Genomic DNA, 144179 nt, shown 5'->3' with positions numbered 1-144179 from the left:
AGGTAAAGCTTGATATAGAGTAGTTGAGGAAACTAAAAGAACAGTTCAAAAAGGCTAAGCCACAAGATGATTAAAATTCTGAATAGTCAAGTTGGTTATTTTGTCTTTATCCAACTAACTCGCTTAAGGGTAAGTTGGTTTTCAGGAATATTACAATTGGTAGAACAAGTGCTTGCTATAAGATTAATTAAATATGTTGTGATGCATAATAATGATCGGTGTAACAGCTAGCACAGAAAGTCTAACCAGATGTTTCCAGAAAACTCAAGTATTTTCTATTCTAGCAAAGAATGAAGACACTCCAGTGCTTCTCGTGCATCATGACCAGCTATCCAACACTGCAGCAGCATCTAAGCTATGCTTTACCATTAGATTTCACAGCTTCAGACCAACTAATCCCTAGAATGTCAACCCCTACTACATGGTCTAATCCATGTTGTTATGTGCCTAACTTTCTGAAGTAGGTTTACCAACTTCATTATTTGACATACATTAAGCAAAAGAGAGGAATATGTTACCGTAAGGACAGGGTTAAATCTCATATTGTGTGGTCATTTTCAAGAACACACTGAAACAGAGATTTGTTGAGGTATTTGACTGAGCTGGATGTATGCAGGGAGTGTCTTTACCTATTACACAGCTATGTGTTCTGCTATTTGCTGTCATGTAAGAAACAGCTAAATTTATACATGGAACGCCTAGATTCATGAAGTTTATAAACTAAACGAGCACTCTTTTCATTTAGTAGATGGTACAAAATCATATGTTTGTGAATACCTTCTATTATCACTGGCTGCAAACTGAATCCTAGAAATGATCAGTCTATATATTTGATAAAAATGACTGTGACAACAGATTGAAGCTGTGTGAGAGATAACATATTATGAAGGCAGAAAACTCATTATCATTGACAGATCTGAAGAACCGGTTGATCAAGCTCTTATTTCTGGATGCATACCTATTAAAGCATTCTGAAGGACTGTCAAAATGTTTATATGGATTATCTTGAGGCAATATCTTCAAACAGAGCCAGCAAAAGTTCTGCCTACACCTAGTGCAAGTCATTCTGTTACAGCCATCAATTTTCTGTAAAAGAAAAAGTATATCTAAATGAATAATCTATTAATGATGGATCTCCTGACATGTCATAGATTCACAGTCTTTGCTGGAAGTAATAAAAATGACTTAAAACATTCTCTCGCTCTCATTATTCTGGCATTTGGCAAATATTAAACATGATGGTAATCCTAATTGACCTAAAACGGGAAAGGTTTATTCTGATTTCATGTCAGATATTGAGAAAAACATGCATATGTGTCTTTTTATACAGTATATGTAAACTTCTGGTTTCAATTATATGACAAAAGTAGGTTCACCCCACACATTTTTTGTAAATATTTTATTTATATCTTTTCATGGGATATCACTGAAGAAATGACACTTTGATACAATGTAAAGTAGCCAGTGTACAGCTTGCATAACAGTTTAAATTTGGTGTGCCCTCTAAATAACTCCACACACAGCCATTAATGTCTAAACCGCTGGCAACAAAAGTGAGTACCCCCCTAAATGGAAGTGGCCAAATTGTCAATATTTTGTGTGGCCAGCATTAACTCTCTTGGGCATGGAGTTCATTAGAGCTTTACAGGTTGCCACTGGAATCCTCTTCCACTCCTCCATGATGACATCATGGAGCTGGTGGATGTTAGAGACCTTGTGCTCTCTCCCTCTTCCGTTTGAGGATGCCCCAATGATGCTCAATTGTGTGGAGTCATCGTTGACTCCAGTCTGGAGACATCCTTGGCCAGTCCAGCCCCTTTACTTGGAAAGGACTTATAAAGGAAACCCTGACAAACAGTTGATAATAAGGGCCTCTCAGTCTAAGTACAATGACAGCTTTTCGGTGTTGAATTACTGAAAATAATGAACATGTAGATTTTGAAATCCACACCATGTTCCTTATTCTGTTTAAACTTTTGACCTACATATGAAAATGATATAAAATACACAATTCATTTGCATTTACTATGGATGTTGTCAGATTCGGTCAGAATTTTGGTGCAAATCCAATGTGTGAAAAATGCCTAAAAGTGATCATACACATAATATGAAATATCTTACTGATATAATGGCAGTCTGACTGTTCCCGGATGTCTGTCATTGTAGGAAAGAAGGGTTGGACATGTTTAATGTCAACATGTTCAATCCTTTGTTCCTTTGGAGAAGTACTTCTAGCAGTGTCAGGCTGCTGTTTATTTACTTCTCATTAGGATTGAAATAAACAGTGTGTATTCTTGTAAGAAAGATGTTGTCTGACAATGATCTGTTTGAGCAGCATTACTCTTTCTAGATGACATTAACAATTTTAGAAAGTCATTTATATTTCCTCTTAAATTTTAGAAATGGATTCTGCTATAACTTTTTTTTCTGTAGATGGTTTCTTTTCAGCTGCCTTTAATATCTTACCTCAGTTGGAGCTTTACAACCAGGGCAGGCCTTGGAGTACTTCCCTATCCATTCCATATTCCTCAACCCTTCAACCGCCTTCAGAACATCTCCATATCTTTTGTCCATTTCTCTTCTTCTTTCCTCATTAGCAGCCAAATACTCTTCACTCAGTTCAAGAAATTTATCTAGGAAATATCAAGAAAAGAAAACATAGGTATATATTCTGAAAATATAAAAGTTACCAGATAAACCATCTGTAGTGTGAATATAAAAATGGCTATTTTGAGTCCATATTGAAATATACAGAATGTATTCAAACCAGCATTGCTCTAGTCTGGTTAGATATTCACAGATAAGTAAGACTTTAACAGAATGAGCCTTACCTCATGTTTAGACACAAGACAATGTTAATAGTAACAACATCTTGAGGACTGCTTATTCACATTGTCTGAAACCTTTACCACAAATAATCTTCTGTTTATTGAGTGTTATTGTAAAACATGAAGATTTACATAATCGTTTGTGCTTAGTTTACTTACTTGATTCCTAACAGCTTTTAAATTGTGTATGTTTATTGCAAACCATTGTCTGTGTGAGAGCCTGTATCTGATTCACCTTTCCCCTACAGATGGCCACTGTGGGGGGGGGGAGTAAATTAGACTTACTAGTATACATTCACTATATAAGGCCAGATAAATAATACCAAGAGAGAAGCCATAAATTGGACCAGCACTGATGTGTAGTGTTGTATGCATCTGCCCATGCAGTGTTGTGATAATTCCAGGGGCTCTCTGTCTTGGTGAATTGCTTCTCTGATATTCTAGACTGATGATGTTTAAAAGCTCCTTGGTGATAACGTGAGTATATGTACTTAATCTTTGCATGTTAACATATACAAAAGTGTACGCAATATCATACTATTCCTTTAATTATGTATTTTATATTTCAAATCAACTATTATAAATAAAATTGCATTATATCGCAAGTGGTTGCCTTCTTTAAAGCCGTATCCGAACCTTAGTGTCAAAAGCTTGGCAAAACACCGTCATATTTCTATCGACTTGGAGCACAGAACCCAGCAATTGCTCGACGTTTCCATCATATGCTGGCAAGTACTAAGAATGCAAGTTGCATTTGAAATGCATTCCATGATTACATAAAACAAACTCTTGCCTTTTATTCGTTTTGAAACAAACATTGTATTTTAACGTTTTTGAGAACTGAGCCATTTGTACTTGTCTATGTATACAAAGTCTGCAGAAAATATTGAAGATAAAAAGAAAATATATCAGATATTTTTAATAACTCATCATCTCAATCCCTATATTTCCCCCAAGTAAAATAATAAGGCCTACATTTACCTCTGGTGGCGGCACCGCTCCCGGGGCTCGCGTGACATTGTTATGTCACCTGATCCCTGTGGCCACTTCTCCCCTCCTTTGGACAAATTAGACATCCATCACAATTTCACGTGAGTCCCGGGAGAGACAATGCCGACACTGCTGGAACGGCACCAGAGGATTGTGGGAAAGGGAAATAGTTACTGAAACATTAACTAACTACCAAGATGAGTCAAGTAAACACTTGTAAATCAGACTTAAAGAAAAAAGAAGAAAGCTTCATCCTGAAACTAAAGCAAACAATAATATTTTTCGGGGCCACATAATATAATATGCACCTCTACTTTGATCCCGTAAATTGATGCAATAAGTAGAATGTGAGTTCTGAATTTCAGAAGACATTTTCAGAAGACAAGGTTTGAAGATGTTTCTCACTGTTGACACGTATAGAGAGGCAAACCCCAAAACCATGCAAAAGGATGTCAGGATGTCAAGTATTTAAATTTATGAAGCAATGTGCATTTTCAAAAGGTAAGTAATAGAAATAAAAAGAAATTGAAAGCCCAAAGATAATAGAAAACCAGCAAATAATTGCTCATTATAAGGAGGCTATTACGGTATTTCTAGACATAAGACTGAATATTTAGCGTCATTCTCGTTGTCTACAAAAGAGAACAAGTCCAAATTGGAAAGTTAGCTTCTTCCGTGGATTGTATTTGCATCATCTGATGCGTGATGAAATAGTGTCCTTAAAATGAGATGGTAGTTGGACCAAATGCTTGCCACATGTGTACTGCTACATATGCAAGAGACTTACAAAAGCAGCATCTTACTACATAAAGAGCTTAATGTTGAGGTGAGCCAGAGAAAACCATCAATATCAGCTCTGCCTGACTCACCACGACCCAGTGGATGTTGGGGTGAATTGCAAGCACATGGAGAAATCTTATGCTACATAAAGAGCTTAATGTTGAGGTTAGTCCGAGAACAACATCAGCTGACGTTGTAATGTTGAGATAGAGAATTTAGCCTGCGGTGGCTGAAAAAACCACCAGTGTCTACTTCAGTAGGCCAGAGGGGCAGCATACAGAGAGATTGTAGAGCACACTTTTCTAGCTTCCGAAACTTATTTGTTTCGGAACTTGGGCTGCTAGTTGCTACATAATGTAGCAGAGTATTCATTCATATATTGCAGCTATTAGCAATGAGTGAGAGACAACATATCATTTACCAAAAGTACTGTTCAGTTTTCATAAAAGACACATGTGCTTGTTAGTACAGACAAGAACTGCTGAACATACCATCAGGTATTTTGCAAGGGGAGATTCCATGGAAGGTCATATTACACAGGATGCAAAAAGCAAATTTGCAGGCTGAGCAGATGCCCATTGTACCCTCTGGCTCCTGCATGACTGGGGTCTGACAGCTCAGACGTGGGCAGTAAACAACATCGGCCATTAAATCCAAGCTTGATTGCAGGAGGAGACGATCATAGCGGCCAAAGAGCTGTTCCCCTACCAGATACTTTACCTGTAAGTAAAAAGGACATGAACAATTTACTGTTTGTACTCAAACATGGAACCCAGAGCAGCAGACGGCACTCACTAATAAAATGATCTTTTACCTTTCTGCAGCTGAGTATGATAGCAGAAAAGTGAATGAGATTTGAACAAAACTCATCCATACGATGGCCAAAAAAATTGTGGAAAACCCAGATTTCTACATCGCAGTATAACATGTTGCGCATGGTTTCCAGCTTTGCTTTTAACATGTTTTCGAAGAATAAGGGTATGTGCACACGTTGAGTATTTTGTGTGCAGAAATATCTGCACTATTTCTGCATCTCTTGGCAGGAAAACGCAGCCTCAAAAACATTGCGTTTTTGCCACGTTTTTTGCCTGCATTTTTTCAGTTCATTCAATGGAGCGTAAACGCACAGAGAATTGACATGCTGCGGATTTTTTTCTGCATTCACTTTGCTGGCATCAGGTTTTGCTTCAGGTTTTGTTAACAAATCTACGCGGAAAAAAATGCAGCAAAAACGCAACGTGTGCACATGGCCTGAACTGCAAAAAAACTCAGTTTCAGAATTTTCTGTGGATAACCAGGGAATTCACAGATATATTCAGAAGTTCAAAATTAAAAAAATAACTTTACAATAGCACTCCTACTAGAAACGTTGGTTGGTCCCTCACTCGCATCTGTAGACCCATTGATCACATCTTATGATAGGCTGGTATTACTATAAACGCATCGATGAATATAAGTATAGTGATTTTTATCTTCGACAATCTGCTGCAAAAATCTGCAAATTTGCATCTGTGGATCATAACGCAGCTTCCTCCAGACCTCTTGAACAGCAAATACATTACATGGAAATCTACTCTAACACTGATGACATTCACAACATAATTGTTCATGATGAAGAAACATCTAATCATTCAGCTGTTTAGCTTGTATTGTATGTCTAAATAGGCACACAGATGTCTATGCTCTGCCTTAAATAATATTTTCCTACATATTATTGTGAATAAAAATTGTTTAGCTATACCAAATTTAAAGAACAAATCATTTGCTCAAAAGCTCCACAGAGCCCTCACTTACCTGAGCTGGGGTTGCGGTGGACTTGCACTTTGGTTCAGGACAGTTCAGTGCATGGACTTGTCCATCATTAATCTGGACTTCAAAGTAGTCTTTGAGACAGCTGTTACAGTACACATGCTGGCAGTCCTTAAAGTGGGTGCACTCACTGCCCAGCTTCTCCACAAAACAGATATCGCACAAGAACGGTTTGCTATCAAAAACCTTCTTCTCCTGAGCTTCACTGAAGACCAAGATGTATTTGACCAGGGCAGACACTGACTGCACGTCCTGTATGGCCCGCTTGTCAAATGATCCCCTTTCCAATAAGACTCCATCAGCAGGGGTCTTTTCAGGGGGTTGCATCCAGTTCTGTAAACCATTACTAGACACCTCAATTTCATATGGGGATTTTATATTCAAGTAATCAAGTGTTTCCTCCTTTAGAAACTGAATCCATGGGAACAAGACAACACATCCCCTGTTCTCCTCCCATAGGTCATCTAGATGCTGACATAACAGAGTGAGCTGAAAAAAATAAAAGTTAAATTAAGAATGCTTTGGGTATATTCACTTATGTAGTCCAAATGAGGCTCAACCCTTATTGTTATTTAAAGGTGTACAGTGAGGCATAGGATTTACATTGAGCTACATACAAAGCCTTTCACCACCACTACTTCTTCACAAGTTGATAAAATAGGACATAATCATTAAGTCACAGCCTTTGTGACTCAGTCACGAATGGTTTATGTCATTTCTTCCATATAACAAAGTATCAAAACGTTTTGAAGGGTAAAGCCCAGAACAGCTCAGTTGCTGCACTGTATTCCAATAGCCTACTGCCCTACATTGATGAATATGGTGCACACTACATTAAATTAGTAGTATGAGTGAATTTGCCCAACTGAGTCTGGAAGATAGTTTTTTCTGGTTGCATATGTAGACATAGCATTGAAAATAAAAATTAGTGGCTAAAAACACATGGCCTAATTATAGTGGGGTACCAACCTCAGCACCTACATGTGCTGCTAACATTCTGCTGCTGGTCAGGAATTACCTTTTAACTATGATCTGTAAAATGTTCATTACAATGACCAAAAAAGTTATTGCTGTTCGAATGTAATGTCTATAAATCCCAAAGATTAAAAATTCACTGAATAAGGGATTAAATACTCATAAAATGCAATAGTTTCTGCTATATTAAAAGCAGGAGACACAAGACTACATATAGTGCACATCCATATAATTCATATGCCCTTTTTGCTCATTATATTACTAATTTCTATTAATAAAATAAAACTAAAATCTGAGAAAAACACTCTGGTCATCCCTTATCAATCACAGGGAACTGACTAGTGTACAGCTACATACCGCAGGATAAAGGATGCCATGTGTGAAGAAATGGCAGCAGAGAGACCCTGCAGAATCCCACCGCTGCCACCAATGTGAAGAAAGGGCAGCAGAGAGACCCCGCAAAATCCCACCGCTGCCCCCATTGTTCTGAAATGGCAGCAGAGAGACCCCGCAGAATCCCACCGCTGCCACCAATGTGAAGAAATGGCAGCAGAGAGACTCCGCAGAATCCCACCGCTGCCAACACTTGTGATGGATCCACACCCCGCCACTCGCCTGACGTCACTATTACGTCAGACAGGTCACGTGATACGGATCTGCCCTTTGCACCCCCTTGAGGACGTGTAAGGTCAGATTGGTACAGTTCTACACAGACACCCCCTGTGCACACGGGAACAGGAAGGCACCAGGGAGTGAGAAGAGGTGGCCCACTCAGTCACTGACGTGGCACCACACTCACTCACACCCCTAACAGGCTGAGAGGCTCCTTCACTAGCTCCAATGAAGCAGAACCTTGTCAGCCTGGAAGAGCTGCCACCAGTTTCTATTAGCTATAACGAACTTATATTGGGCTAGAAACCAGCCCGGAAGTGTGCTCGTCGGACCAAACAACGGACGTGACATCTCTGGGTCACTCCTCTTACTGCCCCCTGGTTGAGGCTAAGTCTCCACCCCTCGTCTCTCTCAGCTAAAGACTCCCAAAAACTAAAAAGGGCCATACCTTCTTAATGGACGGTCCTAAGGAGCCGGTTCTGGTGTCATTGGACCCAGCCAGGCCCCAGCTATGTGTGGATACCAAGTACCGGGGCCATAGGGGCTCCCGCAAGGCTGTGCCATGTATCTCCCTTTCCCTATGCACTGGACAGTGCTGAAAGCCAGGGTGACATTCCCCAGCCTCTTGTGTTTCCAAAAATCTATTTGGTGTATCACTGGGATATATCGTATTCCCATAACTCGGTGTTGAATTATAATATCTGACACAAAGGAGCGCATGGCTTGGGGGTTCACAGGGGGTCTTCCTGTACAGCTCACAGCTGCTGTGAGGCATGTCACTCCCAGCCTCTTGGCCTCCTCCCTTGCAGGAGTGTCAAATTACACTGTACATTGAAGATCTCTATAATCCCCCGCCAAACAGAGCACAATGATTGACATGGGATTATCTTGAATGTTCTTCACACCATGCAGTTAGCAAATTCCTACGGATGAGGGGCACCCACCTGCAGGCACACAATCAATGGGTGCTTAACCTCTTGAATTACTTTTTAAAGTGGTTATCCAGGACTAATTTATTTTTTTACTATGGGCCTAAGAACTAACAGGCAGGTAGTTGCTAACTAACTACCTGTTCTACCAGGTGACAGCTCAGAGATGTCACAGTCCGCTCCTGCCAGTGATTCTGCTGCTTCACGTCAACAGAGCAGCTATTCTTCTGCCTTCCCACTGCCTGAGGGAAGCCGAATGTCAATCAGCATGACATCGGCAGTCACGCCCCATTAACAGAGCAGAGAGGAAGAGAAGCAGAATCACCAGCAGAAGAGACCCGTAACTGCTCTCAGCCGGTAGAGGTCGGTGGTGGGCAGAAAGGGCAGGAAGCTAGCAACTACTTGACTGTTAGTATTTAGGCCCATAGTAAAAAAAAAAATAGTCCCTTATAACCCCTTTTAAAGCATGACTTCTTGTTTGATGGGAAATAATACCACCAGATGTACCCCTTGTGCTGCCACATATGCACATATATATTCCCTTACTGTTACATGGGTCTGTCAATGTTTGCATGGCAGCTCTTAAATAGCTACTATGGACAGGTTTAGCACAAGCCACTCCATTTACCAGATTCCAAGAGTTACCCTGACTTTCACACTTTAGACTCTGTACAGGGATCTGAACTTACACAAAGGCCTCTGTATTGGAGCAACGGAGTCAGCTGATGGTACAGGCTGGCAAGAGTGTTTAGGTAGCTGGGTCAGAACCAGGAAGGCAGTAATGGTACAAAATCAGAAGGAAAAAGAATGGTCAGGAAATGTACCGTGATCAGGCAACAGGTAAACAAACAAGAAAAGCAGAAGCTGAAAGCACAAGACTGAACCAGAATAGATAAACTATATCTTGCAGCTCCCAGCAGTAAGTGGGGAATACTAGTGATGTTGTTCCATCGGCCAAAATAGTGGGCTGTTTACTCCAGTTGGATAACACAAACACCCATACTGCAAAAATGGATGGCAGTACAGATCCCAGTCACCCTAGTCTCAGTGGCACAAAGCCTCTGGTCCCAACATGTCCTCCATCACCAGCGCTGCCTGCAAAATAAAAACGTCAGCGCGTAATGACAGAAGCAGACGTTGCAGGAGCAGATGTGACACTTATTCAGTGAATTTTCAATTACAATAGCCAGCATTATAATCTCCAGCTTTAAAAAAAACAACACATGAAAGTATCAGATTTCTTTCTATAGACACTGGAAACAGTCTTATATTTTTACAGAGGTAAACTGTAGGAGAAGTGTTTCTCTAGTAGACACACAAGTACTCTGGTGAGCTTTGTCAGTTCATAGGGACTATGAGGCTATATAACTAAAATTTTCTAGGGCGCTACCTCCTGCCTCACCGAAGGTGGCGCACTTTGGGTTAAAAATACCATCTGACATTGCCTTCCTCCACCCGCAGGCATTCAATTGTTTTTACATCTACAAGACTGGTGTATTTATTTACTGACAGTGGTTCTCACCAGAACCATCATCACTACATGAATACATCACCAGAGCCATCAGTAGTACATGAATACAGCACCAGAACAACCATCACTACATGAATGTCACCAGAACCACCATCAGTACAGGGCTACAACACCAGACACTAGTGGTTTACCTTTGCTGGTATTTTTTGGTGAAAAAGGTAACAATTTTAGTGTAAGTGGTCTGTCGAGCTTGTAATCTATCGGAGGGGGAGGTGGGTGCGTTAGGGATCTTATTAGCTTAGTCTCAGACCCATTCCTTTGCTTTGGGGTTGAGAGTTCATCGGGGTAGGGCACCATTGGCCTATGGCACCAAAATACCTTTTCCCAGCTCTGGTGCTGGTGATGCAGCCATTAAGTATCCGATGCTTGAGATTGCCCAAGCTCACTCACAGTTACCAGCCCTTGCAGGTTGCATGAAGCCGGTGACTACAGTTGGCCAGATATTGAACAGTTCAATGAGGAAGACCACCACTCAAATATAAATAGTCTTTTACTAAACAGCAACTTGGTTGGAACTATATACAGTAGATAGTGGGTGCAATACTTTACAAACGTTTCCTTTAACACATGGAGCATCTTCAACATCTTCACATACATTCTCCCTGTCCTTCTCAGAATGACTCAGTTCTACTTCACTCTGTCCTATATCTTCACCAGTAGCCAGCACAGTACTACAGTCCAGTAAGCAACAGTCCTATTCTCAACCCACTGTTCTGCATACTCTCTCCCTTTTAAAGGAACTAGTTTTCCTATCTTACTTCCTGAAAGGAAACTGTCTCTGTCCCTTCAAGTTATCCCCTCCCACTCTGAGCTAGTCCCAAACATTAACGCTAACTGTCCCTACTGTCAAGCAGAATACAATACCAACACTAATAACGCATTTCAAAGTTGACATCATACACTAAAACAATACCCAAGTCTTCAAGGGAAACGTGGGCAGTATGTCCATTTCTTTAGGGGGGTATCATAATGTATGGGAACACTAAAGGGCTACACTGGTAGCAATATTCAATGTGGGCACATATAAAGGACTGGGCAATGTTAGGGCAGTGGCTTAATGTAAAATAATAGTTACCCCAGGGAGGTGTGCACTCTGCGGTATATGTCCCTTCTTCCTGTCATTAAAGTTTTTGGGCATGCATTAGGTGGACTTTCTGAGTGAAAGTCAAAAGAACACCATCTGAAGCACAACATGTACCAGCAATAGCTAAACACAGGAGCAGGATTTTTAATTGTTCAGCTTGAAATATTAATACTTTTGTGTAATTTACAGAATCTAATGATATGTACGAAAATAAATATTTTATTAAGAAGGACCCCTTTTAAGGGCTTATTCCCATAACTGCATTGTGGTTGGTGTTGTAAGGATCCTTAATACAGTGCCCATACACTGTTATGGGTTCATAGTGTATCATGTTATTGGAGGGAAACTGCAGTTCATACAGAATCCATGAAAGTATTTATGCCATGTTTCAACGCATACTATCTGTATTTTTCAATAGCAACAGTACTTTTAACAGCCTGTGAGGCAATGAAGAACCCCCATCCCACAATTATATAAACAGCTTATATAAGAAATCATGTTATAATAAATTAAAAGTAACCTGTGCTGGTGAAAGCCACTTGCAGCTTAGTGTGAAATCCGGGGGTGCAGTGGATGGGTAATCTGGGGGAAGTTCAAAGTTCAGTACAATTGGTGGCAGGAAGGACACAGTGTTCTCAAAGTTCTCCGCAAAGGAATTTGTTGCACTGTTGCCTTGATTAAAAAAATAAGAGCAAAAGCAGTAGTGTTTAAATTACTGAATATATGACAGCATCATATTTACTCCAGGTTCACAAAGTAAAGTGTATGGTTTATACAACACAAAGATGTATACAGTATTTGGTTAGGGACATTATGGCAGTCAGGGGCCCGTGTGATTGGCATGGGGACAATAAATAAAAATTAAAAAAAGAAATATCTGCAGGTTAATAGCGTTTTTTCAGGTGAAAAGTAAATAAAGTCCAATTTATCTGGACGGTATTCACATAGGTGGTCACCACCAATTATATAACTATTAGGAAATAGGAAGGGTACCGAAGGAGGGAAAATAAATGTGAATAAAATTTAACTTTTAATAATTAGCTGGAATTATTAAAAGTTAAATTTTATTCACATTTCTTTTCCCTCCTTCAGTACCCTTCCTATTTCCTAATCGTTTTTTCAGGTGACAGGTTCCCTTTAAATATAGGGCATGCAGATGTAGCAATTGCACCAAAGTCTTGCTGCCTAAGAGCAGCCAAAGGTCTCTCCGCTATAGAAGCATAAACCAGTACTATAAATGACACATGATAGGTGGCATCCTGTTACAGATTGTGCTTTGTAGTCCCTGAGCTGGGAGTTACGCGTGTAGCACTATTTCTATCATGAGATTATTATTGCTGTTATGGGGGACATTGTGACTGGCATGAATGACATTGTGGCATTTATATTTAGATGTATGTTATACATACTTAGAATTGGGCAATTTATTTGAGGGTAGTCCTAAACTGCCATACTTATTTATGGGCAAAGATTTTCCAAGCCATACCAAACTTAAAGGGGTTATTCGGGACTGTTTTATTTTTCTTATGGGCCTAAAAACTTACAGAGAGGTAGTTGCTAACTAAGTGACTGATGAGCCAATGCCCATCTCTGCCGGCTCAGAGGAGTCATAGACTGCTCCTGCGGCTTCCGGTGATGTCACGTCGATAGAGCAGCTGGTTCTCTTCCGACCCTGCTCTGTTGATTGAGCGTGACTGCCGATGTCATAATGATTGATAGCCGGCTCCCTGCTGCATAACTGCGGAGAGCCGACTGTCAATCAGCATGACTTCGGCAGCATTGGTTAAGTGTGAAACTATGGCAGCATAATATACATACAATACATTATATGGTAATAGTGTTTATTCACTTTATAATGAGTACATACAGAAATATCCATGACACTCATTCGCAAATTTCTGAATATGTGGCAGTTTAGATTTGAACAATATATTGTGGTAATGCGACTCACTCGGCTCTCACAGAGGTAGACACAGGAACGCTTCTTGGGTTAATCTCTTGCTGGTTTATTAACAGGATAAACCAATGCAGGGTTCAACAAAATAAACACGGCCTTTCTGGCATTACGAGAAACAGAAAATAGCGAATAGCACAGTCCGCCCGCTCAGGGTACAAGACCAAAGTTCACCTAAACACTTCTATTGAGCTCTCTTACCTCCACACACACAGACTGGAGACTTCCTTGTTTCAAAACACACAACAGAGAAAAAAAAACTCAGTAGCTGGACATTTAACTACCACAACCACGCCCTTGAGGTGGAGATATGGTAAATGGCCATCCCACACATCGCTTACAGCCACTCACAAAAAAAACAACCCTGTCATGGCTGGTTAACCCCTCTCAGCACATAACATGCTGGAGAGAAACTTCTGGGTTTCACATCATGGAAGATAATCTTCGTGATATCTCCCCTCACATACATCGCCAGTGACCCTGTCACAATATTTACTAAGTATCTTCTCAAAATGGTCAAGAACAAAATTCAGTGCAGCCAAACAGATTAACTACTGCATTTGTGAACCTGCTTATTTCTGAATGTTGCCAAAATCAATATAATGTACTAACTTTTTATGGATATTACAAAATTTGAAGGTAACTCTAGACACAAGTGAATTTCCCCTCCTGAACCAGCATTTTTCCTCTTAAATTCTTCTTCAGAGTAGATACTGGTAAGGGCTAATAGTTCGTCCTCTTGTGCCTCTTGGTCTTCCCTTGACATTGGTTATCTGTGAGAGTAAATATAAAAATATGAAAAAGTATAAATACTGTAAAATACTACGGGTGGTAAATTCAGCACCAAAAATGAAGTTAGAATCCAAAAACTTTGACACAAACTTAAAAAACACTGTTGATACTATTGGTAAGAGAAATGCATTTCGAGCAATCATGCTGTTAGTCAGCTATGACATTTTATTGTTTCCAAAACTCTGCATGTGAAAAACATCTAAAGTGCTTGGTTATATGACATATTAAAGGACATCTGTCAGTTGGATCAACCCTCCTAATCCATCTATATGGGCATGTAGGTCATAGGAAGGTAAATACTGATGCCTTGATATGTGTGATCTGATGTCTTATTCCAGAGAAATCTACATTTTTCGTAATATGTAATATAGCTGTTAAGATCTATAGGCGGGACACAGATCTCCCTGAGAATTTGCCTCCAGAGGTTATTTTAGAATAAAAGGGGGAATTACCAGTGTGAGGCGTGTAATGACTGACAGTCTATTCTCTTTATTCACATATCTCACATTGGTAACGTCTCCTTTCTAAAAGAAGCGCTTCTCGCCGTTTCTCAGGGAGATCTTTGTCCGGTTCATAAATGTTAACAGCGCAGTTACATAAAACATCGGATTGCGATTTTATTCAACTTCCTATGACCTACATGCCTATGGCTTATAAGGGTTGATCCTACTGACAGATTCTAATGGTGTTTTTTGGGGTCTGTAGCTTTTTAGTGAATATATTCATATGGCTATGAATATAATGTTCTTTGTTTATTGAACTTATTTCATTTATGTATTTGAAATTCCTCACAAAATGCTAGTTAAGAAAAATAATAAAAAGACACCGCTAGAAACATATATGTTTTTTTTTGGGGGGGGGGAGGGGTTTGGGGGGAAGGAGGGTGGTGGGGTGACTTAAATGCTTTAAACTGTAAAAAAATTGTCAATTTCATCCAGAAAATTCGGACGATTTTTTTCTCACCTGTCATCCGTGTGCAATTATTTTTTTACAGCAGCAGCTATTAATCATTTACAAGACCATTTACAGCTTTTTACATGTATGTTACAGAATTGCAATGTATCCTTAAAGAGGTTGTCCACTACATTTACATTGATGGCCTATCCTTAGGATAAGTCATCAATGTCTGATCGGCCATGGTCCGACACCTGGCACCCCCGCCGATCAGCTGCTATCAGTGGCGGCGGTCGGAAGTGCTCACTTGCCGGGTTGCTCCGTCTACTTGTAGTGGCCAGGGCTTGGTACAGCACATCTGCCTAATATTCAAATCAATAGGAGGCGGATGTGCAGTACCCTGCAGCAGCCATTACAAGTGGATGGAGCAGCTTGGCAATTGAGTACTTCCGGCTGGCAGCAGCCGCCGCTGACACCTGATAACAGCTGATCGATGGGGGTACTGTGTGCTTTACCCCGGCCGATCAGACCCTGATGACCTACCTTAAGGACAAGTATTTGGACAACCTCTTTAAGAAACAAATGTTATACATATGGTATCTGATTTTTTGTGCACACTGTAAGAGGGTCACTGGGAATGTGCAGGAAGAGAGATATGTTTCACTGAGGTTCAGTGATATGAACCTGGAAGTTTGCTTCAGCATGTTACGTGTTGAGAGGGGTTAATCGGCCATGACAGGGCCAGGTTTATTGTGAACAGCTAAAGAGTTGGGCAGGACGGCTGTTCAACATATCTCCACCCTAGGGTGTGGTCCAGGAGGTAAAAGTGAAGCCTCTGGACTTAATGATTGTTGTGTGTGCTCTGAAGGAGAGCTGACCTAATGAACTGGGCTCTTGCTTAAAGGAGCTGTACCGTGATTTCTGAGTGGGTGAACCCACAGTTATATAGACTATAATCTATGCTGTTTATGTAGACCAACAAGACTGAATGTGTCTATTGTGTTTTGGACTGGTTTATTATGAGACATATTTTAATAAACCAGCTGAAGACTTAAATGAAAAGCATTCCTTTGATTACCTTGTTAAGCAGCTGAGTGAGCCGATCTACCACACACACACCCATAGAATTGAATGGGCGACTTTCATCTCAATTACAGGAGAAGAAACTAGTGCATGCTATGATTTTTTTTTCATATGCAGATTCAGTCAGTGAAAAAAATAAGTCACTGCCCCATAACATTGGTCCGACTGCTGTTCCTTTTTTAACCGACAGCACTCTGACCGAAAATATGGTCGTGTGGCTGCACTCCAAGGAAAAGCCAAAATACACTGCCAATACAAAATTTGTATTATAGCAAATGTGACCAGGAAGAGCCAAGCTACACCTTAACCCTTTCCGAACCAACATCTGACCTCGTTTGACTTTTATGATTCTCCTGTTACCTTCTGATGTGGAAAGATGTCTGACATGTTTTTTGGTTGCATTCGTCTGATTAGTACTAACTTTAGTCAGCAGATAGCATTTTTTTAGTTTTTGCATCACTGTGTTCCGAGAGCCATAGCTTTTTAAAGAGGACCTGCCAGCAGGATTTCGGACTCTTAACTAAAGACATGGCACTTTGAAATTGAGTACAATGATTGTTTTTGGGTTTGTTTTTTTAAAGAAATCCAGTTCCTCATTCTTCTTTAATCAGCTGTGGAAGTTTCATGCTCGCCCCTGTACTTGATCTTCTTCCTGTCTATTATCCACACCAGAGGCGTATCTAAGCGGGGGGGCAGCCAGGACCACCGGCGCTGCTTGATTGCCGGCACTTCACCAGACATGGCGGTGCGCAGTGCACTGTGCGGCTGTGTCTGGTACTAATGACACGGCAGTGGCAACACTGTGCCTTTAATTGTGCTTGTGTGTCGCCCCTGTCGCGTCATTCTTAGCAGACACAGTTGCACAGCGCGCCGCCATGTCTGAAGTGCAGGCAATCAAACACCGCCGGAGGTCCTGCACAGATGCGGGGGGAGTGGCCTGGACACCGACAGCGACTGGGCCCCTCTGATGGTCCAGGGCCCCATGTGTGTGACACGCCGGTGGCCTTGCACAGATGAGGGGGAGCAGCCCGGGCCCCGACAGCGAGTTGGCCCCTCTGATGGTCTAGGGCCCTATGTCTGTGACACGACGGAAGCCCTGCACAGATGAGGGGGAGCAGCCTGGATCCCGACAGCGATTGGGCCCCTCTCATGGTCCAGGTCCCCATGTCTGTGACACGCCGGTGGCACTGCACAGATGAGGGGGGGCAGCCTGGGCCCCGACAGTGAGTTGGCCCCTCTGATGGTCCAGGGCCCCATGTCTGTGACACGCCGGCGGCCCTGCACAGCCACATGGCAGAGGAGCTGGACTGGAGACAGGACTGGGAGCAGGTGAGTGAGGCTTGTTGCCAGCTTCCCCAATCCCCATATTAAAAATATATTTAATGTGTGTGTGTGTGTGTGTATATGATTTGAATGTCTGTGTATATGACTGTGTATATATATTTATGTCCGTTTTATAGGTGTTTTTAAGAATTTGTGTTCAAATATGTATGTATGTCTGTATCTGTACGTATTTATATATGTGCGTGTCTGCGTATTGTATGTGCGCATATCTATGTACCGTGGCATGTGTGTTCATGTCTGCATACTGTGTGTGCGTGCATGTCTGCGTACTACAGTACAGACCATAAGTTTGGACACACCTTCTCATTTAAAGATTTTTCTGTATTTTCATGACTTTGAAAATTGTACATTCACGCTGAAGGCAATAAAACTATGAATTAACACATGTGGAATTATATACTTAACAAAAAAAAGTGTGAAACAACTGAAAATATGTCTTATATTCTAGGTTCTTCAAAGTAGCCACCTTTTGCTTTGATGACTGCTTTGCACACTCTTGGCATTCTCTTGATGAGCTTCAAGAGGTAGTCACAGGAAATGGTTTTCACTTCACAGGTGTGCCCTGTCAGGTTTAATAAGTGGGATTTCTTGCCTTATAAATGGGGTTGGGACCATCAGTCGTGTTGTGCAGAAGTCAGGTGGATACACAGCTGATAGTCCTACTGAATAGACTGTTAGAATTTGTATTATGGCAAGAAAAAAGCAGCTAAGTAAAGAAAAATGAGTGGCCATCATTACTTTAAGAAATGAAGGTCAGTCAGTCCGAAAAATTGGGCAAACTTTGAAAGTGTCCCCAAGTGCAGTTGCAAAAACCATCAAGCGCTACAAAGAAACTGGCTCACATGAGGACCGCCCCAGGAAAGGAAGACCAAGAGTCACCTCTGCTTCTGAGGATAAGATTGTCCGAGTCACCAGACTCAGAAATCGCAGGTTAACAGCAGCTCAGATTAGAGACCAGGTCAATGCCACACAGAGTTCTAGCAGCAGACACATCTCTACAACAACTGTTGAGAGGAGATTTTGTGCAGCAGGCCTTCATGGTAAAATAGATGCTAGGAATCCACTGCTAAAGACAGGCAACAAGCAGAAGAGACTTGTTTGGGATAAAGAACACAAGGAATCGACATTAGACCAGTGGAAATCTGAGCTTTGGTCTGATGAGTCCAAATTTGAGATCTTTGGTTCCAACCACCGTGTCTTTGTGCAACGCAGAAAAGGTGAACGGATGGACTCTTCATGCCTGGTTCCCACCGTGAAGCATGGAGGAGGAGGTGTGATGGTGTGGGGGTGCTTTGCTGGTGAAACTGTTGGGGATTTATTCAAAATTGAAGGCATACTGAACCAGCATGGCTACCACAGCATCTTGCAGCGGCATGTTATTCCATCCGGTTTGCGTTTATTTGGACCATCATTTATTTGTCAACAGGACAATGACACCAAACACAAAGCCAGGCTGTGTAAGGGCTATGTGACCAAGAAGGAGAGTGATGAGGTGCTACACCAGATGACCTGGCCTCCACAGTGACCAGGCCTGAACCCAATCGAGATGGTTTGGGGTGAGCTGGACCATAGAGTGAAGGCAAAAGGGCCAACAAGTGCTAAGCATCTCTGGGAACTCCTTCAAGATTGTTGGAAGACCATTTCCGGTGACTACCTCTTGAAGCTCATCAAGAGAATGCCAAGAGTGTGCAAAGCAGTCATCAAATCAAAAGGTGGCTACTTTGAAGAACCTAGAATATAAGACATATTTTCAGTTGTTTCACACTTTTTTGTTAAGTACATAATTCCACATGTGTTAATTCATAGTTTTGATGCCTTCAGTGTGAATGTACAATTTTCAAAGTCATGAAAATACAGAAAAATCTTTAAACGAGAAGGTGTATCCAAACTTTTGGTCTGTACTGTATATATATATAAAAGTCAAAGATGCTATAGGATTTTTACAGGATGAAAGTGGTGAAATTGTAAGAAAGGATGTTGAGAAGGCCGAAGTTTTTAATTCCTATTTTGCATCAGTTTTCTCTCAGAAAGAAAATGTAACATCAACTGATCTTCACTGTCCTATTAAAGGAATAGAAGAATCCAGGTTATCTGTAAACAGAAAGATTGTGAGGGAATATTTAGCTAACATAAATGAGTTCAAGTCTCCAGGTCCAGATGAATTACACCCCAGAGTACTGATGGAGATTGTAGAAGAAATTTTAGAACCACTCTCCATAATCTTTGAAAATTCTTGGAGAACAGGAAAAGTCCCAGAAGACTGGAGAAGAGCAAATGTTGTTCCTATCTTCAAAAAGGGGAAGAAGGTCGACCCAGGGAACTATAGGCCGGTGAGTCTGACTTCTATGCCAGGAAAGATCTTTGAACAAATTATTAAACAACATGTATGTAAGTACCTGGATAAGAATGAAGTGATTAACCAGAGAGAGTCAGCATGGGTTCGTAACTAACAAGTCATGTCAGACTAACTTAATTTCCTTCTATGATGGAATCACTGACAGGGTGGATCAGGGAAATGCTGTAGATATAGTATATCTTGACTTCAGGAAAGCATTTGACAAAGTATCTCACACCATCCTTATTGAAAAAATGACCAAATATGGAATGGACAAGGCAACGGTTAGGTGGATTCATAACTGGCTTAGTGATCGGACTCAAAGAGTGGTCGTAAATGGCTTCACATCCAGTTGGATGAATGTCTCAAGTGGGGTACCACAGGGCTCTGTCCTGGGACCTGTATTGTTCAACATCTTTATCAATGATTTAGATGAAGGAATTGAGGGTAAACTGATTAAATTTGCTGATGACACAAAGCTAGGAGGGATAGCTAACACTAGAGATGAGAGGCTTCAAAAAGACCTAAATAAACTGGAGTAGGGGGCAGCAACTAACAGAATGGTTTTTAACAGGGAAAAATGCAAAGTACTACATCTGGGCAATAAAAATGAAAAAAGCATATACAGAATGGGAGGAATAGAGCTAAGAAACAGTACATGTGAAAAAGACTTAGGTATACTAATAGATCATAGACTGAACATGAGTCAACAGTGTGATGCAGCAGCAAAAAAGGCAAATACAATTCTGGGATGTATTAACAGAAGCATACAGTCTAGATCACGTGAAGTCATTATCGCACTTTACTCCTCTTTGGTCAGACCTCATCTGGAATACTGTGTCCAGTTTTGGGCACCACATTTTAAAAAAAGACATTGACAAACTGGAGCAAGTTCAGAGAAGAGCAACCAGAATGGTGACTGGTCTGCAAACCATGTCCTATGAGGAAGGGTTATAGGATTTGGGAATGTTTAGTTTGCAAAAAAGAAGACTGAGAGGAGACTTAATAGCTGTCTACAAATATCTCAAGGGCTGTCACATTGTAGAAGGATCATCTTTATTCTCATTTGCACAAGGAAAGACTAGAAGCAATGGGATGAAACTGAATGGGAGGAGACACAGATTAGATATTAGAAAAAACTTTTTGACAGTTAGGGTGATCAATGAGTGGAACAGGCTGCCACGAGAGGTGGTGAGTTCTCCTTCAATGGCCGTCTTCAAACAGAGGCTGGACAGACATCTGTCTGAGATGATTTAGTGATTCCTGCTTTGAGCAGGGGGTTGGACCAGATGACCCAGGAGGTCCCTTCCAACTCTACCATTCTATGATTCTATGATATAGTACAAGGACAAAGATTTCACTTACATTACATGAGCGATATCTATTGTAAATTCCACAATAGCTCAGAAACCGACAAATTCTCTCAACGCACAGTGCAGACCGGAAAATATAGTCCTCCATACAGTATTATGGGCCCCAGATATTGCTCCATACAGTATTATGGACCCCATATATTGCTCCATACTGAATACTGGCCCCCATAAAATGCTACATACCGGATACTGGTCCTTATATAACGCTCCATGCAGAATACTGGCCCTCATAAAATGCTCCATACAGGATACTGGCCCCCATAGAACGCTCCATACAGGATACTGGCCCCCTTATAACGCTCTATATAGGATACTGGCCCCCATAGATCACTCCATACAGAATACTGGACTCCATATAACGCTCCATGCAGGCTGTGCCCCCACATAATGCTCCATGCAGGCTGTTCCCCCCACATAATGCCTCATGCAGGCTGTTCCCCGCACATAATGCCTCATGCAGGCTGTTCCCCCCACATAATGCCCCAAAATGACTTTTCCCCCCATATAATGCCCCATGCAGGCTGCTCCCCCCATATAATGCTCCATGCAGGATGTCACCCCCCTTATAATGCCCCACGCAGCATGTCACTCCCCCCCTTTTAATGCCCCATGCAGGATGTCACACACACACACCCCCCTCCCTTATAATGCCCCACGCCTCCATACATTAAAAAAAAATCAAATACTCACCTCACTTCTCCTCACCTGCTGCTGCTCCGGACTCCTCAGTGTCGCCGGCACCTTCCCACTCTGCGCTGTGACGCCTCAGGAGTGGGCACGGTGTAAAGAAGTCACCGCGCCCTCTGACCTGAGACGTCACAGTGCAGCAGCCGCGGAAGAGACTGGACCTGCAGCGGAGGCACGGGGAGAGGTAAGTATTGTGCCGGGGCCTTGAGCGGGGGGGTAGGGGGCGCTGACACCGCTCTCCTCTGCTCACGGGTTCCATAGCGCAGTGAGTGAGTGCCCGCCTGCTCAGGGCCCCAGCACTTGCCCGGTTGTGCCGGGTGCTGAAGCCGGCCCTGCACACAGGAATTAATGCAAAGTGGAATGAGAAAAAAAAAAAAATTATGCTTTAGCCACAATTTTTTCACTTATGCAAGAGTTAACACCAAAAAGTGGACCCCACAGTTTGTTACCCACTTTCTTTCGAGTGCAGCGATACCCCAAATGTAGTCAAAAAATTCTGTTTCAACAAACGGCAGGGCTCGGAACGGAAGGAGCAAGATTTGAATTTTGGAACACAAATTGACTGAAATAGATTGTGGATGACATGTCATATTTGCAGGGCCCCTAAGGTGCCTAAATAGCAGAAACCCCCCACAAGTAACCCAATTATGGAAACTACACCGCTATAGGATTTTAGCCAGTGGTATAGGGAGCATTTTGAACTCAAAGGTACTACACAGAATTTGATAACATTAGGTCATCATATTGAATATGTTGTCATTAGTGTTGAGCGCAAGTGCTCACTACTTGAGTATCGCGGGTGCTTGAGTGACATGCTCGAGTCCCTGCCCTGTATGTTTTGCGGCTGTTAGACACCCAAAAAAAAACATGTGGGGATTGCCGTGTATGGCAGCCAATCCCCCCCATGTTTTTTTGGGTATCTAACAGCAGTGACACATGAAGGGCGGGGACTCGAGCACCCACGATACTCGGTGCGCACTTGAGCACCTGATGTAAACTTGTGTAGCCAGCACTTGCATTCAACACTAGTCGTCATATCGTCATCATGCTTTTTTACATTTTTGAAAAAACCCTAAGGCCCGCCTTAATCTTAAACCCAACCTTAACCTTAAACTCATCCCTAAGCCCAACTCTAAACTAAACCCAGCCTTTTCCACAAGCCCAACCCAAATTCCAGCCCTAACCCTAAGCCCAACCCTATCCCTAAAGCCCAATCCTAACCCCAAGCACAACCCTAACCCCAACCTTAATCTTAACCCTAACGGAAAAGAATGAAAGAAATGGAAATTATAAAATAAAAATATTTAATCTGACTAAGGAGATGACACTGGGGGGATGATTTACTAATTGGGCTTTTGATCAATGTGATAGGGTCTATCACAGTGATCAAAAGTCAGGAACCAATAGGAAAAATCTCTGTTGTTGCCAGGTGCCAGTCTACAGATCTTGGTGGGAACACTGTGCATGAGCCTGCCATTTTTCTTCATGAAGAGGAGGTGGAGGACTGGGGCATGGAGCAGGAGGGCCAGGGATATGGCGGAGGTACTGAGGGGGGCTTGGGAACATCATACACTGAAATGTTATATCATGTCAGAAGAGAGAGAAATTATTTTTATAGTGGAGACTTTTATTTTGCATGATCGCCGTTATTATTTGAATAACGGCGATCATGTGATTAGGGACTGGAAAAAATGGCCATGATCATGTTCTCCAGGGTCTCAGCTACCCCTGGAGATTTTAAGACTCTGGGGGGCGCTATAGGCTTATATAGAGAGATGGACAAGAGAGACTAAGTAACTGTTAGGCTGTGTGCCCACGATGCGTTTTTAATGCGTTTCTGCAGCGTTTTTGCAGCTGTGGAAACGCTGCAGAAACGCATTAAAAACGCATGGTAGAAGGGCAGCAATGTTCCCCAATGATAATCCACATGTGCTGTGCACATGCTGCGGAAATTTCTGCTGCAGATTATCATTGCGGAAAAAAACGCAGCACTACCAATTATTTTGCAGAAGTGCTGCGTCTTCACCGCCATTGACTTGCATTAGACGGCATGGATTACGCATCACTGTATATGTAGATGCGTAATCCAAGCGTTCTAATGTGCGGATGGTACCCGGGTGTAGAGGAGAGGAGAGTCTCATCCACACCAAGGTACCATTAAAAAATCTGTAAAAAAAGAATAAAATAAAAAATAAATATATACTTACCCTCTGGCGGCCCGCGCAGCGCTCCTACTTGCTTCCCGGCACTTTGCAGTGGATTGAAGGACCTGAGCTGACGTCAGAGTCATGTGACAGGTCATGCGACGCAGAGGTCGGCAGGTGTTTCAATTCACTGCTGCCGGCACCGAGCGAAGCAAGACAGCGCGGGCCATCGGAGGGTAAGTATATATTTATTTTTTTATTTTTAACCACTCTCTCGGGTCACACTATATAAATCCATGCAGTTTGCATGTATTTATATAGTGTGACCTAGTTGTCACAAGCACTTTCCAAGTGATGCTAATCGCTTGGAAAGCGCTTGTCAACCCGCATGCGGAAATATCAGTGAATAACGCTCCATTTCCGCATGTCCCTGGCAGGAAAACGCATGTACAATCCGCATGCGTTTTTTTCTGCCAGGGAGATGCAGAAACGCTCAGGAAAAAATCCTGAGCATTTCTGCATGGTGGGCACATAGCCTAAGAAAACACCACCCTCTGCTGGAACAAACTAAAAATGAAAGTAAACAAAGAATTGTGCTAGCAGGAACTAAATGTTGCTGGTAGATGTGCAGGGGGAGAGACTTTGTGACTGGACCTGATTATGTGACCCAGAGAGTTTCCTGGGTATAAAGGACCTGTGTGCCAGATTTCAGGGGCTTTTTGGCGCCAAAGAGCGCAGGGTGCCAAGGAGGCGCTGCAGCTAGGGAGTTTTGGCGCCAAGCTGCAGAGTGGGGCAGACGTGCTACAGAGGGACAGCAGAGCCCAGCCTGACAGGCCTCAGCCGGAGAGCTACGCTGCACCAGAGTTGGACATCGCCTGAGAGACTCCGCACTCCTCACAGAAGCACCCTGAGCCCTGCACATGTTGGTCAGAGTCAGGACCTGTGCCCCACACTGAGTAAGTTCCCGGGATCCGACGTCGCCTGTCAAGACCCGAGGTCGGGACCCCCTTCGCCCAAGCGTGAGAGACTACCATCGACAGTCAAGCCGAGAAGAGCTGAGAGAGCACCGCGACAGGAAAGAAGCGCTAGCAGAAGCGGAGGAACCGCGCAAGTGAAAAGAGCCGTCACTTACAACTCTCACCTACGGTACAGGGGACAGTTGTTATTAGGATTTCAGGTTGGGAGGGGGCCATTTGGTGCGTGGGAGTCTAAACGGGTCTGATAGACTTTATACGGAAGAGACTTGCGGCCTAGCGGGAATAACCGATGACCCCCACTAGGGCCATATAAAGAGAAAGAGAACTCATGTGGTGTCTCCCACGACTGGGTGCACCACGCTGTTACAAAGGACTGTACTGTTATTCACTGAAATATTTCCCATTGCTATTCCAAATTGCTGTTTATTACCCTTGCTACTAACCCCCTTTCTAGAATAAAGTGGTTATATCAACCCCTGACTGCTCTCGTCTTGTGTCTGTGCGTTGCATTCTGGCATCTGCATTGCATTTATTCCCGATCGCTGTTTTAAAATGGCGATGACGGAATAAGGCCCCTTAGCGGCCGCCATTTTAATATGTATCGGCGGTCGTTAAGGGGATAATATAAAAAACCCTCCACATTTTATTACATTTGTAAATGAGGGGTCTTTATGCCCTCTGTATTAGCTCATCCTCTACACTTTCTGTTATGTTTATTGACTGCACTCACACTGGAATGCTGTCTTAATTGAATCCGGAGCCCTGCACACATTGACACTGCCGGAGCCAAGAGCACACAGTTTCACTGCAGGCACGCTTTCATTAGTCTCTTCTGTCTGCAGCGGATGCCAGCAGCACACAGGATCATACAGTAGAGGATGGCCGATGCTGACAAGAGAAGGGGATGAAAGTGCACTGACACTAAAACTGCCAAATTTGAGCATACATACATAGCGTCAATGCAGACCCTCTCCTCCCTCTCTGTTGTCTGCATCAGCTGCCCCCTACTGTATAATCTTGTGTGCTGCGAGTGTCCGCTGCAGACAGGAGAGAGACATGAGAGCATGGCCACACCCTGCAGTATCAATGCGTGCAGTGCTGATAATTCAATTCAGGCAGTGTTCCAAAGCAAGCACTGTCAATCCTCATAAGGCCTCTTTTCCACACGTCCTGATATTTCCGATACTGGAAAAACAAGTACTGGAGATATCCATCTTCCTGTGTACCTGTGTGGTAACCATGTGCTGCATCATTATCATACGTACCGGCGCTTGTAATCAGCAGCATGTGTCATCAGTGTGCACGTGTGTGGGACGTTTTGGGGCCTGTGCGGCATGCAAAAAATGGACGTCTTGGTCCATGGAAATGTTGTGCTGTGTGCTCACTATGCGTTTTTTAAGCGTTTTTGCAGCCCAATTCCGCCGCAGAAACGCTTAAAAACGCATGGTAGAAGGTCTGCAATGTTCCCCAATGATAATCCGCATGTGCTTTGCACATGCTGCAGAAATTTCCGTTGCGGATTATCATTGCGGAAAAATCCACAGCATTACCAATTATTTTGTGGAATCGCTGCATTTTAGCCGCCATTGACTTGCATTGGACTGCATGACATCCGCATGACTACATGTGCACATGCGGATATCATGCGGTTCAATGCGCGGATGGTACCCGGGTCTGGAGAAGAGGAGACTCATCCAGACCCGGGTACCATAGTACCTGTAGTTAAAAAAGAATTAAAATTAAAAAAAACCTTATACTTCCCTTTCCGGTGCCCCCCGGTCTCCTTTGAGCGACGCTGCTGTCTCCTTGGCTTCCGGCGGTGGTCTGCAAGGACCTTCCGTGACGTCATTTAGTCATGTGACGGTCACGCGACCGCTGACGTTAGCAAGCAGGTGATGAACACGTGACCATCACATGACTAAATTACATCATGGAAGGTCCTTTTTAGAGCACCGGGAACCGCCGAAGATACCGGACGCATCGCTAAGGAGACCGGGGGCCATCTGAAGGTGAGTATAATGTTTTTTTGTGTTTTTTTCACTATTGATGCTGCATTTGCAGCATCGTAACTTGGTCACACTATATAAATCCATGCCGGTTGCATGGATTTATATAGTGTGACCAAGTTGTCAAGCACTTTTCCAAGTGATGCTAAAATTGCTTGGAAAGCTCCTGACAACCTGCATGCGGAAATGCATGTTAAAAATGCTTCACTTACGCTTCTACCTGGCATGCGTTTTTTCTGCCAGGGAGATGCAGAGACGCTCAGGAAAAATTCCTGATTCCTCAATAAGTGTTTATGCCAGTTTTCTCGCCTAAAACACTGAAAAGTCACAACATTTTCAAAATCAAATTGCTCAAACATTTTGCTACTTTTGCCATTTTCACACCAGTTCCAGCCAGCTCCACCAAAGTGGGCAAAGTATAGGTGGGGTGAGGTAGCATCCGCCCACCAAGTTCATTGAAGGTTATGCCACTTTAGTAGTGTAACTTATGCCAGAAATGGTACTCCAGTCCCCGACTGGAATTGGATTTCTGGGAAGGCGCATGGAGTCACATGCCATTGAGAAGATGTGCAGAATTCACTAAGTGGCGTGCACCTCTTAATGAATTTGGTGCATCTTACCCCACCTCACCCTTTCATTAAGACTGGCGTCTATCACAGAGATGACAAACAGTCGTGTTTTTAGGAAGCACTTATAATATCAAGAAATAGCACATTATTCAGGATGTATATTGTTAATATTAACGTTATCGTTTGGTCTGTCAAAGCCGCTCATGTAATGTGCAGGACCTACGGGCACACAGCCAAGTGACACAGCATTTTCTTCCTCTGAGGCTGCTGGTGATTAGTAATGAACTGGGAATGTGTCTTTGGGATTTTCCAGATTTACGTCACTAAATCTAATCATTCTAGGATGGAAATATCTGTAAAGCACTACCCTACATTTACCAATAGTGTTATAAAAATGTTTGCATTAAATTATATTTGGTGCATTTCACTACATACCTGACACATTTGTGCCACCTCAAGGCTTTCATATATGTATGCCAGTATTTTACACATAATAAAGGAATATAATTTTATAGATTAGCTAAAGCATAACTAAACCAGACATATACACAGACAAAATATGTGGGTGAACCAGGCAGGGACAAATAGTAAAGATATTTGATCCTACTTGGTTCTCACTTATATTTTCTCTGTGTATATGTTTGTGATTGTGTGTTTTTAGTATGCTGATCAGCAAAATTACGTTTTAGGATTTAATTGGACCTGCACATAATGTTGTTTTTTTAGGTGTTTCCTCAATTCATTTTGCTTTGGAGACAGAAAAATTATATGCAGTGATTTAAAGATTATTACAGTTATTACCAAAATGTTGCCGAATTCTGGCAAGAAAGTGTAATAACAAGATCTATTTTTTGTTTTAAACATTTTTGCCATCTTCCACAACAGTTTTGTCTAGAAAAGAGTTGTGAATGTGTCAAATTTATTAACGACGTGAACGACATTTTGAAACAAAATAATGGCGCACATGGTGAACCAGCCATGAGGTAGAGTAAGAAATGGTGTCTAACAAAATTTATCTTGCCACTTGTGCCATTTTTAAGACATTTTATAAAATTATCTTAAAATAATATTGAAAATTATTACATACTAGGTGTTATGCCCAACAGTGGTGCACTTGGATTTGTGGACCCCCTGTGCCACAGGGCCAGTCCTGCCAAGGTAGGGGCGTAACTAAGCGGCTACCTGGTGTTCACTGGAGCTTCTGATGAGCTGCAGGTAGCCTCCACATACCACTCCTAAGCAGAACCCAGTACTGCATCTGCTGACCCCAGGGGTCAAGTTAGCTGACACTGATTAGGGCTACATTCAGACACACTGGTCTAGGATATTGGATCAGGGACTGGCTGCACATGGATTGGGGGTCAATGTTCAGGCACTGGCCACACTGGGACCAAGGGGACTTCAAGGACAGGACTGGCCTCACCAGGACCTTGGGACTTCGGATTTAGGAATGGCCGAACCAGGACCAGGGGACTTCGGAGACAGCATTTGCCGCACCAGGGTACAATGTTCAAGCGCTGACTGCATCAGGACCAGGAGACTTCGGTGACAGGACTGGCCGCACCAGGACCAGGAGACTTCGGGGACAGGAGTGACTGTACCAGGACCAAGGGACAATGTTCAGGCACTGGCCACACACGGACCAGGGATTTGGGTTCAGGACTTGGCAACACCAGGACCAGGAATTCGGGTTAAGGACAGGGCCACACTGGGACCAGGGATTCAGGCTCAAGACACTGGCCGCACTGGGACCAGGGATTCGAGTTCAGGACATTGGCCGCACTGCGACCAGGGGACTTCGGGGACAGGACTGGCCGCACCGCGACCAGGGGACTTCGGGTTCAGCACACTGGCCGCACTGGGACCAGATGACCTAACAACTATTTTGACGACTCCATAAGGGAGTCTTATATAAAAGATGCCTCCCAGCTATTGGCTGAGAGCCATCTTGCAGGTGTACTAATTATACTAAATGCCTCTCAGCTACAAGCTGAGGGCATTTAATATAAGCGCGCACTGCCCCTTTAAGAGCAGGGGAGCGCACGCGCGCACTAGGTGTCGCAGGGAACTGCTGCGCGCGCATCAGCATAGGACAGGGAGCACGTCGGGGACCATGCCAAGGGCGGACGCCGGTGAGTAAGCCGGCGTCCCTGCATGGAGGGAGAAGGGGACACCATGCAGGGGCGCCAGCCATTGCGCTTCATTAGGGCTCGTGCACACGACTGATTTTCACAAACGAGACTATCTGTGGTTTTCACATATAGCACAAATGCTCATGTTATTCTATGGGGCTGTGTACATGTCCGATTTTTTTCCTCAGACTGAGTAGTCCGTGGAAAAAAATGGAGACATATCTGATTTTGATCTGAGTGTAAGATCAATGCAAGTCTATGTTTGTGAAAACAACCGGACAGCATTCCGATGACATTGGTGGTCAGTTTTTCATGGACTGACAGAATAGAAAAGGCGGAGAAACCTTTTTTTCCCCCATATCCAATAAAAACCGATGACACTCAGATCAGAGTCTGATCAGAATAATCTGACTGTTTTTCTCGGATGGAGAGAAAATGTTCATGGGACCCTATCATACTAATTTTCTGGCGCATTTCATTTGAGAACTATGCCTTGAGGTCTTTCTGCTTGGTGTTAGTAAATAGGAACTGTGTTTATTTCCACAGGCTGAAAACTCACACAGGCCTAATACTTCTGCAGTTTGTTACATTTGTATCAAATACATTATTGTCTAGTAATAATGACAGAATCTGTTCCTGAACCTTCAGATTTGTGACCCTAGCCTTTCAATGTAAGAAATCAAAGAGCTGAAAAATAGTGATGAACTGAAATATAACACACATAAAAAGTTCTTTACCGATAACATAGAGAGTAGCCATTTGTTAGTACATTTTATGAGTTAATTGAAAAGTTGATAAATAGAATGACAACTATCTTCCTATTTGTCATTTTTTAGTTAGCCATAATCACCATTAAGGCTGCAGTAACAGAGCTGGTTTCTGATTCTTGCTTCCTGTAGTTCAGTAGAGTGAATCAGCTGTCAGGTTCCCTTTAAATGAATGTTTCTTACTTACGTTTTTTATTGATGCCCACGTAGATGTCGGATTGTCCTTTTAACCGGTCACACAATGTCTTGATGTGTACGTGTGTCTGACTAGGGAGGTAGACTGTGAACTGTACAGAAGAGGCTTTATATTAGAGAGCGTGTGACAGCAATCCACAGGGCGAGACTGCAGAGCTGTGCTCTCCCAGCCCAAGTATCACACGTCACTAAGGGCTGTCTCAGGCTTAAAGTGACAGTACTATGTAATACTATATAAGAAATTAGCTCATCTGCGCACACGTCACTGGCTGCTTTACCTGTTTACTCAGGCATTTCCGGAAGACATAATACAGTGTAGACAGTTGGCAGGGAGGGGCAGAGTCACCTGTCACATAGCAATTATATTCTTCCAGCAGGGGTTGACACAGACAGAAGAGGGCACCTGTACAAGAATAGTGTATGGGCCTTCTACAGGCCAATAATGTGTCCTTGACAGAAGCTGCGTGCTGCTTTGGAAGTAGTAATGGGTCCCCATTCCCCCTGGGCCCTTGTGCTGCACTGGTTGCACCAGTGGTACATCTGCCGCTGCTCCTAGTAGGGGTTAACACAGACAGAAGAGGCCCCTGTGCAGGAACACCATTTATGTGTCTGTCATAGAAGCTGCTTACTGCTTTGGAGGTGGAAGTGGGCACCTTTAGCCCTTTGGCTCCAGTGTGTTTGCAGTGCAATGATGTCTGCCCCTGGTTCCTAGATGGAGCCACTTTAACTATGGGAGAATGTTCTGTTCACAAATTCATCTTTGATTTTCATCATTTGTCATTATTATTATTTTCTGATTCTCAAAGGGAACATGATATCACCAAAAACGCTATTTATCTGATAATACTGGGTTAATCTGCAGGTAAATTGTCATTAAAACGCTGTGTAGCCGACTGACTAGAAGGGCAGCTATGTACTAGCGTTAATTCATCGCACTCTCTTAGTTGTGATAAAGTGTAATTTATTGATACAGCATAAATCAGATTAATCAGACCAGTGATGGGTGGCGACAATACATTGGGACGTTTCGGCCTAAATTGGCCTTATTCAATCCAGTTGCTACTGCAAAGAGAGGATAATTGTATGAGTACAACGTGAAAATGATAAACAATTAATCGTGAAATTACATAGTAAAATAACACATTGAACAATAATAAAGCAAATCATACAAGATCATAGAAAAAAATTCCAAGTTTCTTAGGTGGACGTATAGAGCACCAGGAACTGGAAAAGGGGAGGAGAAAAGGGAGAAACAAACTCGTACAAGTTGAAGGTAAGAAAATATAAAGTAGTCATGGTACAGAGTACATAGAGATACACCAGAAAACCTTACTTGCTGCTGGCTGATGTAGGGGTCGAGGATTTAGGCTATTCTTAAGACCAGGAGTGAGATCTCTGTAGGGATAGACTGAAAGAATATAGGTGTTATGGTATAGTAGGAGCTGGATCTGCGGCTGTAGGTTAGGTAATGGAAGGAGGGTACCTCTTAGTGATCCAGGTAATGCTGGTTTCAGTAGTTCTAGAGAGGAAGGGGATGGTGGCATTAGGTGTCACTCAAATTGCACTGTGCAGATGAAGTATAGTAAATCCTTCAACTTACTAGTAGAAGTCAGTGACTGGCTGACGGCAAGGCTGAGCTGGTAGAGGTGAGTAGCTGCGCCTTGCTTATGGGAGGCCGTGCTCAGGGACTGTGATGGGCGCCCTTCTTAAAGCCCGCAGTGTGATTGAACAGGAAGGGGCGGGGCCAGGACTTCAGCTTAGTAGAAAAAAAAATGTGTGCTGCGGCGCCTGCGCCGTGCATGTAATAGCGCTAATAGATGGGCGCTTATGCAGGATGCTTGCAGGGGTGGTCGGGCCATAGAGAAAAGAGTGGGATGGCGTGTAGTTACAGGGGTATAATGGATGGAGGTACCAAAGATTTTTAGGTATGATTAAAGGGGTGGTTATAGATAGAGGAGGTGCATATGGTCAGTAGACACAGTACAGGGCGCATTAGTAAGGAGAGGGTTAGTGTTAGAAAAGGGTTAATGTTAGTAAAGGGACGGGGTAACCTTGGCTACTTACCCCGGGTGAGGACACGGATTAGTGTGTCTGAAAAGGAGAGATTCATATGATTAAACATTAATAGATCCAATCTATTTCCCTATTCAGACCTTTAGGAGCCAGTGTCTGTAAGGTATAAATCCAGTAAGCCTCACGATCCTTGAGTAACCTGATACGATTACCCCCCCTCCTTGGTCTAGGGACCTGTTCAATGACCTGATATCGTAATTGCGCTACGGTATGTTTATGCTTAGAGAAATGGTCTGGTATGGGGAGCCAGTTTTTTCCGCAGCGAATCGTGGACTTGTGGCTAGCGATGCGATCCCTTATATGTTGCGTGGTTTCTCCTACATAAAGCAAGCTGCATGGGCATTTGATTACATATATGACAAAGTTTGAATCGCATGTGAAAAACCCTTTAATAGGGTAGCTTTTACCCGTCCTGGAGTGCGTGACAGTATCAGACTTCGTGATATTTGAACAAGCTGCACAGCTCAGGCAGGGGAAAGTACCATGCCTTCTTGCGCTGAGAAGGCGTTGTGAGGCGGTGGTCTGGGAACTGCCTATGTCAGCCTTGATGATCTTGTCCCTGATGTTGGGGGCTCTTCTAGTGCACATGAGGGCCGGGTTGGAGAAAAGATGTATATCTGGGTAGGCTCTGGAGAGTAAGGGCCAGTGTTTCTTAATGGAGGAATGTATTTTTGACATAAGTGGATGGTAGGTGTGTACGAATGGGATGCGTTCCGTGTTGTGTGAGGGAAGTCGCTGTTGCCTAGGTTGTAGTGCTTGTATCACAGACAAGGAAAAATCCCCAGGGGTCTACGGAGTCATCTCCGCCCCACTCTCTTTTCCAATAATACAGAGTATTGCGATACATTCAAGAAAATCCTGAATAAGTCCTCACTCTACATAATTATCTTAACTGTTGAGTATTTACAGAGAGCTATTAAGGACACAGAAAGAAGCATTGCAGCAACAGAAACACAACTGGCAGCAAACCTATCCTCAGACGATTTCAACAACCTCAAAGCCAAAACAGACAAGATTATTTTGGAGCATCAAAAGACACTACAGGAGCGCAAGAGGCAGAAATTTCAACGTGATAACGACGACTACGGCAACAATCGGGTATATCGATAGAACACCTCCTCAACCAACTACTCTCATCGACAGCATCTACAACGCAATCAAGGCTCCTTCAGCTCCGGAAGCGATTCTTAAACTGGCCCAAAAGGACAACGTTTTTTATAGAAAGGCAGACGAGGAGGTCACCAACACGTAAACCCACCAGAAGATCTCGACGGACAACGAATGACCACCCGGTCCCGGGTAAGATGACCAACCTGGTGAGGAACATTTCAAGCTACACCCTTACTCCAACTGAACTACAGGTTCTGCAGAAAGGCCTTTCCTTCAGTCCTACACCCAGCTGGGACGCTTTCCAGCTGGAGAAGGACCTCCAACGATTTTACCGTTTGATACGCCTTAAGACTCACTTTGGACTTTCTGTCGAGGCATCCATGCACAGAGTTCCCCCAACCGAGGGTAATTCTGTACCGGAACTCTCCATCACTTCTCTAGGATTGCGTAATGTTAGTTCATTCTCACCACCACACACTAACCATGCAGCCGAAACCACAATATCCCTCCTTGACAAAGATATTAAGGGCTTGCTACATGAACAACGACTATGGTTCTATCTCACACATCAAAACCTCTCTAAAGATGAGAAACAAGCTCTAAGGACCCTCCAATCCAACAAACAAATTGTGATTAAGCCAGCTGACAAGGGAGGGGCCACAGTGATCATGGATCTGGCACACTAAACTAATGAAATCAATCGCCAATTATCTGATGTAGATGCGTACACTAGAATCTCACACGATCCCACCAATACCATCCATTCGAAGATTCAGGATGTACTTAGGAGATACCACTCCCTTAATATTATTGACTCAAAAACGGTCACATTTTTGACCAATCCACATCCTGTAATTCCAGTTTTCTACACATTACCTAAAATCCATAAATCAACTACTAACCCACCGGGCCGTCCCATTGTGGCTTCCACCGATTCCATCCTCTCGCCCCTAGCTAGATACCTGAAAAAATTCTCACGCCATTGGGCCAGAAAACCAAAGCCTTTTTACTTGACACTAACCAGTTCCTGGACATCATTAGGAATGTTCCGGAGACTTCCCCTGACAGTATACTGGTTACACTGGACGTGAACAGTCTGTACACCTCGATTTCACACACCAGAGGCCTAGAAGCAACCGCACATCTACTCTCCCAGTGCTACCTCTCGCCAACTTCAATCCAATTTTGTTTGGAGCTACTCTCCTTAGTACTACATGAAAACTACTTTATGTTTGGGGACAATTTCTTTGTACAGAAGCGTGGTACCGCGATGGGATCAAATGTTGCGCCAGCCTATGCAGATGCATATATGAATAAATTTGAGGAGGATTACATCTATCCTAATGAATTATTTAAACAACATTGCAGTATATACCACCGCTATATAGACGACATCTTCTGCATTTGGCAGGGACCCATAGACTCATTGATTACCTTTTTTAATACACTCGACTCCATCCAGCCTGAACTCCAGTTCACACTAAACAATGACCTGACTCAGATCTCCTTCCTGGACACCATTGTCCTGAAAGACTTGGATGGTCACTTAACAACAGATCTATACACAAAACCCACAGACTGTAACCGTCTTTTGCACTATTCTAGCAGCCATCCTAGGGCTATCAAGAACAACCTGCCCCGCTCCCAGTTCCATCGTGTCACACATATCGTTAGCAACCCGGACCTCCTCCCCGAACGCCTACAGACCATGTCACAAAAATTTCAAGACAGACATTACCCTACCAAACTTCTCGAGGAGGAACGATCAAGAGCACTACAACCTAGGCAACAGCGACTTCCCTCACATAACACGGAACGCATCCCATTCGTACACACCTACCATCCACTTATGTCAAAAATACATTCCTCCATTAAAAAACACTGGCCCTTACTCTCCAGAGCCTACCCAGATATACAGGCTTTCTCCAACCCGGCCCTCATGTGCACTAGAAGAGCCCCCAACATCAGGGACAAGATCATCAAGGCTGACATAGGCAGTTTCCAGACCACCGCCTCACAACGCCTTCTCAGCGCAAGAAGGCATGGTACTTTCCCCTGTCTGAGCTGTGCAGCTTGTTCAAATATCACGAAGTCTAATACTATCACGCACCCCAGGAGGGGTAAAAGCTACCCTATTAAAGGGTTTTTCACATGCGATTCAAACTTTGTCATATATGTAATCAAATGCCCATGCAGCTTGCTTTATGTAGGAGAAACCACGCAACATATAAGGGATCGCATCGCTAGCCACAAGTCCACGATTCGCTGCGGAAAAAACTGGCTCCCCATACCAGACCATTTCTCTAAGCATAAACATACCGTAGCGCAATTACGATATCAGGTCATTGAAAAGGTCCCTAGAACAAGGAGGGGGGGTAATCGTAACAGGTTACTCAAGGATCGTGAGGCTTACTGGATTTATACCTTACAGACACTCGCTACTAAAGGTCTGAATAGGGAAATGTAAAATAATACTCCTTTCTGTATTATTTTTCTCTATTGAGGACTTCGCAAAGTATTAATATCAAGATTTTCTTAAAAAAAAATGTATCCATTTATTCTCGTGTTGTCCATTAAAAAGAATCAGATTGCAGTAAGGTACATACAATAATTATTTACAGAGTGATTGTCCATTTGTCCATAATTAGCTTAATAGTTGAGATTCACCCATCTTTCCCTGGGATCCGGATGACACCATGTGTCCGGGCCTACATCAGCAGCTGGCTTACACACAGATCCTCGTCCTGTGTCATGTGGAATGGCAAGAGACCCCCCCTGCTTCTATCATGGGCTTTTATAGACCCTGTTATTTTGTATATGGTAGTGAACTAAAAATACACACACAAATAGCGCATGTCGTCTAGACACCCTTAGCACGAGGCTGATGCAATCTTGTGCAATGTATAGAACTCAGAATTAAGAAAAATATTAATTATGAATATTCATTTTAAACAAGTCCCCCTTTTTTGAGGATGACAGACAACTGAATCCTCAAAGAAGATAGGTTCATCATTAGGATAACAGGATAATTTTTTTCCTTTTTCTTCCTTGGCAATATCACTTAATGTCCATAATAATAATAATATCAATATCGGATTATTGTTATATAATAATGTGAATTCATGTTATGGTAAGCCGTGACTAATATTCATTTAACATGTATAATTATACTTCCCTAAATCTAAATCGAAGTAATCACGGGTCCAATCGTCATCATCAGATGTCATCGGGTCTTCGTCTCATCTTCTTCTTGGTTCTTTTAGAACACAGTCTTTAGATGAAAATTCCTTTGAAATAAATTATAGCGTGTAGATATTGTACAGTCCATAATTGTATTCATTATTGTTCAGTCCATATACTGTACTCTTCATTAGAAAGATCATGTGTGTCAATTAAATGTTGATAAGAAAACACAGTCCATAGATGAAATGTAGCTTTAATATCTGTGCAGTGTCACCTGGACTTACGCTGGATTGTCTTTGGATAATTCTGGAATCCTCCGTGTCATCCGCACTGGTCTCGTGTCACTTTTGAAACAGATGTGACGGCTTTGGTCAGCAAAGCAAGGTTTAACTTGACACTTTCCTGCTGTATATAGAACCATAACCAGTACTCAGTCCTTAATGTACAGGACACATATGTTAGGCTGGCAGCTTTCTGACAATTACCTGTTCACCAGCTTTCATTGAAGCGTTGTAGGTGATAAGAAACCACTGGAACGTGATGAAACTTTAACACAACACAGTTCATTTAGGATCATCGTCCTCTGCAGTCGTGGTTATCAGTGGTGTGAATTATATTTGACACAGTCTATTATAACGCTCAGCATTCACAACATCTTTACCTTCTGAGACTTCCGGATAGCGGTTGCTTCTTCTTGTAACTTTTGAGAATCTCTTTTATTTATAAATATGAAAAGTCTTTATTAAGATAGAATTCATAATTGCGATGTCTTGATTGAAGTCTTCATTCCCTAATCTGATACCAAATCTGGCAATTTTCCTAACCTATAATATCACAGCGATCAATAGCAATCAATAATATCCATCTAATTATTATCAAAATATTAAAATAAATTGTTTGGAATAATAAACAATAATCGATAGTAATTCATTATTAATCAAGTTCTCCATGTGATAGAATATTTTTATGTCATAGGTGTAATTACCTTTTCCAACCCATAGGTGTCAGTGTGTTTCGAAACAACAAGTGTTTATATCTTTATTAAACCAATAATACCAAAGAATGTATACTCATGAACCAAAATTAATAAATATATGAATGAATGAATGAATTGCTGTGTTTACTCAGAAAATTTAAACATTTTTCTTCTTATATTAATTCATATCATTATATTTAATGAAGCAATATTCTTGTATTAGACATTACTTTATTAAATATTAATGTGTTTTCTCAATTGAGATATTGAACTGAACTAAAATCAAAAATTGAGAATTAAAAATTAAAAATGGAAAAATAAGAAGTAAGAATAAAATGTAAAAATGAAAAATAAAATGAAGAGTAAAAATAAGAATAAAAATAAAAAATAAGGCCTTTATATGTTGATGACAAATGCAGAGTAATTATATTCTCCGTAAAAAATACCCTTATATTTCCATTATCTGGATGATTTCATATTTGTCATAACCTTGTATTACCAAAAATTATTAAATGATGCAACTTTGCATGTAATACCCTTCTTAATACCATTGTACCTTATTAATATTTTTTCTTCATTAAAATGTGTGAAAAAATAAGTATTGATCAAAAGTGATTATGTAATCAGGATCAAAAACACATTTTCCCCCTTAATACCAAAAAATATTATTTTATAAAATAATTTATGTATATTTTAGAACCAAATTAAAAATAAATATTCTTCTATAAATATTTTGCATAAATTTCATATTGGTGTGTAGCATATATTTGTCCGAAGAGGTGTGTACCTATTTAGGTAACCATTAAAAATAATAATATCCTTGAATACTATAAATTTATCATGTGGAAAAATTATTCTAAATGTAAATTTGTTTTATAAACCATATTGCTGTGGGGTTGCCCTTATCCACTATTAGCCAAGTCAAGAAATAATAATTACTTAATTATGTATAGAAACATATATATTATGTAAATAATAATTAATTATGTATCATAATTTTCTCAGAATTAAATATGTTTTTGTACCTTCACATAAAGAAAAGTTTTTTTTTCCTTGCACTCATGAGACTTCACATTCAGTTAGCAGCTGCTCACATTCATCTGTCATAGATTCGTTCAACTCAAACATTTTACATATGAAGTTATAGATAGATATATATATTTAACCCAAAATTGTTGTATCCCAATTATCAATGCGCATTGTCATATCAATTAAATTTAATATCTTAATATTTCTTCGGATATTCCCCACATACATATAATATAATATGAGAGTAATTCACTGAAATTTAGGACGCTTGAAAAAAGTACTCTTGACTTGCAAAAATAGAAATGTCTTAGATTTTTTTTTTTTACTGGCTGCCAGGTTTTAAGTTACGTCAGCTGAAAATAGAATGAATGAGATTCTATACTATTTGCTCAAAGTTCAAAGGCTACAGCTGTCACACGTCATGCTGTAAAGCTACTTTTTACAAAGCAAACACTTCATGCACAGAAAATATTAATTAATAAGTGTTACACATAATATAGTTCAACTAGTTATATTGTTATTATTTTAAAATGTTATACACATAAAATCATGCAATTTTTTCCAACTTCCTGTGTGAATAAAGAAATAAATCCATTTTAGAGCTGTTTGATGAAATCCTGCCTTGGAATGAAAACTCTAAGGAAATATAAGAAATAAAATTAAATATCAAATTCATAAAGAAACAGAATTATTTAAATATCTTATACATATATTGTTCTAATGCAATTCAAAATATTGCTACTTTAATTTATATATGAGGTTCTAATTTATTAATTAATATTTTAATTATTACTATGAATATATATATATATATATATATATATATATATATATATATATAAATACAACCATACACAATTTTACTGCATACAAGTGTGACTATATATATATATATATATATATATATATATATATATATATATATATATATACACATATACAGTGCTGGCCAAAAGTATTGGCACCCCTGCAATTCTGTCAGATAATACTCAGTTTCTTCCTGAAAATGATTGTAATCACAAACTCTTTGGTATTATTCTCTTCATTTAATTTGCTTGCAAGGAAAAAACACAAAAGAGAATGAAGCAAAAATCAAATCATTGATCATTTCACACAAAACTCCAAAAAAGGGCCGGACAAAAGTATTGGCACCCTCAGCCTAATACTTGGTTGCACAACCTTTAGCCAAAATAACTGAGAACAACAGCTTCCGGTAACCATCAATGAGTTTCTTACAATGCTCTGCTGGAATTGTAGACCATTCTTCTTTGGCAAACTGCTCCAGGTCCCTGATATTTGAAGGGTGCCTTCTCCAAACTGCCATTTTGAGATCTCTCCACAGGTGTTCTATGGGATTTAGGTCTGGACTCATTGCTGGCCACCTTAGAAGTCTCCAGTGCTTTCTCTAAAACCATTTTATAGTGCTTTTTGAAGTGTGTTTTGGGTCATTGTTCTGCTGGAAGACCCATGACCTCTGAGGGAGACCCAGCTTTCTCACACTGGGCCCTACATTATGCTGCAAAATTTGTTGGTAGTCTTCAGACTTCATAATGCCATGCACACGGTTAAGCAGTCCAGTGCCAGAGGCAGCAAAGCAACCACAAAACATCAGGGAACCTCAGCCATGTTTGACTGTAGGGACCGTGTTCTTTTCTTTAAATGCCTCTTTTTTTTTCCTGTACACTCTATGTTGATGATTTTTCCCAAAAAGCTCTACTTTTGTCTCATCTGACCAGAGAACATTCTTCCAAAACGTTTTAGGCTTTCTCAGGTAAGTTTTGGCAAACTCCAGCCTGGCATTTTTATGTCTCGGGGTAAGAAGTGAGGTCTTCCTGGGTATCCTACCATACAGTCCCTTTTCATTCAGACATCGACGGATAGTACGGGTTGACACTGTTGTACCCTTGGACTGCAGGGCAGCTTGAACTTGTTTGGATGTTAGTCAAGGTTCTTTATTAACCATGCGCACAATCTTGTGTTGAAATCTCTCATCAATTTTTCTTTTCCGTTCACATCTAGGGAGGTTAGCCCCAGTGCCGTGGGCTTTAAACTTCTTGATGACACTGTGCACGGAAGACACAGGAACATTCAGGTCTTTGGAGATGGACTTGTAGCCTTGAGATTGCTCATGCTTCCTCACAATTTGGTTTCTCAAGTCCTCAGACAGTTCTTTGGTCTTCTTTCTTTTCTCCATGCTCAATTTGGTACACACAAGGACACAGGACAGAGGTTGAGTCAACTTTAATCCATGTTAACTGGCTGCAAGTGTGATTTAGTTATTGCCAACACCTTGTAGGTGCCACAGGTAAGTTACAGGTGCTGTTAATTACACGAATTAGAGAAGCATCACATGATTTTTCAAAGGGTGCCAATACTTTTGTCCACCCCCTTTTTTAGGTTTGGTGTGGAATTATATCCAAGTTGGCTTTAGGACAATTCTTTGTGTGTTTTTTTCATTGAAGACAAATTAAATGAAGAGAATAATACCAAAGAATTTGTGATTGCAATCATTTTCAGGAAGAAACTGAGTATTATCTGACAGAATTGCAGGGGTGCCAATACTTTTGGCCAGCACTGTACATACACATATATATATACATATATGAACTAGCAGATACTATGTAACTACACAATTTTACTGTATAAAATAATAAACTAATGATACATTGTATAACACTTTGATACAACATATAATTACAATTTTTCTCTTAGCCACTCCCTAAACCAAATCTTCTGTCTCTGTCAAAAATCTCCATAAACGCCCTATTTAGAAAAGACATTTTTCTGTCCTTCAGAAGCTCAGATAATTGCCTGTTTTTAAGTCCACATTACTTGTCACTCTCAGCTGGTCGTCTCACCTGTCTCTGTCCGTCAATTTCGGCCATTTTCCTTTCTAGGGAGAAGTCACAGCTTTGAATTTTTAACTCTTTCTGTGGAGAAATTGACTTTTGAATCATCTGATAGGGCTTATAACATATATGAAATCTTCTGCATATTTCATAGATTTCATTATGAGGATGACTCAGTCTAGGAGAGTTTGATATTGGCTTTTGAGAAGATTTTACCTTTTCTGGTTTTATAAATTTAGCTTGATTTATTTTCTTTTCACGATTTTCATGTTTTCTAACAAAATCAAGCAACTGCGCAAATTTAACCCCTTAAGGACCAGAGCTTTTTCCGTTTTTGCTTTTTCGTTTTTTGCTCCCCTTGCTCCCAGAGCCATAGCGTTTTTATTTTTTGGTCAATATGGCCATGTGAGGGCTTATTTTTTGCGGGACGAGTTGTATTTTTCAACGCCAGTACTAGTTTTACCATATCGTGTACGGGAAAACGGGAAAAAAATTCCAAGTGTGGTAAAATTGCAAAAAAAGTGCAATACCACAGTTGTTTTTTATTTATTTTTTTACCACGTTCACTGAATGCTAAAACTGACCTGCCATTCTTATTCTCCAGGTCATTACGAGTTCGAAGACACCAAACATGTATAGGTTCTTTTATATTTAAGTTGTGAAAAAAAATTCCAAAATTTGGTACAAAAAAAAAATATATATAGCGCCATTTTCCGAGACCTGTAGCGTCTCCATTTTTCGGGATCTGGGGCTGGGTGAGGGCTTATTTGTTGCGCGCCGGGCTGACATTTTTATTGATAACATTTTGGGGTAGATCTGATGTTTTGATCGCGTAAACGTAATTCTGGCGTTTAGAATTTTTTTCTTGTTACGCCGTTTACCGATCGGATTAATTCTTTTTTTATATTGATAGGTCGGGCGATTCTGAACGCGGCGATACCAAATATGTCTATGTAGGGGTTTTTTTTATATATATATTTTGTTTTGAATGGGGCGAAAGGGGGGTGATTTAAACTTTTATATTTTTTTTATTTTTTTAATATTTTTAAAAACGTTTTTTTTTTTCACTTGTTGCTTGCTTCAATAGTCTCCATAGGAGACTAGAAGCAGCAACTATCTGATCGGCTCTGCTACATACAGGGGACCAGCAGATCCCCTGCATGCAGCAGAAATGGTCCTGTGCTATGAGCGCCGACCACTAGGTGGCGCTCATAGCGACCAGATCATGACAACCACAGGCGTCTGCTGCAGACCCTGGGTTGTCATGCCCACCCATCGGTGACCCGCGATCACGTGACGGGGTCGCCGATGGGCGGGGCTTATGACGCGCTACCCGGAAACAAGCGTTAAATGCCGCTGTAGGAGATTGACAGCGGCATTTAACATGTTAACAGCCGCGGGTGGATCGCGATTCCACCCGCGGCTGTTGCGGGCACATGTCAGCTGTAAGAATCAGCTGACATGTGCTTGGTTCAGTGAGGGCTCAGCGCAGCAGCCCTCACTGAACGGGGGTACGCAAATATGCGTACTAATACGGCATGGGTTGCAAAGCGGTTAAATAGAGAAACCTTTCGTGATGCAATAACTCGAGATACTGGATTTAAGAATTTGAATTTTTGTACAAAAGTGGTTATCATTTGTTGTAATTTTCCATTTTTGATGAAAGCTTTGTACAACTGTTCAAATATGGACATGAATGTATATGTACATTCCTTCCTACCAATCCTTAATTTCTGCAGATCTTCTATGTTGGGAAAATCCTTTGTGGTACAATAAATCAAATACTTTAATCTGTCCGAATCATTTTCCCATTCATTAGGAGAGTCATTTTCAGAGGGCATTAAATTTAAACGTCTGGAAAACGTCACAGGAATCCACATTTTAAATAATTGATTCCTCTCCTCATTGGATAAATCAAACTTATCAGAGAAGCTCTCAAATATCTCTGAATTTCTACAGACATGGATTTTGACATCATATTTTGGCATGATTTTGTATAATTTTAGCAAATTTTTCCTCATTTTAATTTGGAGTTGGGCCTCGGTAGCTCCTGAATTTTCTGCTATTTTTAGTGGCCCTTGTACGTTAGCTCCTCCTACGTCACTCATGTCTCCGCCCACATCACCTAATATGTCAGTTTTTCGTATGTCACTCATGTCTCCTCCCATGTCAGTTTTTTGTATGTCCGTCTCTTGGTCAGACCTAACGTCACCTTCAGTTACAGACACGTGTCTTACTTCTTGCTCAATTTCCACATTAGTCAAAATCAGTATCACCATTTGACACTATTTCTACACAATTGTCCTGCTTAGACTTCGCTAACACAAAACGATGAAATACATCGATCAAATGTAGAATATTCCGCAATTTGTGTTTGTCTATTTACCAATTTAGAAGTTAACTGTAAATTCTGCAATTCACTTTCTCTATATAGACTAAGCCACAAAACATCTAAGTCATTTCCTTCATTAACTTTGAAATTAATATTACTTTGTTTAGCAAAAGAATAAATCATATCCATATTATGCTTACCTTCAGATTTCTTAGCTTCTGATGATCAGCACATCTTATCCTCAGTTCGTCTGATCTGATCCTTGTAGTACCTCTGGTTCCTGTCAGTGCATCTGTATAATAGATCAGTCCTCAGTTTGTAGGTTCTTTCTGATTCTTGTGACAAAGTTAGTGGATTTCCTGACACGTGAACAACAGCTGTTCAGCTCGTCTCTTCTCTTCAATGCCCCCTTTGTTCAAGAAGGAAATTCACTTAAAAACATGAAAAATCAGGACTGGCTAGGCTCGCCAATGTAAAATAATACTCCTTTCTGTATTATTTTTCTCTATTGAGGACTTCGCAAAGTATTAATATCAAGATTTTCTTATAAAAAAATGTATCTATTTATTCTCGGGTTGTCCATTAAAAAGAATCAGATTGCAGTAAGGTACATACAATAATTAGTTACAGAGTGATTGTCCATTTGTCCATAATTAGCTTAATAGTTGAGATTCACCCATCTTTCCCTGGGATCCAGCACGTGTGTCCGGATGACACCATGTGTCCAGGCTTACATCAGCAGCTGGCTTACACAAAGATCCTCGTCCTGTGTCGTGTGGAATGGCAAGAGACCCCCCCCAGCTTCTATCATGGGCTTTTATAGACCCTGTTATTTTGTATATGGTAGTGAACTAAAAATACACACACAAATAGCGCATGTCATCTAGACACCCTTAGCACGTGGCTGATGCAATATTGTGCAATGTATAGAACTCAGAATTAAGAATAAAATGAATATTCATAATTAATATTTAACAGGAAATAGATTGGATCTATTAATGTTTAATCATATGAATCTCTCCTTTTCGGACACACTAATCCGTGTCCTCACCCGGGGTAAGTAGCCAAGGTTACCCCGTCCCTTTACTAACATTAACCCTTTTCTAACACTAACCCTCTCCTTACTAACGCGCCCCTGTCTACAGACCATATGCCCCTCCTCTATCTATAACCACCCCTTTAATCATACCTAAAAATCTTTGGTACCTCCATCCATTATACCCCTGTAACTACACGTTGCCCCACTCTTTTCTCTATGATCCGACCACCCCTGCAAGCATCCTGCATAAGCGTCCATCTGTTAGCGCTATTACACACACTGCACAGGCACCGCAGTACACATTGTCTGGTTGGTCTCCATGACAACCCACGAAGCTGGAGAATTGGCCCCGCCCCTTCCGATTTGGCGTCCACTCAGAATGCACAGTGCCCTCTGACCATTTGCCCCCCTCTACTAGTTACCATCTCTCCAAGCCATACTTTGGTACCTCCACTTACCATACCCCTGTGCTGACACGCCATCCCACCCTTTACTTCATGGTCCGGCCTTCCCTGCTAGCATCCTGCATAAGCGCCCATCTATTAGCGCTATTACACGCACGGCGCAGGCGCCGCAGCACACTTTTTTTTTTTTTTTTACTAAGATGAAGTCCTGGCCCTGCCCCTTCCGGCCAGAGGTGGCCCCGCCCCTTCCTATTCAATCAAACTGCGGGCTTTAAGAAGGGCGCCCGTCACAGTCCCTGAGCACGGCCCCCCATAAGCAAGGCGCAGCCCGCGGCGCTACTCACCACTACCAGCTCAGCCCTGCTGTCGGCCAGTCACTGACTTCTACTAGTAAGTACACCTTTTTGAAGGATTTACTATACTTCATCTGCACAGTGCAATTTGAGTGACACCTAATGCCACCATCCCCTTCCTCTCTAGAACTACTGAAGCCAGAATTACCTGGATCACTAAGAGGTACCCTCCTTCCATTACCTAACCTACAGCAGCAGATCCAGCTCCTATTATACCATAACACCTATATTCTTTCAGTCTATCGCTACAGAGATCTCACTCCTGGTCTTAAGAATAGCCTAAATCCTCGACCCCTACATCAGCCAGCAGCAAGTAAGGTTTTCTGGTGTATCTCTATGTACTCTGTACCATGACTACTTCATATTTTCTTACCTTCAACTTGTACGAGTTTGTTTCTCCCCTTTCTCCTCCCCTTTTCCAGTTCCTGGTGCTCTATACGTCCACCTAACAAACTTGGATTTTTTTTCTATGATTTTGTATGATTTGCTTTATTATTGTTTAATGTGTTATTTTCCTATGTAATTTCACGATTAATTGTTTATCATTTTCACATTGTACTCATACAATTATCCTCTCTTTGCAGTAGTGACTGGATTGAATAAGGCCAATTTAGGCTGAAACGTCCCAATATATTGTCACCACCCATCACTGGTCTGATTAATCTGATTTATGCTGTATCAATAAATTACACTTGATCACAAATAAGAGAGTGCAATGAATTAACGCTAGTACATTGTCTTGGGCTCACCAGTCCATTGCATCTGCACCTCGCCTAATGACAGAGTGCACGCCAATTTATCTACTTAGAAGTGCGGCTACACTGACAAAATGAAGTTTCAATCATGGTATAATTTCTGAGACACCAGGGCAATGAGGGGGCGTGATTACTAGATGTCTGTAATCACACCCCGGCACTTTGAAGCGGATAATATGAAAATTAGATTTTTATTGCAGTCCAAAAAAAGGAGAAACAAACGTTTCGGTCACAATAGACATTCATCAGTATAACTGCCAAAATACAAATGATACTGAACAAAAAGTAAATATATGAATAAACAATCAGTCGTATGAAAATACATTCATAAACATTTTTTATCCATGAGGTAGGGAGGGATACTGGATGGGTAGGTAGAAATGTGGGAAGGAGGTATAGGATTCAGCCTAGTGTAGCGGAAGGCTGAAGCATAGCGGGGTAATAACCATTAAGTAACATACCAGCATTAGGGTCAGCTGTCAGGACAGTCCCGGCATCCATGCCTTGTACCGCTATATTGGCAGTCTGGTATGTTACTTAATGGTTATTACCCCGCTATGCTTCAGCCTTCCACTACACTAGGCAGAATCCTATACCTCCTTCCCACATTTCTACCTACCCATCCAGTATCCCTCCCTACCTCATGGATAAAAAATGTTTATGAATGTATTTTCATACGACTGATTGTTTATTCATATATTAACTTTTTGTTCAGTATCATTTGTATTTTGGCAGTTATACTGATGAAGGTCTATTGTGACCGAAACGTTTGTTTCTCCTTTTTTTGGACTGCAATAAAAATCGAATTTTCATATTATCCGCTTTTGAGTGCCGAGGTTATTCCTCTACATTGTAAGGGTTCGGCCCCTACTCGATCACCACTAAAAACAGCTGTGCAGCGTCTTTTCTTATATCAATTACCCCGGCACTTTGAGTGACGGCCTGCCTGCATTTTCTATGATACTTCCACGGGATATGCTATAATTGCCTGTGAGTCCCAGGAGAGTCCAGAGGCATTCATAACATCAGAATAATTTTTGTTGATTTCCAGCTGCTGAATTTTCCATTCAGGCTTCATTGATGTTGAATGGACTCACTTAAGGTTGGGATAGGTCATCAATGTCTGATCGGTGGAGGCGCGACATCAGGTAGGTACTGCACATCTGCCCCCTATTCAAATTAATAGGGTGAAATAATCTAAAGGAAATCCATGGATGTTGAGAGGTAGGAAGAAGTTCTTAGGATTCTAGTCCAATGACCACAGAATGCTAACATAGCTTCTAAACGGCTAATCAATTTGTACCAACTGTACTGAAGATTTTAATGATTTTATATCATGAGTGGAAATCATTTTTAGCACTATTTTGCCTTTCAATGGTTTTAATAGAAAATTATGAACATCCATCTCATTATTAGAATGTGTTGTAGCAAAGCAAGGTACTACTGGGTTAAATCCTAGCACTGCAGGTCTTAATTACATAGTTACATAGTTAGTAAAGCCGAATAAAGACTTGCGTCCATCAAGTTCGACCTGTTAGTTCTGTAATTGCTAAAGTTGATCCAGAGGAGGGCAAAAACCCCAAATGATTTAGCCAATCTTCACCTGAGGAAAAATTCCCTCCCGACTCTGAAACCAGCAGTCAGAATAAATCCCTGTATCAACCTACTATTTTATTCTATTTTTAAGTATATGCAGAAATCTGCCTGGTATCTAGAAAAGCATCCAGTCCCCGCTTGAACTGGTTTAGTGAATCCGACATTACCGTCTCCTCACTCAGTGAATTCCATATTCTCACTGCTCTTACCGTAAAGAACCCCTTCCTATGCTGGTGCTGAAACCTTTTCTCTTCCAGTCTTAGTGAGTGCCCTCTTGTTACCGTAATATCCCTCCTTTTGAACAAATCCCGGGCAAGGTCTCTATACTGTCCCCTAACATATTTGTACACATTTATTATGTCCCCCCTCAACCTTCTCTTTTCCAGGCTGAATAGTCCTAGTTTTGCCAACCTCTCTGGGTATTGCAGTCCCTCCATTCCCCTTATTAATTTTGTTGCCCTCCTTTGTACCTTTTCAAGCTCATTTATATCCTTTCTATATATTGGGGCCCATAACTGAGCACAGTATTCCAAGTGTGGTCTGACCAGTGCTTTGTACAGTGGAAGAACAATGTTCTCATCTTTGCAGCTATACCTCTTCTGATACATCCCATTACCCTGTTTGCCCTTACAGCAGCGGCCTGACTTTGGGCACTCCAATTTAGTTTGCTATCAATCAAGATGCCCAAGTCCTTCTCCATCTCTGAATTCCCCAATGATTTCCCATTCAGTGAGTACTGGTGACTTCCATTTTTCCTTCCCATATGTATGACCTTACATTTCTCCTCGTTAAACCTCATTTGCCATTTAATGCTCCACCTACCCAGCTTATCCAAATCCCTCTGTAGGTCTTCACTATCCTCTTTTGTATTAATTGTTTTACATAACTTTGTGTCATCTGCAAATATTGATATTTTACTATTTATCCCGTTGACTATGTCGTTAATAAAGATATTAAATAACATTGGGCCTAGTACAGACCCCTGTGGTACCCCACTAGTGACGCTTACCCAATCTGAGTATATTCCATTTATAACCACCCTCTGCCTTCTATCCTTTAGCCAGTTAGCTACCCACTTGCAGACATTTTCCCCCAGCCCCATCATTCTCATTTTGTATACCAACCTATTATGTGGCACGCTATCGAACGCTTTTGAGAAGTCGAGATACACGACATCCACTGGTTCCCCCTGATCTACTCGAGAGCTAACCTCCTCGTAGAAGTCAATCAGGTTTGTTTGGCAGGAGCGATTCCTCATGAATCCATGTTGGTTCGGGGTTAATAGATTATTAGCATCAAGATGCTCCATGATTGCCTCATTAATAAAGCCTTCAAAAATTTTGCCCACAACAGACGTCAGACTCACCGGCCGATAGTTTCCGGTGTTACTTTTTGCTCCCTTTTTGAATATTGGCACTACATTCGCCTGTCGCCAATCAAGTGGTACAGACCCAGTCTCAACAGAGTCCTTAAATATAAGATATAACGGTCTGTCTATCACATTACTTAGTTCCCTTAGTACCCGTGGGTGTATGCCATCAGGTCCTGGTGATTTGTTTATTTTAATGTTACTGAGGCGTTTCTGTACCCCAGCTTGGGTTAGATTTGTCATACTTAGTGGAGGATTAAGTTTGTCACTTCTCATTTCGCCTGTTAGTTCTTTTTCCTTTGTGAAAGTTGACGAAAAAAATTTATTTAATAGATTAGCTTTATCCTCATCTTTCTCTATGATTTTGCCTTCATCACTTTTTATCGGTCCAATATTATTCGATTTAATCCTTTTACTATTTATATACGTAAAGAACAGTTTGGGATTTGATCTACTTTCCCTAGCAATACGTCTCTCTGTTTCCTCCTTTGCTATTTTTATTTGTTTTTTACAGGTTCTCGTTTTTTCCTTGTAACACATTAGTGCCTCCTTGCTGTTTTCCTGTTTTAATCTCTTGAATGCCTCTTTTTTGCTATTTAACGCCCCTTTTACGTTCTTATTCAACCATATTGGTTTCCTCTTATTTCTGGCCCTTTTATTCCCATACGGTATATACCTCTCGCACTGAGTATTCAGAATTCTTTTGAAGGTTTCCCATTTACTATTCGTATTTCCTTGATTAAGAACTTTGTCCCAGTCTATAAGTTGAAGGTTTTCTTTCAGCTGATCAAACTTCGCCCTCCTAAAGTTTAATGTTTTAGTTGTTCCCTTATTGATAACCCTACTGAAGGGCATTTTGAAATTGATAATATTATGATCGCTATTACCTAGGTGCCCCCCTATCTGTACCTCAGTTATTCTATCAGGCCTATTAGTCAATATTAAGTCCAACACTGCCTTCCCTCTCGTTGGTTCCTGCACTAGTTGGGAGAGATAATTATCCTTGATATTTGTCAAGAACCTTTTTCCTTTCTGCGATCTACAGGTTTCTGTTTCCCAGTCAGTATCCGGGTAGTTGAAGTCCCCCATTACAATCACCTCATTATGTTTTGCTACTTTGTCTATTTGTCCTAATAGCAGTTTCTCATTCTCCTCTGTTATATTGGGTGGCTTATAGCAGACCCCCAGTAATATTTTATTATTATTTTTTGCCCCCTCTATCTCTACCCACATGGACTCGACCCCCTCTTCTCCCTCTCCTATATCTTCCCTTAGTCTGGGCTTTAGACGTGACTTTACATATAAGCAGACTCCTCCGCCCTTCCCCTGTTTCCGGTCCCTTCTAAATAAACTATAATCTGTTAAATTTACCGCCCAGTCGTAGCTATCGTCTAGCCAAGTCTCTGTTATACCTACGATGTCATACCTCTCCTCCGATATAAGCGCCCGCAGCTCATCCGCCTTATTGGTCAGGCTTCTTGCGTTGGTCAGCATGCAAGATAAAACTTTGGGGTTATTTAGCATCCTATTCTTCTCTAACGATCTAACTGTACTATCCCCACCCCCCTCTCCACCCTCATTATATTCACTTCTCCCCTTCCCCCTTGCTTGCCTCACATCCCACCTATTTCCTTGGTTTCCCCCCCCCGTCTCTAGTTTAAAAACTCCTCCAACCTATTAGCCATCTTCTTCCCCAGCACCGCTGCGCCCTCCCCATTGAGGTGCAGCCCGTCCCTACGGTAGAGCCTGTAGCCGACAGCGAAGTCGGCCCAGTTCTCCATGAACCCAAACCCTTCTGCCTTGTACCAACTCTTTAGCCACTTATTCACCTCCCTAACCTCCCGTTGGCGCTCCTGTGTGGCTCGCGGGATTGGTAGTATTTCTGAGAAAACTACCTTGGAGGTCCTTGCCCTAAGCTTCCTACCTAGATCCCTGAAATCATTTTTAAGGACCCTCCATCTACCACTCACTTTGTCATTGGTGCCAATGTGGACCATGACCGCTGGGTCTTCGCCAGCCCCACCCAGTAACCTGTCAACCCGATCCGCGATGTGCCGGACTCGAGCGCCGGGGAGGCAGCACACCGTTCGGCGATCCCGGTCTTTGTGACAGATTGCCCTGTCTGTCCCCCTAATAATAGAGTCACCCACTACCAGGACCTGTCTAGCCTGCCCTACACTTCCCCCCTCCCCCTCATTACTGGAGCATACACTCCCCCGGCGGTCAGAGGATCTGTCGTGCTCCAATAATGCCGGTTCTGAACCAGCCTTCCTATACTTCTTCCCTCTATCCCTTCTAACTGTTACCCAGCTCCCTGCCTGTTCAGCCTGCGCTTCCCCACTAAGCTCCACCCCCAGTGTTGACCCATTGAGTGTCTGCTCTGTGAGCAGCAAACTCCGTTCCATGTTGTCGATGCTCCTCAGTACCACTATCTGAGCACTTAGATCCATGATTTGGGCTTCCAAGTGCACGATATGCTCACATCTCTCGCAGCAGTATGGATCCCTGAGCGGTAGCTCAGGGAATGCATACATTGCGCAAGATGTACACTGCACGGCTCCGGCCAACATGGACGTCATTCTAAATATGGGGATACAGTCAGTATATATGTACAAGTACAAAACACAATTATTTATATATAGGTGTATGGGCGGGGATCAATTAGGGATGTGCAAGTGTATCGATTAGATATCGGCGCGGGATCAGTTAAGTATGGACGGGGGATCAATTAAGTATCAGTTAAGTATGGACGGGGGATCAGCTGAGTGGGTCAGGTGGATTAATTAAGTGTGGACGGTGTGTCAATTAACTATGGACTGGGATCAATAAGTATGGACTGGGGAAATAATTAATTGTGGACTAGGGATTCAATCAATTAATTATGGACAGGGGGTTTAATTAAATAGGATGGGGGGTAAAGCAAATAAATAGGTATGGACGGTGGGTCAATTAACTAAGGACTGGGGATCAATACGTATCAATAATATCAATAAATATGGACTGGGGAAATAATTAATTGTGGTCTGGGGAATCAATCAATTAATTATGGACAGGGGTTAATTAAATATGGTGGGGGATAAGGCAAATAGATAGGGACTGGGGATGAGTAAAAGTGGACAAGGGGAATCTATTAAATAGGACAAGGGGGATCAATCAATTATGGGCTGGGGGGGTCAATCATTTAAATGTGGTCAGGGGGATCACTTTAATATGGACGGGGGGTGGTCGGGGATCAATTAAATGAGGACGGGGGGTCAATTTAATGTGGTCAGAGGGATCAGTTAAATATGGACGGGGGTGTTCAGGGGAATCAATTTAAATATGGACGGGGGTGATCAATTAAATATGGACGGCGGTGTAATCAATTAAATATGGACTAGGGAATACAATACAATTACAATACAGATACAAATACAATACAGTATAGTACACACTTGGGTTCAGTAGGGCCGCTTATCGCGGCCTCCTGCCCCTCACTCACCTCCTCTAGGGACGCTGCACGCTATCACAGCGCGCTTGTCCCTCCGGTCGCCTCTTACCGGTCCTCCTGATCACCTCCTGGTCACCACCACCTGGCAACCTCCGCTGGCCGGCACTGCACGCTGCCACAGCGCTCTCTTGCGCTCGTCCCTCCGGTCGCCTCCTACTGGTCCTCCCGGTCCGCTCGGTCACCTCCGCCTGGCTCTCCTCCCTTTCCAGGAGCTCTCTCCACACACAGCACAACTCTTGCAGCACACGGCAGGCTCCGCCTCCACCACTTCCTGTCAGGCCTCCTCCCACTTCCTGTCAGTGGGAATTAGATACACCTGGCTAGTTTTGACTAAGAATCAGGAAATTGATTCACCTTATGTCACTCTGCTGGATGTTGAGCAAAAGCTGAGTGTGTTGAAACTGGTGAGTGACCAGCTAAAAATGTGAGCTGTAGCTGGGAGAGAGACTGGCCAGGGTCTCTCTCTTAATGGAGACTGCTTGGGTCAGCTAGGAAAGCCGATCAGTCTAGCAGTCTGTGTGTGCGGCTGCAGAGTAATTTGTGGAAGCTGGAGACTGTTCATTGTGAACTGTGCATGGAGATGAACATTTCTGTTTGGCGCTGGAAGCTGCTGGATCTCAGAGTGAAGGTGATACCAGAACTGGTGGGATCGTACCACTTCTGTGTGTAAAGTTTGATGTGGGAGGAAGGACTGTAAGATGTTCAGGTGAGCCCGCACTGACATATATATGCCTGATAAATTAACTGTTTAGTTGATGTTATTCCTTATGCCCAGAAGAGGTTGTTTTGGTTTTGAAACCCTTGAAATTTTTTGAAAGCAATAAAACTGCACGTGTTTTTACCAAACCGCATTACTTGTGTGAATGCGACGTAATGCTTATCTGCGTGTATGAATTTGTACAGCGTACATTCATTTAGTTTATATATTTCAGCACCTTCCCAACATCCACCATATATGTATATAGGTCATTCTAGAAAACACATTGTGGGGTCAAACTGTTCACTACACCCCTAGATTAATAAAAAAAGAAGCAAGACAAAAATATATCTCATACCCTACCATAATTATATATAAATGTAAAGCAAAATTGCATAATAAATATAGGGTACTTAGTGAACTATTTTTGATCAAAAAAAGTATACAAGCCGTCCCACCAGCGGCAAGGTGACCCTAAATTGGGACGGTACCTATACTGCCTATATTAAAAACCTTACTGTATATCAAAATTGAAGTAATGCATATAAAAGGGTAGACAAATAGGACCGGGTCCCAACTCCAGACCACCTAGGCCCGTGGTAAGCTACATATATACCAATCAGCTCAACAAAGGGCATGCCACACCCTTAAATTGCACAGAATGCAAACAAGTCAAAAAACCAGACAATGTGAACTGAGGTCTAAGATGGCAGACATACAAGAAACAGAGGCATGTTCACACTAGCAAAAAAGAAGCAAGACAAAAATATATCTCATACCCTACCATAATTATATATAAATGTAGAGCAAAATTGCATAATAAATATAGGGTACTTAGTGAACTATTTTTGATCAAAAAAAGTATACAAGCCGTCCCACCAGCGGCAAGGTGACCCTAAATTGGGACGGTACCTATACTGCCTATATTAAAAACCTTACTGTATATCAAAGTTGAAGTAATGCATATAAAAGGGTAGACAAATAGGACCGGGTCCCAACTCCAGACCACCTAGGCCCGTGGTAAGCTACATATATACCAATCAGCTCAACAAAGGGCATGCCACACCCTTAAATTGCACAGAATGCAAACAAGTCAAAAAACCAGACAATGTGAACTGAGGTCTAAGATGGCAGACATGCAAGAAACAGAGGCATGTTCACACTAGCAAAAAAGAAGCAAGACAAAAATATATCTCATACCCTACCATAATTATATATAAATGTAAAGCAAAATTGCATAATAAATATAGGGTACTTAGTGAACTATTTTTGATCAAAAAAAGTATACAAGCCGTCCCACCAGCGGCAAGGTGACCCTAAATTGGGACGGTACCTATACTGCCTATATTAAAAACCTTACTGTATATCAAAGTTGAAGTAATGCATATAAAAGGGTAGACAAATAGGACCGGGTCCCAACTCCAGACCACCTAGGCCCGTGGTAAGCTACATATATACCAATCAGCTCAACAAAGGGCATGCCACACCCTTAAATTGCACAGAATGCAAACAAGTCAAAAAACCAGACAATGTGAACTGAGGTCTAAGATGGCAGACATACAAGAAACAGAGGCATGTTCACACTAGCAAAAAAGAAGCAAGACAAAAATATATCTCATACCCTACCATAATTATATATAAATGTAAAGCAAAATTGCATAATAAATATAGGGTACTTAGTGAACTATTTTTGATCAAAAAAAGTATACAAGCCGTCCCACCAGCGGCAAGGTGACCCTAAATTGGGACGGTACCTATACTGCCTATATTAAAAACCTTACTGTATATCAAAGTTGAAGTAATGCATATAAAAGGGTAGACAAATAGGACCGGGTCCCAACTCCAGACCACCTAGGCCAGTGGTAAGCTACATATATACCAATCAGCTCAACAAAGGGCATGCCACACCCTTAAATTGCACAGAATGCAAACAAGTCAAAAAACCAGACAATGTGAACTGAGGTCTAAGATGGCAGACATACAAGAAACAGAGGCGTTGGGACCCGGTCCTATTTGTCTACCCTTTTATATGCATTACTTCAACTTTGATATACAGTAAGGTTTTTAATATAGGCAGTATAGGTACCGTCCCAATTTAGGGTCACCTTGCCGCTGGTGGGACGGCTTGTATACTTTTTTTGATCAAAAATAGTTCACTAAGTACCCTATATTTATTATGCAATTTTGCTTTACATTTATATATAATTATGGTAGGGTATGAGATATATTTTTGTCTTGCTTCTTTTTTGCTAGTGTGAAAATGCCTCTGTTTCTTGTATGTCTGCCATCTTAGACCTCAGTTCACATTGTCTGGTTTTTTGACTTGTTTGCATTCTGTGCAATTTAAGGGTGTGGCATGCCCTTTGTTGAGCTGATTGGTATATATGTAGCTTACCACGGGCCTAGGTGGTCTGGAGTTGGGACCCGGTCCTATTTGTCTACCCTTTTATATGCATTACTTCAACTTTGATATACAGTAAGGTTTTTAATATAGGCAGTATAGGTACCGTCCCAATTTAGGGTCACCTTGCCGCTGGTGGGACGGCTTGTATACTTTTTTTGATCAAAAATAGTTCACTAAGTACCCTATATTTATTATGCAATTTTGCTTTACATTTATATATAATTATGGTAGGGTATGAGATATATTTTTGTCTTGCTTCTTTTTTGCTAGTGTGAACATGCCTCTGTTTCTTGTATGTCTGCCATCTTAGACCTCAGTTCACATTGTCTGGTTTTTTGACTTGTTTGCATTCTGTGCAATTTAAGGGTGTGGCATGCCCTTTGTTGAGCTGATTGGTATATATGTAGCTTACCACGGGCCTAGGTGGTCTGGAGTTGGGACCCGGTCCTATTTGTCTACCCTTTTATATGCATTACTTCAACTTTGATATACAGTAAGGTTTTTAATATAGGCAGTATAGGTACCGTCCCAATTTAGGGTCACCTTGCCGCTGGTGGGACGGCTTGTATACTTTTTTTGATCAAAAATAGTTCACTAAGTACCCTATATTTATTATGCAATTTTGCTTTACATTTATATATAATTATGGTAGGGTATGAGATATATTTTTGTCTTGCTTCTTTTTTGCTAGTGTGAACATGCCTCTGTTTCTTGTATGTCTGCCATCTTAGACCTCAGTTCACATTGTCTGGTTTTTTGACTTGTTTGCATTCTGTGCAATTTAAGGGTGTGGCATGCCCTTTGTTGAGCTGATTGGTATATATGTAGCTTACCACGGGCCTAGGTGGTCTGGAGTTGGGACCCGGTCCTATTTGTCTACCCTTTTATATGCATTACTTCAACTTTGATATACAGTAAGGTTTTTAATATAGGCAGTATAGGTACCGTCCCAATTTAGGGTCACCTTGCCGCTGGTGGGACGGCTTGTATACTTTTTTTGATCAAAAATAGTTCACTAAGTACCCTATATTTATTATGCAATTTTGCTTTACATTTATATATAATTATGGTAGGGTATGAGATATATTTTTGTCTTGCTTCTTTTTTGCTAGTGTGAACATGCCTCTGTTTCTTGTATGTCTGCCATCTTAGATCTCAGTTCACATTGTCTGGTTTTTTGACTTGTTTGCATTCTGTGCAATTTAAGGGTGTGGCATGCCCTTTGTTGAGCTGATTGGTATATATGTAGCTTACCACGGGCCTAGGTGGTCTGGAGTTGGGACCCGGTCCTATTTGTCTACCCTTTTATATGCATTACTTCAACTTTGATATACAGTAAGGTTTTTAATATAGGCAGTATAGGTACCGTCCCAATTTAGGGTCACCTTGCCGCTGGTGGGACGGCTTGTATACTTTTTTTGATCAAAAATAGTTCACTAAGTACCCTATATTTATTATGCAATTTTGCTTTACATTTATATATAATTATGGTAGGGTATGAGATATATTTTTGTCTTGCTTCTTTTTTGCTAGTGTGAACATGCCTCTGTTTCTTGTATGTCTGCCATCTTAGACCTCAGTTCACATTGTCTGGTTTTTTGACTTGTTTGCATTCTGTGCAATTTAAGGGTGTGGCATGCCCTTTGTTGAGCTGATTGGTATATATGTAGCTTACCACGGGCCTAGGTGGTCTGGAGTTGGGACCCGGTCCTATTTGTCTACCCTTTTATATGCATTACTTCAACTTTGATATACAGTAAGGTTTTTAATATAGGCAGTATAGGTACCGTCCCAATTTAGGGTCACCTTGCCGCTGGTGGGACGGCTTGTATACTTTTTTTGATCAAAAATAGTTCACTAAGTACCCTATATTTATTATGCAATTTTGCTTTACATTTATATATAATTATGGTAGGGTATGAGATATATTTTTGTCTTGCTTCTTTTTTGCTAGTGTGAACATGCCTCTGTTTCTTGTATGTCTGCCATCTTAGACCTCAGTTCACATTGTCTGGTTTTTTGACTTGTTTGCATTCTGTGCAATTTAAGGGTGTGGCATGCCCTTTGTTGAGCTGATTGGTGTATATGTAGCTTACCACGGGCCTAGGTGGTCTGGAGTTGGGACCCGGTCCTATTTGTCTACCCTTTTATATGCATTACTTCAACTTTGATATACAGTAAGGTTTTTAATATAGGCAGTATAGGTACCGTCCCAATTTAGGGTCACCTTGCCGCTGGTGGGACGGCTTGTATACTTTTTTTGATCAAAAATAGTTCACTAAGTACCCTATATTTATTATGCAATTTTGCTTTACATTTATATATAATTATGGTAGGGTATGAGATATATTTTTGTCTTGCTTCTTTTTTGCTAGTGTGAACATGCCTCTGTTTCTTGTATGTCTGCCATCTTAGACCTCAGTTCACATTGTCTGACCCCTAGATTAATGCATTAACAGTGTCATTTACAAATAGTGCAACTTTTAGAGGGTTTCTTTTATTTTTTCGGTCCCAGAGCTTAGCAATCATCTGCCTATATTCTATAAATCGTCAAATGGGGCCTAAAATATGCATACTGTGTTGCTTTTTTTGCCGCAATTTTCTGAAAATGCAGGAAAAATGCATTTTTGAAAAATCGCATTGATTGCACAGAGAGCCAGCAGCTAATTCACTCTGCGTCTGAGCTCTGAGTCTCGATGTCGCTACATCGCATCTACTGTGTGAAGCCTCAAGGCACACAAGCTGGCGAGACCAGAGCAGCTACGGAACGAGGAGAGGTAAATAGTTGAATTTTTTTTTTTTCTTAGCAATGAGCGCATTGTAAGGGGATATACACTGTGTAGGGGGTATGCTAGGAGACTATCATACTGTGTGTAGGGCGATGTGGGGCCAACATAAAGTGTGGGCAGCTTAGGGGGCTATCAACTGCATGTGGAGGGACTGTGAGGGGTCATAAAACTGTGTGTGGGGCTTTGGTGGCCATCATACTGTGTGAGGAATGTGTTGTGCAGTGAAATTATACTGTGTGAAGGGCCCTGTGGGTGCCATTATACTTTGTGGTAGGGCAGTGTGGAGGCCATTATACTGTGTGGTGGGCTATATGAAGGACATTATACTTTGTGGAGGGCTACTGTATGTGGGGGCCATTATACTATGTGGGGAACTATTATACTGTGAGGACAGCTCTGTGGAGAATAGTATATTGTGTGTAGGGATGGGTGGGGGCCATTATGCTGAGTGTAAGGCTGAGGCTGTGTGTTGGCCAGTATACTGTGTGGGGGCAATTAGACTGTGTGGGAGGGATGTGTGAGAACTAGTGTTGAGCGAACATGCTCGACACTGCTCGGTACTCGCCCGAGCATCACGCTACTCGGGATGTTCGGCGAGCACCGAGCATTTCCGGGTTACTCGGGCGGGAGCTCGGGTCTCCGCCCTGCATGTTTGACGCTCTTTACAGAGCCAATGAACATGCAGGGATTGCCAGCCAGTCACTGTAATGCTGCAGCCATGTTGGTTGTGGGCATTACAGTGATTGGCTGGCCGCACAGCGTCACCTCGAGTATTTAAAACGGGGCGCCGCCATCTTGGACACAGTCGCTCCGGATTAGACAGTGTAGGGACAGCGCTGCTGATTTAGGGAGAGATATAAACTGCGAAATAGTTAGTGTAGGGTCTGTAAAGGCTGCCAGAACAAACAAACAGTCCTTTTCAGGAATAATATCCATCCCAGATACCAGGCAGGCAGGCTGTATAGGAGACACAGTGGTTATACCAGCAAACGCTGCATTACAGTCCTGTGTGCTCCTGTTGCTGAAATTGCTGGACTTAGCACCAGGTGTCGGGGGCCAGGAAAAATCCTTTTTTTTTCATCTAAATCCTCCTTCACACTGTACAAATACCAGTCTTATTAACCTTTTGGTGTGTCACCCCCCCCTCCCCCCCAAAAAAAAGCGTGTCTCTGATTTTTCAGACACAAATATAACTGTTCAAAATAGTCTGGTGTAGGCTAGAGAAACAGAAGTGTTGTTTTGCACTTCCACGGTTCAAACCTCTGTATTATCCATTTTGGGCCATTTGTATCTAAAAAAAAAAAAACAGTTTGAGTGTGTCGCTCACTGTTCAGCCGCAAATATCTCTATTTAAAAAAGTGTGGTATACCCCAGTAAACAATAACTGTGGTTTTGCCATCCCACGGTAAAAAATCTCTATTATTCAGCTTTTGGTAGTTTTTTCCGTAAAGAAAAACAGTAGTGTCTCCTGACTGTTGTGACACAAAAATATATCTGTTGAAAATAGTCTTGTGTAGGCCCGACATCCCAGTGTGGTTTCGCAGTTCCACGGGTCAAATCGCTGTACTATCCAGTTTTGGGCCTTTGGTATCTAAAAAAAAAAGGCAGTTTGAGTGTGTCGCTCACTGTTCAGCCGCAAATATCTCTATTTAAAAAAGTGTGGTATACCCCAGTAAACAATAACTGTGGTTTTGCCATCCCATGGTAAAAAATCTCTATTATTCAGCTTTTGCTAGTTTTTTCCGTAAAGAAAAACAGTAGTGTCTCCTGACTGTTGTGACACAAAAATATATCTGTTGAAAATAGTCTTGTGTAGGCCCGACATCCCAGTGTGGTTTCGCAGTTCCACGGGTCAAATCGCTGTACTATCCAGTTTTGGGCCTTTGGTATCTACAAAAAAAAGCAGTTTGAGTGTGTCGCTCACTGCTCAGCCGCAAATATCTCTATTTAAAAAAGTGTGGTATACCCCAGTAAACAATAACTGTGGTTTTCCTCTTCCACGGTTCTAATCTACTCTTTATTACCCTTTTTCCATTGATAGTGCAAGTGTAAGCTATTTTACTTCATTTACAATGGGCAAGGCGCGTGGCAAGGGATGTGGAAGTGGACGTTCTGGTGATGGTTCGTGCAGAGGACGGGGCCGTGGCCAAGGTGAAAATGTGCCAAAACCAACAGCCACATCTTCTCACTCCCACTTCTTGACCGAATTACTAGGGAAGCACAGAACAACACCAGTATTGAGAACTGATCAGTGTGAACAGGTTATTAATTGGATAGCAGATAATACTTCCAGTTACCTGGGCACCCCCACCTCCGGTCTGTCTTCCACACGGTCAACTCTTAGTAGCCATGAGTCTCGACCGCATACTCCTCCTCACCCTGATGCTCCTTCCTCCCACCATGCCGAGTGTCGTCAGACAGCAAGTGATCCCACACTTGGACACTCTGAAGAGCTGTTCACTGGTCCATTTCCATATTTGGGCCACTCGCCTGATACGCTTGAAGTGGTGGAAGAGGAGATCCCATGTTGCGATGCCCAAATATTTGAACAGCCACGGCCACAGGAAGTCGACGTTGGCAATCTCTCACAAGAGGTGGACGATGATGAGACACAATTGCCAGGAAGTGAGGAGGAGGATCGTGGTGCGCAAGTGGAAGAGGAGGTGGTGGATGATCTAGTAACTGACCCAACGTGGAAGGAGGACATGCAGTGTGAGGCCAGCAGCACACAGGGGGAGGGAGGCAGAGTACCCCAACAGGCAGGAAGAAGCAGTGTGGTGGCCGCAGACAGAAGGCAGGCAACCGTTCCCCGTAACACCAACACGAGGGACGTTGCCAGTACAAGCGGTAGGTCTTCCAGAGTCTGGAATTTTTTTAAAGACTCTGCTGATAACCCCAAAAAGGCCATATGTTCCACCTGCCATGCCAGCATCAGCAGGGGTGACAAAACTACCAGCCTGACCACCACCAGCATGATCAGGCACATGGCAGCAAAGCACCAGACTTTGTGGGGCGAAACCCAGGGTCCACGACCAGTGTCAGCGGGTGTCACCACTGCTTCTTCCACTGTTGTGCGTGCAATAGAACCCCCTGTTGTGTGTGCAAGGCAATCCCCTGTCCATACTGCATGTAAAGATGCCCCCTCCTCTCAGTCTTCACTTGTTATGGCAGTTTCTCAAGAAACAGCATCAACGTCCACGTCCCACCGCAGCGTTCAATTGTCCATATCCCAGACCTTTGAACGAAAGCGGAAATTCGCAGCTAACGCCCCACAGGCCACAGTCCTAAATTCGCACATTTCACGACTGCTTGCATTGGAAATGCTGCCTTTTAGGCTGGTGGAAATGGAATCCTTCCGCAATCTTATGGCGGTGGCCGTCCCTCGGTACTCGGTCCCCAGCCGACACTATTTTGCCCGGTGTGCCATCCCCGCACTACACAAGCACGTGTCCCAAAGCATCTGCCGTGCCCTCAACAACGCAGTTACTGGGAGAGTCCACCTGACAACGGACACGTGGACAAGTGCTTGTGGCCAGGGACGGTACATCTCTCTGACGGCACACTGGGTAAACATAGTGGAAGCCGGGACCCAGTCGGACCTTGGGACGGAACACATCCTCCCCACACCGAGGATTGCGGGCCCTATGTCAGTCAGAGTTGCCCCCACAGTGTACAGCTCCTGCGCATCCTCCTCCTCCACATGTTCAGCCTCCATCTCAGATATCACATCAGTTACAAGCTGGAAGCATTGCAGTACTGCCTCCGCCAAGCGGCAACAGGCTGTGCTGAAACTCATAAGCTTAGGTGATAAACCTCACACTGCTTGTGAGTTGTGGACAGCTATGAAAGAGCAGGCAGATCTGTGGCTGAGACCGCTGAACCTACATCCCGGCATGGTCGTGTGTGACAATGGCCGAAACCTGGTGGCGGATCTGAGGTGAGGTGAGATCACACACGTACCATGCCTGGCTCATGTGCTTAACCTTGTGGTTCAGCGGTTTCTTAAATCGTACCCCGAGTTGCCAGATCTGCTCATGATAGTACGTCGCCTGTCAGCTCATTTTTGCAAGTCGGCTACAGCTTCCGCCGCCCTTGCTGTGTTGCAGCAGCGTTTACAGCTTCCGGCACACCGACTGGTGTGTGATGTCCCCACACGTTGGAACTCTACCCTCGACATGTTGCAAAGGATTTGTGAGCAGAAGAGAGCAGTTGTGGAGTACCAGCTGCAACAAGGCCGTCGATATTCAGGTCAGACTCCACACATAAGACCTCAGGAGTGGACCTGGATGTCTGACATATGTACCATCCTGACAAACTTTGAGGAGGCCACCAAGAGGGTGAGTGGCGATGACGCCATCATTAGTGTCAGCATCCCACTTGTCTGTCTTTTGCAACGCTCTCTGCAGAGAATTAAAGAGGAGGCATTGCAGCCAGAGTATGATGAGATGGATCAAGAAGCCGTAGCGGGCGATTACACATAGCCCAGCCTCATCTCATCCCAACGTGCATTGGGGGACAATGAGGGAGAGGAGGAGGAGGAAGAACAGGAGCTGCTATCATGCGTTGTAGACGGTAGTACCCGTACAAGTGTCATACTGTCGGTTCAGCGTGGGTGGCCTGAGGACAGGGGGGAGGAGGAAGAGGAGGAGGAGAACATGGTCAGTCGTCATCTTGGTGAGGACACGGAAATCTTGCCCGTTACCAGTCTGGCACGCATGGCTGACTTTATGTTACGCTGCCTTAACCGTGACCCTCGCGTTGTCAAAATGTTGGGTGACAGTCATTACTGGTTGGTGACACTTGTAGACCCCCGCTACAAGGAGAACTTTCACTCTCTTATTCCTGAGGTGGAGAGGTCTACAAAAATGGGGCAATACCAGAAGGCCCTTGCTGCAGAACTCTTAAAAAAATTCCCATCTGAACACGCTAGCGGCAGAGGTCACAGTTCGTTGCCCAACCAAGGCGTACAGGCGAGAGAGATGCAACTCCAATCCAGCAGAGGCAGGGGATCACTGTCAACGTTCTGGGACAGTTTTCTGACACCTGCCCAGCTTACAGGCCCTGAGGCGCGGGGTACTCTCACAAGGAGTGGAAAGTTTCAAAAGATGGTGAGGGAGTACCTTGCCAATCGTACCAGCGTCCTCCGTGATTCCTCTGTGCCTTTTAATTATTGGGTATCCAAGCTGGACACTTGGAATGAACTCGCTCTGTACGCCTTGGAGGTCCTGGCCTGCCCTGCCGCTAGCGTGTTATCGGAGCGTGTTTTTAGTGCCGCTGGGGGAATTATAACTGATAAGCGCACTCGCCTGTCAACTGACAATGCTGACAAGCTGACCCTTATCAAAATGAACAAGGGCTGGATTGGGCCAGACTTCTCATCACCACCAAATGACAGCAGAGTAACAAAGTCTAATCCACTGTGTTATTTCGGGAGGTGTATTCACATGCACCGCTTCACACCCACACATGGGTATACGCTTCCTCGTTTCGGCTGTTTAATCTTCTTCTCCTTATCCTCAGCCTCCACCACCACTATACCACCAGGGTGCCAGCATTGCAAGTTCCTCCGTCCTAATTTTTGGCAGCTTTTGCTTGGAAAGCATAAGCAAATACTATGCGACACCCACTCCCCAATAATGGGACTTATGTTTGTAATATGCTGTACTGCATGGCTCTTGTAAGGGGCATTGCAAGTTGCTCCGTCCTAATTTTTGGCAGCTTTTGCTGGGAAAGCATAAGCAAATACTATGGGACACCCACTCCCCAATAATGGGACTTATGTTTGTAATATGCTGTACTGCATGGCTCTTGTAAGGGGCATTGCAAGTTGCTCCGTCCTAATTTTTGGCAGCTTTTGCTGGGAAAGCATAAGCAAATACTATGGGACACCCACTCCCCAATAATGGGACTTATGTTTGTAATATGCTGTACTGCATGGCTCTTGTAAGGGGCATTGCAAGTTGCTCAGTCCTAATTTTTGGCAGCTTTTGCTGGGAAAGCATAAGCAAATACTATGGGACACCCACTCCCCAATAATGGGACTTATGTTTGTAATATGCTGTACTGCATGTGACGCGCCCCCTGGGCCGTGTGTACACGTGTGTGGGATACCCGGTGCCGGGTCTCTGGGGTCTGTAGTCTCCGTGGCGGTGACCCGGTCCCGTTGCTCAGGCTGGTCAAACCAGTGGCAGTCTTTCTTAGGTTTTGAGGTTAATTGTCCGACTGCGCCACCCGTGGATTGCGGTCAGGGAGTACCACCGCTGCGAGGCAGACCGCTGAGGCTGGTGTTGTGTGCGCAGCATAGAATGGGATAACTCCCCTCGGGAGGAGTATAGCCTCAGGGCAGTGAGTGTGGATGATGGGGGTGATGGTGCACGAGCGCAGCAGGAACGACTCAGAGTCTTTGCAGTGCAGTTCAGGGTCTTTACTGATGATTATAAGGTAGACCCTCCCGGGAGTACTGGCTAGCGTAAGAGGCCTGGTCAGTCTGTGAGCAAGCAGGAGTTCCCCTGGCCAGGTGGAGTTGTAGGCCTCCCCATCTGTCTGCACTCTTCCTGGCTACCTTGCTGTAAGCGGGTAGAAGTAGCCCATGTCCCTGAGTGTACCGTGTAGTGCTCACCCGTATGGCTGGTGACTTGGGGCCTTCTGTTAGCCTCCACTCCACGACGGCGGTGCTGGTCCCTTGCTTGTGACTGAGCCTCCGGGCTTCTATGGCCAGAGGACCTGAAATCCCCTGCCGGCTGGTTTCTGCTGCTGGATATATAAGTCCTCACAGCTTCGGACTCCTGTGTCCGGTTCGTATTGTCTTCTGCCAGGGCGAGCTCTGCTCAGCTTCCAGCCCCTGGTCTTTAGCTCCTAGCTCCTACAGAGCTCCTTGCTGTTACTTTCCCTTGCTCTCACTCTGACTCTGACTGTTCTCTGACTCACTCAACCCCACCCCAGATCCAGTTTATAAGGGCAGAATTCTCCCCTCCCAGGATTGGGGCAGGAGGATGTTGCATGCTTAAGGGATCCTGACCAGGAAACCTCCCACTTGCTCTCCGACGTAATATCTCTATTATTGTGGAGACCAGACCCCTGGGGTGCCACACATGGCTCATGTAAGGGGCATTGCAGTTCCTCATAATTTTTGGAAAACCTTCCATTCACTGCTTAGGCCAACAGTGCACGGGAGACCCAGTTGCTATAAATGGAAAAAAAGGTTTAGTTAACGCCCTCTGACCTCCATGTCATTTCCATGGGGCATTGGAGTGGCTCGAAATTTTTGGTAGGCATTGCACCCACTGTATGCCCTATAACTGTGTAGCCGAACCGCTCCTTTTGTTACAGAAATATATCCTACACGACATATCTGGTTGACTGGCCTGATATTGATGTGAATGGTCCCTGTTCCTCCTGCTCTTTCTCCTTTGCCACTACCTCATCCATCATTTATCACCTGAAGCTTTGTTTTAAGGGGAGTCATAGAACTTGGATAGTAGCAGGAAAACATCCAGCAATCCTCGGAGGAGGTAGGATATGCGCCAAAACGCTGACCACCTCAGGCCTAGCCGCTACTACATACATGCGCTTGCATTACAACAAAACAAAGTAGATGCTAACTTCTATCATCCTCATCATGCTCCTCACCTTGGCACTCTCAACTCCCCTGATGGAGAAGCCAGGGCCCACCGGAGGAGTCTGATAGTCCGGTGGGCTCGGCCAATGCTGCCCTAAAGCAGGCCAGGCTAAGAAAAGTGTGGGAAAGGTTACCGGGACAAATAGGGGTGGCTGGGGACCAAGTATGGACACCCAGCCACCCCCTGGAGGCTGGGGAGCAAGCGGGGACACCCGGCCACCAGGCGGCTGGGGACTGAGTATGGATACCAAGGCCGCCGACACAGCCATGGCGTGGTGGCCAGATTCCGCCTCCACATGCCTAAAAGGCCCAATTTAAAGTGCAAGCAAGCAGTATGGTATTGCAGCCTGGGGGTGGGTGGGTGGCAGGCTGCATACTTGAGCTTGTATTGCAAGGAATGGGGGAGGTACAATTGAACACTGCCCTGGGACTAGAACTTGCATGGGGATAGTTGCAAGTCTGCATCTTCTGATGCGATAAGGATCATTTATGATGGGCACACTTTTAGACAGTGACCTGGGAGTCAGAGATGCTTCCAGGGGTCTTCCCCATGCTGTTCCCTTGTCTTTTCAGCACTTTATGCATGTGTCACACAGCACATGGCCAGATAAAGTTGTAAAATGTTAAAGTGACATTTCACGGTGAATGCATTTGTCATAGTTGAAAGCAATACAAAAGTGCAAAAACGCATAAAAGACTGCCGGGGGTGCCACCGCAAAAATGCTCGAGTCTCCCATAGACTAACATTGGGCTCGTTGCTCGGGTCGAGCACCCGAGTATCACGGCGAGCTCGGCCCGAGCTTCGAGCACCCGAGCATTTTAGTGCTCGCTCAACACTAGTGAGAACCATTACATGTGTGAAGGACGTTCTATGTGTGAAGAGCTGTGGGGCACCATTAGACTGTGTGCAGGCCAATATATCTTGTTGAGGGTTGTGTGGGGTTTATTCAGTGTAGGTCATTATACTATATGTAGGGTTTTGGGGTGCCATTATACTGTGTGGAGAGCTGTGGGACACCATTATAATGTGTGAAGGGCTGTGTGGGAACCATTATGTTGTGTGTTGAGACCAGTATGCTGTGAGGAGACTATTGTACTGTGTGAAAGGCTGCGTTGGGGCCATCATACTTTGTGGAGGGCTATGTGGGGGCCATCACACTGCGTTTATGTGGCCATGTTTATCAATGAGTACATTATACGGGTTTATACTGTGTATCAAGTATATACTGTGGGGCCATCATACTGTGTTTGTCACAATTCCTCCTATCAGTGTTGTGAGTGGCAGCACAGCCATCCAATCTGGGGCAGGGGTGTGTTGAGCTGGCAGTATTGTGATAGACAGCTCGGCCGTCCAATCTGAGACTTGACCATGTTAAGTGACAGTCGAGTCGCCCAATCAGGACCTGGGTGTGCTGGGTTTCCTACAGATGTCTCCAGTTCAGAATGATTCCCATCCTATTTAGCTGTCTGTCTGCCTCTTATCTTTACCAGTTGTAGCTCTGATCAAATTGGTGTGTGTTTGCTCTGTTTTGGGTTCTAGTATTTTGATCTTTGTTGACCGACCTTGAATTGCCCTTGACCATCCGTTTGCATAGCCCCTTTCTTTTGATCCGCTACGTTCTTGGAATTCTTACCCTGGAATGTGAGCTGACTACGCCTTTGCCTTACCCCTCTGTTTATGATGTACCCTCCTGGATTTTTATCTCATACTGACTTCCCCACCTCGCGACGTGTCCGTAAGTAGTGACTAGCATCATAGTGTGTAGGGAAATATGGGACCATCATAAAGTGTGGGGAGCTTTGGGAGCTATTAACTACCATTATACTGTGTGGGAGGGCTGTGCGGAGGGTTGTGTCGGGGCCAGTATACTGTGTGTGTGTCTTTGAGGGACTATTATACAGTATCGAGAGCTGTGCGAGTGCCAATATATTGTTAGCTGTAAGGGGGCCATTATACTGTGTGGAGGTTTGTGTGGGAGCCATTATACTGTGTGGGAGGGATATGTGGGGGCCAATGGGCTGTGTGGGGGCCATTAAAATGTGTGGAGGGCTGTGCAAGGCCATTATATTATATGAAGGGTTGTGTGGGGGCCATTATACTGTGTAGGAGGGATGTGTAAGGACCATTATACCATGGCCCCGGCACTGGCTGACAGCTGACCCTAATGCTGAGCAAGCTGGCAGTCAGTGCCAGCGCAGTTACAGCTGCCGCTATCTATACATAGAGCTGTAACTGAAGCCATGCCAGCACCACCCCCATGACTGAAACCAGAACACTGCTGAGAGGAATAAAGTTCATTTGCTCCCGGCAGCAAGGCTCCAAGTGCAGGCGCCGGGCAGGTTCAGAACGCTATTATCCTGCATGTACCCCCATGTCTGAATGTTGAAAGCTTTTTTTTTTAAATGACAGGTTCCCTTTAAGCTTGATGATGATGACATAAGTAACAGGCAAACTCGCAATCAAGATAGATAGGAGGCGGCGTAGACAACATGCCGGGATCTAAAGAATACGGCATTGCTCTATTGTAGTACAAGCACAAACAGGAAATGGTGTGCAAAGACGGCTACATCATTCTATATAGAGCATATAGGGGACCATACTTCTAAACTTTTACTTCAATGTATTAATATCTACAAACATAGGAATCAATTATATGTCATATATTTCTGATACACAGTATATATATTATAATTGTGTCTCATATAGCATGTGTGTATATATATATATATATATATATATATATATATATATATATAAATATATATATAAAGAAAACTGACCAGCACATCCTAAATGTGAACAGGTGCAAGCTGTAGAAACTGCATAAGATATATAAAAAGAAAGAGCAGCAGCACTCCATTATGGCCAAGATACATGAAGACAATAAAAACATTTGATTTAAACTATGTTATTACTCAATGAGCTTTACTTACAAAAAATTGAGGTTCTTAGCGCATAAATTGACCAATTCATGTGTGCCCATCAACCGCTGCAAGGTGACCTCCCATCTGATGGGTACTACTCTGCCTACATGCCTCTCTTGGGCTACAAACCTATAACTCTGGACAGAACATGTCACTTCTGGGCTGAAACACCTACAATTTAAATGGGCTTAAATGCCCATATAATATATATATAGTATATGGAGGACTATGATCAGTGCATTATACTACTTGGAGGACTATGGAGCCCACATTTTTTCTGGAACAATTTCAAGGGTGCCAACACTTTCAGCCATGACTGTACTGACCGATATTAGGAATAATACATGCGGTCATTTGTATTAGCCCATATTGCAGATGGTAAGTTCTATGTATCTTTCAATCAAGTTTTTTTTATTTATCTTACTAACATCAGGGTTGTAAAATCATGTCTCCCCTCTCTTATTACTAACGTGCTCACGGGTCATTGGGACCAGCTAAAGATTTTATTTTTTTTTTTTTAAAGATCAAATGGCATCTAACAAGTATGAGCACAAGTCAGGATATCAAAAAAGAATAGAAAAGGAAGGAATGATTGCACAGTGTGAAAAGAAGTCAACAGACTTTATTTCAACTGGGTATCCATATGGATAATGAAAGTGTAAATTATGGCATAAATCCTGCTTCCCGATGAATTTGACATGGTGATGGACACTGCTCTAGTTGACAAATATTCTTTGCACAAAGATGAAGCTGTATTGGGGTGAAATATTGTCATGCTATAGGGGGCCCAAAATACTTGAAAGCCTAGAGACACGAGCATGGATTAATAAGGCCCTGCTTGCTTCCGGTTCCAGGTGAATTTACAATATTAATTCTGCATAATATAATTTGATTGATGTAGTAAAAATTATTCTAAAGACAATTTCACAACAGTGCAATGCGGATGTTGTTCTGCATCTTCTGCTGATCATAATGCATATAGTCATCAGCAAGGCAAGAAATATTGCAAGAACCAGAGTCACAAAGCCACAAATCAATCTTCTTCTTCTCGCAATCTGCAAATGGATAGACACAGAAAATCATTGCATAATGTAATGTAGTTTCAAATAGATAGCTCTTTGCTAAAGGTCAGTATGGCTTGCAGAATACATCCATTAGCTATGACTTGGAAACAATCTATATAATATTCTGTAGGTTTCAACCTGAGTCGAGAAATAAGCGCTAAAAGACCTCCAAAAGACCTCTGAAGCTGTCCTGTGGTATCTGGCAGCAGATCCTTAGAGGGGTTGTCTGGTCCAAATCGATAAGTCTGTGGTCACTCTGTGTGACTGCAGACTTATGAAACCCCCAGCGCATGCACTGTGCTTTGCAGGGATTCGCCGTTTTTTGAGCCGGAATTGGAGGGTATGTATGTGTTATACATACTCCCGACCAGTGGGAGTGACATCGCTCTCCATACACTTGTATGTAGTGAGGCCACGCCCTCTAGTTGGCCACTAGACGGGGTGCGGCCTAGCTCAATACAAGTGTTTGGAGGGAGGTCGCGCCCACTAGACGGGCACTGGCCAGGAGTATGTATAAAACATATGTTCCTGCCGGTCCCGGCTCAGAAACCGGTGAATCCACGCAGTGCACAGTGCGTGTGCTGGGGGGATTCATATGTGACACACCAGGGGTCTGGTTGCCACAGTGATAGAGATATTACGTCTGAGAGCAGGTGGGAGGTCTCTTGGTCAGGGATCCTATGCATGCCACACCTCCTGCCCAGTCCTGGGAGGGGAAGAACTTCCCCTATATAAACCTAGGGCTGAGGCAGGGTTAGTGAGTAGAGAAGAAGTAGAGACAGAGAAGCAGATATAGGAAAAGAACACCAGGAGCTCTGTGGGAACAGTGCTACAAGGAGTCAGGGGCTGGCAGCTGCAGAGCTCGCCCTGACTGAGAAGTATCACCGGACCCGGAGTCCGAGGCTGTGGGGACTAATCTCTACCCAGCAGCAGAAACCGACCGGCAGGGGATTGCAGGTCCTCTGGCCCAGAAACCCGAAGGCACGGTCACACGCGTGGGACCAGCACCGCCATCGTGGAGCGGAAGCCATTAGAAGGCCCCGAGTCACCGGCCATACGGGTGAGCACCACACGGTACACTCAGGGACGTGGGCTACTTTTACCCGCCTCTAGCAAGGTAGCCAGAAGAGTACAGTTAGTTGGGAAGGCCTACAACTCCGCCTGGCCAGGGGAGATCCCATCTGCTCAAGGACTGACCAGGCCCCGATTGCTAGCAAGTACTCCGGGAGGGTCTATCTTTGTCACCAGTAAAGACCCTGAACTACACCGCATCGTCTCTGAGTGGTTCCTGCTACCCCCATCATCCACGTCGGCTGCCCTGAGGCCATACCCCTCCCGTTGGGGGTTATACCATCCACGCTGCACCATCCTTCCACCGGCCTCAGCGGTCTGCCCTGCAGCGGCAGCTCCATAGCTGCATTCAACGGGTGGCGTAGTCATCCACCATCTACTGCTAATAGACTGCCACTTAGTCTGACTCCCTGGGCACGGACCGGGTCACCGCCACGAGACTACTACCCCCATCTGATCCGGCTCCGGGTAGGCTCCCGCGTGCGCAACGCTGCGCGACTCAGGCCCAGGGGCGTGTCAACTTTTGGCGTAGTCGGCAGGATTTCGTGCCCGCAACCACCGGGTACTGCGTGCCTGAAAAAGAGACTTTTGAAACTTACCATCCGTGAAGTTTTCCCGCCATCCGGCGCCATCTTCAGCCTTCTTCCCGCCATCCGTGAAGATTCCCGCCATCCGGCGCCATCTTCAGCCTTCTTCCCGCCATCCGTGAGGTTTTCCCGCCATCCGGCGCCATCTTCGGCCTTCTTCCCGCCATCCGTGGAGTTTTCCCGCCGTTGGCCGCCATCTTGAGGACGCCGCGCGGGAAGAAGAGGGGCGTGGACTCCGAAAGCGCGCGAGAACTGAAGCCCCGCCTCACGTCCGGACGTTGCGTAAGGTCCTGGAAGGAGCCCAGCAGACGCCGACGTCACAGGAGCGTGACGGAAGGTCCTCAACCCTGACGATCCACTGCGGAGCCGCGGCCTACGGAAGAGGATCATCGCAAGGTAGGCCACGGTCCACTAGGGGGGAGAAGGATGTCGGATACGGAGGAGAGCTTCACCGCTTCAACCCCCGCCAGCGCCACCGCTGTTGCGGTCATGCCTTTCACCATGCCCTATATCCCGGGGGCAGCCTGGCTACCCCAGTACTCAGGGGAGTCCCATACCCTGCATGACTTTAGAGAAAAGCTGTATAGCCTCTTCCAGGTGTACCCCCTCACAGAGGAGCAAAAAGTGAGCATCCTGGTGGCCCAACTAACCGGGGCAGCCCAAAGGGAGGTAAAGTCCTGGCCACCTGGGGGGAAGACTGTCGCGGGGATACTAACCCGGCTGAGGGACACCTTTGATACCCGCACCTCAGCCGAGATCAAGCTTAGATTCTACGGGTGCAAACAGCGGGCACATGAGAGTATAAGGGACTATGCCCTGAACCTACAAGAGGCCCTGAGAGCCATTAAGCAGACCGACCCTGACGGCGTGGGAGACGAGGACAGGCTGTTGACTGAACAATTTATAGAGTGTTTATATTGCAATGCCCACCGAACCCAGTTGCGGGCAATGGCCTTACAGGACCCTCATCTGGGATTTGCACAGTTCAAGGACAGAGCCATTACCACTTACCACCAGGAGGCGGCGCCCTTGTCGGCAGGGCCTGTGGGAGCTGATGCGCAGGCTTTGAACAATGACCCGGCTCCAGACCTGCACCATCAGGTCCAAGAGCTAGCTAAAAGCGTTGCTGCGCTAACCCGAACTGTGCAGTCTTTACAGGTTTCCACTCCAGGGAAGATCCAGCTGGCATCCGGACCGGAGGACATCCCGTGGCGTCGACCAAGGAGGACCCCACCGGCCAGAGGAAGACCCAGCGACCGATACAACGAGGACGGACGACCCATCTGCCGCCGCTGCAATCAACCCGGACATATGGCAAGGTACTGTCCTTTAAACTGGCACAACCTGGGGTAGAGGGCCAACCCCCAGGAAAAAGATCACCAGGCCCATCGAACTGGCGCGACAAATATGTGGGAGGACGTCCGGTCTTACCCGTGGTACTGGATGGCATTCCTATGAGTGCCCTGCTGGACACCGGGTCACAGGTCACCACCATCCCGTACGTGCTCTTCAAGCAGTACTGGAATGACTCGGATATCACCCGCTACCCTGACGACGACTTGAGTATCATCGCCAGCAATGGTCAGCCCGTGCCACAGATTGGATTTAAAGAGGTGACCATTAAAATCGGTAGAGTCGAATTGGCGGCACAGGGACTGATCATTGTAGACATTGACAAACACGAGAGTCACCCAAAGATAACTCTAGGAACTAATGTAATTGAAAATTGTCTTGCAGAGGTGATTTTCCTTTTACAGCAGGTTGCCAAGAACGCCAGCTCCGGCCAGCAGCGAGTGCTCCAGAAAGAGATCCGGGCACTGATGCGACGGCAACAGCTAGAACTCTCCGGTGGTGAGATTGGTAGCGTGCGAATGTGTGACCCTTTCCCTATTGCCATGCCCCCAAAAAGTGAAATGATGATTTGGTGCCGGGCAGCTATTAGTCTGAGAGGTAGAGATTACCAGGCAATGGTAGAACCAGTTTACTCAGATAGTAGGCCCACCATTTTGACAGCACGGGGGGTGGTCAATGTACGCCATGGGAGGGTGCCCGTTCGCATAATAAATATCGGGAAGAGGGAAGTGTACCTGCCCCGGTATGCCACGCTAGCCAAATTGTATACCATCAATCAAGATTCCATACAGTCCATAGAACCCTTGCCTCCATCTTCCCCGGAGGAAGGTAACGGCTCTAAGAAAACGATGGAGGACTGGTGTCAGCAACTACATTTGGGTACTGACTCCACTCCCTCACATCAGAAACAGGGAGTCTATCGGGTGGTTCAAGAGTACGAGAGAGTGTTTAGTAAACACCCGTTAGACTTCGGGCGAGTCAAGGGGGTAGAACACCACATCCCCACGGGAGACCATCCTCCCATAAAAGAGAGGTATCGACCCGTACCCCCTGCACACTACCAACACGCCAAGGGGATGCTTAGAGACATGAAGGAGGCTGGGGTGATCAGGGATAGCTGTAGCCCCTGGGCAGCTCCACTAGTCTTAGTCAAAAAGAAAGACAACACCATGAGGATGTGTGTAGATTACCGGAAAATCAACCGTATCACACACAAGGATGCGTACCCCTTACCAAGGATAGAGGAGTCTTTGGCTGCTTTAAGATCTGCTAACTTCTTCTCTACCTTGGATCTCACTAGTGGGTACTGGCAGGTTCCTGTAGCAGAGGCGGACCGGGAGAAGACCGCATTCACCACCCCGATGGGACTTAGCGAGTTTACCTGCATGCCGTTCGGACTCTGCAACGCACCAGGAACCTTCCAACGATTAATGGAGTGCTGTCTGGGCCACAGAAACTTCGAGACGGTCTTGTTGTACCTGGACGATGTCATCGTATATTCCAAGACGTATGAGGACCATCTGAAACACCTGGCGGAAGTGTTCGAAGCTCTGGCAAGCTACGGCCTAAAGGTGAAACCCTCCAAGTGCCACCTCCTGAAACCAAAGGTGCAGTACCTGGGACACGTGGTGAGCGCTGACGGAGTGGCTCCCGACCCCGATAAGATCACCGCAATTAAGGAATGGCCAAGTCCCTCCAGTGTAAAAGAAGTGCGGCAGTTCCTCGGGTTGGTAGGCTATTACCGCAGATTCATCCCCGGTTTCACCAAAAAGGCAGCTCCTATGCAGGACCTCCTGATAAGCCAGTCCCGGAAGGCCAAGAACCAGAAGCCACCCTTCAGATGGGAGAAGTTAGAAGAAGAGTCCTTCCGCCAGCTGAAGATGGCCCTCACGGGGGATGAAATCCTGGCGTACCCTGATTACAGCCAGCCCTTTATCCTCTACACCGACGCAAGTAACATCGGGCTAGGAGCCGTGCTGTCCCAGATCCAGCAGGGGAAAGAACGAGTAATCGCTTACGCCAGCCGAAAACTGCGACCCACCGAGAGAAACCCTGAGAATTACAGCTCATTTAAGCTAGAGTTCCTGGCAGTGGTGTGGGCAGTCACCGAACGCTTTAAGCACTACCTCGCTTCTTCCCGGTTCATCGTGTACACGGATAACAACCCGTTGACACACCTGGACACGGCAAGACTCGGTGCCCTAGAGCAGAGATGGATGGCCCGTCTGTCCAACTACGAGTTCACAATCAAATACCGGGCAGGACGCTCCAATACCAACGCGGACGCCCTGTCCAGGATGCCAAACCTACCGGACGTAGGAGAAGATCCAGAGGGACTGGAAGAAGTTGAACTCCCCGCGTTCCACCGTCATGGGACTATCCAGTATTCCCATCGGGTAAAGAGTAAGCAAGCCGCTACGTTTAACCCCTTGCCTCACTACAACTGGGAGGAAACGCAAGACAGTGACCCTGCCGTCCGACTGGTGAAGGAGATGCTGACTCGGCCAGAGGCTCGCCTTGACCCAGACGCTCCGGAGGAAGCCAAGCAACTATGGGCTGAGAAGAGTCGACTGTTCCTTTACAAGGGGAAGTTGTGCCGCAGAATGGTTAACTCCCGGACGCATGAACTAATCTGGCAAGTAGTGGTGCCACGAAGAGACGCAGCCATGGTGATGGAGGCATACCACGACGGGGCTGGACACTTCGGATGGAAGAAGCTGGAGTTCCTGCTGCGCGAGCGGTTTCACTGGGTAGGCATGAGGGGAACCATCGAGAGGTGGTGCAGAGACTGTGGCCCGTGCAACCTAAGAAGGAAGGACCGTGCCAGCCAGAAGACTCCCCTGCAGTCCATCGTCACCCGGCAGCCGTTGGAACTGGTAGCCTTGGATCATGTAAAACTGACCCCAAGCAGAAGTGGCTACGTCTACGCACTAACCATCGTGGATCACTATTCCCGGTTCTTGGTTGTCGTCCCCGTCAAGGACTTAACAGCTCGAACAGCAGCTAGAGCCTTCCAGCAGCATTTCTGCCGTCCACACGGGTACCCGGACCAAGTGTTGACAGACCAGGGACCTGCCTTTGAAGCGGAGGTCTTCCAAGAATTCTGCACTCTGTATGGCTGCCGGAAGAAAAGGACAACACACTATCATCCGCAAACTAATGGACTTTGTGAGAAAATGAACCAGGTGGTAATGGATCTTCTGAAAACGTTGCCCCTGGAAGAACGCAGTCTGTGGCCTGAGAAGCTGCCCGATCTGGTGGACCTATACAACCACATCCCGGTAGGTTCCACCAACTGTACCCCGGCTTACCTAATGAGGGCGAGACCTGGTAAGTTACCTGTTGACCTGGAAATGGGAGTCCTGACACCCGAGGACACTTCACCAGAAGCAGACTGGGACACAGAGAGGCAGCAGCAGTACCGGAGAGTACAGGAGAGTGTGGAGCGAAGTCTCTGTCAGGCTAGGGAAAGACAAGAGAAAACTTACAACCAGTATGCTCCCGCTGTTCCCCTGGTACCCGGAGAGCAGGTCTTGAAGAGAAAAAGACGGCTACACAAGTTGGACGACCAGTGGGAGAAGGACCCATACACCGTACTGCCCTCAAGCCACGACAACCCAAAGGTCTGTACCATCAGTAAAGACGGAGGGGAATCCACGACCATTGTATCCCGGGATCACCTGAAGAAGTGTCCCGAACAGCTACGGAACCCTGAAGAGGAACAAGAAGACCCTCGACCCGTAGAGGAAAGGGAAGACATGGTTAGTACTGTGCTCGGAGACTTCCCTCGGTCTTGGACTCAAGTCAATGGCGCAGTTGTGGTACCCGTACTCACCTTCCTCCAACCAGCATCCCAAGCACCTACGGAGCGACAGGTAGAGCTGGAAGAGCAGCCGGTCCAGGAGGCAGAAGACTCCACACAAGCAGAACAGGAGGATCAACCCTCTGCTTATAGTGAGCCTGCCGTACCCCTAGTGAGCCAAGGAGCCGGTAGACAGCTGCCCAGTTTACCCTTGACAGCTCCTACACCCTGTAGTTCAGGGCTAGACAGTCAGCTCCGTAGGTCCACTAGGGCCACTAGAGGCCAGTTACCCGCACGTTGGAGGATTTGAAATGTATAAATTGTTTTATTTGTGGTTACCTGTTTTTCTTGTTGCTTGTGTATAATTATGTGTTTCTAGTTGTTTATAGGAGTCTTTGGTGGATTTACCGGGAATCCTGTGTACATAGTTGGAGCGTAACCCAGGACGGACTAAAGACTGTTAAGGACTCGGGGTAGGACAGACCCCTACCTGGTTACGTCTCCCTGTTTTGGTGAAATGGACACCTTGCTTTTCTTCAAAAACTGCACCCGGTTGCGGACACGCCGTGACCATCTTTATATGTTTTTCTTATTGTACTATTATTGTTTATACCTTGTTATGTTTTTCCAAAAATATGTTTAGTCCCGGAGTACTAAATTTCACTAGGGGGGAATGTGACACACCAGGGGTCTGGTTGCCACAGTGATAGAGATATTACGTCTGAGAGCAGGTGGGAGGTCTCTTGGTCAGGGATCCTATGCATGCCACACCTCCTGCCCAGTCCTGGGAGGGGAAGAACTTCCCCTATATAAACCTAGGGCTGAGGCAGGGTTAGTGAGTAGAGAAGAAGTAGAGACAGAGAAGCAGATATAGGAAAAGAACATCAGGAGCTCTGTGGGAACAGTGCTACAAGGAGTCAGGGGCTGGCAGCTGCAGAGCTCGCCCTGACTGAGAAGTATCACCGGACCCGGAGTCCGAGGCTGTGGGGACTAATCTCTACCCAGCAGCAGAAACCGACCGGCAGGGGATTGCAGGTCCTCTGGCCCAGAAACCCGAAGGCACGGTCACACGCGTGGGACCAGCACCGCCATCGTGGAGCGGAAGCCATTAGAAGGCCCCGAGTCACCGGCCATACGGGTGAGCACCACACGGTACACTCAGGGACGTGGGCTACTTTTACCCGCCTCTAGCAAGGTAGCCAGAAGAGTACAGTTAGTTGGGAAGGCCTACAACTCCGCCTGGCCAGGGGAGATCCCATCTGCTCAAGGACTGACCAGGCCCCGATTGCTAGCAAGTACTCCGGGAGGGTCTATCTTTGTCACCAGTAAAGACCCTGAACTACACCGCATCGTCTCTGAGTGGTTTCTGCTACCCCCATCATCCACGTCGGCTGCCCTGAGGCCATACCCCTCCCGTTGGGGGTTATACCATCCACGCTGCACCATCCTTCCACCGGCCTCAGCGGTCTGCCCTGCAGCGGCAGCTCCATAGCTGCATTCAACGGGTGGCGTAGTCATCCACCATCTACTGCTAATAGACTGCCACTTAGTCTGACTCCCTGGGCACGGACCGGGTCACCGCCACGAGACTACTACCCCCATCTGATCCGGCTCCGGGTAGGCTCCCGCGTGCGCAACGCTGCGCGACTCAGGCCCAGGGGCGCGTCACATAAGTCTGCAGTCACACAGAATGACTGCAGACTTATCGATTTGGACCGGACAACCACTTTAAGTTCTTTCAGTTACAATACGGGGCCTTCATGAATCATATAAATTTTTTCCCATGAATACTTGATCGAATTGAGATCTGGGCATTTGGAGGTTGTCAACATGTTGAATTTTTTGTCAGTAATCTGTGATGTACTGCGTATTCTTCAACCTTTTATTATAGTCAGCAATAACTTTCTTAACAATTTGTACAACAAAATCTTCTGTATGAAATCAGACCAGATGGATGAATCTTTACTCCCCAAAGAACATCAAAGAGTTTTGAGCACTTTTGACTTGGTGGTAAATCACCGAATCATCAGCTGGGCTTTTTTGTGCCACCTTTGGACCACTGAGTAAATAGAGAAATCCTTACAAGATTTAAAAAAGGGATTAATCTAGATTTGTCTTTTGTACATTGACTTTGTATTTTGTTAATTTATAAAAATAAACTATAAAAGCTATTTTTTAAAGCATTTTTACTTAAAAGCATTTTTTCACACCTCCCTTAAATATGAAATTAAGGTTAATAACATAACTTCATTACAAAATCTTAAATTTTACTAAAATTAGTTGATTCAAAAATGAATATACCCCACAATAAAAACAACTACATCTAGTATTTTATGTGACCTCCATGATTTTTAAGGACAGCACCAAGTCCTCTAGGCATGGAATGAACAAGTTGGTGACATATTGCAACTTCTATCAACTGTCTGCTGGACACCTGTTTAATGAATAATTTGACTTACTTATGGTTGAATTCTTGTTAATTAGAATTAGATTTTCATTGGGGTGTACTCATTATGCAACATGGTCTTGAATTAATTTCTTAGGAAAATTATTTTTTTGAGTTTGCAAAATAACAAATCTTGTTTGCAATCAATGGCCCACATTTGTGGGAGTATTTGTAGCATGTTATCCCATAGAAAATACACCATAACTGTAGAAAAAACATGGACAGCACATCCAAAAATCATACGTTAATCTAAAGCTGCTAGGCTAAAATTTACAAAATTGAACATGAGGTTCTTAGTCCACTGCCACATAACAGTGAAGCTCTCAGTTAGTCTCTAGCCTAAAAGGTGCGGCATCATGGGCCGACCATGGCCAAAGTGACAGCGCACATGCAGGGGTAGCGAACGACCTGGTGCTCCGCATCATCTATGCTGCAAGGCAAAGCCCTCATGGCTCCAGGTCACAATCACCCCACAGACACACCCCCACAGCAGCAAAGCAGCAATGGCCACCACACAAAACCAACGCCAAGTGAATCGCTCTGAAAAGCTTTTACTTGTTCTCAGACTGTGAGCTGAGAGCAAAAAATAGGCAGAACCTCTTTTTCAGTCTCCTGCCAATATACAAAAAAAATTTAATGTGTGGTCCATGTTGTTTTTTACAGCTATGACGTATTCCACAGAAAATGTTGATTATGCAAGTAAATTTGTTTTCTGACAAATCTGCTGCAGTGTAGTCATTTATGCTGAGCACTGTCAATATATAAATATATATATATTGTAAGATGGCCACCGGACATGTCCTTGAGGGGAGATATGTATTGCTGAGGTTGGTAGTTTCAGTGATTGAAAAAATGGGAAAAGCATGTTCCAGCACACATAGTGCTGAGAGGGTAAATTGGGCGTATCAGGGCCATTTTTTACGAGTAGTAATAAGAGACGGGTGGGATTAGCTGCTCACATATCCCCACCCCAGGGCGTGTGTATAAAATGGAGGCTGAGTGTCTGTGGCTGGAGGTGTGGAGACCTCCAGCGTGTTTGTGTTACAGGACACTGACTGTGAGCAGGTGAACCCGCAGTATTGTATGGAATATTTATTCTCCTGTTTTGTTACTTTGTGCCAGACAAGGCTATGCTTCATTTACTTTGAAAGTGCGGTTTATGAAGTCCGAATAAACCTGTCTTGGACACTTTTAAGAAACTGACTCCTGTGCCTACCTCAAAAGAACCTGCGTGAGTACCAAACCCCTACAATATATATCATATTTATTTCATTTGTGTGTATTGGAACACAAAAAAAAACAGAGAAAAAAGCAAATTGGTCATCATTTCATTCAAAACCCCAAAAATGGACCAGAATAAATTGTTGGCACCCTCAACTTAATATTTTGTTGCACACCCTTTGGAATAAATAACTGCAATCAATCGCATCCTTGAACCATCAACAAGCTTCTTACAACTCTCAACTGGAATTTTGGACCACTCTTCTTTTGCAATCTGCTCCAGGTCTCTCACATTTGTAAGGTGCCTTCTCCCAACAACAATTTTAAGATCTCTCTACAGGTGTTCGATGGGATTTAGATCTGGACTCATTGTTTTCCACTTCAGAACTCTCCAGCGCTTTGTTTCCATCCATTTCTGTATGCTTCTTGAATGATGTACTTTACTAAAAAACTCTAGATCCCAGAGGGATTTTAGCTTACTCATGTACATTTTGGCAAACTGCAGTCTAGATTTTTTATGTCTCTGTCAGTAGTGGGGTCCTCCTGGGTCTCCTGCCATAGCGTTTCATTTTATTCAAATATCGATGGATAGTTTGCGCTGACACTGATGCACCCTGAGTCTGCAGGACAGCTTGAATTTCTTTGGAACTTGACTGGGGCTGCTTATCCACCATCCGGACTATCTTGCGTTGCAACCTTTCATCGATTTTTCTCTGCCATGCAAGTCCAGGAAGATTACAGTGCCATGGGTTGTAAACTTCTTGATTATGTTGCGCACCGTGGACAAAAGAACATCAAGATCTCTGGATATGGACTTGTAACCTTGAGATTGTTAATATTTGTCTGCAGTATTGGTTCTTAAGTCCTCTTCTCTTTTTGATCTCCATGCTTAGTGTGGCACACACATATACACAATGCAAAGATTGAGTCAACTTCTCCCCTTTTTATCTGGTTTCAGGTGTGATTTTCTTATTGCCCACACCTGTTAGTTGGCACTGGTGAGTTTTGAACGAGCATCACATGCTTGAAACAAAGTTGTTTAACCATAATTTTGGAAAGGTGCCAACAATTTTGTCCAGCCCATTTTGGGGGTTTTGTGTGAAATGATGTCCAATTTGCCTTTTTTTTTCTCTGCTTTCTTTTGTGTTATTCCAATACACACAAAGGAAATAAACGTGTATAACATAAAATACTTCATTTTCTGGAACAATTTCAAGGGTGCCAACACTTTTGACCATCACTGTGTGTATATATATATGTATATGTGTGTGTGTGTGTGTGTATATATATATATATATATATATATATATATATATACAGTGGTGGCCAAAAGTATTGGCACCCCTGCAATTCTGTCAGATAATACTCAGTTTCTTCCTGAAAATGATTGCAATCACAAATTCTTTGGTATTATTATCTTCATTTAATTTGCTTGCAAGGAAAAAACACAAAAGAGAATGAAGCAAAAATCAAATCATTGATCATTTGACACAAAACTCCAAATATGGGCCAGAAATGGGCCAGACAAAAGTATTGGCACCCTCAGCCTAATACTTGGTTGCACAACCTTTAGCCAAAATAACTGCGAACAACCGCTTCCGCTAACCATCAATGAGTTTCTTACAATGCTCTGCTGGAATTGTAGACCATTCTTCTTTGGCAAACTGCTCCAGGTCCCTGATATTTGAAGGGTGCTTTCTCCAAACTGCCATTTTGAGATCTCTCCACGGGTGTTCTATGGGATTCAGGTCTGGACTCATTGCTGGCCACCTTAGAAGTCTCCAGTGCTTTCTCTAAAACCATTTTATAGTGCTTTTGGAAGTGTGTTTTGGGTCATTGTCCTGCTGGGAGACCCATAACCTCTGAGGGAGACCTAGCTTTCTCACACTGGGCCCTACATTATGCTGCAAAATTTGTTGGTAGTCTTCAGACTTCATAATGCCATGCACACGGTCAAGCAGTCCAGTGCCAGAGGCAGCAAAGCAACCCCAAAACATCAGGGAACCTCTGCCATGTTTGACTGTAGGGACCGTGTTCTTTTTTTTGAATGCCTCTTTTTTTTTCCTGTACACTCTATGTTGATGCTTTTTCCCAAAAAGCTCTACTTTTGTCTCATCTGACCAGAGAACATTCTTCCAAAACGTTTTAGGCTTTCTCAGGTAAGTTTTGGCAAACTCCAGCCTGGCTTTTTTATGTCTCGGGGTAAGAAGTGGGGTCTTACTGGGTATCCTACCATACAGTCCCTTTTCATTCAGACGCCGACGGATAGCACGGGTTGACACTGTTGTACCCTCGGACTGCAGGGCAGCTTGAACTTGTTTGGATGTTAGTCGAGGTTCTTTATCCACCATCCGCACAATCTTGCATTGAAATCTCTGGTCAATTTATCTTTTCCGTCCACATCTAGGGAGGTTAGCCACAGTGCCATGGGCTTGAAACTTCTTGATGACACTGCGCACGGAAGACACAGGAACATTCAGGTCTTTGGAGATGGACTTGTAGCCTTGAGATTTCTCATGCTTCCTCACAATTTGGTTTCTCAAGTCCTCAGACAGTTCTTTGGTCTTCTTTCTTTTCTCCATGCTCAGTGTGGTACACACAAGGACACAGGACAGAGGTTGAGTCAACTTTAATCCATATTAACTGGCAGCAAGTGTGATTTAGTTATTGCCAACACCTGTTAGGTGCCACAGGTAAGTTACAGGTGCTGTTAATTACACGAATTAGAGAAGCATCACATGATTTTTCAAACAGTGCCAATACTTTTGTCCACCCCCTTTTTAGGTTTGGTGTGGAATTGTATCCAATTTGGCTTTAGGACAATTCTTTTTGTGTTTTTTCATTGAAGACAAATTAAATGAAGATAATAATACCAAAGAATTTGTGATTGCAATCATTTTCAGGAAGAAACTGAGTATTATCTGACAGAATTGCAGGGGTGCCAATACTTTTGGCCACCACTGTATATATATATATACATATATGTGTGTGTGTGTATATATATATTACCGCGTGGTCAAAACTGTTGGTACCCCTCGTTTAATGAAAGAAAAACCCACAATGGTCACAGAAATAACTTGAATCTGACAAAAATAATAATAAATTAAAAACCTATGAAAATGAACAAATGAAAGTCAAGTATTGCTTTTCAGCCCTGCTTCCACAGAATCCTTTAAAAAAATTAAACTCCTAAAATATGCCTTGACATGAATGATGGTACTCTTTACTTAATATTTTGTTGAACATCCTTTTGAAGCAATCAAACGATTCCTGTAACTGTCAATGAGACTTCTGCACCTCTCGACAGGTATTTTGGCCCACTCCTCATGAGCAAACTGCTCCAGTTGTCTCGTGTTTGAAGGTTGCCTTTTCCAGAAGGCATGTTTCAGCTCTTTCCAAAGATGCTCGATAGGATTTAGGTCAGGGCTCATAGAAGGCCACTTCAGAATAGTCCAATATCCTGTTGCAAGACCCATGACCTGCGACTAATACCAAAGCTTTCTGACACTGGGCAGCACATTTCTCTCTAGAATCCCTTGATAGTCTTGAGATTTCATTGTACCCTGCACAGATTCAAGACACCCTGTGCCAGATGCAGCAAAGCATCCCCAGAACATAACAGAGCCTCATCCATGTTTCACAGTAGGGACAGTGTTTTTTTCTTGATATGCTTCCTTTTTTCTGTGAACATAGAGCTGATGTGCCTTGCCAAACACTTCCATTTTTGTCTCATCTGTCCATAGGACATTCTCCCTGAAGCTTTGTGGCTTGTCAACATGTAGTTTGGCAAATTCCAGTCTGGCTTTATTATGATTTTTTTCAACAATAGTGTTCTCCTTGGCCGTCTCCCATGAAGTCCACTTTGGATCAAACAACGACAGATGGTGCGATCTGACAATGATGTTCCTTGAGCTTGAAGTTCACCTTTAATCTCTTTAGAAGTTATCCTGGGCTCTTTTGTTACCATTCGTATTATTTATCTCTTTTATTTGCCATCAATTTTCCTCCTGCGGCCTCGTCCAGAGAGGTTGGCTACAGTCCCATGGATCCTAAATTTCTGAATAATATGTGCAACTGTAGTCACAGGAACATCAAGCTGCTTAGAGATGGTCTTATAACCGTTACCTTTAACATGCTTGTCTATAATTTTCTTTCTAATTTCCTGAGACAACTCTTTCCTTTGCTTCCTCTGGTCCATGTTGAGTGTGGTACACACCATATCACCAAACAGCACAGTGAGTACCTGTAGCCCTATATACAGGCCCACTGACTGATTACAAGATTGTAGACACATGTGATGCTAATTAGTGGACACAACTTGATTTAACATGTCCCTTTTGTCACATTATTTTCAGGGGTACCATCACTTCTGTCCAGGCCTATTTCATGAGTTAAATTTTTTTTTAAATTCTGTGGAAGCAGGGTTAAAAAGCAATGACTGACTTTCATTTGTTCATTTTCATAGATTTTTAATTTATTATTACTTTTGTCAGATTCAAGTTATTTCTGTGACCATTGTGGGTTTTTCTTTCATTAAACGAGGGGTACCAACAATTTTGACCACGTTTGTGTGTGTGTGTGTGTATAAATATATACTGTATATATACGCACAGTACTATGCAGAAGTTTTAAACAGATGTAGAAAAGGTTCTGCAAAGTAAGAATGCTTTCAAAAATAGAAATGTTACTAGTTTATTTTTATCAATTAACAAAATGCAAAGTGAAACCCCTTTGGACAGCACCATTTAACAATTACTCACTGATGGGTGCCAGGCCTCAAAACAGTCTGTCCAAACTGTAGCATATCAAAAAAAAGAGTAAATCAGAAGGTAGCATTCCAAACTACAGAGAAATTCTTAGAAAAAGATGGACTTTATTGAGCCGAAATGGCGACGTTTCAGTTCATAGAACCTTTTACAAGCAGAGTTCAAGTGCGAATGGTGAAACATATATAGGTACAGAAAGTGATTACCATGATTACAATGCATTAGTGCAATACAATAGTTTCACAATAAAATATACAAAGTGCATATCCATACATTTCATCATATAATACACATACAGTGATAAGATTAATAAAATCATTTTCTTTCTTGAACATGATCTATATCTCATATAAAGTGACAAGTGCTTGAATTGATAATTAATAATACCAGGTGTAAGTTATAAGTATGGGGGTATGACTCACTTATCAATAGTCATGCATAGTTAAAATTCTTGCTTCTGCCACGTTGCTCTTGGCGTCCTTGGTTTCACATTGCGCATGTCTCCCATGATGCACAGGAGAGCATACAGGAGGAACTGGAGGACTTCCATACGTATTTAAATGAAATAGATATGACTATTAAATTTACACTAATCAGCTCTTGTAAATCTTTTCAATTTTTGGATGTTCTTGTTACACAGGAAAATAGAAAACTACCGACTTCCCTCTTTGTCAAACCGACAGATCGAAATGATCTTCTAAGGTACAACAGCCACCATCCTAAACAAATGATCAAATCGCAACCATATAGCCAATACTTGAGAATTAAAAGAATAGAGAGTAGTGAAAATGGCTTACATAATAGTTTGAAAAAACCGACAAAGTTTGGGACAAGGGGTTATCCTCAAAAGCTCTTGATTGAACAAGAGAAAAAAGCCAGTGAGCTAAATAGAGACACTTTATTAAAGACAACAAATAAGAGTAAAAAGGATGATAGAATACACAAGGTGTCAACATATGGTGAGGAAAGTGAACAGGTGGCTGATATAGTTAGGAATCATTGGAAAATGTTAAAAAGATGTTTACCGAGTGTGCCGGAATTTAGAAATCCTCCCCTATTCTCATATTGGAAAAAAAAAATATTAGATGTATAATACATTCAGATATTGGCTCTTTTAAAACCATGACCCAAACATATATTACTGGAAGGGAGAGAAAGGGTTGCTATCCATGCCTTTCATGCGTCAATTGTTCACATATACGAAAAGGGGATCAATTTATCCACCCAAAAACTCAGAAAATATACCACATTAAATATTAACATGTGATTGATAATATCATATACATGTTGGAATGTCCATGTTCATTTTGGTATATTGGGGAAACTACATGCGATTTTAAAACCCGCATGAATAACCATAGGCATTCCATTAGAAAAAGGAGGATGGACTTACCTGTATCAAAGCATTTTGTGGAAGCAGGTCACACGGTGGAACAATTAAGATTCAGAATTATAGATACTGTCCCTATGCAAAGACGGGATGGTGACAGGATAAAATTATTAAAGAAGAAGGAACTTGAGTGGATCCATAAATTAAACACGTTAAAGCCAAATGGATTAAACGTTGAATTCAATAGAGCTGGAATAACCTGAGGATTCTGTTCCAATAATTTAGCAGTATATGGAGTTTGGGGTATTTTACATATAATATAACTGAGATATATGTTGTTAATGTATTTATTTATTTTTTCTATTTCTTGCAGGTCACTGTTAGCACCATGAAATATGGAGGAGACGACTCATTTTACAGCAACATGCATATAAAGAAGGGGAACGTTTTCCCCTAGAATTGAATAGGGTTTCTTATATTGTACGCAAATAGTAATTGGAGTGATTAAAATTTCCACTAAATGAGGATAAAAATGACCTTCCATTATATGGAGTATTGTCCTTTTATGTAGAGAGGAATTAATTATGATTTACCCTATATATCGCCTTAGATTGGGAAAGAGGTAGGGATATGAAGAAGATTCCTCCTCTGACCTTCAATCTCTCTCCATGGATGGACCTAGGAATAGGGAATTGCATGGAAGGGTGAATGGGTTAAAGAATACAAGTATGTTACCTCTCTGAATATTCATGGACTTTGAATAAAGGGACTACTTTATTGATACCAATCTGAAGGCATTGTATACAAACAGGGATAATTCCCCTAATTAAGATGGTATCTGTGACAACATTGATACAAAGTATATGTGCAATTGTAAGATAAGCATTTCAATAGAGAGGACCACAAAGTCACATTGATTATGCGCATGTCTAAATGACATCAGGATTGGAAGGAAACCCCACAGTGGTAACAGACACTCTTAAAGAAGGCAACCGCAGGGTCGCTAGTGTAAAGCGCATGCCCAGTGATGTCACGATATGGGCGAATCTATTATGCTCCAGTCACCTGACAGAATAGTATGTGCATCATGTGCACTGTGAAACCTAGGACGCCAAGAGCAGTGTGGCAGAAGCAGGATTTTTAACTATGCATGACTATTGATCACTTTATATGAGATATAGATCATGTTAAAGAAAGAAAATGATTTTATTAATCTTATCACTGTATGTGTATTATATGATGAAATGTATGTATGCACATTGTATATTTTATTGTGAAAATATTGTATTGCACTAATGGATTGTAATCATGGTAATCACTTTCTGTACCTATATATGTTGCACCATTTGCACTTGAACTCTGCTTGAAAAAAGTTCTATGAACCGAAACCGTCGCCATTTGGGCTCAATAAAGTCCATTTTTTTTCTATGAATTTCTCTGTAGTTTGGAGTGCTGACTTCTGATTCACTCTTTTTTTATTATAGATAGATATACAGTACAGACCAAAACTTTGGACACACCTTCTCATTTAAAGATTTTTCTGTATTTTCATGACTGAAAATTGTACATTCACACTGAAGGTATCAAAACTATGAATTAACACATGTGGAATTATATACTTAACAAAAAAGTGTGAAACAACTGAAAATATGTCTTATATTCTAGATTCTTCAAAGTAGCCACCTTTTGCTTTGATGACTGCTTTTTTGCACACTCATGATGAGCTTTTGGTCTGCACTGTGTGTGTGTGTATATATATATATATATATATATATATATATATATATATATATATATATATATATATATATATATATATATATATATACAGTACAGACCAAAAGTTTGAACACACCTTCTCATTTAAAGATTTTTCTGTATTTTCATGACTATGAAAATTGTACATTCACACTGAAGGCATCAAAACTATGAATTAACACATGTGGAATTATATATTTGACAAAAAATCGTGAAACAACTGAAAATATGTCTTATATTCTAGGTTCTTCAAAGTAGCCACCTTTTGCTTTGATGACTGCTTTGCACACTCGTGGCATTCTCCTGATGAGCTTCAAGAGGTAGTCACCGGAAATGGTTTTCACTTCACAGGTGTGCCCTGTCAGGTTTAATAATTGGGATTTCTTGCCTTATAAATGGGGTTGGGACCATCAGTTGTGTTGTGCAGAAGTCTGGTGGATACACAGCTGATAGTCCTACTGAATAGACTTTTAGAATTTTTATTATGACAAGAAAAAAACAGCTAAGTAAAGAAAAACAAGTGGCCATTAGTACTTTAAGAAATTAAGGTCAGTCAGTGCGAAAAATTGGGAAAACTTTTAAAGTGTTCCCAAGTGCAGTTGCAAAAACCATCAAGCGCTACAAAGAAACTGGCTCACATAAGGACTGCCCCAAGAAAAGAAGACCAAGAGTCACCTCTGCTTCTGAGGATAAGTTTATCCGAGTCACCAGCCTCAGAAATCGCAGGTTAACAGCAGCTCAGATTAGAGACCAGGTCAATGCCACACAGAGTTCTAGCAGCAGACACATCTCTACAACAACTGTTAAGAGGAGACTTTGTGCAGCAGGCCTTCATGGTAAAATAGCTGCTAGGAAACCACTGCTAAGGACAGACAACAAGCAGAAGAGACTTGTTTGGGCTAAAGAACACAAGGAATGGACATTAGACCAGTGGAAATCTGTGCTTTGGTCTGATGAGTCCAAATTTGAGATCTTTGGTTCCAACCACCGTGTCTTTGTGCGATGCAGAAAAGGTGAACGGATGGACTCTACATGCCTGGTTCCCACCGTGAAGCATGGAGGAGGAGGTGTGATGGTGTGGGGGTGCTTTGCTGGTGACAGTGTTGGGGATTTATTCAAAATTGAAGGCGTACTGAACCAGCATGGCTACCACAGCATCTTGCAGCTGCATGCTATTCCATCCGGTTTGCGTTTAGTTGGACCATCATTTATTTTTCAACAGTACAATTACCTCAAACACACCTCCAGGCTGTGTAAGGGCTATTTGACCAAGAAGGAGAGTGATGGGGTGCTACGCCAGATGACCTGGCCTCCACAGTCACCAGACCTGAACCCAATCGAGATGGTTTGGGGTGAGCTGGACCGCAGGGTGAAGGCAAAAGGGCCAACAAGTGCTAAGCATCTCTGGGAACTCCTTCAAGATTGTTGGAAGACCATTTCCGGTGACTACCACTTGAATCTCATCAAGAGAATGCCAAGAGTGTGCAAAGCAGTCATCAAAGCAAAAGGTGGCTACTTTGAAGAACCTAGAATATAAGACATATTTTCAGTTGTTTCACACTTTTTTGTTAAGTCTATAATTCCATATGTATTAATTCATAGTTTTGATGCCTTCAGTGTGAATGCACAATTTTCATAGTCATGAAAATACAGAAAAATCTTTAAATGAGGTGTGTCCAAACTTTTGGTCTGTACTGTATATATATATATATATATATATATATATATATATATATTAGGCAGTCCCCAGGATACAGGCTAGATACAGTGGGAAAAATAAGTTTACAAAGAATGGAGAGGTCTGTAATGTTTATCATAGGTACACTTCAACTGTAAGACAGAATCTTAAAAAAAATCCAGAAAATCACATTGTATGATTTTTACATACTTGATTTACATTTTATTGCATAAAATAAGTATTTGATTCAATAGAAAAACAGAATATAATATTTGGTACAGAAACCTTTGTTTGCAATCAGACGTTTCCTGTAGTTCTTGACCAAGTTTGCACATACTGCAGCATGGATTTTGGCCCACTCCTCCATACAGATCTTCCCCAGATATTTCATGTTTTGGGGCTGTTGCTGAAACATTTAGTTTCGGCTCCCTCCAAAGATTTTCTATTGGGTTCAGGTCTGTAGACTGGCTAGGCCACTCCAGGACCTTGAAATGCTTCTTACGGAACCACTCCCTAGTTGCCTTGGCTGTGTGTTTCAGGACATTGTCATGCAGGGAGACCGAGCCACGACCCATCTTCAATGCTCTTACTGAGGGAAGGAGGTTGTTGGCCAAAATCTCGAGATACATGACCCCATCCATCCTTCCTTCAATACGGTGCAGTCGTCCTGTCTCCTTTGCAGAAAAGCACTCCCAAAAGTATGATGTTTCACGGTTGGGACGGTGTTCTTGTGGTTGTACTCATCCTTCTTCTTCCTCCAAACAAGGCAAGTGGAGTTGATACCAAAAAGCTCTATTTTGGTCTCATCTGACCACATGACCTTCTCCAATACCTAGTCTGGATCATCCAGATGGTCATTGGCTAACTTCAAATAGGCCTGGACAAGTGCTGGCATGAGCAGGGGGACCTTGCGTGCCCTGCAGGATTTTAATCCATGGCTGCATAGTGTGTTACTAATGGTAATGTTTGAGACTGTTGTCCCAGCTCTCTTCAGGTCATTGACCAGGTCCTCCCATGTAGTTCTGGGCTGATTCCTGAGCTTTCTCAGAAACATCCTTATCCTACTAAATGAGATCCTGCATGGAGTCCCAGACCGGGGAAGATTGACAGTCATCTTGTGTTTCTTCCATTTTCTAATAAATGTGCCAACAGTTGTTGCCTTTTCACCAAGCTGCTTGCCTATTGACCTGTAGCCCATCCCATCCTCGTGCAGGTATACAATTTTGTCCCTCGTGTCCTTAGACTCTTTGGTCTTGGCCATGGTGGAGAGGTTGGAGTATGATTGACTGAGTGAGTGGACAGGTGTCTTTTATATAGGTAACGAGTTCAGACAGTTGCAATTAATACAGGTAATGAGTGAAGAGTAGGAGGGCTTCTTACAGATCTGTGAGAGCCAGCATTCTTGCTGGTTGGTAGGTCATCAAATACTTATTTCATGCAATAAAATACAATTTAATTATTTAAAAAAAAAAAAACAGACAATCACATTTGTATGATTTATTTTTAGATTCTGTTGCTCACAGTTGAAGCGTACCTATGAAAAAAATTACAGACCTCTCCATTCTTTGTAGGTAGGAAAACTTGCAAAATCGGCAGTGTATCAAATACTTATTTTCTCCACTGTATGTTCTGTAGGTTTGTTCATGACCTGAAAATGTATGTAAGTTGGAACATGGCAAGATTAAAAAAAAAGCTAATACCTCACTGCTGACCATTCCAGCTACCCCGCTACTTGCGGCCTGCCATCCGGTCCTTTTCTTTCTACCCTCGCACACCACAGAAGCTACACGATGGCGGAGAGATGTTTACTGAATGGTGGGCGGTGAGCAGAGAGGTGGACGGAGAGGCCAGCGGTGAGGTATTTAGGTGAGGTTCTTTTACTAGCCGACATTCATAACTAGTGTTCATACAGAAGTCGGATGTTCGTAAGTTGTGGACTGCCTGAATATATAACAATATATAACCCCCTTTATCAACAACAGCTCTGAAGAACTTGTTAATCCATTTTTCTAAAACAATGTTGCATATATACCTATTTAAGCATTCAGCAGGATCCTGGAAATGTTGATATGGGAAGTCTTGAGGCAGTATTGTCAAACAGAGCCAGCAGAAGAACTCCTTACACTTGGAGCAGGTCATTTTGTTACAACCATCATTTTTCTGTGGAAGAAAAAAAATTATGTCATTGAATAATCTATCCATGATTGATATTTTGAAATATTTTATATAGAGTTCAAAATCTCAAACTTCCACCACCACTGATTTCCTGAATGTAGGGTCCTCAGCACTTCTATTTCGCCATCAAACCTACTCAATGCCACACAGCAATTTCAGTTACGGTACTTTCCTACAAAAGGAACCATTCAGCCATTCAAATCAATGTCCGTTTACTTAGTGTTGTGAAAGAGATTTTCATTAGAAGTGGTTACAAAGTGGTTTAGCTGCCCAGCGATGCTGAAAATCAGTAGAGGCACAAGTTTCTAGACCTCAGAATGTGAGCTACTGAAATGTCTCTAGAATATGTCACAGTAATTTGCCCATGGACGTGCTGGATTTGATGAATGTTAACTGGGCAAATATGCTGGTATCATTCAAATAGATTTTGTGTATGTGGGGTTCCCGACTCGTCCCCATTGGGAAAAAATGGATCAGACATGTTTTAACAGGCTGGATCATTTGTTTTCATGCTAGATAAGCCAAACCCAGAACTGTCTAACAGCTACTTATTCCCTTTTCCTTTATCAATGAGGGAGGGGCGAAATATGGAATATCTGAATGCTTTTCAGAAATCTGAACATATGAAAAAGGCCTGAAAAGAGCCATAAATTATATACACAGATACATTTTAGCTGATTTAGGGAAGTCTAACTGTCCCAGATGTCACTGAGAAAACAAATATTAAAATTTGAGCGTCCTCGGCGGTTGATACCTTTTAATGGCTAACTGAAAAAATGGTAACAAATAGCAAACTTTCGAGACTACTCAGGTCTCTTCATCAGGCTCAAGAGATCTAAGTAGTCCTGAAAGCTTGAAATTTGTTACCATTTTTGTCAGCTAGCCATTAATAGGTATCAACCGCTGAGGACTCTCAAATGTTAATATTTTTCTATCTACTGGCTAACATGGTACAAAGATATATTTTCCTCTACTGAGAAAACAAAAATTTAACATTTTGGCATCGACATGCTCAACTCTTTGTTCCTCAGTGACATGTTACCAGATCTTAGAGAATTAGTAGCTTCTTACTATTAAATTAAACATGTGCTCACAGCCAAATTATCTTTGCATACTCAAGGGAGAGATGGTCAAGTCCGCTATTGTCCAACAGCTATCTATACATGGGAAGAATTGTTCTTTCTAAAAGTCAGCAATGTTAGTGAGTTGGGCATCTTTTCTCTCAGATTTCAAGATGTAGAACTTCCCTATGTGCCTTCTAAAGAACTGATTTAGTAGGAAGACAGTTCTCTCATGAGGTCTTTGCTATTTTACCTCAATAGGAACTTTACAACCAGGACAGCTCTTGGAGTTCATCTTTATCCACTCTCTATTCTGCATCCTTTGAACTGACTTCTCCACGCGTCTCCTATTTTCCTCTTCAGCAGTCAGATCCTCTTCACTCAGATCAGCAATATTTTCTGAAAAATATCAAGAGAACAAGCATAACTTTACCATATGAAGTCTGCATAAAAATGCAAAAGAAAAATACAGCTGATATTCTGATATTATTAGAGGGATATTCCCATCTTTCCAGTTTAACTATTAAAATTGTTCACCGTTCCCCTAAAAATTACTGTATCTCCTTGCCTGTGGTCTTGCATTGATGACCAAACGTACATAATACTTACAAGCTCTTTTCTATTGACCTTGTAAGCACTGCACTGAAGCCATCCAGCATCCCTGGAGGAAGCTGTTAGCTCTTGATCTCGACCAGCTGCCTTGCTCCTGTGTTTCTCCTATGCTGCAGAAGCAAAACTGTCTTACACAGCAGCCTCGGGGAGGGCATAGTTTTGGCCAGCAGTGCTAAAAGGACTGGTCCGAACGGTCAATCGAGCAGGAGCACACGACCCTCAACTAAGAGGAAAGCCGTTAGGCTAGGGAGTGAGGGACCGGTGAGCTCCAGAGAAAAGAAGACAAGATATCCCCTTAAAGCCATTATTATGAAATAAGCAGGAAATCATTTGGCCAAAAACTTTGGCCGAATGTAGTCCACAGCAGGTAAGCTTTAAAGCCAATTATTGGTTTGTCTCAGAATCATGTATATAAGGGGGTCTGTTATGACACTGGATAATGTAATGTACGTTTGTACACACTTCTGTCTGTTTTTCTATCATGCTGACAGAGTGCACTAGTGCGCCACCTAGCCGCCAACATTAGGAACCCTCACCTTTTGTGCATCCATGACACACTGAACTGAAAGGATGGGGAATTGGAGGTAAGGGGAGCAAGGTGAGCAGAGGAGCTTCTGTGAGCGGCTAGTGATCTCATAGCTTTGAATGTGAGTTGCTGTGAGTGAGCAGCTGCTGTAGGAGCCTTCAGCCTGGAAGCTCATGGCATCAGTAGAGCAGTAGATGCTGCTGTCCAAGTGCCCCCAGCAGTAAAAAAAGACAGTGTATACTGTTGATCTACACCAGCACTGTATAATTGTTCTTATCTCATCTAGAATCCTGTCATTTGTCTCAGGTGGACTGTGGCTTTTTCCTGTGACCAGTGCGGGACCGTCCTGGCGAGTTATTCTAACTGTGAGTGAAGAGACACTGTCCAATGGTCTGCAATCTCTAATATGTAGAGACACTACAAGGTTAATGAGAATTACTTCCTAGTGTGCCCATATCACTAGTAACATAAAGAGATGTTATGCCTTATGTATGATAACCTGGTAAAATGAAGGTATGCAACAGTTATTTGATTGGAATTGAAAGAAAGAAGGAGAAAGGGAAATGTGACAGTCCAATTTATAAACAATCAAAAAAGCAAATAATATAGTTTGCATGCAAAAATTGTTTGATGTATTTTTGCATATTTACAATTTCTATGACATACGTGTGAATGTAAACATGTATGGCATGGGTAAACTCACATCTTTCCAGAAAATATACTTTAAAGAGTCAGCTTCTCCCAGCTCTAGGTGATTGAAAGGACTCTTCCTACAGTACATAAACACAAGGGAGAGACCTGTGAATCACATCTAGCAGTGTTGAGAAGAGTCAGCTGGGATTTGCGTCAAACTGGTCTCATGTCCAGCGGTGGTGTCTGCGCAGATCTTCAAAGTACATTATCTCTGAAACACCTGAACATTTTAGAGAAAAATATACCAGGCTGCATTCATGCCACTATGCTATGATTCATGCTAACCACGGTTTGGACAGAGTTATTCAGTTGACAGGTTCCATTTAAAAGGGTATAAAGGAGATCCTTCACAGTTGGAACCTCATCTGGGTTTCTGTCACATTGGTAATTCGCACACCGACTCAGCGCCGTCCTACTCACTGAGGTCACCGTTCTGCTTCCCCTTGTGTCAGACCGTCTCCACCTGGCTATAGGGAGGCTAATAGAGATTAGGCCTATCCACTGCCAGCAGGGGATATATTAGGCAGCTCCTCCCTCCACTCCTTGCCTGAGCTTTGGTTCTAGTTAGTGTTCTGTTCTATCTTCTAGTCAAGGTCTGTTCCTGGTTAGTCTCATGTTACCGACCTGGCTTGTCCACCTGTTCCATCTGATTTCTCCACTCCGGACCTAGGCTCTGTATCCTGAACCTGTGCTGCCTGCCCCGACCTCATACTGTCTGACTACATCTCTGCCTGTGCTTTCTGTACCGCGCATACCTGCCTTGACCCGTTGGTCAGCTGCTGCAGGTCCGGGCACTGCCCTGGAGTGGCACCTGGTGGCTATCCTGCGGCCCAAGCCTATGCTCACCATCAGAGGCTCTAGCTAAGACCAGGTAGCTACTTAGTCACGCCCCTACAGGATAAGCCTGGCCAGTGGCTCAGTTGGTCCACACCCACCGACATCATATTTTGTTGTTTGTATCCACATTATTTGATGGAGTATTGACCATTATAGGACATGATAGTTGGACCAAATGCTTGCTATTCTGCTGTGCACTGCTACATGTGATGAATAGGAGATACAGTAGCCTATAAAGCTAGTGCTTAAAGTTGTAATCCTGTCAAAACTAATGAAGACTTTTGAGACGCATAACTACAGGAATAGTGTTTGCCGAGTTACTGAACATACCTTCAGGACCTTCAGGTATATTGCAAGGAGAGATTCCATGAAAGGTCATTTTACAAAGAATACAAAATGCATATTGGCAAACTGAGCAAATGCCCATTGTACCCTCTGGCTCCACCATGACTGGGGTTTGACAGCTCAGACGTGGGCAGTAAACAACATCAGCCATTAAATCCAAGCTTGATTGCAGGAGGAGACGATCAAAGCGGCTAAAGAGCTGCTCCCCTACTAAATCCTTTACCTGAAAGTAAACAAGGACATAAACCATTTACTATCCGTACTGAAATATACAATCCAGAACATAAGATGTCTCACAATATTATCACTATTATTTTGTAACATATTTTTTGCTTTGTAAAAGTAAAAAACCTTAAAATTTATAATACAAAATGTGGTACATATATAAAATTCTTATTATTATAGCACCATTTATTCCATGGTGCTTTACATGTGAAAAAGGGGTATACATAACAAAAACAATTACAATAATCTTGAACAAAACATGACGACTGGTACAGGAGGAGAGAGGACCCTGCCCGCGAGGCCTCACAGTCTACAAGGGATGGGTGAGGATACAGTAGGTGAGGGTAGAGCTGGTCATGCAGCGGTATGGTGGAGCGGTGGTTAATGTAGGTTGTAGGCTTGTCGGAAGAGGTGGGTCTTCAGGTTCCTTTTGAAGGTTTCCACTGTAGGCGAGAGTCTGATGTGTTGGGGTAGAGCGTTCAAGAGTAGGGGAGATGATTGGGAGAAATCTTGTATGCGATTGTGGGAAGAGGAGATAAGAGGGGAGTAGAGAAGGAGATCTTGTGAGGATCGGAGGTTGCGTGCATGTAACTACCCGGAGACTAGGTCACAAATGTATGGAGGAGACAGGTTGTGGATGGCTTTGTATGCCAAGGTTAGGGTTTTAAACTGGAGTCTCTAGGCAATGGGGAGCCAGTGAAGGAATTGACAAAGAGGAGAGGCCGGGGAATAGCGGAGGAACAGGTGGATTAGTCGGGCAGCAGAGTTTAGGATAGATTAGAGGGGCGCGAGAGTGGTAGAAGGGAGGCCACAGAGCAGGAGGTTGCAGTAGTCGAGGCGGAAGGTGATGAGGGCATGCACTAGTGTTTTTGCAGATTCGTGGTTGAGGAATGTGCAGGTCTGGGAGATATTTTTCAGTTGGAGTCGGCAGGAAGTGGAAAGGGCTTGGATATGTGGTTTGAAGGAGAGATTAGAGTCCAGGGTTACCCCGAGGCAGCGAGCTTACGGGACTGGGGAGAGTGGACAGCCATTGACGTTGATAGATAGGTCAGATGGGGGGGGTTGAGTGAGACGGGGGAAAGATGATGAATTCTGTTTTATCCATGTTAAGTTTTAGAAATCTAGCAGAGAAGAAGGATGAAATAGCGGACAGACATTGCGGGATTCTGGTTTGTAGGGAGGAGATATCAGGTCCAGAGAGTTAGATCTGTGTGTCATCAGCACAGAGGTGATACTGAAAGCCGTGGGGCTCTATGAGCTGTCCCAAGTAGAAGGTGTAAATGGAGAAGAGCAGGGGCCCTGGAACTGAACCTTGGGGGACACCGACAGATAGGGGGCGAGATGAAGAGGTGGTGTGTGAGTAGGAGACACTGAATGTCCTGTCTGTTAGGTATGAGGAGATGCAAGATAGGGCCAAGTCTGTGATGCCGAGAGATGAGAGAGTCTAGTAAGAGGGAATGGTCCATTGTGTCAAAGGCAGATGACAGGTCCAGGAGGAATAAGACAGAGTAGTGCCGCTTTGATTTGGTGGTTAGTAGGTCGTTGGTGACTTTAGTCAGGGCAGTTTCAGAAGAATTGTGCGGTTGGAAGCCAGATTGTAAGCGGTCAAAGAGGGAGCAGGAGGAGAGGTGGGAGGACAGTTCAAAATAGATATGTTGTTCCAGTAGTTTTGAGGCATAGCGGGGAAGTGATATGGGGCGATAGCTAGTCAGAGAGGATAGGTCAAGGAAGAGCTTTTTGAGGATGAGTGTGATCGAGGCATGTTTGAAGCATGAGGGGAAGACACCAGTTGTTAGTGACAGGTTGAAAAGGTTGGTTAGGCTTTGGATGAAGATTGTGATAAGGTTGGGGATGAGGTGGGACGAGATTGGGTTAAGTTCACAGGTGGAGAGGTGTGATTTAGAGAGTAAAAGGGAAAATTGATCTTCCATAATGGTGGTTTTGGAGGAGGAGGATTGAGTAGATGCGAGGAGGGGCTGTGGGGACTTTAGGCAAAAGCTTAGTCTGATGGTGTCAATATTCTGTTTGAAGAATGAGGCAAAGTCTTCAGCTAAGATGAGAGGAGAGGGAGGAGGCGCTGGGGAACGGAGAAGAGAATTGAAGGTGTTGAATAGCTGTTTAGGGTTGTGAGACAGGGGGGATATGAGAGATGAGAAGTATGTTTGTTTTGCTGCAGTGAATGTGGACTTGAAGGTAGTGAGGGACTGTTGAATGTGATAAAGTTCTCATTGGAGTGGGACCTTTTCCATCTATGCTCAGCAACCCTGGAGGCCAGTCGCAGTTCTTTGGTTTGGCTGGTGTGCCACGGTTGCCTGTTGATTGTGTGAGCTTTTGTATGTGTGAGGGGAGCAACCGAATTGAGAGCTGCAGCTGTTGTGGTGTTGTATAAAGCGGCAGCAACATCTGCATCATGTAAGGAACTAATGTCTGTAAGAGGGAGAAGGGATTCGGAGAGTGAGTGTAGGTCAAGGTGTTTAACTTTGTGGAGTGGGAATTGTGGCCTAGAGAGGAGAGGGTTGAGAATGTAAGTAGGTTGTGTTCAGAAAGAGGGAGAGGTGAGTTAGATAGGGAACAGAGGTGGGCGAAGATGAGGTCCAGAGTGTGGCTATCTTTGTGAGTGGCTGTGGAAGACCATTGAGCAAAGCTGAAGGAGGAAGTGAGGGATAGAAGCTTAGAGACAGCTGAGGGAGGGAAGTGTCAATGGGGATGTTGAAGTCACCCATGATGATAGTGGGGATGTCAGCGGAAAGGAAATTAAGTAGCTAGATGGTGAAGTGGTTAAAGAAGGTGGTGGCTGGTCCTGGAGGGCGGTAGATGATAGCCAGTTGGAGGGGGAGTAGATGCGCACACAGTGCACTTCAAAAGAGGGGAGAGTAACAGAGGGTGGCAGTGGGATTTGGGTGGAGGAGCAGTTATCTGACAGGAGAAAACCTACTCCTCCACCATACACATTGAGCAAGTAAACCCAGAATAGCAGAATGTTCTTAAACAAATCATATATGATAACAACATAAAGTTAGTCATATGTGTCCAGGAAAATAGGAAGAAATAATACACCACTAGTAGATTCAAACTATGACCAACAAATAAAGTAGGTTCTAAAAAATGTAAATAAGACCTATTACTTGCTAAAAAAAATTGAGGCTGGAGATACTAGGAGTTTTTAACTACCAAGCAAAGGTGTTTCAATTAGCAGTAAAAGGTGGAGGTTGCTGCTGGGTCCTAAAGGAAGAAGGATATCACTACACTACAGAGATGAGAGGATCAAGAAGGCGTCTGCAATGCCAAGCGCAGTGATCTTCTACAGCCAGATCCAGAGCGACTGTCTGTCACACTTGATACACCCGTGACATCACAGCTCCGCATCTCATTTAGCAGTCTCAGACCCTGAGCTGTGATTGACAGCGTCTGGGAGGGAAGAGTGAAAGCGCACGTTCCCAGAGAAAATGACCAAAAATAGCCACTTGCATTACAAGCAAAGATTTCACATACTCTGCTAGCAAGGCGACATATTTGAATATATCTGCAATGGAATAACAGAGCAAAATGTAAAAGATTGTCACAATCTTGGGCAGCTCAGCGTATTTATTAGGTATTTATCTTGATTTTTTTCAGCATGTAACAGGTCCTGTCATGCCCCATGATTTAGGAATCACATAGACTATGTTGTATTTCATTGTCCTGCCATTTGGTTGCTATGCAACAAGGTTTGTCCCTTTTAGAAGTCTGTCCTTCCTCTCTCCCTTTAGCTCTGATGTAGCTCTGATGTCAATAACCTCTCCCTTCTTCTTCCTAATTCTGTATGTGAGCCATGTTGAGAGGCACACGTGTCTGCATCTCTGGTTCAGAGTAAGTTCTTTTTACCTACTGTAATTGTGCATAAGTACAACTGGAAAATAAACCTTCTTCTGGAATCTTCACATGTGCCTCTACAGTCGAGTCAAACTATCTGATGAAATCACTTTTTGAGTAATGGTACATAGAGAGCCACAGAAACGGTCTCTCAAGTGCCCCACACACTCAGTCTAGCTATGGAGTCAGAATTTGTCCTCTTTAAGCAGACAAATAAAAGTTTTGTAAACAATTTTTAGTCTAGGAAAATTAAGAATAAATTCTAATAATATTATTATAAATGTGTATAAATAAGAGACAAATTAGAAAAATCTAGAAAAAGAGGGAAAGGTTAAGTTTAGAGAAGTTATTTAAAAAATAGCTTGATGTTTTACAAATAGCCAATGGCATGATTGGTTATAAACGGTCTAGCAATAGATAATTGGTCGAGAAAGCTGGATCTTGATGTATCTGTCTTTTTTAACCTATGTAATTATATAACTATACGTAACTATAAATGTTCAATGGTTTCTTAAAACATTAGAAATAAATAAAAAAATGCACTTCTTGTTCAGAACAATGGGATTGATGAAAAAAACAGCAAAAGAAAAGGAACTGTAGGAGAGGGATCCAATGGCCTGTGCCTGGTTCTGTAGCTCGATTCCATTCTTTTTTTCACCCCAATCAAACATTTATGACAAAAGACCTAAAACCTAAGAAAAGGCTATCAATTAATTGGTCATTATTATAGGTACATTACATATTCTGCTCTGATCTACTTAACAACTATGAATTTTAGAAAGTAGCAAATCACATTCACAACAGTAAGTTCAATCATTGTCCCCATCCTAGAATAGCATCTGAGTGTTAATAGCCAGAGCCTACTAACACTCTTGATAAAGAAGTATCTAAACAATCAGCTGTTTTAGGTTAGGTTCACATCTGCTGGGAAGATTCCATCAAAAAGGAAGAACACAAAGCCCAGCATGCTGTTACTTTTTTTCCGCCAAATGATTGACCCATGAGCAATATATTTATATCAACTCCTAATCAACATGCTCCAATCTATTGGCCATAAGGATACTGATCTTTCTTGGTTCTCTTCCTATATCTTCCATCTTTATTTGTTTACTCCTATACTTCTCTTCTTCCTACTGCCGGGGTTCCACAGAGATCAGTCCTAAGTCTTCCCTTTTCTCTATACACAGCCCAATTGGACTAACTATCAGTAGATTTGGCTTTCAGAAGTCTACACTGATGACACCTAACCTATAGTTCTTCACCTCATAGCACTCCAGCACTACTGTAAGGAGATGGACATATTGCCCCCATTCCATCTTGAAGAACAAGTGTATTATATTGTTTAATGTGAACTGTGACATGTGTTAATAACGTTGGTATTGTGTGTTTCCCAATGGTAGGGAAAATTTGAGTTAACGATTGGGACTAGCCCAAAGTGGGAGGGTCTAAGGTAAAGAGACAGAGACAGTTTCCTGTCAGAAAGGACCCAGTGAGCATAGAAAGCAGACTAAGGTCTGATGTGAGCAGTGATGCATGATGTGGGTGTCCGTAACATGCGCGGAGACCGAGACAGAGGATAGTGAGATCCTAGCAGAAAGTAGGAGAGATGTGACCGAAAGCAGTGTGATCAATTGGAGACGAATCCATCGGAAGGATGCCAAGCAGTATGGCCCAGAGTTTATAACTCCAAGCGGTAACAATCAAGACTGGACAGAGTATGTGAGATGAAAAGAGTGCTGCGGGCGGGAGTTGCACGGCGAGCAGTTAATTACCTGCCATACTGGCAATATTATTCCCTAGAGGGGAAAGAAGACACGGAACTGCGGGTTGAGAATAGGACTCTTGCTAACTGGACTGTAGTACTGAGCTGGGTTGTGGTGAAGTAGAGAGGGATGGTGAAGATAGAAAACGATCAAGTAAAGAGGAAAAAATTGGAACTGTGTGGAAAATGCTTCATGCTGTGAAGGAAATGTTCATAAAATTGTGCACCCGCTATCTACTGTATATAATCCCCAGCAAAATATAGTTTAGTAAAAAGTTTATATTTGTCTGGTGGTCTCCCTCACTGAACTGTCAAAAATCTGATCCTGGCCAACCAGAAGTCATCGATTACATGCGGCTTGCAAGTGTCCCCACAGCACAAGTCCACACACCCAGATAGGACCCCCACCTTCATGTAATGTGCCGGGGCGCAAGAGATGAATACCGCCCGGCGGCTAAGTTGTGAAGGTCTTGAGACAGGTCACTGGTTTTACCCATCATTCATGAGATGTTTCTTGTGTTCCACCTTGGTAATGGGACACCTTTTTATAAGGCAACAATTTAACCAGCTGATATTATTTTTCATGATTGTTTTCTAATTATTGATAGATTTCAGCTGGTGTCATGACTTTTCATGGCTTTTTGCACCTCTTTCTTCATGTGTTCAATACTTTTTCCCTGTGTCATTTCTCATTGCTACACATAACTTAATTTACGCACCTCTATGGTTAGATTTCTTTGCCTTTATGGATGGATGGGTTGTTACCAACATCTGATGAGAATTTCATGTCAATATCACCTTTAGAAATACATGTACTTAGAAAATTGGTGACGTGTTCAATACTTATTTCTCGCTGTATACCTATCCTCAACCAAAAAGCTATTTACAATGTCAACTGCCTTGTGCTTTCCATTCTGCCAATGATCTAAGACTAATATCCTCCATAATTCAAAGCTACCACTTTCATCAATAAGACTTTTCTCATGCTACACCAGCTCTCAAGAATGCTCTACTCCAGGCAATCAGGTTAGTTCCCAATGTCCACATTTTAAGAGTTTCCTAAAAACACATCTTTTAAGGTAGGCCTATCATGTCACTTAACTAATCTAACTTGTTGCAGTTTTCCCTGTCCTACATTTTTCTTTAGAATTTGGTCCCTTGTTTCAACAGAATAATGTGGACCAATTCCTATTGAAAAGAATAAAAGCTAGACTGCAGTACTCGGAAGCGGCTACTAAACCGTGTATGTAGCTCTGGTGTTCCACTCCATGAACTGTTTATATATGGCAGTTGCCAGAGCAGATAATAGCTGATTGTTGTGGATTTCGGGTGATGAACTCCCACCTATATTACATTGATGTCCAATCCTATTGGCACGCACTACAAAGAAAGTTTAACAAAATTATACCTTGAATAACATTTTTATTAATATGTAAATGATCTGGTAAGATCTAAGGGCCAGACACAAGTCTGCCTCCACAGCTTATTTTAAATGAAAGGTGGCGTTAGCAGTGTGAAACATGTATTGACTGACAGTCTCATCTTCTCATTGCAGAGCTGAGTGTGATTATAAACTAACACAGTACAACAGAGCTGAACTTTGTCTCATTACAGACACATCTAAAGTTGTAGCTCTCCTTTCATAGTGCAGTCAGCTCTACCATAAAGCTGTGCCTGATTACCACTAACATTTCTTCAGCTTCCATCTCACAGGCAGCCAGTGTTGGGGAGGGGCAGAACAATTGAGTTAACAGCACTATGAAAAGAGAGTTTCAGCTGCAGATCTGTTTGTAATGAGGCAAAGGTCAGCTCTGCAGTACAATGTTACTTGTAATCAGGCTCAGACCTTTAAAATAAGCTCTAGAGGCAGATTCTCAGAGATTTGTGTCTAGCACATAGATCTCAACAGTTCATTTACAAATCAAGAAAAATATGGATTTCTCTGCAACAGTGTTCCCCAACTCCAGTCCTGAAGAGCCACGTACAGTGCATGTTTTCAGGAATTCTTAGCATTGCACAGGTGATGGAATTATCACCTTGGCAATATTAAGGAAATCCTGAAAGCATGATCTGTTGGTGGCTCTTGAGGACTGGATTTGGGGAACACTGCTCTGGAATTAAACTTTCTATAACCTACATGCCCATATAGACGACTTAGGTGGGTCGATCCTACTGACAGATTCCTTTCAATGTTTTTTATTTACATTTTTTTACAGCAGAAAAAGGGAATATAAACAAAATAAAAAATATTCGATAATAGTCAGGTATTTTAGGTACATAAACATTGCATAGAATATACAACAAAACACAGAACATATTAAAAAAACATAATAAGCGAGAAGGGATAAAAGAACTTAATAAAATACATTTTACAACACAATAGGAAAACATAAACAAGGGTAAGTGGAATCGAGGTATCAGCATATATGTAGTTCAATGTATGTATGTGAGCTGGTATAAGATCGGTTTCTTTAGATAAGACATCCATGGTTTTCATACTGAATCAATGTTAGATCATAAATCATTAAAGATTTTGTTTCATTATAGACCCAGAGATATACAGTCCACAGTGGCAGAACATGCAGCCGCTATGCCCGCCCCCACCCACCCATCAACACAATTTCAGCGGTATCCGCATTCCAATGATATGGGAGCCAACAGCCAATATACCATTCAGCCTGCACCTGTGAGTCTGACACTTTGTGCACTGCTAGTGTGATTATGTCACTACATCGTGCCTGCCTCGGTACTTACACTGCACAGACCTGAGCAGTGAGTCGAAGGATCGGGGTTGAGGTGAGTAGAGTTTAATTATTTTTTTTTTTTAAATCTCAATATTTCTGATGGCATCATAGGGAGTGGAGGACTGTGACACCATCATAATGAGTGGGTTACTGTTGTGCCATCTTGCTTATGGGGGGCTGTTAGGACCCTCATACTTAGTGGGAAATTGCAGGGACGTCATACCATACTGAGTGGCGGTTGGCTATGGGGTTATCATACTGAGTGGGAGACTGTGGTGCCATCATACTGGATGGGGGACTGTGGGGCCATCATACTGAGTGGTGGGCTGTGACACCAGCATGTTGAATGAGGGACTGTAGTGCCATCATACTGAGTTGGGGTGAACTGTGGGGGTCATCAAAATAAGTGAGGTGATCTGAGAGCTATGATACTGTGAAGGCTGTGGGGCCATCATATTGAGTCAGAGACTGTGCAGCCATCATACTGGGTGGCTGCCTGTGATGCCATCATACTGAGTGGGGGACTATGGCACCAACATACTGAATGAGAAGTAGACTGTGGGAATTAGAATACTATGTGAGCGGTTATGGGGGCCAGCATACTGAGTGCAGAGCTATGAGAGCTATCATACTGAGTAGGGGCTGTGAAGGCCATCATATTTTTTAACCCCTTCACCCCGAACCCTATTTTCACCTTCCTGACCAGGCCAATTTTTTCATTTCTGACCATTGTCACTTTAAGAGGTAATGGTAATAACTCTGGAACGCTTCAACAGATACCACTAATTCTGAGAATGTTTTCTCATGGCATATTGTACTTCATGTCAGTGGTAAAATTTATTTGAATTTTAATTTTCATGCCCTTAAATAAGAGAGTTATGTCACACAAAATAGTTAATAAATGACATTTCCCACATGTCTACTTTACATCAGCACAAATTTTGAAACTTATTTTTTTTTGTTAGGAAGTTATAATGGTTAAAAGTTGACCAGCAATCTCTCCTTTTTACAATAAAATTTGCAAAACCATTTTTTTTTTTAGGGACCACATCACATTTGAAGTGACTTTGAGGGATCTATATGACAGAAAATACCCAAAAGCGACACCATTCTAAAAACTCACATTAAAGAAGTTTATTAACCCTTTAGGTGCTACACAGGAATTAATTGAATGTGGAAGGAAATAATGAACATTTAACTTTTTTTCACACAAATTTTAGTTTCGCCCCAAATTTTTTTTATTTCACAAGGGTAACAGGGAAAATTGGACCCCAAAATTTGTTGTGCAATTTCTCCTGGGCACGCCGATACCCCATATGTGGAGGAAACTACTGTTTGGGCCCATGTCAGGGCTCGGAAGGGAAGGAGGGACATTTGACTTTAATGCAAAATTTGCTGGAATCATTAGCGGATGCCATGTTGCGTTTGGAGAGCCCACGATGTGCCTAAAGAGTGGAAACCCCCACAAGTGACTCCATTTTGGAAACTAGATCCCTCAAGGAACTTATCCAGATGTATGGTGAGCATGTTGAACCCGCAAGTGCTTCACAGAAGTTAATAACTTTGAACTGTGCAAATAAAAAAATCACATTTTTCCAACAAAAATGTTCTTTTAGCCACAATTTTTTTATTTTCACAAGGGTAACAAGAGAAAATCCACAGTACAATTTGATATGCAATTTCTCCTGAGTATGCCGATACCCTATGTAGATGAAAACTATTGTTTAGGTTCCCTGAAGGAGCACCATTTGACTTTTTTAATGCAAAATTTGCTGTAATCATTAGGCAGATGCTGCTAGAACTCTCCTGTTGGTTTTTTTCTAGTTTGCTGGTCACATGACCTTTTTTGCCTATTTAATCCGGCTCCGCCCTCCTGGCCTTGCTGGACTTCATTGTAATTACTACTCTTGAGCTAGCTTGGTGCTCTGTTACCTTTCTCTGTTGGTTTTGCTAGGTCTTCTGACCTCTATGTTCTATGTTGTGTGTTTGTCTTTTACTGCTACAATTTCTGCTAGGAGGTGTCCAACTTTATCCCAGTCCCTAGTTCTTGTAGGGATCCCTCCCTTGCATCTATAGGTCTTCGTACAGACTAGCTGAGGACTTCAGCGGGTCTGATCGCAGGATCAGGTTCCCCGTTACATCGTAGGGATCCAGTTTAGTTCTATTGTAGGGACAGATCTCCTGTCTTTCCTTAGTGCTTGTAGCAGATCATAACAGTAAGTCCAGCCCAAAAAAAAAAATTTCTCTAAGGAAAGACCTCCTGTTTCCATCATGGTCTCGGTTCAAGATTTGGCTCAACGCTTGCAGGGACTCTCTCTGGAGGTGGCCGAGCTCCAACAACACGTGAGTAGCTGTTCTGGAGCACATTTTGTGGAGCCAAAGGTACGTCTGCCTGATCTATTTTTTGGTGAACAACAAGATTTTTTTTCTTTTAAAAATGCTTGTTTATTGTATTTTTGTTTAAGACCCAGATCCTCTGGTGATGAATCACAGCGCATAGGGTTCATAATGTCACTTTTGCGCAAAGATCCTCAGGGATGGGCCTTTTCTCTCCAACCTAGTGATCCGTGCTTTAGATCAGTGGATAGTTTTTTTTCTGCTTTGGGTTTGTTGTACGATGATCCTGATCGTGTCTCATCTGCTGAGTCAGAATTGAGACGTCTGAGGCAGGGATCAGGTAATGTGGAAAAATATTGTTCTCAATTCCATCGGTGGTCTGCCCAGGTGGGGTGGAACGATTCAGCTTTGAAAAGTTTGTTTCTTGCAGGGCTAGGTGAAAGGGTTAAGGATTTGCTGATTGCTTATCCCACACCTGGAAACTTGCAGGAGGCAATGCAATTAGCTATACGGGTGGACAGGAGACTGCGTGCAAGGGTTAATGAGAGTAAATCCTCTGCCATGTCAGCTCCGAGTTTTGAGAGGGTCTGTGCGGACAAAGGAGAGCCGATGGAGACTGGGGTGATGGCACCCCGCTCTCAGGAAAAAGACCGCAGGCTTTCCGGAGGTTTGTGCTTTTATTGCGGAAATTCTGGTCATTTTATTAAGAACTGTGTGCTTGGTATGAACAAAGAAAAAAAATGGTCAGTCATGCACGTATAGCCTGTTTAAATACTAAGGGAGTATTCCTATCTGCTACTACCGCTGCTCAGGAAGAATTAATTGAATTTCGGGTATTTGTGGATTGTGGTTCTACTCTGAATGTGATTGATGGGGGATTCTTGGAAAAACTTAAATTAAAACCTAAACCTTTGTCATCCCCTATTGCTGTGGTTTCTGTTGATGGCTCTCCCTTGAAGAGTGTTACTCACAAGGTCTGTGAATTTCCCCTCACTATTAATGGTATTCATCAAGAGAATTTGGATTTGGTAGTATTAAATAATTTGCCTTCTCCAGTAATTTTGGGGTTGCCCTGGTTAAAATTGCACAATCCTGTACTGGATTGGTCTACCAATGAAATTAAGTCCTGGAGCCCTAAATGTTATGACAAGTGTTGTAACGGACGTATTGCTGCGGTGGAAAAAGGGGAATTACCTGTACCTATTCAGGATTTTTGGAGAGTTTTTTCTGAGGAGGAGTCACAAATTTTGCCTCCCCATAGAGACTATGATTGTACCATTGAATTTGTCCCTGGAGCGACTCTTCCTAAAAGTAGTTTATTTAATCTTACTATTCCTGAGAGAAAGGCTTTGGAGGAATACATACAGACAAGCTTGGCCGCTGGTCACATTAGGCCTTTCAAGTCTCCTGTGGCTGTTGGATTTTTTTTTGTAAACAAAAAAGATGGCGGTTTACGTCCTTGTCTGGACTTTCGTGAGATTAATAAAAATTACTGTACGCAATCCTTACCCACTGCCATTGATTCCTGATTTGTTAAACCAGTTAGTGGGGGCCAAGTGGTTCTCTAAAATTGATCTCAGGGGGGCATACAATTTGTTGCGCATGAAGGAGGGTGATGAATGGAAGACTGCTTTTAACACTCCTGTGGGTCATTTTGAGAATCTGGTTATGCCTTTTGGTCTTACCAATGCTCCAGCATTTTTCAGAATCTTATTAATGACATCCTTAGACCTTTGATCGGCAAAAATGTGGTTGTGTATTTGGATGACATTCTGATTTATTCGCCTGATCTGGAGTCTCATTGGCGGAGCGTACGTGAGGTTTTACAGTTATTAATGGACAATTCGCTTTTTGCTAAGCTAGAGAAATGTGAGTTCGCTGTACAGAGAATTAGTTTTTTGGGTTACATTATCTCCAGTGAAGGTTTTGAGATGGACCCGGTTAAAGTTCAAGCTGTGCAGGAATGGCCTATGCCTATTGGTTTGAAATCGATACAGAGGTTTTTGGGTTTCGCCAATTATTACAGAAAATTCATAAAAAAAAATTCTATTTTGTCAAACCGCTGACCGATCTCACCAGGAAAGGTGCTAATGCGGTTCAGTGGACTTCTGAGGCCATTGAAGCTTTTGTGTTTCTAAAGGAGAGGTTCAGCTCTGCCCCCATCCTTATGCAGCCTGATGTGACTAAGCAGTTTTTGGTTGAGGTGGATGCTTCTTCTGTGGGGGTCGGTGCGGTGTTGTCTCAGGAAAGCAAGGATGGAGTACATCCCTGTGCCTTTTTTTCAAAAAATTTTTCTGAGACTGAATTTAATTACGATATTGGTAATAGGGAATTGCTGGCTATTAAACTCGCATTTGAACACTGGCGTCATCTCTTGGAAGGTGCTGAATTTCCCATTTAGGTTTTCACTGATCATAAAAATCTGATCTATCTTGATGCTGCCAAGCGCTTGAATGCCTGTCAGGCTAGGTGGACACTTTTTTTCTCGCGGTTTAATTTTTCCGTTACTTACATCCTGGGTACCAAGAATGTTAAAGCGGATGCTTTGTCTCGCAGCTCTTCTCCCATGGTTAGTGCTGAGGAGGAGGAGGAGAGCATTTTACAAGAAGGTGTTGTGATTGCTGCTTTGGACTCCGTTTTGGAGGATGAGATTTTTAAAGCTCAGGAGAATGCCCCATCTAACACTCCCCATGGGAGGTTGTTTGTGCCTAGGACATTTAGGAGAGATTTGTTTGTTGAGTGTCATGAGTCTCGGTGGGCAGGTCATCCAGGAATTTCTGAGACCAAGGGACTTGTGGGTCGCAGTTTTTGGTGGCCTGGATGGCAGAAGGAAGTCATTAAGTGGGTGCGTCAATGTACTGTGTGTGCTAGATCTAAGTCTTCGCATGCTCCTGCTGCGGGATTGCTTTGCCCTCTGGAGGTTCCTAATGCACCTTGGACACATCTGGCTATGGACTTTATTACTGACCTTCCCCCTTCTGAAGGTTTCACGGTCATCTGGGTGGTCGTGGACCGTTTTAGCAAGATGTGTCACTTGGTTACCTTCATCAAACTGCTTTGCGCTAAGACACTCGCTAAGGCCTTTGTCAAGGAAATTGTCAGACTACATGGCGTTCCTACTGACATTGTTTCTGATAGGGGACCTCAGTTCGTGGCTCGTTTTTGGCGTGCCTTTTGTGACAGGTTGGGAGTTCATTTGTCGTTTTCATCCGAATATCATCCTGAGTCTAATGGCCAGACAGAAAGGAAGAATCAGGATGTTGAGCAGTTCTTGCGTTGCTTTGTGGCAGACAATCAAGAGGGGTGGTCTGAGTTTCTGCCACTTGCTGAATTTGCTCTTAACAACCATACATCCTCTTCTGATGGGTGTTCGCCTTTTTTTTGTTGTTCTGGGAGACATCCGTCTTTTGGGTCTTTCTCCAAATTGGTATCGGCTGTGCCTGAAGAGGAGAGTTTTTCCGGTGATTTGGAGAGAGTTTGGACGGATGTGCGTGATAATCTTCAGGAGGCTAACAAAAAATCTAAGAGGTACTTTGATAGGAAACGGCAAAAGGTTTAATTTGCTATTGGTGACATGGTTTGGTTGTCCTCTAAGAATCTGCGATTGAGGATTCCTTCTAAAAAATTGGGTCCCAAGTTTGTAGGGCCCTTTAAGGTGCTTCAGATAGTTAACCAATCTGCTGTTAGGTTGGAGGTTCCTACCTCCTGGAAGATTAATCCGGTGTTTCATGTTTCTCTGTTGAAAAGAGCTGATGTGTCGGTTGGTGACGCCTCTGCCACTGTTCCTCCGGTGGTGGAGGACGGGGAATATGAAATTTCCCACATCCTAAATTCTAGATGGTATAGAGGGAGTTTGCAGTATCTCGTCGCTTGGAAGGGTTTCGGACCCGAGGATAACTCATGGGTGAGGGAGGATGATGTTTCTGCTTCCAGACTTGTCAGAGCGTTTCACAGGAGGTTTCCTGATAAGCCCGGGCCTAGGGGATCCGGAGAAATCTTAGAAGAGGGGGTACTGTTAGAACTCTCCTGTTGGTTTTTTTCTAGTTTGCTGGTCACATGACCTTTTTTGCCTATTTAATCCGGCTCCGCCCTCCTGGCCTTGCTGGACTTCATTGTAAATACTACTCTTGAGCTAGCTTGGTGCTCTGTTACCTTTCTCTGCTGGTTTTGCTAGGTCTTCTGACCTCTATGTTCTATGTTGTGCGTTTGTCTTTTACTGCTACAATTTCTGCTAGGAGGTGTCCAACTTTATCCCAGTCCCTAGTTCTTGTAGGGATCCCTCCCTTGCATCTATAGGTCTTCGTACAGACTAGCTGAGGACTTTAGCGGGTCTGATCGCAGGATCAGGTTCCCCGTTACATCGTAGGGATCCAGTTTAGTTCTATTGTAGGGATAGATCTCCTGTCTTTCCTTAGTGCTTGTAGCAGATCATAACAGATGCCATGTTGCATTTGGAAAGCCCCTGATGTGCCTAAAGAGTGTTAACCCCCCACAAGTGATCCCATTTTGGAAACTAGACCCCTCAAGGAACTTATCTAGATGTGTGCTGAGCACCTTGAACCTCTAGATGCTTCACAGAAGTTTATAATGTTGAGTCGTGAAAATAAAAAAATAAAAAATCAAATTTTTCACACAAAAATGTTCTTTTAGCCCCAAATTTTTTATTTTCACAAGGGAAATAGGAGAAAATGGACCCCAAAATCTGTTGTGCAATTTCTCTTGTGTACGTAGATGCCCCATATGTGGGGGAAAACTACTGTTTGGGCGTATGGCAGGGCTCAGAAAGGAAGGAGTGACATTTTGGAATGCAGATTTTGATGGAATGGTCTGCGGGTGTCATGTCACTTTTGGAGAGCCCCTTATGTGCCTAAACACTAGAAACTGCCCACAAGTGACCCCATTTTGGAAACTAGACCCCTCAAGGAATTTATCTAGATGTGTGGTCAGGTGCATCACTGAATTTTACAATGTTGATCTGTGAAAATGAAAAAATATATTTTTCCCACAAAAATGTTGTTTTAGCCCCAAATTTTTTCATTTTCACAAGGATAGCAGGAGAAAATGGACCCCAAAATTTGTTGTGTAATTTCTCCTGAGTACACCGATACCCCATATGTGGTTGAAAACTTATTTTGAGGCACAGTGCAAAGCTCAGAAGGGAAGAATCGCCATGCTGGAGTTCAGATTTTGCTGGACTGGTTGAGGGTGCCATGACTCACTGTGAGATCCACTGAGGTGCCAAAACAGCAGAACCTCCCATAAGTGACCTCATTTTACAAACTACACCTCTCAATGAATTCATCTAGGGGTCAGATTTTCATACTGGGAAATGGGTAAAAATGGTACCAAAATTTGTTCCACAATTTCTGCTGAATGTAGAAATACGCCAAATGTACCTGTGCAGTACTGCTTAGCCACACAGCGAGACTCTGGAGGGAATGAGAGCTATTTGCCTCCTGGAGCACAGATTTTCCTAGAGTAGTTTGCGAACTCCATATACAGAGCACCAAGGGCTAGAAGAGCAGAATCCCCCTTCAAGTGAGAGGGAAGTGAAGTGAAGGGAGGGGACATTTGGATTTGGGAGCGTAGAATTTGCAGAATTTCTTTTGGGGGGCAAAGAGCCATCATTTCCAGAACCTTTGTATTTTGTACTGCTAATAACCTAAGATTAACATCCTCAATAATCCAAACCTTCCACTCCTGTCTCCAAGACTTCTCATGTGCTGCGCCAATTCTTTGGAATGGACTACCCAGGACTCTTCGATTAATCCCCAATACCCACAGTTTTAAGCGTGCCCTAAAACGCATTTCTTTAGACTGGCCTATCGCCTCACCTCCCTTATCTAACTATCCCCCTTTTTTTTCCCATACAAAATGTCCTTCCAAATCAGGACCCTTGTATCATTTGTTCACACACACCTATGTACTTAATAGACTTCTGTGTACTGGTTGGTGACTGGTTCATTCAGCATTATGTGATTACCCTATTTATTACATTGATGTACAATACAAGCAATTGTTACCATTCACCTTTCGTGTTTCCCCTATTTCCTTTCTTCCACCCGTAATGAGTGTCCACTGGTCCTTAGTATGGTCTTTGGGAGGAATAAATCATGTGCCAGTCCTTTGTACTGACCACACATATATTTATACATATAAATGAGATCCCCTCTGAGGCGTCATTTTTCTAAGCTAAACAAGCTCAACTTTTTCAACCTCTCATCATATGAGAGGCCTTCCATCCCTTGTAATAATCTAGTTGCCCTCCATTGAACTGACTAACTTCTGAATATCCTTTTTAAAATGTGGAGCCCAAAACTGGATTCCACTATAGCTTGTCCTGCAGAAAACAAGCCCTCATACACCTATGTGGATGGAACAATAGAAATTTAAGGCTCTTGGAAGAAGTTGAGGAAAAAAATAAAACAAAAATAGCCTAGTAGGGAAGGGGTTAAAATAAGTACAAAATATTTCAAGGATGTCAAATATATGGCTAAACTTGAGATTTCTAAAGTTAAAAAAAAGACTGTGCAGCTTATATCACTTCTGTGAATAATGCCTTCTCAGCTGATCGTCACCAACAACTAAGGATGGGGGGGGACTTCACTGGTGAGGCCAGTCTTACAGATTGAGAAGCACTGGTGTAGATAAGGCTGAAATATCTGGAGGTCAAAGTTACTTCCCTATCTAAGCAAATCCAAAGTCTGGCAAAGAATAGAAGTAGCTACAGTGGTGTGAAAAAGTATTTGCCCCCTTCCTGATTTCTTATTCTTTGGGATGCCTGTCACACTTAAATTTTTCAGATCACAAAGCAAATTTAAATATTAGACAGAGATAACACAAGCAGACACCAAATGCAGTTTTTAAATGAAGGTCTTTATTATTAAGGGAAAAAGAAATCCAAACCTACAGGACGCTGTGTGAAAAAGTGATTGCCCCTAAACCTAATATCTGGTTGGGCCACCCTTAGCAGCAACAACTGCAATCAAGTGTTTGCAATAACTGGCAATGAGTCTTTTACAACACTCTGGAGCAATTTGGCCCACTCATCTTTGCAAAATTGCTGTAATTCAGCCACATTGGAGGGTTTCCGAGCATGAACCGCCTTTTTAAGGTCATACCACAGCATCTCAATCAGATTAAAGTCAGGACTTTGACTAAGCCACTCCAAAGTCTTAATTTTGTTTTTCTTAAGCCATTCAGAGGTGGACTTGCTTGTGTGTTTTGGATCATTGTCCTGCTGCATAACCCATGTGTGCTTCAGATTGAGGTCACAAACAGATGGCCGGACATACTCCTTCAGAATTTTTTGGTAGACAACAGAATTCATGGTTCCATTTTCCACAGCAGGTCTTCTAGGTCCTGAAGCGGCAAAACAGCCCCAGACCATCACACTATCACAACCATATTTTACTGTTGGTCTGATGTTCCTTTTCTGAAATGCTGTGTTACTTCTTCTCCAGATGTAATGGGACATACACCTTCCAAAAAGTTCAACTTTGTCTCGTCATTCCACAGAGTATTCTCTCAAAAGTCTCGACGATCATCAAGATTTTTTCTGGCAAAACTGAAACGACCCTTATTTTCTTTTTGCTCAGCAGTGGTTTTTGTCTTGTAACTCTGCCACGCATTCCATTTTTGCCCAGTCTCTTTCTTATAGTGGAGTCATGAACACTGATCTTAACTGAGGCAAGTGAGCCCTGCAGTACTTTGGATGTTGTTGCGGGGTCTTTTGTGACCTCTTGGATGAGTTGTCAGTGCGCTCTTGGGGTAATTTTGGTCGGCCAGCCACTCCTGGGAAGGCTCACCACTGTTCCATGTTTTCGCCATTTGTGGATAATGGTTCTCACTGTGGTTCACTGGAGTCCCAAAGCATTAGAAATGGCTTCATAACCTTTTCCAGACTGATAGATCTCAATTACTTTGTTTCTCATTAGTTCCTGAATTTCTTTATATCGCAGTATGATGTCTAGCTTTTGAGGATCTTTTGGTCTACTTCACTTTGTCAGGCAGGTCTTATTTAAGCGATTTCTTGACTGAGAACAGGTGTGGCAGTAATCAGGCCTGTGTGTGGCTAGGGAAATTGAACTCAGCTTCCCAAAGATGTGATAAACCACAGTTAAAACATAAATTAAGGAAGGGGACTTCATCTAAAAACTTAATTTTTTGTTTACTTGTGTTATCTTTGTCTAATATTTAAATTTGTTTTGTGATCTGAAACATTTAAGTGAGACAAACATGCAAAAGAATAAGAAATCAGGAAGGGGGCAAAGACTTTTTCACACCACTATATATAGCTTGTGACGCAAGTCAATTGTCACGGACAAGCTGTGAGGCTTGGGTAGTCAAGAGGTCCGGGGTCAGATAACAAGATGGGTTGTCATATAAAAAGGGATAAGGCAAAAGGCGTAGTCAGGTCACAATCCAGAGTCAGAATTCCAAGGTCAGAGTGTGTCAAGACAAAAGGAGTAATACAAACGGGTAGTCAATAGGCAAATACAAGATCCGGCAACAAAATATTAGAATGTCAGTATTCAGAGTGCAAGGTACAGAGGACTAGCTACACAGAGCTAAAAGCTATGACTGGCAGCTATCTGGGACAGACAGCTTAGTTAAGTAGCTGAGTAATTATTAGGAACAGGGAACACCTGAAGGAAGCTCAGCACCCTCCAGTCTCAGATTTGACGGCAGAGCTGTCACTCAAAATACAAACAGTTCAGCACCGCCCTGCACTAGATTGGACAGCTGAGCTGTCAGTCACTACATCCAAGACACACTGAGTGGTGGAATCGTGACATAGCCAAGTTGACTGATTTGGAGGAGATATCTCACATAGTTAATATTAATCTTATGGGAAGCAGAGGGTGAGGACTGTTCCAGTTTCATGCAGAAATTGTCAACAAAAGCATTGGGGTATATATTCTATCCATAATGTACCATTACACACAAAACTAACATTTGCCAAACCACGGGTTTGGCTGTTAGTATAATTTATATTCCTCCTGACTCTCTCTTGTCAGATGATATCAGGGGAGATAAGGATCTAGCATGTCCAAATTTGGACTGCTGAACCTTTTATTGTTGGTGAGATAAGCAGCTGTCAGGAGTCACTCTTGTGCATGGTGAAGTCAGGTGCCGAACAATCGGCTGCTGTATCTGTTGTGTATAGGGCCTGAAAGTCTTCTGTGTGCACTGCAGAGCCGGACTGGCCATCGGGCAATTAAGGCAAATGCAAGATGGGGTGGTCCCGCCATGAGCCACAGCGGTTGCAAACTGTTGACAATTTTGGTGTCCTCTGAGGACATCGGTCAGCATCACTGCATCGTACATATCACTGCGAGACAGGATAAAAGAGGAAACAGCAGCTGAGGTAGACGGGGAGCCTGAATATGGTGAGTATAAGATTTATTTTTTTTTGTGGGCTCTGGTGACCCTCACATTGTGTAAGGAGACCATCATACTGCATGATGGGCTGTTGGAAGACAATCATAATATATTGTAGGCTATAAGTGGTCCATCATGCTATGGTGGGCTGTGGTGTGACCATAATACTGTATCGGGTGCTGTGGAGAGATCATTATACTGTATGGGCGGCTTTGGGGGATCATCATACTGTATGGTGGTCTGGGAGGGCCTTTATACTCTGTGGGGGAGGCTGTGGTGACCATTATATAGGTGGAGGAATGTGGGAACATCATTGTGTGGGGGGGGCATTTTTGGGGCATCATACTTCTACGGGGGCCATGGAAAGGGTATCATAGCAGGTGAGAACACCACAAAGGGGTTCAGTAAGGACAGCAATATATATCTCTCTCCATGTCTTAAAAAGTGGGGAGGTGTGCCCTTCTTATTGTAAGGAGGCACACTGGGAGATTGTTCTCATTATAGGGGAAGCACAGGAGCCATTATAATTATAATAAAGCACATGTGGTGTTTGTATTATTTTAAGGAGGTATGGGGTCATTATTATTATAAAGGGTCAAGGGGGATTATTATTATTATTATTATAAGGAAGCACAGGGGAGCATTATTACTGTGAGGGAACGTTATTATTGTATAGGGCACAGTGGGGACACTGTTATTGTGTTGCACAAATGGAGGGTACTACTACTAGACAGGGCACATAAGGGACATTATTATTGTTGAAGTCACTGGCTATAGCACTATATGGTTTGTGCAAAAGTGGGGGAATCTGAGGATTGTCCTGGAAAAGCAGTAAACCAAAGCTGTCTCTGTGTTACATTTTGCAGGCATAAGTCATGGATGGACGGAGAGGTCAAGGCGATTTGGCTGAATGGAAAAGAAAATGTAAAATGAATGACAACAATCAGAGAGAACGTCACTGGTGAGAATCTGTCCAATATAGACATATCTGGTCTGCAGAACACTGTTATAAAACTAATATTAGTCCCAATTTTAGGCTCAGCCCAACCCCGGTAGAACATTAGGGTTCTTTGAAACCCAGAGTAAAAGGTAGAAGTCCTTGACCTAATTTGGTCAAGCTTTTATTAGGAAGGCAAAAACATATCTAATTTAATCCATAATGGATCTTGTAATGTAACTTCTCTTATTATTTTAAAGTAGTTTGACATTAAAAGACAATATTCACTGGAACACTCTTTTAATAGTGTCTATATAGTAATCTAGACTTAGTGGTTCCCAGTTCAGGCTAGAATTAAAAAAGGTTAGAAACGTGGAGGGTGAACAGTGGGGCTAAATTTTGACAGCTTTGGCTATGTTCCCATGATGAGTATTTGGTGAGGTTTTGATGTTGCAGATCTTCTGCAGCATTTCTGCAGCTATTAAGTAAATTAGGTTACTTGCGGGGTTTTTCGTGAGTTTTTACCGTATTTTTGACAATGCGTTTTTTTTCTCTTTTTAGTATGTCGTGTTTTAAATGAAGCTGATTGGTTTTTTTTATACTTCCTGGTATCTGGCTTTAACAAAACTTTATTGATACAATCAGGTGCGGATTACAAATGTCTTTAGTGCTTTTCCGTAGCGGAAATGCACTAAAAACACATATGCAACTTTTACCACCAGATTTTCTGCTTCTAATGAAATTCTACTAGGAAAATCCACACCTAAAACTCAGAGTATCGTCAAGAGATATTGACTTGTTGCGGATTTGAAACACGCACCGCAGGTTAGTTTATGCTGTGTTAAAAAAGAAACACAGTGGGCACGAGATTTCTGTAAATTCCATCCACTTTGCTGGAGCTCGAAGACACTGACAGACAAAATATGCAGCAGAACCTCATTGCTGGAACTTAACCTAAGGCTGTGTGGCCACGATGCGTTTTTGGTGCGTATTTTGGTGCGTATTTGCAGCGCGTAAACGCTCCAGAAACGCATTGCATACCTTATCCCATGACTTCCTATGACATTCTGCAAGTTCTGTGCACATGGTCCGTATTTTTTCTGCACAGATTTTACTCACAAAAAAAATACGGACATGAGCAATTCTTGTGCGTTTCTGCATGCGTATTTGCCTATACAATGCATTGGAAAAACGCATGGCAAATACGCGTCAAATACGCATGCGTTTTTCTGCCAAGGAGATGCAGAAATGCTCAGGAAAATTTCTGCTTCATTTCTGCATCGTGGGCACTAAGCCTAAGGCTAAGTGCCCACGATGCAGAAATGCTGCATATTTTTTACGCTTCTCCCTGGCAGGAAAAACGCATGCGTTTTTTACATGTGTTTTTCCCGCCAGGTAGAAGCGTTTGTCAAGCGTCTTTGCATGCATTTCAGCATGAGGGTTATCAAGCGCTTTTCCAAGCGATTTTAACATCACTTGGAAAAGTGCTTGACTACTTGGTCACACTATATAAATCCATGCAACCGGCATAGTAGTGTGACCAAGTTACTTAAAAAAAAAGAATAAGAATGGTAAAAAATAAAAAAATAAAGTTTATACTCCCCTTCCGTTGTCCTCCCGGTGTTATCTCCGCTGCGTCCGGTGTGTTGGGCGGCTCGCGCTGTTGTGAAGGACCTGCGGTGACGTCATTGAGCCATGTAATGGGTCACATGACTCAGTGACATCATGGCAGGTCCGTCACAACAGCGCGAGCAATGCTAGAGACCGGACAGAGCAGACAAAACACCGGGGAGGACATCGGAAGGTGAGTATAGACTTTATTTTTTATTTTAAATTCTTTTTTTTACCGTTTCTATGGTACCCGGGTCTGGAAGAGAGTCTCCTCTCCTCCAGACTTGGGTACCATCCGCACATAGAAACGCATAATATCCGTGTGTACAAATGTACTGACACGGATATTATGCGTTTCAATACAAGTCAATGGCGGTGATTACGCTGTGTCCACAAAATTAATGGACATGCTGCGGATTTTTGAGCGCAGCATAAACGCTGCGGAAAAATCCGCAGCATGGGCATTGACATTGCGGCTTGTCACTGGGGACCATGGGGGGCGGATTACCAAGCGTTTCCCAAGCGTTTATGCTGCGGAAATTCTGCAGCAGAAACGCTTGGAAAACGCATAGTGGGCACACAGCCTAAGGCTACTTTATCTGTAGTAAAGCTATACAAGGTATAAAATGCAAATTTTTACTAAAACGCTCCAAAGCACTTCAGCGAGCCCTCACTTACCTGAGCTGGTGTTGCAACAGACGTGCACTCTGGTTCAGGACAGTTTAGTGCATGAACTTGTCCGTCTTTAATCTGTATTTCAAAGTAGTCTTTGAGACAGCTGTTACAGTACACATGCTGGCAGTCCTTAAAGTGGGTGCACTCACTGCCCAGCTTCTCCATAAAACAGATATTGCACAAGAAGGGTTTACTATCAAAAACCTTCTTCTCCTGAGCTTCACTGAAGACCAAGATGTATTTGATCAGGGCAGACACTGACTGCACGTCCTGTATGGCCCGTTTGTCAAATGATCCTCTTTCCAATAAGAACCCATCAGCAGGGGTTTTTTCCGGGGGTTGCATCCAGTTCTGTAAACCATTGCTAGACAGCTCAATTTCATATGGGGATTTTATATTCAAGTAATCAAGTGTCTCCTCCTTCAGAAACTGAATCCATGAGAACAAGACAACACATCCCCTGTTCTCTTCCCATAGATCATCTAAGTGCTGACATAACAGAGTGAGCTGAAATAATAAAAATAAAAAGTTGGATAAAAATAAGCAAAATAAGTACAAATATAATATTAAAGAGGTGGTCCACTACAATCTTTATTGTTCACATCACTTTAAAGCATTGAAATAAGTATTTTTTCAAATACATTCTTTTATCATATTTGCCTGTGAGTGGCGCTATCTCTGCTCGCTCGGTGACAATCACGTAACCCCCGGCTGCAGTTGTGGCTGATATCTAGTGATATCACGTCAACTTCCGGGTTCTAGATGTTGAGGTTGCATCACCGAGGGGTGACCCAATGTCATGCAGGCTGCGGTCACTCTCCCTGATTGACTGGGCTGTGGGCGATTTTTTACCGCACATCACAGTCCAGTATCGAGTGAACGCTGTAGAAAGTTTTCCTCTTTCTTTCTCTGCTTTCATTGGCACATGCTTGCGAGGCTCTGCAGGTCATCAAAAAAGCAAATTGGGAAGTCCCACCAGTCAGTTACTATATACCTAGCTCTTGTGCAACAGGACAAGCCTCAGAACCTGGCAAACTTTGCAGATGCCAAGGTTTGTAGACATTCATAGAACCATAAAATATGGGTAAGCATGTTCTTCACTTGTCGAGCAAAGGGTAGTGTAGACAAGGGACTTATTTTGAGTTTTTTCCCCAAGTGATCCCAACCTTTCTGCATCCTTGGCTGGCAGCTTCAAATCAATTACCAATTGTGTTATTTCCATAAAACTTCAGAGAATGAAGTGTTTGCTAGTTGACATTCATTTACTCAGTCATTTAAATGCCCAGTATTAAGAGAAAGTGACCCTCAAGTGGATATACAAGTATCCTGATGATCTGTGTGAAGTCAATTTGGTGTTCCTTCACTCCTCAACACTGAAAATTGCAACACCCAGAAGAAAAACTTGTGGAATTATGGAAATCACAGAATCGATAGATATGTTAATGATGTGCAAAAGATGAAAACATGAAAATGAAGTTTTCAAAACATCTCAATCTATTCAGTATCGAGTCTGAGCGCCACAAGCAGAAATACATGCACTTATAAGCCTAGGCATAGTATCAATGAGGATATTAATGGTTGAGAAATGTTATGCTATACTGAATGCAATTGTCAAATCATGAAGAACCGCTGCCAGCAGATCCCTTTGCAACGGTCGATCATTAACATCCCAAATGTGCTCGATACGAGACATGTCTGGATACGCTGCAGGTCAAGATAACACAGGTTTCACAACCTGATCACAGTAGCACGGCAAACATGCGGCATGGCGTTATCAATGTGAAAAACAGTTCCTGGAGTACTTTGGTGAAGTGGCCGTACCACTGGTTCCAGGTCAAGCTGTTAGTGTACCTGGAATGAAGACTAAAGGGGTCCGGCTCCCATACATTGTGCCATCGCTCACATTATACCACTTCCCCATGTAATGTTGCATTTTGAAGGCTTCTTCATTGACCTCACATCCACACTTTCAAAGGATATTATGATGCAGGGGAAGACGGCCATGGAGGCTGGAATGGAGGTCTATCCTCTAAAGAGATGAGTCCCGCTTTTGTTTTGAATGCAATGATAGTTGGAAATAGTCTGGAGACAATATGACCAATACGATGAATAGGCCTTCACAAGGGAACATGAAAGTGTCTCAGGAGCCGTTTTATCAACATAACAATGTCAACCCATGTGTTGTTCATGCTACTGTAAGCAGCTTCCGGGGCTTAAATGTGCTGCCATGGCCTGCAACACCTCTGGACTTGTCTCCCATCAAGCACATCTACAATATCATTGGTAAACAATTAGAAAGGGGGATGCCAGCAGCGGATCTTGATTATTTGCATGGTCAGTTGCATTAAACGTGGCAGAACACTCCTCACACAATCATTAATAACCTCATTGATAGCATGCCAAGGCATGTAAGTGCATTTACTTCCACATGTGACACTCATACTCGATACTGAATAAATCAAGATGTTTTAAACATTTTGTTTCCATTTCTTGATCATTTGCACATCATTAAGATGTCTATCCATCCTGTGATTTTCATAATACCATGACTTCTCATGGTGTTGCAATTTTAATCTTGAGGAGTGTATCTATGCAGGATTATTTTCTAGTACACCAGCCCGCAATTCCACTATTTTATGCATTTAATGGACTGATATTGAAAGACAGAGTTATGCTATACTATTATTATTATTTCCATAATTTTCCCTTTTTACTTTTTTATGTCAAAACTCTCTTTTTCTTTTATGGCAAAATGGCATATAAAAAAACAGCAGCTTGTTTAGTAAAAAAGCAAAACCTTGTGTAGTGAGGCTTATGTAAGAGTAAAATGTATTGGCTGCTACATCTATGAATGAACAAGCAAAAAAATCATCTGAATAAGTGCATCACAAGGATGTCATTGTGTGTATGCATGTGTTATGTGTATGTGCATATTTTTTATATGCTTGGATATGTGTTTGTACTATGTATATGTACACATAATGTACAAATGTGTAATGTGTCAGCTTGTGATGCACCGCCTGAGACTGAATATTTTGAAGAACTCTCCTGACGGACAGTACACACTGCTGCTGCCATTGTGTGTGTGGCACACAGTAGTGCTCTAGATCTTGTGCTTGGAAGAGGTTGGTGATTTCTGAGAGAGGGGCCTCTATTATACCACTATGTAACAGGAGTGTGCAGTTAGTTGTGTTTAATTATTCCTTTATTAAATAATAAAAATAAAAAGTTAGATAAAAATAAGCAAAATAATGATTTTATTGATTTATTATAATAAGTTATTACATAACGGTGGAGGAGTTAATTACTACCAGGAAATATGTGATTGTAAACTGGGGGGGTGAATGATTTATTATTATGCTACTGGTAAAAAGAGGGGCAGCCCTACAGAATTAAGCTGCATGTATAGCAGTAATATCAGACCCTCATGTCAGCAGCTGATATCAACTTTGTAGGGGTTAAAAGGGTTGCCTGGGCTAAATGTAAAGTTGTCCCCTTTGGATTTGTCAAAAAATAACAAAATCAGTGATACATACCTACTGTCACCACATGGATTGCAGTGATACCATCAGCATTCAACAGGCGGTGAATGAATGAATTCACCAGCCAAGCCAGTGAATGAATGAATTCACCAGCCAGGGAATGAATGAATTCACCAGCAGAAGTCATGCGATTCGAACAGAGCGTCATCAAAAAAATATCTGATCATGCGCTACTCAATTCACTGCTTCAGGTGGATTTTTTTGTGTTGGACAGGATGTGGTGGTGGCGGCAACGACAAGGGGGCGCCAATTAAATTTTCGCCTCAAGCAGCAGAAAAGTTAAAATCAGCCCTGCCAATATTATACAGTTCAGACTGGTGTTCTGAGAGAAAATGGAAAGAGCAGAAAGTGCTATAACAAGTATGTAACAGCAGCATGGAAGGATTTTTTAGATGATTCCAATTGAAAAACTGATAAAGTCACAAATCACAACAAAACTTATTTTATTCCCAACGATCAGAGTACTTTTTTTTTAAAAGAAGTTGGAGTTGTAAGTTCCAACGCATGATGAATTATGGATGTATTCTCCTATAGAAACTCTGCTTTTAGGAGGCCTAAGAGCCCACCCAAGAATATAAACCCAGCCAATAATATAAATAGCTTGTTTGTATAATAAATGAAAAGTAACCTGTCTTGGTGAAAGCCACTTGCAGCTTAGTGTGAAGTTTGGGGGTGCAGCGGATGGGTAATCTGGGGGAAGTTCAAAGTTCAGCAAAATTGGTGGCAGGAAGGACACGGTGTTCTCAAAGTCGTCTGCAAGACAGTTTGTTGCACTGTTGCCTTGATAAAAAATAAGAGCAAAAATATTTTTAGCATTTAAATTCTAGAATATATGACAGAACCATATTTCATTCATCTTCCTAAATGTAATGTATATGGCGTATGTGGCGTATAAAGAACAAAGCTGTACAGTCGTGTTGAAAACAATAGCAGTCCAATATGACTAGCCAGATTAATCACTGTTTTTGGTATGAATTATATTATCACATGTCAAACAATTTACCAGTTGGTGCAGTAGAATGTAAGAAAACCAACAGACTCAGCATTCATGATCTGCAGGTTTTTGAGTCTGTGTATTTGAATAATTAATTGAAAGGGGGGGGGGTTCAAAATAATAGCAGTGTGGAGTTCAATTAGTGACGTCAATCATTCTGTGAAGAAACAGGGGTGAATCAGGTGGCCCTTATTTAAGGGTGAAGCCAGCACATGTTGTACATGAATTCCTCCTTGAAAGCTGGAGAAATATGGGTAATTTGAGACATTGTTCAGAAAAACAGCGTACTTTCATTAAAAAGTTGATTGAAGAGGGTAAAACTTATAAAGAAGTGTAGACAATGATAGGCTCTTCAGCTAAAGTGATCTCCAGTGCTTTAAAATGTAAAGCAAGCCAGAGAGACGTGGAAGAAAACGGAAGACCACCATTCGAATGGATCAAAGAATAGCCATAATGGCAAAGGTTCAGCCAATGATCAGCTCCAGGATGAACAAAGACAGTCTCAAGTTACCTGTCAGTACTGTGACAGTTAGAAGACGCCTGTGTGAAGCTAATCTCTTATCAAAAAGTCCCCGCAAAGTCCCACTGTTAAAAGAAATACATGTACTGAAGTGGATACAATTTGCAAAAGAACACATCAACTGGCCTAAAGAGAAATGGAGAAACATTTTGTGGACTGATGAAAGTAAAATTGTTCTTTTTGGGTCCATGAGCTGCAGGCAGTTCGTCAGGCGACCCCCAAACTCTGCATTCAAGCCACAGTACACTCTGAAGACAGTGAAGCATGGTAGTGCAAGCATCATGATATGGGCATGTTTTTCTTACTATGGTGCTGGACCTATTTACCGCATACCAGGGATCATGGACCAGTTTGCATATATTAAAATACTTGAAGAGGTCATGTTGCCTTACGCTGAAGAGGATATGCCCTTGAAATGGGTGTTTCAACAAGACAACGACCCTAAACACACCAGTAAAAAAGCAAAATCTTGGTTTCAGTCCAACAAAATTGAGGTTATGGAGTGGCCAGCCCAATCCCCGGACCTTAATCCGAACCCTTTTGGGGTGGGATAAAAAAATGCCATTTCTGAGGAAAAACCAACAAATGTCAAAAAATTGTGTGATGTAGTCAAAGAATCCTGGGCTGGAATAACAGTTGACAGGTGCAAGAAGTTGGTTGACTCTATGCAACATAGATGTGAAGCAGTTCTAAAAAACTGTGGGTATACAACTAAATATTAGGTTAGTGATTCACAGGAATGCTAAATCCTCAAAAAAAGAGAGTACATATTGTGAGTTTGTAAAGACAAAAGCAGACACTGCTATTTTTTAGAACAGCCCAATGTTCAATTTTTGTTATTTTCTGTAAAGTAGTTAAAAATTATATACATTTCTCTTCATGTTTTGAATTAGAAAACTGTGTGCAATGTTCCCAATGTATGGAAATAAAAACTAGTATAAAGATTTTGGGCTTAACTCATGTTTTTGAACACACTGCTATTATTTTGAACACTACTGTATACTAATTTAGGTTACAAACCTTCCTCATTTAAACTATACAACCATCAGACATCTGCTTGTTCATTTATATTACTTAATTACTATTTTTCTACTCTTCTTTTCAATACACATTTCAAATCTTATTTACATGTTATTTAGTAAACTCAAGAAATGATATCAGTAGGTGCGTGGAACCCACACCAGTCGCATCTCAGGGCATTAGCACCAGCGGCACTATACTGACATGTACTTTCGTCCTAACATGTGGATGCAAAAGCAACACTTCAAACACAATTATTCTCGTCTACAGGGGGTAAGTGCTGGCTAGGTTTATACAAGATGAGGAGTCTAAAGGCTGGCATAAATTATTGTCACAGTCATATCAAGTGTAGTGACCATCAAAAGAGGCATTGTGAGTGATATAAGTGGCATGTGGTAGATTTGGGGCAATCTGTTGCAGATCATTGATAATATTGTGAAAGTTGGGAGCTAAAAAGATATGGACACCTTCAGATCACTTTTATATTTATTTGTATTTTTGTCTTAAAATTATTTTTGCAGTTGGATTCCATTAAAAACTTTGCACAGTTTTCCTTTTATAACCTTAGTGTTGCATTGTCTATTCCTAGCTGCAGAACAAGGCCCAGTACACATTAGATTAAAGTCACCCACACCTGCTAATATCAGCTAACAGTTTAATATTTATGGGGCCTTCCAAATCTGCCTGAACAGATAGTGTCAGGGGAGAAAAGATCCGGCACATTGGATTTCCAATGGTAGATCCTTTGCCTTTTGGTTCTTTTGGAGGAGTCTGGCAGCTGCTCTCTCAAAGAACACAGGAACGCTCAGCCAAGCATTCCTGTGTATGGAAAAATGGAAGAAGCTAAGGATCATTTGACTGATAGCTAGCAAATGTGTATCAGGGGGGCTTTGCTGAGAATCTGTTAGCGAACTTGTTCTGAACAAATCGTTTACAACTCAATGCTGCCGAATTGATTCACTACCGCGCTTTCATTGCTCTAAGTGCAGAGTTTACAAGAAAAGCTATATCCCCCATTTCAAATTTCTTACTCACTTTTTATGTGTATTAAAAAATCTGAAGGTAACTCTAGACATATTTGAATTTCCCCCTCAGGAGCAGCGTCGACCCTTCTAAATTCATCTTCAGAGTATATACTGGTAAGGGCTAATAGTTCATCCTCTTGAGCCTCTTGGTCTTCTCTTGACATTGGTTATCTGTGGCAATAAAAAAACACATTTTTAAAATAAAAAAATGCATATATACTAGATTTATTAAAGTCATCTTTCATTAGACCAGATTTAGTATTTTGGAGTATTTTAGTAGCATTAATTTTGATCTAAAATGCTACTAATGTATAGTAAAAAAAAATCACAGTATTACTTAAGTAATGTAGTACAGATATCAACTAAATGAATGTTTCACCATAAACAGCTCTGCACTTTAGTAAAATATACTAAAATATAACTAGCCATTAAAATCAACCATAAAAACTAGAACCATATCCAAACTTCTTAACTCAGGATAATAATTACAGGGGAACTGTGTCTCACCCTGTAGAATCACTATCATCACCCTGCCTTACCGCGGAGGTTGGCACTCTAAAGGACTGCGCAAATGGCGGCCCTGCTCACCGGCGGCTGTCCCTCCTTGCCCTATTAGGACCTATTTTTCAGGAAGTAAAAAATGTTACAGCAAACATATACCAAACACCAAATATTACACTAGTGTAGCAACACAATAAAGTGCTAAGTGCAAATAAAAACACTAACAAGGCTACCATCTATAACTTTAGGAATGTTATTTCCAAGATCAAAATATATGAGCTGGTCATACTATTGATTGATGTCAGACATAAATTTAAAGGAAGATTGGAAATGGCACGGGGACTATGTCTCACCCTAATGAGGGACTACTACAACCTTGCCTTACAGCAGAGGTTGGCACCTACAATCTTGCACAAATGGAGCCCCCCGTTCACCGACGACTGACTCTCTTGGCCCTGTTAAGCCCTAATACTCAGAGAGAACAAATAGGATCAATGATATATTAATAACATGGTATACACACAATGTCAAACAAGTATACCAACAAATAAAGTGCTAGGTGCTCATTCAAGTAAAAGTCTAGCTGCCATAAGCATTATGGAAAAACACCACAATTAATGTAGAAATATATGTGCTGGCAAACAATTATTGTCTGACACAAGACCATAATAAATTAAATAGCGACAAACCTAATCAAATATAGTGCATGCATATCACAATCCAAAACTGGTTACCATAATAATGTCGCCAGTATAACATCATTGTTATCATGTTGTTTACATTAGTCAAAATGATAAATGCATAACACCACATTGAGACATTGTTTTATGCTCTTATTTACCATGTTGCTCATACATCATTATTACTATTATTATTATTTATTATTATAGCGCCATTTATTCCATGGAGCTTTACATGTGAAAAAGGGGGTATACATAGCAAAAACAATTACAAAAATCTTGAACAAAAACGCAACAGCAAACTGGTACAGGAAGGGAGAGGACCCTGCCCGCGAGGGCTCACAGTCTACAAGGGATGGGTGAGGATACTGTAGGTGAGGGCAGAGCTGGTCATGCAGCGGTGTGGTGGAGCGATGGTTACTGCAGGTTGTAGGTTTGTCGGAAGAGGTAGGTCTTAAGGTTCCTTTTGAAGGTTTCCACGGTAGGCGAGAGTCTGATGCTTTGGGGTAGAAAGTTCCAGAGTAGGGGAGATGCACGGGAGAAATCTTGTATGCAATTGTGGGAAGAGGAGATAAGAGGGGAGTAGAGAAGGAGATCTTGTGAGGATTGTAGGTTGCGTGCAGGTATGTACTGGGAGACTAGGTCACAGATATATGGAGGAGACAGGTTGTGGATGGGTTTTTTGTATGCTGTGGTTAGGGTTTTGAACTGGAGTCTCTGGGCAATGGGAAGCCAGTGAAGCATTTGATAGAGAGAAGAGGCCGGGAAATAGCAGGGGGACAGGTGGATTAGTTGGGCAGCAGAGTTTAGCATAGATTTGAGGGGTGCGAGAGTGTTAAAGGGGAGGCCACAGAGCAAGAGGTTGCAGTAGTCGAGGAGATGATGAGGGTGTGCACTAGTGTTTTTGTAGATTCATGGTTGATGAATGTTCGGATCCAGGAGATGTTTTTGAGTTGGAGTCGACAGGAAGTGGAAAGGGCTTGGATATGTGGTTTGAATGAGAGGTTAGAGTCCAGGGTTACCCCGAGGCAGCGAGCTTGTGGGACTGGGGAAAGTGGACAGCCATTGATTTTGATGGATAAATCAGGTGGGGGTGCTGAGTGAGATGGGGGAAAGATGATGAACTCTGTTTTATCCATGTTAAGTTTTAGAAATCTAGCAGAGAAGAAAGATGACATAGCAGACAGACAGTGGGATTCTAGTTAGTAAGGAGGTAATATCAGGTCCAGAGAGGTAAATCTGTGTGTCGTCAGCATAGAGATGATACTGAAAGCCGTGGAACTCTATGAGCTGTCCCAGGCCGAGGGTGTAGATTGAGAAGAGCAGAGGTCCTAGGACTGAACCTTGGGGGACACCGACAGATAGGGGGCGAGATGAGGAGGTGGTGTGTGAGTGAAAAACACTGAAGGTCCTGTCTGTAAATTATTATTACTTTATTACCACATAACTCAACGTGTTTCCCCTTTCTTTAACAAGATTCATCAGGAGTACTAGATAGGGTAATTTAACATCAATATTCTACTTAGCTTGAGATTGTCCTCAAAATAAGATAATTTGTTTGATAAGTCTATAACATATAGTCAAATATGAAAATGTGTATAAATATACAGTAACTTATGGCGTTGGGTTTCCAATATAATTTTGAAAACTTTCGTATAAATGTCCCCTCAATATTATTCTAAATACTAAGCACCATTAAAAACATATATACAGAAACCCATTAAAAATACGTAAAACTGCTGGCAATTTTTACATGGACTTTCCTATTAGCAATTAGTAAAAATAAGGGGTGAGAGAATCTTAAGTAAAGGCGAAAACTCAAAAATTAATGCTAAAGAAAATAAAGGTAATTGTCGACCAATGACATCCCAGATGTGCTCAATGGGAGATAAGTCCAAACACGCTGCAGGCCATGGTAGCACATTTAGGTCACACAGGCTGCTCACGGGAGCATGAGTGACATGTGGCCTAACATTGAAAAATGTCTACTGGGACACTTTGGAAAAATGGTTGTACCGCTGCTTCAAACACCTCAAATTAATGTAAGGCTGAGCTGTTAGTGAACCTGAAATGAAGACTAGAGAGGTCTGACTACCATACATTACGCAACCCCACATGATAATGCCAAGAGTAGGACCAATATGACATTCCCTCATGGTGTTGCCTACATTGTCTGCAGACAAATCTCCAGCTATCATTGTGTTCAAGACAAAACCAGGACTCATCACCGAAATGGATAGACCTTCATTCTTTAGACAACCATTAATAACCTCATTGATAGCAAGCCTAGGCATATACAATAGTGTTCAAAACAATAGCAGTGTGTTCAAAAACATGAGTTAAGCACAAAATCTTTATACTAGTTTTTATTTCCATACATTGGGAACATTGCACACTGTTTTCTAATTCAAAACATGAAGAGACATGAAAATAACAAAAAATGAACATTGGGCTGTCCTAAAAAATAGCAGTGTCTGCATTTGTCTTTACAAACTCACAATATGTACTCTCTTTTTTTGAGGATTTAGCATTCTTGTGAATCAATAACCTAATATTTATTTGTATACCCAGAGTTTTTTTTAGAACTGCTTTACATCTATGTTGCATAGAGTCAACCAACTTCTGGCACCTTTCAACTGTTATTCCAGCTCGGGATGCTTTGACTACATCACACAATTTTTTGACATTTGTTGGCTTTGCCTCAGAAACTGCATATCGACCCTTTGATTTAAATAATTCCATAACTTTGCCTTCTTGGTGTTACAATTTCAATGTTGAGGAGTGTAGTTTAAAGGGGATTTTCACCAGTTTGATACTAATGGCCTATCCTTGGGATAGGTCCCCAATATCAGATCAGGGAGTGTCTAACATCTGGCAACCCCACTGGCACTTCAAACAGCTAATGTGTGTGGGTGCTTGATGTGGGGCACCCACCGATCTGATATTGATAACCTCTCAATATCAAAATGGTGAAAACCTCTTTAATTTGACATTGTGGAACCTTAGCAGGTTACATGCACATCATCAGTATGAATGTGCTGTATACAGTTTGTGTAGCGCTAACCTTGTTTAAGAATTGAAAAGCTGCACTTATGTCACTTGTAGGCAGGACACGTAAAAATGTATTAATCTTGAAATGCTGTTGCTGCATATTGCGGATAGTAATGTATTAAAATTTAATATATTACTGTTGCTTAAAAGCTTGCAGTTGTCTGTCAATTTCATCATAAATTTCCAGGGGGCAGAGGAACAGAAAAATGCAGTGTTCTAAGAAAAGATACTTCAGCATCATTGTTTTATGGAATTTATGTATTAAGGAATTCAACTAGTTCCTAAACAGCGATATGAGGAGGATTGGCAGGAAGGTGTTTTAAATCATAAAATAAAAAAGGAGAGCATAAAAAAAATATTAAACTGTGTCCTGTTGCTTTCTGACATGTTTTGTCTGATCATGTGCAGAGATAATAATAATAATAATAATAATATAATAATAATCTTTATTTTTATATAGCGCTAACATATTCCGTAGCGCTTTACACACATTATTAGATGCATATCTGGTATCCCGACCATCCATCTAGTGCACTATACACATATTTGCTGCTGGGAATTGTACATTCATTGACAAGACAATACAATATTTCACAGTATTACATAAGCCTTCCAGACGTAATAATCTAAGTAAGTAAAAACCAGTTCTACAGGTTGGTTGCTTGGTAACAAGTGACAGGTGGATAAGCCACATACACAGAGATCATATTGCTACAACCTCAGAGATAATCATTTGTAAAATATAACAACCTCTTTATAAATAAACTGGTACCAAAGAGCACATCGCCCAGTGACAACGCATTGGCACTGGCTGCCAGTGAATAATAATGGACTTGGAATGTGTTATTGGGATTTTCCAGATTTACATGCATTGAAAATAAAGTGGCAAAAAAAAAAAAACGTGTGAACAAGCACTAAAATTGAATAACGCTGTGATTAAACCTTCTGTAAATTTCTATCCTAAATTTATGAATAATATTATGAAAACATTTGTAAAAAATAAATAACAGTGCAGGTTGCAAATTAAATTAAATGTAAATTACAATGTACAGTTGCAAGTAATAGGAATTACCTAGATTTTCGGTTTTGATTCACTGCTTCAATAGCCCTTTGCAGCTTTATCTGTTTCTTTACTACATCTTTTCAGGTCTTCTCAAAGTTATTTACCTCGAGGCACGATTCACACTAAGCAATTAGTGATGAGCGAGTATGTTTTGTTAACCCTTTCGCCGAGTATACTCGGCCGAGCACTGACTATTTATAGCGTGCTCGGGCTTTAAGTTTTCGTCGCTCCGTGAACATGGTTTGCAACTGTTTGACAGATTTAATACATGTGAGGAATGCTGGAAAAACAGGCATTCCTCACATGAATTAAATCTGTCAAACAGTTGCAAACCATGTTCACGGAGCGACGAAAACTTAAAGCCCAAGCACGCTATAAATACTTGGTGCTCGGCCGAGTATACTATATACTATTATTATTATTACTTGCTGTAACACACACCTACGAATCCCAGCACTGGAGAAATACCACAGTGCGCAGTGTGCGCGCTGTGAGGATTCACAAGTCTGCAGTCACATAGACTGACTGCAGACTTGTACGCTACGGCCGGACAACCCCTTTAAGTTTGTTTAGTCATACCATAATATTGTTTATCAATTGCAAAACAAGGAAAAAATTGGATGAGTTTCACAAATAAAACAAGCATGTCTTTCAAGCACTTTGCGAGATATACTTAGTAAAATGTGACAGAATTCTGGCAAAATAAAAAAAATTAAAAGAGTACAAGATATGTTCTTTGTCTTAGACACTTGCCATTTTATGTGGGGAAGTAACAATATTGATATTGTAATTCTATTCATATTGCTACTTTTCCTGGTACATTTGATATGAGCAATTATTGTGTCACTAGCCATTTTAAGACTTCTTGCTGTCAGTGAATAGGAACATTTTGTTTGTATCTAGAAGCTGACCTAATGGTTGTCACAAGTGACATTTTATTACAGTTGTATTAACTCATCCACTTGAGCTAAATGCAGTAGCACAAGTCTCGCCTTTCTTGATCATTTGTTTTGACATATCAGCCAATTTATGTTCTCCTTCCCGAGCATAAAGCAAAGATTTGAAAAATGGTGAAGAACTGAAATGCAAAGTACAAATATTTTTCATAGCTTTTCATTAGTGATTCAACTTTATTTATATAAAATAAAAAAAAATCTTCGTACTGTATAGTCTTCAGCTAATTAGCTGCTTACCGTTCTTTATTGATGCCCACGTAGATGTCGGATTGTCCTTTTAACCGGTCACACAATGTCTTGATGTGTACGTGTGTCTGACTAGGGAGGTAGACTGTGAACTGTACAGAAGAGGCTTTGCGTTAGAGAGCTTGTAACAGCAATCCACAGGGCGAAGCCCAACTAAAAGCATGTGACCAAAGGCAATCTAAGGCTTAAAGTGGCAGTGATATGTATTACTGCAGATTGCAACAGGACATGCGTCACTAGCTGTTTTACCTGTTCAGACACACATTTAGGGAAAATACATCATAAAATATAGGCAGTGGCAGTAGGAATAATTATTCACCCTTACATAGATACACTTTAACAACTACAGAATTTTTCGTTCTGGAAATCATGTTTGATCTTCAGCACTTCCCATTTTGTATGTTTGCTGTTTCCTTATTCTTAAAGGTTATACTGGATGGAAACAGTTGTCACTTATCCAGAGGTTAGATAACTTCTAGATGGGTGGCGTTCTCACATCTCAGACCCCACCGATCTGAACAGCAGGGCACTTTTATCCCCATTAGAATGGAGCGGCAGTGTGCATGCTTGATCACTGCTCCATTTATTTCCTATTGCACTGCTGATTCCACAATCCCATAGCACTTCATGAATATGCACTACCACTACATTCTACTAATACCCCAATCTAAAGATTAGTGATAGTCCCTATGGATAGGTGAGAACATCTTTCAACAGGCATGCCCCTTTAATGAGGCATTCCAATTTTAAAGAGAATCTGTCACCAGATTGTTGCTACTGTATTGTTGTTGTAGTTCTGATAAAATCACTGTTTTAGCTACTGCAGATCTACCAATTCTCTGAATGCTGAGCTCTTTATAATGCCTCACTCCATTGATTGACAACATTCTGTGTATGCTGTGCATAGGCAGAAAGCTGCCAATCAGTGGTATAGGAGGGGTTATACAGAACTCATGAATATGGAAGACTACATGGTTGCAGGTTTACTTGTTATCTAATAATAATCTCCTGTTGATAAAACAGTGAGTTTATCAAAACTATAGCAAGGAGCCTAATAAACTGTGCTTCCAACCTTCTAATCTACGGACAGTCCACAAAACTAAGTGATTTTCTCTGCCATCTGTAGCGTCTGGCAGGAAAAAAGCACTGTCCATCATTTTTTAAAAATTTTCCTGCAGTATGTACACACGTGGTCAAAATTGTTGGTACCCCTCGTTTAATGAAAGAAAAACCCACAATGGTCACAGAAATAACTTGAATATGACAAAAGTAATAATAAATTAAAAATCTATGAAAATGAACAAATGAAAGTCAGACATTGCTTTTCTGCTTCCACAGAATTAAAAAAAAAAATAAACTCATGAAATAGGCCTGGACAGAAATGATGGCACTCTTAACTTAATATTTTGTTGAACAACCTTTTGAGGCAATCACTGCAATCAAGCGTTTCCTGTAACTGTCAATGAGCCTTCTGCACCTCTCCACAGGTATTTTGGCCACTCCTCATGAGCAAACTGCTCCAGTTGTCTCGTGGTTGAATGATGCCTTTTCCAGCCAGCATGTTTCAGCTCTTTCCAAAGATGCTTAATAGGATTTAGGTCAGGGCTCATAGAAGCCACTTCAGAATAGTCCAATGTTTTCCTCTTAGCCATTCTTGGGTGTTTTTTGGGTCATTATCTTGTTGCAAGACCCATGACCTGCGACTGAGACCAAGCTTTCTGACACTGAGCAGCACATTTCTCTCTAGAATCCCTTGATAGTCTTCAAGACACCCTGTGCCAGATGCAGCAAAGCAGCCCCAGAACATAACAGAGCCTCCTCCATGTTTCACAGTAGGGACAGTGTTCTTTTCTTGATATGCTTCATTTTTCCGTCTGTATACATAGAGCTGATGTGCCTTGCCAAAAACTTCCATTTTTGTCTCATCTGTCCATAGGACATTCTCCCAGAAGCTTTGTGGCTTGTCAACATGTAGTTTGGCAAATTCCAGTCTGGCTTTTTTATGATTTTTTTTCAACAATGTTTATCATTAATTTGGTATATAAGGGAATTGGGATACAACTATTCCATCTTCACCCCTCAGGAAGCCACGCTTGGCTATATGGCGATACGCGTGGGGTATTTCCACTCATCTTACCGGATACCACAGTTTTTGTTCATTTCACCTTTGGCTCTCCTTGGGTTGAAAAGCTAAGTCTGATTTTCATTTGTTCATTTTTATAGATTTTTAATTTATTATTACTTTTGTCAGATTCAAGTTATTTCTGTGACCATTGTGGGTTCTTCTTTCATTAAACGAGGGGTACCAACAATTTTGACCACGTGTGTATGTGCTAAAGAGGCTTCCATGCACAGTATAAGCAGGACCTTCCTGGAAGAACGTCGGCAATAGAGGGTCCAATCACCACGCAGCACACAAGAAGGAAGTCAGTGAGAGGATCCAATCACTGCTGAGCGTGTTGGGTCACCATTTGAATCATCTGCCTCCGAGTAGTATGGCAGAAGAAGCGCGGCCAACAGCTGTGGGTGAGTATAACTGTGTCAGAATTTTTTCTTCTTCTTACACAGAACCATATTGTATATACAGGAACACACTATATTCTACATTACAATATATAGTATAGTGCACTGTATATACTATATATACAGTGTGGATCTGTCTGTGTATATAGTATAGAGCTGTGTACATACTAAATACACATATCCTATGTGCTACGTACAGCCACCGGAGTCTGTGTATCCTATGTTATATACGGTATACACAGCCAGCAGAGTCAGTATATCCTATATTATATATAGTCATGGCCGAAAATGTTGGCATCCTTGAAATTGTTCCGGAAAATTAAGTATTTCTCACAGAAAATTATTGCAATTACACGTTTTGTTATACATATTTTTATTTCCTTTGTGTGCATTGGAACAACACAAAAAAAACAGAGGAAAAAAAGGCAAATTGAACATCGTTTCACACAAAATCTCAAAATTGGGCAGGACACAATTTTTGGCATGTTTCCAAAATGATTGGTAAACAACTTTGTTTCAAGCATGTGATGCTCATTCAAACTCACCTGTGGCAAGTAACAGGAGTGGGCAATATGAAAATCACACCTGAAACCTGATAAAAAGGGGATATTTTTGTATTTGTGCATGCGTACTCCATGATTTGATCAACAAGCTTTCTATAACAACTCTATTTACAACCCCTGGCAAAAATTATGGAATCACCGGGCTCGGAGGATGTTCATTCACTTGTTTAATGTTGTTGAAAAAAAGCAGATCATAGACATGGCACAAAACTAAAGTCATTTCAAATGGCAACTTTAGGGCTTTAAGAAACACTAAAAGAAATCAAGATAAAAAATGTGGTACTCAGTAAGGGTAATTTTTTTCAGGCCAAGCAGAGGGAAAAAATTAAAGAATCACTCAATTCTGAGGAAAAAGTATGGAATCATGAAAAACAAACACACAAAAGAACACTCCAATACATCACTAGTATTTTGTTGCACCACCTCTGGCTTAAATAACAGCTTGCAGTCTCTGAGGCATGGACTTAATGAGTGACAAACAGTACTCTTCATCAATCTGGCTCCAACTTTCTCTGATTGCTGTTGCCAGATCAGCTGTGCAGGTTGGAGCCTTGTCATGGACCATTTTCTTCAACTTCCACTAAAGATTTTCAATTGGATTGAGATCCGGACTATTTGCAGGCCATGACATTGACCTTATGTGTCTTCTTTCAAGGAACGTTTTCACAGTTTTTGCTCTATGGCAAGATGCATTATCATCTTGAAAAATGATGTCATCATCCCCAATCATACTTTCAATTGATGGGATAAGAAAACTGTCCAAAATATCAATGTAAACTTGGGCATTTATTGAAGATGTAATGACAGCCATCTCCCCAGTGCCTTTACCTGACATGCAGCCCCATATCATCAATGACTGTGGAAATTAGCATGTTCTCTTCATGCAGTCATCTTTATAAATCTCATTGGAACGGCACCAAACAAAAGTTCCAGCATCATCACCTTGCCCAATGCAGATTCGCGATTCATCACTGAATATGACTTTCATCCAGTCATCCACAGTCCATGATTGCTTTTCCTTAGCCCATTGTAACCTTGTTTTTTTCTGTTTAGGTGTTAATGATGGCTTTTGTTTAGCTTTTCTGTATGTAAATCCAATTTCCTTTAGGCGGTTTCTTACAGTTCGGTCACAGACATTGACTCCAGTTTCCTCCCATTCGTTCCTCATTGGTTTTGTTGTGCATTTCCTGTTTTGGAGACATATTGCTTTAAGTTTCCGGTCTTGACGCTTTGATGTCTTCCTTGGTCTACCAGTATGTTTGTCTTTAACAACCTTCCCATGTTGTTTGTATTTGGTCCAGATTTTAGACACAGCTGACTGTGAACAACCAACATCTTTTGCAACATTGCATGATGATTTACCTTCTTTTAAGAGTTTGATAATCCTCTCCTTTGTTTCAATTGACATCTCTCGTGTTGGAGCCATGAGTCATGTCAGTCCACTTGGTGCAACAGCTCTCCAAGGTGTGATCACTCCTTTTTAGATGCAGACTAATGAGCAGATCTAATTTGATGCAGATGTTAGTTTTGGAAATGAACATTTGCAGGGTGATTCCATATTTTTTTCCTCAGAATTGAGTGATTCCATAATTTTTTACCTCTGCTTTGTCTGAAAAAAATTACCCTTACTGAGTACCACATTTTTTTTCTTGATTTCTTTTAGTGTTTCTTAAAGCCATAAAGTTGCCATTTGAAATGACTTTAGTTTTGTGCCATGTCTGTGATCTGCTTTTTTTCAACAACATTAAACAACTGAATGAACATCGTCCGAGCCCGGTGATTCCATAATTTTTGCCAGGGGTTGTATAAACGTTTGTCAGCACATATGCATTGACACACCCAGACACTCACATGGCGCACAATGCTCCCTTGCACCTGGTAATTATTTCTCATCATTTATTTCTTTATGTTTATCATTAATTTGGTATATAAGGGAATTGGGATACTATTCCATCTTCACCCCTCAGGAAGCCACACTTGGTTATATGGCGATACGCGTGGGGTATTTCCCCTCATCTTACCTGATACCACAGGTTTTGTTCATTTCACCTTTGGCTCTCACACCTATTCTGCCATCCATAGTGTTTCTAGAGGTTCTGCGGATGTTTGCCATTTTTTTTTTATTATTAAGTTCATTTGTGTACATAGCCATTCCTTCAGATTACATGGCATCAGTTTTGTCACTTCAATTGCATTGTATTATCTTTATTCTTGGACAAATATCTGATATACCATTATAGCGTTTATTTCAAGTGAGTCGTGTATACCTACAATTGCTGTTTGATACCCTGTGCATTTGTAATTTCAGGCAGATGAGGATATAGGTGGTCTTATCATGTACACACCTTACTACTTATTGATATCATAACCTAGTTGTTTTTTTCAATTGTTTATAAAAGCATGTCTTGTTCCTCTTTGTTCATAAAAAAAGATTTTATATGGTGATCCCAAGGCTTCTACATTTTTTTTTCATTTTGTTATGCCTAGAAGACTTGGTGCTGTCCTTAAACCCTTAGTGACGGAGCTAATTTTGATCTTAATCACAGGCCCACATTTTAGAAATCTGAGCAGTGTCACTTTATGAGGTAATAACTCTGGAACGCTTCAACGGATCCCACTGATTCTGAGACTGTTTTTCGTGACATATTGTTCTTCATGTTAGTGGTAAATTTTGGTCTATATGATTTGCGTATAGTTATGAAAATATTGAAAATTGTACAAAATTTTTTAAAATTTACCAATTTCAAACTTTAAATTTTTATGCTCTTAAATCAAGTAGTTATACCACACAAAATAATTAATAACATTTCCCATATGTTTACTTTATATCTGCATCATTTTTGAAACAATTTTTTTTTGCTAGGATGTTAGAAGGGTTAAAACTTTAGCAATTTCTCATTTTTTCAACAAATTTACAAAACCTGTTTCTTTATGGACCTGTTCTGATTTAAATGGACTTTGAGAGGTCTATATATTGGAAACTCCCAAAAAGTGATACCATTTTAGAAACCGCATCCCTCAAAAACTTCAAAACTGGTGTCAGGAATTTTTTTAACCCTTCAGTTGCACAGGAATTAATACAAAGTGGAATAAAAAATTTTTTTTAAATATTACCTCTAAAATCTTGCTTTAGCCTCAGATTTCTCATTTTTGCAAGAGGTAACACCAAAAAGTGGACATCACAGTTTATTACCCAATTTCTTACGAGTGCGGCAATACTCCACATGTAGTCAAAAAGTTCTGTTTGGACAATCACCAGGGCTCGGAGCAAGATTTGAATTTTGGAACACCAATTTGGCTGACACCATGTACCATTTGCAGAGCCCCTAAAGGTACCTAAACAGCAGAAACCCCCCACAACTGACCCCATTTTGGAAACTATTCCCCTCAAGGATTTTATACAGGTACAGTACAGACCAAAAGTTTGGACACACCTTCTCATTTAAAGATTTTTCTGTATTTTCATGACTATGAAAATTGTACATTCACACTGAAGGCATCAAAACTATGAATTAACACATGTAGAATTATATACTTCACAAAAAAGTGTGAAACAACTGAAAATATGTCTTATATTCTAGGTTCTTCAAAGTAGCCACCTTTTGCTTTGATGACTGCTTTGCACACTCTTGGCATTCTCTTGATGAGCTTCAAGAGGTAGTCACCGGAAATGGTTTTCACTTCACAGGTGTGCCCTGTCAGGTTTAATAAGTGGGATTTTTTGCCTTATAAATGGGGTTGGGACCATCAGTTGTGTTGTGCAGAAGTCAGGTGGATACACAGCTGATAGTCCTACTGAATAGACTGTTAGAATTTGTATTATGGCAAGAAAAAGCAGCTAAGTAAAGAAAAACGAGTGGCCATAATTACTTTAAGAAATGAAGGGCAGTCAGTCCAAAAAATTGGGCAAACTTTAAAAGTGTCCCCAAGTGCAGTTGCAAAAACCATCAAGCGCTACAAAGAAACTGGCTCACATGAGGACCGCCCCAGGAAAGGAAGACCAAGAGTCACCTCTGCTTCTGAGGATAAGTTTATCTGAGTCACCAGCCTCAGAAATCGCAGGTTAACAGCAGCTCAGATTAGAGACCAGGTCAATGCCACACAGAGTTCCAGCAGCAGACACATCTCTGCAACAACTGTTAAGAGGAGACTTTGTGCAGCAGGCCTTCATGGTAAAATAACTGCTAGGAAACACGCAACAAGCAGAAGAGACTTGTTTGGGCTAAAGAACACAAGGAATGGACATTAGACCAGTGGAAATCTGTGCTTTGGTCTGATGAGTCCAAATTTGAGATCTTTGGTTCCAAACATAGTGTCTTTGTGCGACGCAGAAAAGGTGAACGGATGGACTCCACATGCCTGGTTCCCACCGTGAAGCATGGAGGAGGAGGTGTGATGGTGTGGGGGTGCTTTGCTGGTGACACTGTTGGGGATTTATTCAAAATTGAAGGCATACTGAGCCAGCATGGCTACCACAGCATCTTGCAGCGGAATGCTATTCCATCCGGTTTGCGTTTAGTTGGACCATCATTTATTTTTCAACAGGACAATGACCCCAAACACACCTCCAGGCTGTGTAAGGGCTATTTGACCAAGTGGTAGAGTGATGGGGTGCTACGCCAGATGACCTGGCCTCCACAGTCACCAGACCTGAACCCAATCGAGATGGTTTGGGGTGAGCTGGACCGCAGAGTGAAGGCAAAAGGGCCAACAAGTGCTAAGCATCTCTGGGAACTCCTTCAAGATTGTTGGAAGACCATTTCTGGTGAAAATCATCAAGAGAATGCCAAGAGTGTGCAAAGCAGTCATTAAAGCAAAAGGTGGCTACTTTGAAGAACCTAGAATATAAGATATATTTTCAGTTGTTTCACACTTTTTTTGTGAAGTATATAATTCCACATGTGTTAATTCATAGTTTTGATGCCTTCAGTGTGAATGTACAATTTTCATAGTCATGAAAATACAGAAAAATCTTTAAATGAGAAGGCGTGTCCAAACTTGGTCTGTACTGTATATAGTGAGGATTTTGAACCCAAAGGTACTACACAGAATTTGATAACATTAGGTCGTCATACTATGTCATCATTAGTGTTGTGAGCAAGTGCTCGCTACTCGAGTTTGCCTCAGGTGCTCGAGTGATATGCTCGAGTCCCCGCCCCGCATGTTTTCCGGATGTTAGACACCCAAAACCCTGCATGCTTTTTTTCACTGTCTAACAGCCGCGAAACATATGGGGCGGGGACTCGAGCACCCGCGAAACTCGGTGCATACCTGAGTAGCAAGCACTTGCGCTCAACACTAGTGATCATACCATCATCACTTTTTTTTAACTTTTGTAAAAACCCAACTTCTAACCCTAACGTCAAACCTGAGCCCAACTGTAACCCCCACCCTAACAGCAAAGAATGAAAGAGATAAAAGTTAAAAAATCAAAAAAAAAAATAACCTCACTAAGGGGATGACACAGGGGGGAATAATTTACTAATTATTGGCTTTTGATCACTGTTATAGGGTCTATCATAGTGATCAAAAGGAACCAATAGGAAAAAATCCCTGCTGTTGCCGGCTGGCGGCCGGTAGATCTCGGCAGGCGCACTGTGCATGCGCCCGCCATTTTTTTTTAAGAAGAGGAGGCGGAGGGCCGGTGAATCGATCAGAATGGCCCAAGGGATGGCTAAGGGACATCATTTCTCTCTCCTCTGACATGTATATCATATCAAAAGAGAGAGAAATTATTTTAATAGCTGACCCACTTTTTTTTTTTACTTGATCACCATTATTGATTGAATAACGGCGATCACGTGATCGGGGACCGGAAAATTTGGCCCTGATCGTGTTTTCCAGGGTCTCAACTACCCCCGGTAGCCGAAACCTTGGAGATTTTCAGACTCTGGGAGTGCTATTCCCTTATTCCCGATCGCCATTTTAAAAAGTAGATAAGGGAATAAGGCCCCTTAGTGGCCACCATTTTAATGCATATTGGCGGTCATTAAGGGGTTAAAAATCATGGCGGTCATACAAAATACTAGCTTTAGTAGTTTTTGATGCGGGGTGTATTCATTTTTGCATCAACTAATTTGAGAAAAAAATTAAAATTTTGTAGTGTAAGTTATGTTATTAACTTTACTATCAGGTTATTGGTTAAAAATGTTCGATAAAAGTCTTGTCAAAATTTGGAAACGGTTCTTGGTGTTCAGTGAGATAGTGATTCAAATCTTACTTTTCAAAGGGGGTGTATCCCTGCAAGCAGCTCATTGAACCAACCTGTCCAATCAGCTGCGTCACATTGTCGAACATTACTGGCCTGCTTTTCTTGTGATAGTACTGTGGATATACATAAGTAACGTCATGTTAACAGATGACTGGATAGAATGCTTCAATAAGTTATTTTCACACGGTGGTGCAGCAAGAATCTGCAAGCATTACTTATACCAGGGTGGCCCCACACTAGGATAAGCTTAACAGTTGGCGGGACAAGAGACGCTGATCAGACACACTGCGCAAGTGAGGGAATCGCTTTCAGAAAGAACAGAGAAGGATCTGCCCAAGACTGGGCATGATGATAGTTTTTGACATTACGACTAGTCTCTGCATAGGCAAAGACTAGTCGGCATGTGCCTGATTCGATCCTCCAAAATTCAGAATAAGGATGGCTATATGCTGAAGTGCAGTATCTAGGCATGGAACAGAATGCCGACATTACCTACAGTACGAACTGTCAACATTCTGCAGCCTAGATACCTTTTCTAATAAAATGCCCGTACAGCCCATTTAACAAACTGTATATCTCTTTTTTTTTTTTAAATTCCAGACTAAAAGCTTGAATTAACACACCTAGGCCCATGATATTGTTATATTATAG

At 42.3% G+C, this 144179-nt stretch overlaps 2 protein-coding genes across 3 annotated transcripts in view; both read right to left on the bottom strand.

The window, feature by feature from the left end:
- Window positions 1-30989, bottom strand: part of LOC141165555 (E3 ubiquitin-protein ligase RNF14-like) — a 35505-nt gene extending 4516 nt beyond the window's left edge. The window contains exons 1-7 of the mRNA XM_073651249.1: window positions 30783-30989; window positions 14105-14265; window positions 12059-12210; window positions 6393-6896; window positions 5090-5318; window positions 2467-2633; window positions 959-1086 (exon numbers count right to left, since the gene is read on the bottom strand). Coding sequence (XP_073507350.1) covers window positions 959-1086; window positions 2467-2633; window positions 5090-5318; window positions 6393-6896; window positions 12059-12210; window positions 14105-14258 — 1334 coding nt within the window. The 5' untranslated portion in view covers window positions 14259-14265; window positions 30783-30989. The remainder of the gene's footprint in view (window positions 1-958; window positions 1087-2466; window positions 2634-5089; window positions 5319-6392; window positions 6897-12058; window positions 12211-14104; window positions 14266-30782) is intronic.
- Window positions 30990-68820: 37831 nt separating this feature from the next.
- On the bottom strand, window positions 68821-134402 carry LOC141165556 (E3 ubiquitin-protein ligase RNF14-like). 2 transcript variants are annotated; one of them, XM_073651251.1, is made up of 8 exons: window positions 134223-134401; window positions 127745-127905; window positions 124804-124955; window positions 120637-121140; window positions 97092-97329; window positions 94347-94492; window positions 92890-93017; window positions 68821-70836 (listed from the first exon to the last, which is right to left on the bottom strand). In XM_073651251.1, the coding sequence occupies exons 2-8, from the start codon at window positions 127896-127898 to the stop codon at window positions 70815-70817; spliced, it is 1344 nt and encodes a 447-aa protein (XP_073507352.1). In that variant the 5' UTR covers window positions 127899-127905; window positions 134223-134401; the 3' UTR covers window positions 68821-70814. The 2 variants fall into 2 exon arrangements, with proteins under 2 accessions (XP_073507352.1, XP_073507351.1); XM_073651250.1 differs by lacking the exon at window positions 68821-70836 and adding an exon at window positions 87514-87556 and having other exon boundaries at window positions 134223-134402.
- Window positions 134403-144179: the final 9777 nt, after the last annotated feature.

This window comes from Phyllobates terribilis, unplaced genomic scaffold, assembly GCF_046119375.1.
Source record: "Phyllobates terribilis strain yellow unplaced genomic scaffold, ASM4611937v1 Scaffold_11__3_contigs__length_659146591, whole genome shotgun sequence".
Taxonomy (NCBI): domain Eukaryota; kingdom Metazoa; phylum Chordata; class Amphibia; order Anura; family Dendrobatidae; genus Phyllobates; species Phyllobates terribilis.
Note: the sequence above shows the minus strand (reverse complement) of the source record. Positions and strands in the feature narration are given on the sequence as shown.

Excerpts from the sequence above, each read along its gene's own strand:
- LOC141165556 (XM_073651250.1), bottom strand. The coding sequence starts at position 127,898 with ATGTCAAGAGAAGACCAAGAGGCTCAAGAGGATGAACTATTAGCCCTT. Across the intron at positions 121,141-124,803 it reads AGTGGCTTTCACCAAGACAG|CTCACTCTGTTATGTCAGCA; the intron begins GTTACTTTTCAT and ends TTATTATTTCAG. Across the intron at positions 93,018-94,346 it reads GTTGTAAAGTTCCTATTGAG|AAAAATGATGGTTGTAACAA; the intron begins GTAAAATAGCAA and ends TTTCTTCCACAG.